The following is a 144179-nucleotide window of genomic DNA, read 5'->3' on the forward strand; positions in this document are numbered from 1 at the left end:
CCTATTGAAAATATTTAGTTTCCTCTGAGATTCTGTATTGGGTTTATGTGGCAAGGTTTTGGAAGCAAGGGGGCTGCAGGGTTGGTATGAACATACCATAAGCTATATTCATAAAGGAATAGGAAAAAACTCAACTATTAAAAAAGTAGCGCCCTTCGTGGCAGCAGTTTCTAAGTCAAGTTCTACATTTCATTACGGTGGTAAGAACTTTCAGAGGCAGCAACTTTTTCTTTGTTTCTTCCAGTGTGACTTAATTTTAATGAGTTCAGTGATTTCATATCATGTTCCCTATTCTTGAAAGCTTGCAAAATGCAGTTAAGAGAACTACATCCTTTACAAGATTCATCCCAGTGGCAGGAAACTTTCAATTATGTTTAAAAAAATATGTCAATAAATGGACATGAAAGCAAGCGTTTGAGCCCTTCAGCTTACACTGAAGATCAAGCTTTTAAAAAAAGCAGTGTTTTAGAAACAGAATAATAATGGACCTACCATCAAACATTTGATCTGCCAAAAACTTTCAAATATTTGCATTTGTTTCATGTCTGAAAACCAAATATAGTAAGACTAAAAGTCTTATTGTTGTTTTATATTTTAAAAGGCAGTGCTGTTTACAGGGTATGGACATTTAAAGACAAGCCTACTGGGCCAAATCAAATACCCATGTAGACCAATATCTTGTCATTAACTGCATCCATGAAGTGGATGCCTAAGAAGAAGTAGGAATAGGGTGAACATGTACTTCTGCCTAATAATTTTGCAGACTTTGCACCTGAGCCACCCTTTTTAGTTCAGGGACTTCCAAAGACAGATACAGTTTCTGTGTCCTCAGCCTCAATGTGCTTTTCTGTTGTGAACCTGCCCTGTCTTCCTTAGAACCAATATAAACTCTGAGCGCCTGTAATGTGCTTTGGCAAGGAGCTCCACAGCTCTGGTACCCGTTGTGGTACTCATTTTATTGCTCTGAAACAGGATCCCACTAGCTTCATTTGTGTTTTTTTTAATTGGTTCTTGTTGTTCATGCAGTAGAAAAGATGATGGACATCTGAGACATACCCATCCTTTCCATCTTGTACTTTTTATCATATCCCTCCATGATATCTTTATCTCAAACCGAACAGTCCTAGTTTATTTAATTGCTCCTAGTAAGGAAGGTTTTTGATCACCCCTCAGCTCTTTGAACTTTTCCAGTCTGAGTTTACATTTTTCGATATAGCAGATAGCAGGACTAGCACAGCGAACCGTAACATGGGATTTTAATTCTTTTGACCCTTTTCTACACCAAGTAATATTCTATTTCTATAAGTAATACTAGAGATTTCAATCTGACTTGTAATCTTTCTGTGATATATTTTCCTCATCTTTAAAGCAGGGATAACAGAAAATACTTCTTTACCAAGATTGTTAAGAAGATTAATGGGATTATTTTACTCTTTCGTACTTCCTCTGCCTGCTAGACCGAGACACACACTGTTTAGGAAGTATCTAAAAGGCATAGCTTAGATCTAAACACATTGCTGAAAATGTATAGTGTAGAATTGGAGGACAGAGTACAGTGTAGAACTGGAGGACAGCTGACTGGATTTTAGTTCTTAGAGTATGGTACATTTAAGAAAAAAAAGCCCCCAAAAACCCAAAACTCGACTGGAACAGAAGCCCCAATTATACATTCCTCCTGGAAAGGCTGGCAGGGAAGGAAAACGTCTTCATAACTATTGACTATAATTACTATAAGAATTAAGAAGTATTGATAATAAAGACATTTTCTGAAACTGAATTACTGGAAAATCTTCTCATCTTTTGGATTTGACAAAACAGTATGGAAGGGACTTTGTTGTGTTACCCTTTGTGCAGTGATTTTTCACAGCACGAAATCACATTAAAGCTAAGGCTTTAGCTAATCTTCAACAACTCTAAGACTGAAACTGGAAGACTTAATAAACCTAACTCATGGATTGGCTTCATTTGACGTTAGATGTGTAGCTATTGAAATGCTGATGTCTTTTTTTTTCAAGTTTAACACATTAAAATTGAAAGAAGCGACATTATAATCTTTAATGTATATATGCAACAGCAATGAAAAGCAAGCAGCTGCTGTTGTGAATCATAGTTACCATAGCAATGCATTCCCATAGTCACTTGGAGGTTCATTTATAATAATAGCGGCTTTAGTAAAGAAGAATGCAAAAGTTGCCAATAGCATTCATATGGTTTCCTGTATTAAAGATTTTCACTGTTTACAGTAAGATAAATTTATTAAGAAATGGACAGTCACCGCTGAAGGAACATGACAAAGTAAATCAGAGAGTTGGTTTTCAGTTGCTTTCTTCCAGTCTGAATAATTACTTGTAAATAATCATTTGAAATCAGTAACATCAGACCCAGGACAACTCACTAAAAGTCCAAGCCAATGTCCAGTCAAAGATCTTCTATTAATTTTGGTGCAGTCTTATCAGGTTCATACTTATATAAAAGAATACAAAAAGAAGAATAACTTTCAGGGGCCCACAATTTCCATGCCATGAAAATTCTGATTACTGTAAAATAGACTTTGCAGACTGATCATTGAGTGGTATACAGAAAGAAAGGAAAAAAAAAAACCCCAAACCCTAAACCTGCCCAGCACACAAACCTGAAAATCCGTATTAAGCAATGGCATGTTTATTTAAACAGATGTATCAAATGCTATGTAAGACTTATACAAAGAACTAATTGAACAAAATCAAGCTACACATAAAAGTAACAGAATTCTGCACTGAAAGAAAAGATCTTATATGTTTATGGTAAAACTATTGTGTCAAGTTTGAAGACGAAAACAAATCATTGTCAAAATTTCTATGAGAAACAAACTTCACACAATAACATAAGCACTGTGACCTTATTGTTACACCAATATAAAGAACATACTGCATGAAATCAGAATAAAAATACATGTTGACTTTAAAGGACAAAACCAATGATATCCTTAATCTATACTTGAAGATGTGAGGAAAGAGAAAGGAGAACTTAAACATCCTTTTGCAGATTTTGATATTCAGGTTCAGTGCTCTACTCAGCAAATGCGTATATCATGATGACAAAGCACATTTGCTAGGATGTTGATTCAGCAAAATAACTTGTAACATTATTATTCAGCTGTTCAAAGCATGTGTTACTTGGACAGCAATTAAAAGGAAGAAGAAATTGAGGAAAAATGCCGAATTAGTCAAGGCAAAAATTCTAGAGAGCCAGTATTTCTATGTTATGCTGCTGCGTGTACAGTATGTTATGTGCATGAAATTCAACCCAATTAAAAATTTGATGATTATTTATAAAAGATGTAGCCTTCTTGGGTTTTTTTTCATTTTTGCTTGCACTTTAAGCAGGAATTAGTATTGTACATAGACAATTAAAACACCAATTTACTGCAGTTGTTTATTGGTTAAAGGACACTCCCTCCCACTTCTCATATGACCTAAACCACATTTTAGGTGGTTTTTTTCCAGAACCACAATACTAATCTCATTTTGCTGTACATTAAGTGGTACAAAATAGTAAACCAGATTTTGAATCTGCAGAAGGTGGAACACAGAACAAAGGCTATGCTACACATCCTCAGACAACTGCAGACAGTGTCCCTCCCTCTTGGTCTCTAGGATGACTGGGATAGATGGTTAGCTGGGTGGATAGTTTACACAGCCCAGCCATATATCCAGATTTCTTTAGATATATTCTCTTTTCTGCCAAGAGATCGAATTTGAAAGATGTCTGAGGATATTGAACATTTTGTCCCAATCTGTGGATATCCCCCAACATAAAAAGGCAAAATATTCAGAAATCTCAGGCATGCCCACTGCAGCCATTTCTGTAACACAGGCTTCTGAAAGATGTGTATGCAGTCAGTCTGATCCCTGTGAAGAGAAATATGTAAACCCTTGAGTATAAAGGTGCAGAACATCTTTCAGATGTGCCTGGTTAAAATGACAATGATCCCTATTTTTAAGTGGCAAGGTGATTCTGTGATTGAATGTGGGAATGAGTCTCTAGACAATCTAAAAAAAGAAAAGAAGGATACTCCAGGCTACTTTGCAGTATCTGCAAGGATTCTGAGATAGCTGTCATTTTGGACAGCTGCTTATTCTGTAGTTTGAAATAGAAGAGCTCAGAGTGAAGTGCCCTACTAAGCCAGAGCATGTTATCAGACCTTTACATAGAGTTGCTGGATTATCTTTTCATTCTAAACTGTTTAAGTTCTCAGTGATTGTTTGCTTTCTCGTTAGGGAGACAAAAGGGCTGGATCTATTCAAGTCTTCTTTCAAATCAATATACTAGATAATTTAATGTTGTCTAAGATGTCTCTGTAGCCATACAGTCTGTGATTTTCATGAAGTCTCTTGATGTCTCTGAAAACAGTGGGAGTATATTATGTCCACTTACATTAAAGGTCTGTGCATAACTCCAACACAACTTTGTTATGGGAGATGTAAAAAATCCATATGTGGAGCCAGCAATAATAGGTGACTGTTAGAATGACACTTCATAACATACAGCAAACTGAGACCCTATTGCTGAGCTATTGCAACTAAACTAACCCTCTGTAACTAAACTAACCCGCTATATATCAGAGAACTTCATGCACTTGCACTCCACTGACAGTCCGTATTTTCATTGCAGTCACTGGAATCTTTCATGAATTACATTGTCGTATATAATGAAGTCTTCACAGGGAAAGTACTGTAGTTTATTTTGAAGCTTAGTCAGAAGGCGGCAACTCTAGAAAAACAGGAAATGCATATATTATATAGTGCCTTACCTAGTTTGTTTTGCATTCCCCTTTCCCTTGAAATGGACTGTTCACAAATCATGCTTTTTAAAAGTTACAAGATATATCTGTCATTCTCACAGAATTAACCATTTTTACTCACTTGCTCTCCCTCCTTTGCTTTTACTTACCAACTCTGTCTTGACCTTTCTTTTTTTTTTTTTTTTTACTTTCAGTCTTCCAAATGGAATCAGTTTTATCTTCCTCTCAGTCTCCTTCATTTCCTTAGGCAAAATTTGTAAATCTGTGAAACCAAGTTACAGCAACATTGTATAAAAAGGCAGCCTCCACCTTCCTTTATCCCTCAGAAACACCCCCCAGTCTCCAGTGAATACCAATGAAACTAGAAATAATAGCAACTTCTGTGTAAATCAGCGCAAGTTTTCTGATCTGTTTGGAAACAGCAGATTTATTTATTTGTTTATGGATTTGCAATGTCAAATGCTTTAAGAACACAACCTTGTTGTTGGAAAAGCGTATTAGTTAAACTATTTAAAAGATTCTTTGTACTTTAAAATTATGTTTTCATCTAGTAAAGATTATTCTGTTCATAGTCAGAAGGATCAAACTGTTTCCCTATAACTGAGCAAATGAGAATGCTTGAGAAATAAGCAATATAGAAAATAAACGTTAATATATTTGTTTATATTTTGATTCCTTAGTGACTTAATAAGTTACAGACTAAATATTGTTAGATGCAAAAAAAACTGCCAGCAGGTAAAGACAACCAAACATGTCTGGCTAGTGAGTTTGGAGCTTACATCCAGCAAACCTCCCCCCACCAGTTCAGCTTTCAGGATCTATCATTATATGAAACGTGGCATCAGTGGTTCACAAATGAAAACTTGAGTTAATGAAGACTATATGTATTTATTTTTTATGTATATATATTTATTTTCTAATAAAACCAGTGGTTTGTGGACTAGAACTTGCTGATTGGATGAATTGCTCCTATGAACAGCATTTAATGTATAGTTGGTAAGGTATAATAAGGCATGTTGAATGAGATACAGTCATGCACAACATACACCAAGAGGTGCAAGTTCACTCTACACATTCAACAGGGACAATACTAAGTATGCTGCAGTGACAATACTCAGTATGGATTCTTTAAGCTGTTTTTAAGACATATAAATGTCAAAACACAGTATGTAAGGAGGTAAGTACCTGCCAATAGAAAAAAAATGTATTTCCAGTATTGTAGATACTAAGCACTTGAATTTATATATCATGGAAATGAAATAACTGGAAATTATCCAGTCTGCTACGCTTCTTCCCCCAATGATCACACCCCTACTGCATTTTTGAGACCGAGCAGGCAGTGTGAAGGTTGCCTTTAACTTGGGAGAGTACAGGCTCACTTTAAGAAAAGCAGTTTTGAAAGGACCAAGACTTTCACCTTTTTTTTTCTTCTTACTCTCTTTTCCTCTGCTCTGCGCTAGTTTTCAGAATGGTTTTTAACCTGTGGCCAGTAACATCTACAGGGAGATTATGAAGGCAGTCTGCGTAGTGCGCTGCATCCTTCGTTCAGCTGACGAGATGGCTGCAACCTGTAGGCTCTTCCCTCCGGATTCGGGATGGGATGAGTGCATTCCAAAGGATCGGGCGTAGGGGTCCCACGAGAAACCCGAGACATGATCAAACACACCAGCTGCCCGTGCCAGCACTGGAACTTGAACTGGAAAACCTGTCCCGTGGCCCCAGCAAACTGAACTGGTTTGTGCAGCTGGGTTTACTCTATCGATTGTTTGTAAAGCAGAGTTGTATGAAGTGTTTTGCACGAAACTCAGTTCCGTGCTTCTTTCCTGATGAAAAGCACCGTAAACCGGACAGGGAAGGCAGGGCTCCAGCCCCCGCAGGCGGCCGGGCACGGCCGGGCAGGCGGGCCGGACCGCGGGGCCGCGCCTTCCCCGAGGGCGGGCGCTCCCCGACGGGTGCGCGGCGGCCGCGGCACCGCGATGCCTGTCAGCGAGCAGCCGCTTAGCGGCAGGTCTGAGCCGCGCCGGGCGACAGCGACGGGACCGCCGCGGCGACGCCTGAGGGCGGGCGGCGGCAACGCGGAGAGGGGCGGGCGGAGCCGGGCCGTGAGGGGCGGGCGGAGCCGCGCGGGGTGGCACAAACCGCGCTGGCAGCGGCAAGGTCGGCTCCCGCCGGTCGCGTAGCGCCGCTGCCCGGCGCCAGCCTCGGGCAGGCCGCCTCCCGCCGGGTGGCCACCGGGCGCCTCCGCCCGCCGACAATATGGCGGCGGCCGCGGCGGACCCGTCCGCCCCGCAGCCAGGCGGTGCGCGAGCCCGCCAGGGGCCGGGGGCGAGGGGCGGGAAGGGCGCGGCGCCCCGCCCCCCGACTGCCCGCCCCTCACCCCGCCCCTTAGCGCGCGCGCACGGACCTCCCCGCCCCGCTCCCGCCCCGCGCGCGTGGCGGCTCCTCCCTCCGGCTCCGAGGGGGTCGACCCGCACGCGTCCGCACCGCGCCTCGTGCAACCAACCGCCGCGGCCGCCGGCGGCGCTCGCGCGAGGCCCCGCCCCGGCTGGGCGGGGGGCGGCAGGAGGAGGCGACCCCTCCCGGGGTGGGGGGCGGGCGGCTCGCGCCCACCTCGGCGGCGGCGGGAGCTGCTAGAGCGGCGGCGGCGGCGGGGCCCCTCCCCCGGGGGCGGGGCCGCCCGGGCCGGCGGGCTGTTGGCACCTCCCCCCCTCCCCTCCCCTCCCCCTCCCCGCCGTCCCCTCAGTAACTTGGCCGCCTTTTATCGGGAGAGCGGCGAGGCGCGGAGTTTATTGGTGCCGGAGCTGCGGCGCGGCCGGGGCGGGGAGCGAGCGCGGCGGAGGGCGGGGGGGGGTCACCCCGGGCCGGCCCGGTCCGGGACGATGCTGCGGCTGGTGTCGCTGAAGTTGGGGCGGCTGTACCGCTACGTGAAGCTGGCGGTGCTGGGCAGCCTGGCGGCGGCGCTGGTGCTGAACACGCACTCGCTGCTGGCCTCGCTGCAGCGCAACGAGCTGTCGGAGCGGCGCTTCCTGCAGCTCAATAAGTGCCCGGCCTGCTGGGGCACCAGCTGGTGCCGCAAGTTCCTCAACGGGCAGCTGCGGCTGGAGAGCTGGGGCCGCCTGCGCCTCTTCGACTTCTTCAACGTCAAGAACGTCTACTTCGCGCGCTACGGGGAGCCCCGCGAGGGCAGCCGCCGCGTCGTCCTCAAGCGCCTCGGCTCCGCGCAGGAGCTCGCCGACATCGACACCAAGATCTGCCGCCGCGCCACCGGCAGGGGCCGCTGCGACCTCCTGCAGGCCCTGCACGCCACCGAGTTCGCCAGCCTCAACGGCGACGTGAGGCTCCTCACCCCCGACGCCGTGGAGGGCTGGTCGGACCTGGTGCACTGCCCCTCGCAGCGCCTGCTCGACCGCCTGGTCCGCCGCTACGCCGAGACCAAGGACTCGGGCAGCTTCCTGCTGCGCAACCTGAAGGACTCGGAGCGCATGCAGCTCCTCATCACCCTCGCCTTCAACCCCGAGCCGCTGGTGCTGCAGGTAAGCGCGGCCGACGGCGCCCGGCCGGCCGGGAGGGCCCGGGTGGCCGCCCGCCCCCGCCTGCTCTCCTTGGTGCTGCACAGCCGCCCCCGCCTGCCCGGGGAGCCCGCGGGGCCCTGGCTGGAAGCCCTGGCCCAGACCGGCGCCCTGCGCGGCCCGTTCCCCGTCCCCCCCCGTTCCCCGCCGTGGCCGGGGTCTCCTTCGCCCGCCGCGCCGGGCACCCGCAGTTCTGAGGCGGGGGGGGGGGGGAGCAGGGGGGGAGAAAGGGGAGCAGGGCTCCCGGGGAGCCGGCCTCGAACGGCGGCGAAACGCTGGGGCCGTCAGTCCTCTCGGTCTTTGCGCCCACAGTGACTCCCGTGCAAACACAGCAGCGGGGTGCGCTGAGGAGGGGGTCTCTGATTCCCAGTCTGGGCGCGAGGCGCTTCCTTATCTCACTCGGTCTCTTAGTTTTTCTTTCTCCCTCAAAGACTTATGTGCGTTTTCCCGATTTGCCTTCCTTCTCGGTGCTACCGCTCCTGGAGGCTTTAACTCGTTCTCCATCCTGCTTGCCTTTCTCGTCTAGGCAGGGAGCTTCCCCTTCTGTTAGGTAGCGAACGGTGAAAGCAGGCAGCTATTCTGCAGGAAGCAGGCGGGGTGGCACGCTGTAAGGCAGACGTTTTCTGGTGGATTTATGCCTTTTTTACAGTTAAGTGTTAGACTTTAATCCTATGGTATCTCCCATAATACGTGTATTCCTAGGCAGCTATGGGAATCTGTCATTAGTCTCTTAGGGTCTAGTTTAATAGACAGTGGGTAGAGACTTTACTGTAGTGCTGTTGCGCTTCCTTGTCAAAAACTGATGTGCATGATATCGTGTTCTTATGTGAATTAAATATAATTTTTGTTTTTCTGCTGGTAAAAATGAGAAATAGGTACTTCTTAGCCCATAAATGGTGCAACAAATAAATGAACAGTATTCTCTTTTCACCACCGGCTACTTATTTTATATTCTTTAGGTAGGAGGTCTATGGGTGCAGACCAGAAATTTGTGCTTTAACATGTCATGTAAATTTTAGGTGAAAAATTTGTAGGAAACCTTTTTATTCTGCGGCACTACTCAGTTGCTTCTGTTGCATATTTATTTAGATTGGGAGCTTTGCATTTTGGCTCTTAACACTGCCAAGGGAACTCCAAGTATGCCTTTAGTGTGTAAGTTTGGACTCAGAATTGTTTCATCTAACTGCTGGACTGTCCTTGCCTTTATCCAATATATGACAAAAATATTTGCAAATATGTTTGAAAGCATCGCTGCATGATTACTGTTGTAAACATCTGCTGTTTCCCTAATAAGAGGCCAAGAAATATCTAATGCTCAAAAAGCAGTGCTGCAGGCTTTACCCTCCAGCAAATTCACCTACTGATTAATTTCTAGAGAATGCATTTTTCAACTCTACTTAATTAAAAATATGTTCTTGGGTAGTATGCCTTCTGCTCTTCAGCCTCTCCATATACAGCTCTTGGGTTTTGTTTTCAAATTTTCCAGTTTGCTTCTCAGCAGTCTTAGGGTACAGTACGTCTCTTCCATTTTGCCGTAAAGTTGCTCCTGAGCACGGTGAAAAAGGAAACTCCACTGAAGTAAGAAAATCAAAACTTTGCTTTGCTGAGTGTATTTGGCTGCATTTCATACAACTGACAGTTTTGGTGTGGAACACTGGTTCCAACATGCTGAGCTTGGACCTAGATGGCCAGAAAACACCTGTGTACATTTCTTCATAATATGTGGGCCAACGTATTCTTTACAGACAAAGGGTATGGCACAGCTGCAGCATTCCCTGTTGTGGGGTGGATCAAAGGCAGTGGGCAGCACTGGTTGATTTAAGAGCCTTGATTCCTGTCAGCTTCTTGATAAGCTGTGGATGAGCCTTGAGGCTGTCAAGCAAATCTGTTGAAGAGATGAAAACCTTTGGACATGAACTTAACAAGCACTTTGTTCACCATTTATCATAGCGAAGGTGCTGCTGAGAGCAGAGCAGGTCGAATTGGTGGGAAGCAAGGCAGCATTTACCAGTCCAGAGTTGCCTGTCACCTCTTATCAGATCAAAAGTGTTTTGCAGACTGTTGTAAATTTTGAGTAATAGGTGTATCCTGGAAAATATTTCTGGGGAACTTCAGGCCAGCTTTGTGTGTTGAAACATTCTTAATATATTCTCCAGAAGAGCATTCATCAACTTTGGTAATGGGTACTGAAGGTATGAATACCTTCCCTCAGCTGGGAATGAAATATCTTAAATATATGAATGTGAATGAACTCTTCTCGTTCCATAACATGTCAGATACTGCCCCATTCTCAGCCTGTACCCGAGAAACATGTAAGGAATGGATAATTCCGTGTTACGCAGCTGTTGCAACAGCAAGATGCAAGGCACTCTTTATGAGAGGGGTATAGTTACTTTCCAGAAGTGATAACTGACAGCTGAGAAGTTTGCTTGTATTTATACATCAGATATGTAAAACATCTTATGGTAGAGTTTCTGCGGTATTGATGAGGGCAGGTATTAGCACAGGAATGAGACCTGTAGGCTTGTTCTAAAAATCAGCTGCTTCCAAGAAAGGAAACCTGCATGACGTCATGTGAAGAATCAGATTTTAATTACAAACAAATAAATAAATTAAAGCTTGATGCATTTAACTGATTGTGACTGGAAGGCACAAGGAGAAGTATTGCTACTTTTTGCCTTGATCTTTCCATGAAACACAACGGTACCTGTTTAAAACACTGTCATGAATATCAGTTTTGGTTTAGAAGCAGAGATAACATCTACATTCTTGGTGTTCAGTGGAGTTCTGCATTCTTTAATTAAGTTGTAGGAGCAGCCAAATGTAAATAGGCAAAAAGGTCGATCTTTGATTTATAACAGAAAATTCACTTTAATCATCTACGAGAGCTAGTAATTTGTGGATTATAAGACTTTCTGTCAGAGATTGGGATGTTAGCTTGAAGCCTGTGTGGAGTATGGATTATTCCTAAAGTGGCGTTGCTTGCAAACTGCATATTGTCACAACTGACTTATAGCTTTTGCTGTGGGAAGGTTTCAGGTGGGGCTTTAACCCATAGCATGATATCCTTCTGTTACAAGTCTCCAAACAGTAGTAAACCAGCAGAGTTTTGTGGAGATTACTTACTCTAATCCTAACTCAGTATTTGTATTTGTTATAGCTTTCTTGTTAACCTCCTTTATCCACAGTTGTTAAACAGTTGCATAGGTGTACTTGGTGAAGAGTTCAGCCCCTTTGTCATTTCACTTCATGAAGCAAATGGGAGGACAGCCGCATTATTATTCGGTACAGTGTACGCCTTTTCTGGATTTTAAGATATTATTTTTACTTTTGTAGAATCTTGCTAAACTGGTCAGTAATTTTCAAATTTTTTTAATCTGAGTTCACATTTGAATGAAACAAACTGTATGCAAGGGCTGAGGAAAGAATTTTTTAAATTGAAGTGTAAATGTTTAAGATTTAACTTCTAATAGGTTTGGGTTTTTTCCTTCCTTTTTCTAGTATTCCTCTCCTACAATAAAAGCAAATAGTTTTTACTAAAAAGTAAGTTCTGATCTGTAATCAAAATGTGATACATCTATACCAGACTTTATGTAAACATGAGCAGCTTATTCAGACAAAAGCAATAACAAAACTTGCTGCTGTTCCCTTCAACTCATTTTATGGAAACCAGAGTATTTTAAATAGGAATTACCTGGTGGATAGGATCTACATGTGGCATCTGATTCATAATTGAATATGATGACTATGTGCGTCAAACACTTGCAAAGGTAGGTTGGCCAAGGTTGCCATGTGAAGAAATAGCAAAATTTTAAAAATAAATGGGATTAGGCTGAGTGCAGTGTGAATATTTACTTCTTGCAGAATTCATAGGACCAGCATGGATGTAAGTAGATTTATCCTCACCCTATGACTTTTTATAAACCACCTACCTTCTAGTTTGTCTTTTAAAAATAACTGTAATGGAGAAGCTTTTCTTCATTTTTTTTAACCATGAGGTGTGTTCAAATAATGGATGTTATTCAACTTGATGAAGCAACATGATTAATTTTTATCTTCACTGGCAAAACCGTTTGCTGCCTATTGTTAATTTCCATAGAAGCCAAGTCTGTTGTTCAGTCTTTGACTCTTACAAAAATTCTTCTTTTTTTCCCCAATTCCTAACAAGACTTTTTCTAAAACCAAGGCAGTTCAACAGAAGGATTTGAGGAAGTAGTTAAACTTTCTCTAGACATACCTATGTTTTCCATAGAGCTCCTGCACTGAGCTCTGTCAGCCTTCAGATTTCCTATTTAGAGCCACTGTGGCTGTCATCTAACAGCTTTTGAGCTGCTGGCGTTGTGCCATCATAGCTGCCATGCTGCGAGCCGTGCTATGCAACCATGCAACCATGAAGGCCTGTGGCAAAGTTTTAAGTTTTGTACTTCAAGACCTCCAAAACCAACAATGCCCAAAAGCCAGGGGCAAAGTGGAGAATCCCTCATTCTGGGAGTTGGCGAAACTACAGTATAACTCACTACTGCTGAAGTAAGAACTTGTTTCTAGATCAGAAAATAGTGTTTTTTTTCCTGTAAAGTGGTTGTATTCCTCCTAAAATCTTGTGGTGAGCTATGAAAGACAGATTATGTCTGTCCCGGTGAAAATGAAGCAAAGGTTCTCTCAACTGTTTTGGCGAAAGTGCAGCCAGAGCTGGTCTTGCAATACTGAGTCTTGCCTTTGTGCTGGCTGTTGTATTGGTGTATAGTGCTGCCAGGTGCACTATTACAATGACAGTGCATTTGCCTTGTTTTCAAACCAAACTTAAAGTTTGCACACGAACTTTGCTATTAAAATAAAAATAAATAAAATGCTTGCAAGTAATGTGGGTTTTTTTCAATCTATCAAAGGTGCCTGTGAATTACATCCAGACTGCATTAATGCAACTTTGTCTTGAGCTGTAGCTTTTTACATGTTTAAAATGGAGGTTCTTTAAAGAATGATGGTGAACGTTTATGTCTTGTAGGTAAATTAAAAGTCTCAAAGACTTTTATTTTTCTAAGAAAAGTGCCAATATGTATATGGAAAATAGCAGTACTTCTGCATTTTTTTAATAGATTGTATAAATCATTGCCCTTCCCTCAGGTATGTATTTAGCTTTCAGAATACTTAAGCTTAATGACTCTATTCTTCTCACAACTTCTGATGATTGTTCCTTGGGAAAAAAAAACCAAACAAAACAAACCAACAACAGCTGTATCTCTATTCCTAGTATAATTACTCTGCATGAACAGTCTGTTGCCATATAACCTAAAGTTTGCTTGGTTTCTCTTCATGTCATCATTGGGGTTTCTGTTTTGGTTCTGTTACAGGAAGAACAATAATTGACATCTGGTAAACAAATATTAAAACATTAACTGTGATCTCTTTGAAACAATTTCTTGCACTGAAGTCACGCAAAGTAGCAATTTAGCCAAATGTTTTACAGAATTATTTTACTGATCCATACATAACTCAGTAAGAAGTAAATGGGCAACTTTACTTGCCTGGGATTTCTTTCTTTCTTCTTTTATCCTACACGCTGTTCTAGTCATAGGTTATTTTCCGTAGTTCTAAATACATTGGTTGAATGCCATCCACTTTTATTACTTGGTGCCTTTTAAACTTTCTTAATTACTCAACTTGGTGTTATCGATACATAATTCCTATGTTAAGTACCAAGTAGTGGATTTAAGGCAGTTATCCACACTACCTCATGTGCCCTCCAATGGACTTTCATTAAGTCCTGGCTCATACAGATGCTGGCATTTTGACATACTATTTAGTGTGTAGTTTTTTAAAATGTTGAATATTTTCCTCTGATCTTTATAAAAATGTTAAAACATAGTTGTTTGAGATCAGTTGTTAATAACGTTACCTCCAGTTGATCTGAGGCTTTTTAATAAAAAATGGATTATCTGCAATTTGATATATTAATCAGTTTTAAAGATTCACCATAGTCTGCTGCAGATGATTATAAATCATGACTTTTCCCCCCCTACCCTGCCAAATTACTCCCATGCAGTTGGACTATTTTTTTTAAACCTATATTTCCTTTTTGTGGTAAACATAAACTACGCTAAAGGAATGTCTAGTGCTGCTTTTTGGGTAAATTTGTTCTTTTCTTTTCTTTTAAGTTTTCTTAAAATTCCTTTTTTGCATACAACAGTTGACTGACACCTATAGAAAAGATAATTCAGAAAGCAAGGGTTTTAAATTTCAGATGTTAAAGTGAAGCTTTAGTCTTTCTTGATTCCTGTTTTACATACTTGTAAGTGTAGCGGAGAAAAGAGATGAATGTGTTGTCCAATCCTGAATTTCCATTATGCGTAATAAAAAAAGAAATAAAAAAATATTGTTTTGTTGAATTAAAATTGAGTTGCCTCATGTTACAAGAATATTCCACTGATTTGATTGTATTGAAAATTGAAGAGTTATTTTTTGCAGTGACATATAGTATATGTATTAGGCCAGAACCGGCTCATAATTGTCTTGTTACCGTACTTAAGTATGGTCCTTAAATGATTAAAACTATTTTCATATTTATGGTGAAACTTCCCTAAAGTGATGACATGTAAGTAAAGTAAAAGGAATGTTTTAGAATAGTGTAGAAATTCTTCAAGTTATTGTGGGGTATGTATTAAGATGAATGTCTGTCTTAATCTAGAGGCTGCTGAGAAATCACTGTACAGACTTAAATAGAAATTCTCCTGATAAGATGTAACTCTGAGCAGTTTTCAGTAACACACAAAGAGTGTCACCCCGTATTCCAAAGCTTGAAATACCAACGTTGTCCATTTGCTTCTGGTATGTCTGATGTAGACAGGCAGCTGTATTTTACTTTCCTGAGTTCAGTAATTGATTAGTCTCTTTGATTTTGCAAATTAACTTTCAGAAATAAGAGTAGGCCACCTCTGCTAGGACTTCTTCATAGTCATATATTCCAAACCCATAACCAATGAGGAGTAGATAGCGATCGTTTTAATCTGTCGCAAATCTAATTTGAATGAACTTTTGTGAACTATAAACTAATTTGACCAGGTAACAACTAATAGAACATGAAATTTTCTATACTATGGTTCTTGCATTTAATCATTATTCATTAATTTGTTTGGAGACATGCCATACCTCTGCTAAAATTATGAAATATAACTTTTACAGTCCAAGTGTTCAGCTTAAACATTAAGCAACTTCTGAGTGGGTTTGTATTTAGAGTTGACTCTAATTTTGTCCTAGAATGTGTCATTTAAGCCTGATATGCACCTCTTGTTGGCATGAATTGTATGTAGTGACTGCTTGAAATGTAATAAAACTGAATAAAAGTCAAATAAATGCAAGAAACATAGTTTCAATGGGAATACCAATATTTGGGATATTCAATGAAATCCACTCTCCAGTGTGTGTGTAGGCTATATATATGTATATGCTTAACTTCTGTGGGAGTTTTAGTTGAATGTCAAATGATTTAGCATGTAGTTGAGAATTAAATTGTTTTTGTTACGTTCACTAGCATTCACAAGTACATTTGAATACATATCTTCTGGAATGCAGATCAATTCCTGACAAAAGAAGGCATCTGCATTTAGACTCTGCTTTTTAACCTCCTTTGATCTGAAAAGTTTCATTGTAAAATCTGATCTTCAGGTCTGCGTGGTTCCAGAGCTTTACTTACTTGCCTTGGTGACTAATGCAAGTGCTACTTCTGTTTACACTGCAGAATCAACAGTACTCTGTGAGAGCAAACTGTTTTTTTTCCTTTTGAGGAAGAATATATTATTTAAATTCTACTTGCCATGGCAGTTTGTGCCTGGGCAAACACAATTTAGTCAGGTGATTTCAGCAAAGGCATCACAAAGAGAGTAATTTTGCCTTGAAGGTCTTCAGAATCATAAGGAATAAACGTAGAAGTCCTCACTCTGTTTTCCATAGGTTTTTTAGTTCCATCATATTTGAGTTGTAGCTCTTTGGTTTTTTGGGTGCTTTTTTTTTTTTTCTTCAGATGGAACTTACTTTATACAAAAATTGGTAGTGATACGTAGCATCTTCCATACTAGTTTTGAAAATGACAAGCATATTATTTTAATGGTATAGTGGAACATTAGCTCAAAGATATCAGTTGTCACTTAGACTGTTCTGCTGTTTTTGGACTTGATTATTAGGATGAATTATATGCTTGATTATGATAAACTAATATTCTTTTAAGTGTTTAATTCAAAGGGGATTTGTGTTATTGCAGACTACAATAGGCCTTATCAGCTTCAAGCTGGTGAGTCTTTACTGCATGATCTAATTCACAGCTCTGAACATTGAAAACCAGTGGCAGATTTGTATATCATCTCATATTTAGACAGATGGAAGCGAGGAAGACGCGTGCATGGATAGTGTGTTTTATGTTTCAGTGAAATGATAGATTCACCCTATTAATTCTCAATATTTATTTTGAGTCTGTTTTTTTTTTTTTTAGGACAGAAGTGCAGTGTTATTCTTTCAGGCACAAAGTGTCCTTTGTCCATTTGACAGCGTTGGCTTTGGTTTTTAACCCTTGCTTAGAGAGATATCGTGAGATATGCTAATAAGGGCAACTAAAATATTTTTTTTGATTTATGTGTCACTGGGAATGGAAGTAGCAGGAGTTTTTGTCATATTTATTGTTTTCCATCTTTCCGTTAGAAGATTATACAGACTTCTCTGTGAACAGAGAAAGATAACAACTTTAATGAGGGAAAACTTACTAAGCTACCTGTTTGTAGTTTTTCATATGCATTACTGTATTTTAAAACACTTTTAAAAGCTTAATTGTCTGTGGTTTCCATGGCATTTTTGTGTCTATTCACAGATAAAATGTGAGTGGGTGCATCAGAATTGCAGATTCTTTTGTCAGATAGCTGTTTCTGGTTTTGAACAAGAGCTTAGTTTTTATCTTAATTGTCACATGCACATTTTAAAGTCTCCGTATAGCATATTCAAGTACAAAATTATCTAATTAAATATTTATACTACTAATAATTTAAGAATTAAAATAAAAACTATGTTATGTGTTACTCTACGGAAATCTGAGATTTTTGACATCTATCTACTAAGCCTTTTGTTTCTAAATGCAAGTTATTAATGGAAAACATGTTTAATGATGGTATGAATTTGTGTTCATGTCTTACTGGCTTTCAGAATTTTAATTCATGAAGGAAGAAAAATCCCCATGTTAAGTTAGCTGCAATTTCATCTAGAAAAAATGCTTTCAAAATAGAATAGTACAAAAAGTTACAAATCTCTGCTTGTAAAGACAACAGATCTTCACTTCAATTAATATTCTTGGCAGACTCACCAAGTGAATACAAAACTCCTGAATGGGGCACTTGCACATATTTTTATCCCCTTCTTCTGCTGCTCACTTGAGTAATGAAACATAGATGTGGCTGTTACATGCTAGTTGGAAGGGAGCCAAAATGGAGATGCTGTTTGTACATGTGCAGATGTTGGCAGGATTCCCTGCACTCCTGTTATCAAAAGATCTTTTTATTGCCACAGAGCTGTAAATATCTGTGTTACAGTATGGCATGCAGATATTTTACTAGTACTGTTTGGGATGTTCACTTCTTAATAAACCAAACTGCTCCTAGAATTTCTTGTGTGAAATGAAATTCAGTGTACACAATGCAGGAAGCATAATAGATGTGTTTTGAAGATCAGTGTGCTGTTGTGACTAATGCTGTACTTTCAAAATCAGTTTAATCCATTGCATAAATCCCTGCTCCTGCTGGAAAGGAAAGGTCCTCTGAGCTCCTTTCCTCTCTTCTGCGCCTGGCTATTCAGGCATTCTCCCTTCCTTTTGTCAGTACTAGCATGATGTGGTGATGTGATGAGCTGGATCAGGCCACTGATCCAACTGAACACCAGCCCAGTAAGTACCAGCTGCATTACTTTGCTAATGACATGAAGGATAGGATTGAAATGAGTGTGCTTGATGGTTTGGGAGGGACGGACAACTTCGCTTCAAATGGTAGCATGACCTTTGCCAGGTTCAACTGTTTGTGGTTGAATTTGTGTTTGGAAAGGGAGGCAAAGGCATAAGCAGAGCAGGACTGGAATATAGGAAAGGAGAGAGGTGCAAAAGAAAATGAGTGCAGTGGTCCAAAGTCATACTTACATAAAAATATTTAGGTATCATTGCTGCAGCAATTGAATTGAATATATTGCATCGAGTGCTGGTAAAATGCAGCAATATGAAAAGGCTATGCACAGCTGGTGAGATCAGTAAAACCTGTGTTTATCAGAAAATGTAATCAGGTAAACTTTCTCCAATTTAACATATAAGTTTGGTTTTATAAGATATGCATAAAGTAGACTTGCATGGGTACCGAACTGATAGATACACCCATTCAGACTTCCTCAATACTAAGGTGTATGACCTCTTGATCCCACTCACTGGAATGAAAGATTTTTGCTTGCCCAGAGTTTTCTGGAGGTTATGCCTCAACACCATCTCCTGCTTGCTTCTTTTAGCATGAAATGAGTTGTTCCTTTGTAAATAACTAATTTCATTTGATGGACAATGGCTATTTGCTTATTGGTTTGTTTTGATCCAAGACTGAATATAGTAATGATAAATGTGAATTAAATTTCATTTTGGTGGTGTGTGGTGCCACAGGCATGTTTGCAGAATAAGTAAGGAACACTGAATAAGCACACACCTCAGTTGTTGGATGGTTATTTTGCTAACCACAAAACAAGCAAAAAAAATCCCAGCCAACTTCTTAACTGTGGAATGTATCACTTGACTTACCCTGAACTAGTGGATATTTACCCCTAGTTACCATCTTCATAAATTGCCCTGAAGCCTACAGATTAAAAACTGAAAGCTGGATAACGTCATCCTTATTGCATAGTAGATTCAGTCAGTGAGAGAGGTTTAGTTCTCAATTATATGGTACCACAGCTTGAAAATGCTGGTCGCAGAAGTATCAAATTAGTTCTGTATCATCCTTAAGGATTTTTCATGATCAGATTCACCTATGTGGGTAGATCAAAATAGAAGTCACCCCAAAACTTTGAGCTTATTCTGTTACTGATATGGGTCTTATGCTCTTTTGACCAGCCAAGAAAGTTTCTTCTCTGCAATGGTAAACAGTTATTTTCCCTAAAATTGTCTTCTATGCTCACCATGTTAGAGGTTAGCTTAATAGCTTTTGCCATAAAGATGGCAAACTTAGGCAACAGTATACATTCATTTTCTTCACATGTATCATAAAGACAAGATTGGCTATGTAGAAACTTTGAACAGTCCTTGAAAATTCCATAGAGGACATCTTGAGCCAGAATAGGCTGGGATGGCTGCTCAGCTTCCAGTAGGATCCAATTATCAAATAGTGTTAACACACAAATGCATATTTTTACTGTCTCAAAATTATATTTAAAATATGCAATAATTTAAAAACTGTAGATGAACAAATTGCACTGCTCTTAGGTGTTCTAAGCAAGGACTGCTGGATGCTAGGTAGAAGGCAGCCTGGTACTCAGCCTTCATTTTAGATATGGGATCAATTAGGGCCTCCATAACATTTTATTAAATGCTCCTATGACAAGGAGTGTGGTTCCAGATCATCAACTTTGACCCTGAATCTTCTTTCCCTGGCTGAAAGGCCTTTAGAAGAAAGATGGAAGTGAGCATGCTGTAGGTAGGTGAATTGGTTTGCTGGGCTGGAGGTTCTCCAGTTCTGTTCTGGAGATTTAAAGTGAGAGCCATATGGAGCATTAGAGTGACTCTCTCCAGTATCAGCAGCACAGCAATGAAAAGGAATGCCCAAACCTTTTCTTTACCTTGTTGGTTTTTTTTTTCTGGGAGTGGAGAAAGTATGGTCTGGACTTTCAGTACAGTAATACAGTAATAACTGTTCCTTCTGTATAGTTCTGTACTTCTTCAGATAATGATTCAGAGCGGGTGAGAAAGGAATTATAGCTGCCTATGAATTGCTGGGAGAAGTTGCACCATGGAAGCACTTGTGTTGCCCATCTACAAGAGGGGCTTTAATGTGCTTCAGTAAACCTTTTCATCAGTAGCATTTGTACTTAAAAATTATGTAACTGAGATTCCATTTTTGTACTGAAGTAACTTAGTAGATGGAGGCAACCTGTCCTCAGGATTTTGTTTTTTACCTCCTGAAATCTGCAGCCATAGTGGAATCCTGAAAATTTTATATAATCCAGAGAAACTATTGTTGCAGTGCCAAGCAAGTGTTCCTGTTTTGGATATTGCTAGAGGGTTCACTGATCAAATGGTCATTTGGGTCAGAGACCAGTCTTTTTAATGAAACTTGGTTCCTGCCATGGAAGCATGCTTGCACAGAAAACGACTAGTGAAATATGCAAGCAAGTTTTGTGGGTAAAGATTGGAGTATGTATTGGTAATTTATATTATTGCATTGACTATCATGATCTAAGCAAATCTATTTTCTTTTTTTCAGGGCCCTTTTAATACTAAATTTGAAGTCTTAGTGTGTGAATTGAGTATAGCTTTAACTCAGCTGTTTGCATTTCAAGAATAAGGATTAATTCTTGGGGGTAGGTGTGGCTTGCAGTTCCTTGTATATTACAGCGCTTCTAGTGTTTCTGACCAACATCAGTATTCTAACCTTGGCTTAGCGTCAGCTGATGCCTGGTGGTTAAGATAAAATGATCAAAACTTTGTTATCAAAGGAAGCAAAAACATAGGTAAAATTAAGGATTGTTGCAGAGGAGGTATGGGTTCTAAGGCACTCTTAAATTTTCTAAATTTTTTAAGTTGATGAGTGCTGGGCACCTCTTCCCTGACTGGTCTTGTAGTTCAGATCTGTTCTACATGATATATTTCCTTCCAGTGTCTCTTTTCTCAATTTATCATAAACATCATCTGCCATCATGGATTCCAGGAGGTGTAAAGCTTCCATTCAGGCTGAAACCCATCATGCCATTCAACCCAAGTTTGGTAAAACCTTTGCTGCATCATCCTTGCAGAATTAATTACGATTCACTTCTGGTGACATGATAGCAAGGTGGTGTACAAGGAAGGAGCATGTGCACACAGTGGTATCTCCTAATTGTTAAAATTAGTGTACGTTATATTCTTAGAGAGTGCTAACTTCTACACATTTGGGACTTCTTAATTTAACATTTTAATGGCTTCTTCCTGATACATAGTATGGAGGATACCTTTTAAATGCTTGTCTGTTCATATTGAAGTCTTAGGGCAAATTCAGCACAACTGAAGTAGGAAAAATATGCTGGTGGGTTGTTTTTTTTTTTGTAATTGCTTGTAGTATGTTATTACTATTCAGTCTCTTATGTTAACTCCCATGAAAGCAAGTATTGTAGACAGACTTTACTTTTGATAAAAATGTTATGTGGCTGTGTGTAATAAACAGAGTATGTGCGTAGTAATTAATCAGGAGGTAGACAGGGAGTACTAGATGCATAAGAAAGTCTAAGCTTTCTTTTATACCTTAATCTGTTCTGTAAAACTTTCTGTGAGAGATCTTCAAGTGAGAGGATCCTCAAAGGAATCCAGTCAACTGGGGAAAATGGGAAGGGGGGTTGGTGGGAAGAAGGAGGTGTCACTTTTTGAAGGTTTTTCCTTTAGGTTATCAAAAAAATCGGTTTTAGTTAGAAATTTCAAATGCAAAATTATCTTGGTGGGAAGTACACTTGTGTTAGTACAGCAGATGTGTATAAAACACCAATAGAAAAAGATAGTTGATGGAATTGTGCATGTGTATGTGAAAATATGTATTTTCCCTTAAGTAGTTCAGCAGTGCCTCTTCCTCACATAAATATATTTTGTGTTGTTTTTTTCTTTCCCTTCAAAACTTAGAAGTATATAGAAATGTCATGTTGATGGGTATTTACAGTTGTCTCTCCTGAATTTTATTGAACAGCCTTTTAAGATCTGTCTTTTATTAATAAAAGTTTTAAAAATTCTTTTTATATACAGAGTTTTCCGTCTGATGAGGGTTGGCCGTTCGCAAAGTACTTAGGAGCATGTGGAAGAATGGTGGCTGTCAATTACGTTGGAGAAGAGCTGTGGAGTTACTTTAATGCACCATGGGAGAAACGAGTGGATCTGGCCTGGCAATTAATGGAAATAGCTGAGCAGCTGACAAATAATGACTTTGAATTTGCACTCTACCTCCTTGATGTTAGCTTTGACAACTTTGCAGTTGGACCGAGAGATGGGAAAGTTATCATTGTAGATGCAGAAAATGTTCTGGTAGCAGACAAAAGGTTAATCAGACAGAGTAAGTCCTTCTCTCTCCTCCCCTCACCCCTTGTCTCTTGCTTCTTTCTCTGCAAGCACAATATTTAAAGTATGTGTAATTGCTAAATACCCATTTTGTTGGCTTTATAACTAGACTACTAATTAACAAACTAATTAGCTTTCTCCTGCAATTAGACTACTAATTAACTTGACCAATTTGTCAACTTTATGAAGCGTTGATCTTACCTGAACTTAATTTACATATAATTTTAATCTCCGTAATCCTGCTTAAATGGAGAGATGGAAGTGGGAGGAGAGGGTTTGGTTGTTTGATGAGTTTGTACGAATGGATGGACAGATAGACAGACGGGCTGACTGACTGGTCTACCTTAGCTAAAAGAGAGGTTCCTTTTGTCTTTCCCGGACATCTGTAGGGATGGAAATCTTGGCATTCTATTTTCTGTGAATGACAAGACAGTCTTACTGCCTGCTTTGCCTTAGTTACACAGCCTGCCTCTGGTTCAGTTGTTCAGGTAGATGCTCTGTAATAATGGAACTGAAGGAATGAGTAATTTTAGTGCTGTTTCCAAATGGGAATAGTGAAAATTCATTCATCTTTCTGTCAACTTTAAAAGCTCAAAGCAGTGGCAGCAGGAGAGATGTCTGAGAAAGTGGCATTACATGGGTTTATATTCCTTTTGAGCTTATAAGGAAAACTTCATAGACCTAAGGGTTAGAGACATTGAACTTGAGAACCTAGATTCTGCAGAAGTTTGTGGCAGTAGGCCAAGTGATTCCAGTTTGCTTTGGGTGAAGGGATTTATTTAAGCTGTGCAAATAGACTTAATTCAGCTCTGCTGCTGAATTAACTTTGAGACTATATTTTCTGTCCACACACTTTTCTACAAAGAAGTATGGTTTTCTGGGGCCTTTTTTTTTGGTTTGGGGCCTTTTTTTGGTTTGGGGCCATTTTTTGTGTTTATTAGATTTATATACATTCTCAGGGAGCTTAGATTAAAATTGTTGTGTTGGATATCCAGTACATTTACTTTAATACTTACGGGCCACACAAATAAACTTTATTTTTCTTCTATTTTTTTCTTTTTCTACCCTCCTGAAAGAATATTACTCAAGATTTTGACTTCTGGAGCATGTCTGAATTGCTTAGTCACAAAGGTGACCAAATGAACTCTGAAAAAGTGATGAAATAGAAGCAAGTAGCATCTTGCAGAAGCTGAATGCTGAAAGTGTCATGCTTACATCTGTTATCTATAGTTCTCAGACTAATTTGTATCTAACTAGGATTTTGCTGCACGATTTTTAACGTAACAATTAATCAAGAGCACAGAACAAATGAGGGCACAAGCAAGTTCTCAGTCTTTGTATAAATTTGACATTTAATACTGATTTCATTAATCTTCTGGAAAGTTCCATTAAACAATCTCTGTCTAGAGTGATTAATATGCCTGTTGAGATATTTGGATATGTACGTTCTGTCCAATTGCACTGTACAGTAATACCCAGTTTTACACTATGTGGGATATCATAGTTGAGTTTGCTGAAGTGTTTTTTTCCCATTCCCCGTTGCTGCCTTTTTTTCCATTTTGAGTTCATTGTCCAAATTTTACATCATATCTTTATAGGTGTAACAGTCATCCTTCAGTACACTTTTGTTTCTAGTCCAGCTTGCAGTGCACCACACACGAGTAGACTGGTAGTCAGCTCAGAGAATACCAAACAAAGAAAAATTTTTCTTCGTACACCATGTGCTAAGAGAGATCTGCAAAACTATGAGACTCCATGATAAGAAGCTCTTCTCAAAGCTGGCAGTAATCTAGAAACTTAAGATGAAAGTTTTCTAAGAAGTAGTAAGAACTCAGGAGATCTCACACTTAGCAACCTTTTATGTATTATTGTATAAGGTATTTTCTGTAAATTAGGTTTTAAGTTAAACAAAGCTTTGTGACAAGGCCACTACTTATGCCTTCAAATTTTTGATAACTTTATATATATATATAAAAAGAAGGGTTTATACATGTACATAAATGCCATTTGTTGAATTTTTTCTTCCTTCAGATATAACACATCTGCTTTTCCATACGCACTTCTTAGTTACTACCGTGTCTCAAGTAAGAGGCTGGAAGATAATGTTTCAGAAGTTTATCGCAATTACTTTGCAATGGCTTTTTTTGTTCTTTGGTAGACCACTTGACAGTGTTAGTTCTCAGGGCAACTGGAGAAGCGTAATCTACATTGCTAAAAGAAATCACTTTGCTTGTTTGATTTTCCCTGAACTTCACCTGTGAATCATTCTCTCGTACTTGTTTGTGCTACGGTTTTTCCTCTTGGTATGTGCATGAATGTAGATGTCATATGTTTAGTGTGCTATTTTTTCTGCTTCCCTCCCGTTGCTATCTATTTTAGCCTCTTTCTTTCCTTTCTTTCCTTTCCTTTCTTTCCTTTCCTTTCTTTCCTTTCCTTTCTTTCCTTTCCTTTCTTTCCTTTCCTTTCTTTCCTTTCCTTTCTTTCCTTTCCTTTCTTTCCTTTCCTTTCTTTCCTTTCCTCCCTTCCTTATTTTTTGTATTGCCAGGACCATTTCAGCAGAAGGGTATATCAAACTGTCAGATGCAATCTTAGACTAGAACATTTAAGAGTTCATCTAAACTGAGTTGGTTTATAGTTTAAATAATAGCAGTTTGCAATTTATTGAGCTTCTGATTGTATTCACATGCACATGTGCTCTTTCCTCCTCTCACTTTTTTTTTTACTGTCTCCTTATATTTCGTAGATAAACCTGAAAACTGGGATGTATGGTATGAAAGCAAATTTGATGACTGTGATAAAGAAGCTTGTCTGTCTTTCTCAAAAGAGATTCTTTGTGCTCGTGTCACTGTGGACCACAATTATTATGCTATTTGTCAGAACCTTTTATCAAGACACGCCACATGGCGTGGCACTTCTGGAGGACTACTTCATGACCCACCAGCTGAAATTGCCAAAGATGGTCGACTTGAGGCCTTGCTGGATGAGTGTGCCAACCCAAAGAAGCGATATGGTAGATTCCAAGCTGCAAAAGAACTGCGTGAATACCTTGCACAATTGAGTAACAATGTGAGGTAGTCCACGGTGAAAATCTTTTTGGAACACTGGCTAAAACACTATTGCAAAGACACATAGAAAATGAAGTTTTGAACTTATGTATTTAAAAGAGAAAACAAAAAAAAAGAAACTAGTTCATCGATTTTCTAAATACCATAAAGATATTATTTTATGGTGTTATAATGTTCCTTTGCAAACAGAGAAGGTACTTACTGAATTAAAACTTGAGCTACTATTGACTCTTCTCCCTAACTACTTAAAAGGGAGTAGGTCAAAAAAGACTGTGATAGCTTAATTGACAGCTTGTGTGTCAAAGGGTACTTTACATAAAACTGCATTAGTGTCACAGTTTTGTGAAGCTGATGTTTTTACTTGGAAAGTCAAGTTAGACTGATGGCCTGTTTTAAAGGCCTTTTTTCCTGGCATCATTGTCTCATTTTTGTGTTTGTTTAAACACCTTGAAGTGGCATTTACATACAGGTAAATCTAGCTGTCTGCATCGTTTCAAATTTAACGGGCTTTCATGTTAATGCTGTGCAGTACATTCCTACTGTGAGTGCAGGATTCCCACATTTACTGTCTAATTTTAGGGGGTTTTACACTGTATTTTACTATGCGTAGACATTGTGTTTGTTTTTTTTAAGATCATCATAAACTCAAATGTCATTTGAACTAACATTCATTTGATGTCTTTTGTAGTTCTGCCATTAGAAATATCACTTGATGTAATTACTGTACAAAAGTTTTACCCTTCATGCCAGTATATACACATGACTGTTTAGCAGGAAATCATGGTATGAGCAAACTCTTATTTTTAATAGAGATAATTTGAGAATTGGAGAGAGACTACAATAAAAAGATCTGTAATCTAAATTGGGGATAGAAGCTTGACTAAAAATAAAAATTCTGTAGTCCACTGTAGTTAAGTATAAACCAAAGAAAATGGTTTTGTTCATTAGTTTCTAAAAAAGTAGTAAAGAAAAAATGCTATACTGCAGTGAAGCTAATAATTCTCAGAATTCAAATTTCAGTGGTCCTTGGTTACTCTTTGAAGAGCTTCTAAAACTATGTGCTTATACGAGAAGAAAACCCTGTTATGAATAATAATGTCTAGAAAGTTAGCAGTTTGGTTTAGATCATTCCCGATTCTGTTGAATTCAAGTGTAATGGAGTTTACTGAATATTTGTCTTTTGGTTTACCAGCTAAACTGATTAAGCTGTATTCACTCTGGACACCTTTTCTTGAACTAAGTTTGACTGTTCCCAGTGCAGTTAAAATTGACTTGTTGAGGTTTGTGTAAATCTAGGGTTGTTCTCATAAATTACATTTTTTATAAAAACCTCAGTTCTGCTACAACAGCTCACTTCAAAGCTTGCTCCTCTCTTTTTTTTTTTTTTTTTTTTTTTTAAACAACTACTATCATGCTTCATTTTCCTAAAGTCTTATTCATAAAAAGATACTCTTAGGAAATGTATACATATTACTTCTTGTGACAGTAATGAAGGAAACTAATATTACTTAAAGGCGTGTATGAAACAATATTTTGTACAAGCTAAAAAGAATTCTGAGCAAGGTAGTATGTGCTACTTTCAAGAGCAGAAATAGTATGCCTCTCATACTGCATCAAAAGACTGATGGAAACTGTTGCTTTACCAAATTGCTGCAAATGCAAGGTGAGGAAAATAGTAAGCTCACTTACTGACCCATCTTTCTCAAAACTCAAAAAGTGGAGTCATATAAAGATGTAGCGTGCTTTTTGATTTCTCAGATGACTTTATTAAGGATATTTTACTATTTGAAGTTCTCACTTTGTCATCTTTGCCTATGTAGTCCTAATTTGCTCCCAATCCCTTGTCTCATTTTCTGAAGTTAGAATGCCCAGTGCAGCTTTTAATTTGCACTTCTCCCGTCCCCTTATTTGAAAAACTGCTTTACATGCTTGCTCTGGCACAAGCTGTCAGACAAGGTTCGTGTTATTTTTGATCATAAAATCAACTTATTTGAAGAAAATAGACTGACTTTCAGACTAGGTAATACTAGCCTACCATAAAAGCATTGATTTATCACTAAAATTGATTTTTAAACATCTACCACATTTCCCGGTGAGAGAGTGGAGTATGTTTGTTAAAGTTGTAAAAGCAACAAACACTGCCAGTTCTGGTTGCTACTCGAGGCAGTTCTGTGACTGTCAGAATGTCCTATCAGATTTGGTTTGGGGTTTAGTTCCCTCAGAAATAATTTACTAAAGCCGATTATAAAAGGAATTTGGAACTTCAAGAAAAACCCAACACTACAGGGAAAACATTGTGGAGAGCAATAAACCTTGTTCCGTTTGCACCTATCAGATATTTATTGTACAATAACAATTTATATTTTTAGCCATTGCCCATTATTATTGATGAACACGGTGAACTATTTTTGAATGAGATGTTTGGGGTTTGTATGTGCATTACGAGTGTCCTTTTGTACTGTAAGTTACTGTTTGATTGGAATATTTTATCAAAACTGTCTCCCTGTGCCTTTATATTACAAGAAGGTTGTTTCTGCAACTTCTAATGATATTAATAAAGAATACTTTAAGAACCTCATCTCAGATACTTATTCTCAGATCAGTCAGTCTTTTGGCTTAGTCTGGGATGCATTTAAATAGACGTAGAACTGGTTTTTGTGATGTTGCAGAATGCACTGTTGTCAAAAGTGACAGATAGGAACTTTGTTTTCCCCTCCTTCTTTCTAGTAGACTGTGAGATCCAAAGTGTGAATGATCTGTCAGGAATCTCTCTTTTTTGCATATTATAAGTAAGACTCATGTTAAAAACAACTTGATCAAGCCATATCTTTCTGTACTATTAACTGAAAGAAAATATTTTCAAATTAAGTTGATATTTTCTCTCTTTATTGTTTGAGAAACTTATTTTTCTGTGTATTTAGAGTCATTTGTATTGCTAGTACCACTGTCTCTTCAGTACAATATTCTAGCAGTTAATGTAATATAAATACATAATGACTTTTGGTATTTCTCCTTTACTCTGGGTTTTTCAGTGAGCGTTTGCATTTGAAGCCAAGTCCTGCAGTTATACTAGGACATACATTCCCTTGTAACTTTCTGAGCCTGTGAAAATAATAGGAACAACATGACTCAAAAACACTTGGATTTTTTTAGTTGCACTCCTGCTGCCTCAACTTACATCTCCAGGAACTGCAAACATGCATACTGAAACTTGTAAACTTTCCCGCGTGCCTTAGAAGTCAAGTTTATTTGGTCTTAAGAAGAAACTAGCATGAATCACTGCTGAATCTTTTCTTTGAACAGTTTCCAGAGTATAGCATAGTCTGATCTGGGCTGCCTTGAACTTCAGGACATGGTGTATCTGGTACTTTCTTACCAGGTACTTTTTCATTGTGAGATATTCTCTCATGAGACACTTCAAATATGTTAAACTGTATGCTACCCTAATTTGCCACAAAGACTAGGTTAAATATGATTTTTTTCACATTTATTAGAACGGAGACCTTGGCTACCCTTAAAAGGCAGTTAAATGTTTTGGTTCTCTACAGTCTGTCTAATGTTTTTGCTGAAACCACCCATGGTGCTTTCATGGATTCCTGTTTTTCCATATGACATGTCTGAGTTCAGTACTAACTTCTGAGCTCTTTTGTTAGTTATCAATGTTGTTTGAAAACTGTGATTTGGAGGTTAGGATAGATTGGACTGCGAAACCTCTGTCAGATGCATGTGTCTAGTGAGTATCAGAGAAAAGTGCCATTAAGGAAGTATATTGCTCAGTTTGAATATTTGGTGTGCAGCCTGCTTAAACTGCTCTTGAAATTCCTCCTGGTTTCTTTCTATTTCACAGTCCTCCCAAGCCTTTCAAAATCCATCAGATGGAAACTTCCTTAGTGTTGATTTCACCTATTTTTTTTTTTTTTTTTGAAGTTGCAATATACAGACCTGCTAATTTATTTGATAGCCTTCAGCTGACCAGTTCACTCATTATTAGCATTGCTGTTATTTCTACTTTAAAATTCTGCCAGTTTTTTGTTTTCTGTTTTGTTACATCCAGATCATGTTCAAAGATGTAAAACTAGTTTAAATGGACCTTTGTCTCCTTCTAGTTTCATTTTAGGGTGTTTTAAAGAAGTTTTTCCTGTGCTGATTTGCCTTTTTTTTTTTTAATGTGACTCCCCAGGTCTGACAAGTGTCGGTTTGCCTGGGGTACTTTGAAGCATCAAATTCTTTTTCTATTTCTTCCTGAGCTTTATGAATACATCTCCCTGTTCTCCCAGGCAAAAGTCTTTGGGACTCTGACTTGTACGGTACACCACAGTAATGAGCTTTTGCTAGATGCAGAAAGGGCCTGTGGCTGCTCGATGGCTTCGCAGAGCGTGCATGTGATGTGAGGACACTGAGGAGTCTGTTGTTTTGGCAGCAAGATGAGTCTTGTTGCCACGCTGGGAGTATGAGAATATACCTGTTTTGTGTGGTTCGAAAGCTAGACAAATTTCAGGAGCATTAGTAATGAACATTTGCCATGAATACCGACTTGCATGTTCAGGTCAGAGCAGGAAAGTTGTGACTTTAAAAGAAAAAATATCTAAGCCTGATTTTACTATTTGGTGGGTTAACTCCAGTCTTCTGAGAACAGAAATCTGAAAGCAGAATATACTTCAAAGCAAAACAGACTGTTTAATATACAGCTTGTATTCAGATATTTTTTTAGGTCAGAGTTTTAAATAGCTTGTTTATTAGTCAAATAATTTTAATACAAATCTTTTTATTCTGAACATGGTGCTTTTGTATCTGTTTAACTTTTACTATGGATTCGAGTTTTTGATATTACTAATGGAGGCTTAGTGCATCCATTTAATGTGCCCTTGGTATAACTGCAGATTCCCAAAGAGATGTCCTATATCTTTTTAAGGGAATGGGGTTTTCAAAATTTAGTACCTTTTTATTTTTTGCTTTTATTCCTCCAAAAATAATCCTGAAACTCCTAAAAAGAGTCGAGCAGCTGATTTCATTGCTGCCAACCATTAATGCAGTTTAATTTTGAACTGAAAGTTCTCATCCTCTTTGGTTGTTCAGGCTGGGGTAGTAACATTTGGTTTTCTGTAAAATCTAGCATTTCTTGGTGTGCAGCTACATCACCTGGACCTTAGGAGAGGTTTTTCCCTTACAAGAAAACTTAGTTTTCTTATTTTGTGGGGATTTTTGGCAGTTTCGTATATTAAAAATTTTTCTTAGTGTTGCAGATCAACTTAAGGGTTCGCTGTGGGAAGGACCTACCTCCATCTGGAGAGAGCTCAAAGAAATAATGATCAGAATTCTGAGGAAATAAAAAAATTGTGAATATTTTGGACTTGCTGACTTCAGTGCCTCACAGTAGAAAATTAGGATACCAGTAATGGGCCTAATTATTTAACTTCTTGTAGAATATCAGGAGCAGTTCCAGTTGTTTATTTAGATACATTTTAGAAACTATATGTTGAGATGGTTGAGCTTAACATGCTCATGCTTGCTTTCCTACGGGTAAATTTAGAGCTCTGGCAGAAAGCAGATGTAGTTGTCAACAACTTAGAAGAACTGCTCTCTTTAAGGGAGCTCTTTCTTTATCAACAGCCAGCACACTCAGTGAATGAGCAGAGAATATTTGTACAGTGAGTGCACAAAGTTACATGAATATACAAAGCATGCTTTGGGTTTTACTTTCTTGAAACTCATCTCCTGCTTGTTATCTAGTTCTAATATGGAGCATTAATCAATATACTTCTTTAAAAATATGTAGATTTCGCTTTTTAATTTGCTTACTGTTTTATTAAAGCATGCATGTGAACACCTGACTTCTTTTTTAAAGTCTGGCAGCTGTCACTTCATTTGTTTTAGCGGAACATCAGACTTGACCCAGGGTGGAAAAACATGTTTCTTTCTCAGACTGCAGCCTTACATTCCTTGACTTAGATGTTGTTGGTTGTGTTTGTTTTTGTTGGTGGTGATGTTTCGTTTAAAAACTTCCTAGTTTACAAAGGAGGAGAACTTGACAGGGAGGATAAAACCAGTTTAATAGCTATCCCTGCAGCTGTTCACCTTCCAGTCCTCAGCTGTACACGTTGTTACAGTTCTCCCCAGTCGTTTTTGCAGCTACTGTCAGGCATTCCATTACAATATTTTTCTAATTCCTTCGAACACTGTAGTTTTTTTCCAAAGGTGCTATGCAAAACTTTATTATTAGAGTTTTTGTTAATATCTTTGTTAGAAGTGGTATTTTTGTCCCTGCCAAATAGTAAAATTATGTATACATATGATATTAAATGATGTTTCTTCTTTTTATAACCTGCTTATTTTCAGCGTAATCATTAAGCACAACTGTAGTATAAACAGATCGGATTTGCTTTCTTCTAATGTTATTTTTTTTTCCTTAATAATTAATTGGCAGTTGAACCAAAGGGTCATCTCATTCTGCATTCGTTTCAGGAAGGTGGGGATTGGGTAAAAAGAAACTGGCTAATAGAAGCATGGTGGTGTTTAAAACATGAAAAATTGTGTTACGCTACAAAAGCGTGGACCAATATCTAGTTTTATAGGGCATCATATACTGGCTATGATGTACGCCTACCCCCCCACCAAATACATACGCTGTCAGAAACCCTTTTTTATCAGTTTTGTAGAAATTCTTTGCTTCTGGAAACAGCTGTCTGAATTTAGAAATGTTGATTGTGTATATGACTGCAATATCTAGATACTTTAACAGCGCATACAACAGGAAGAAAATGAAAACTTGGGAGGTCTTTGTTCCCTGAGCATAGCCATTCTTTCCCTGGTGCTTCTGTGTCTGGTAGCACGGGGTTATGTCTCTCCTACCGAGTAGTTCAAAGCCCCTACATCTTTGCTGTGCATATGTCTGAGGTTTTGCTTCGGCCTAAATTGAGACTTGTCTCCTTGACTGAACAGCTTCAGTATGTTTATGCTCAATTAGCAGTTTGAAGTTGTATGTATCTGCTAGGGCTTGGAAGACATTTGGTGTGCACGTGGATGAGAGCTTCTGGCTTAATTTTCTCTGCCGGGAACCTGGTTCACGTGCATCAGCACCGCTCTGCCACCAAACCAACACCTGGAAGTGGGAAGGTGATTGAGAGATTCAATTCAAATCTGCCTTACTTCTCTGAAACACAATGTTAATGTAAACCCAGACTCTAATAGCTAAATGTGTTCTTCACCAGACAGAACGAGGATGCTGCAATGACAGAACTTCCTCTGAGTTCTTAGTTTTATATGTCATTTACCTATTATTTTTTACAAACGTCACATTTGGATTTTACCTATATATTCAAATGTATATACATGTTTGTACACATATAAACAAATTTTACTTATATAAATATATAATGAAATTTGTATCTATCTACACACGTACAGCACATGTATACACACATGTAGCATAAGCTGCTGTTACAAAATTCTGTTTGGACTCCAAGCGGTCAGCTAAGGCTGATGTTTAACTTAATGGAGGTGTTTTACTTGTGAAAAGTCTGATAACCTCGTTTCCCTGCTTTGTTTCTTTTTTTAATCTAAGTCACTTTGATCAACAGATCTGATGTCATAAATACCTAAAAACTGATCTTATACCGGTGTTAATCTATAACCAGCTACTGTTTGGAACAGACTAATGATCTTCCTATTCACATTTTAAATCATTCTTAAGTAATTTTTTTGATTTCTAATGTGATAACTGAGCTTACATGCCACTTATGTTTATATTTTAGTGCCTTACTGGTAAGGAACTGTGGTTAATGATTGTTTTGATAATTATGAAGTGGTTTATGTTGTCTTTATTTGGAATACTAGTTCATACACTTTTAGATGTTTTCTCAGTAATTTCAGAGAAGGATTGCAACTCTGACTCTTAGATGTCCAGTGCTCCTCAACAGAGCCCGTCGTAGGAATTCTGAAATGCACCCACAAGGACCCCATCTCTTGTCATTCACTACGTGCAGAATTGAGGCAGACTGTTTCTTCTAATGCCTGTATTTTGGAAACAGGAGAATATTCCTGTGTGTTGGAGCAACTGTACTCGCCCCTTAAAGCTATAACCTTGTGAAAATATATTCTTGTAGAGGATTTTTTGTTACATCTTTTTTTCCTTCTGCATTCCATAGCTGTCTGGAGTTTTATCTGATTACACTTCGTGAGATGTATCTTATTATGCTATCTTTATAATGTTAAAATCTTGCAAGGGTCACCTTTAGAAATTTATATTGGTGCTTTTTAAAGTAGAATTTTGTATTTTTAATGTGATTTATTTCCACAAATAAGCAGTAATTGCAAACACTTTGCCAAGTGTAACCACATTTTTGTATTATGATTATTTTTAGACACTTTTTTCTGTATTTGGGCTAGCAGTCTATTTTGTACATCAAACTTTGGCTGCCCACTAGAACCATCCCTAGTATTGGGCTTGGATTTACCCAGGAGGCACTGTCTTTCCTGTCTGTTATCACTAAAATTAGTGTGTGGGATATATACAATTGCAGTTACATTTTTCCTATCCTGACTGGAGTAACACCTGTCCTTGGTCTCTAGCACCACACTTTATTAGTAGATTATCAGAACTTCTCTATTGTGCAAACAAATACACAGAAGTGTTCTATTACTTAGGTACCATTACATTAGCCACAATATGAGGTGTATTTGTGTGAATTAAAATTTCCTGGGACTGCAAACAGTAGCTGTGTTAGAAGTTTCCATACATACACCAGGGCTCCTATGGACTTCATTGCTAGTCCAGATTTATTACTATTCCGGTGAGATAGCAAGCCCCAACCATGCTAGAGTTTGTATCTAAGCAATGAGCCATTCTGTTGCTAAATCTGCTGTTGCTGTACAGCAAACTGCTTGGGTGTGTTTTAGCTGTGATGGATGGTTTTCTGTTAGCAGAATCATATAGGTCACTGAAGTAATATTAATAGTGGACTTCTGAGTCAAGGAGGATAACTTGCAAAATAAATATGGACTGTTTTCACTTGAAGACCATCCCTAACAAGATTTCAGTTTTGTAGTGGTTAAAGAGTCATTCCAGCAAGAGACAGACCTTACTGTTCTTTGGCTTACAATTAATCTTTTTTAATTAGTAAGTCTACATTTTGAAAAATGAGGTACCTGTAAGCAGGGAGTTCAGATGATGGAAGCATAGCCTTAAATGGCCATTTATGCCATTAGTTTTTAAAGCAGCTTTTAAAGCTTTTTTTTTAAAAAAGCTGGCTCAGATTGCTGTTTTACTTATTTTTCTTTGGAGCCCACGTGGACAACTGAATTAGATTACCAGATGCACTAGTCTGTAGCATTTCACAATAATTTTAAACACAGGATTTAAGCACAGGATTTAAAACATGCTTTTGATCTCATCATGTGATTTGCTTTACCTTTTTATGATTTTTAGAATGAACAAATGTATTGAAACAGCTCTAAATTTTGCTTTTGATGGCTAAAATGAAGTGTTAGGAGAGAACATTTGATTTTGAAGAGAAAAGAAAGTGTGTCTTTCCTTCCTACTTTATATTCTTAAGGAAAGCCTCTGATAAAAATACATGAAGGACACAGGATCTCATTAGCAATATTTTCCTTTTCCTCTTTTTTTTTAAGAATATATAAAAATCCTACCTAATACTTGGAGATGTAGGAGATAAGGGTTTAAAGGGGAACTGTAGATGACTACAAATGCTGGTACAAGCACACTGGGGACACTATGAGCAGCTCTGATCAGGACTGTGACAGTTACAGTCTCTGAGTGCCTAAAGTCTAAGACTTCGCATATTTTTAAAACTTGCCATGATGAAAATTTAAATCAGGCATGGGAGAGTTGCTCACAGGATAGAGGTGCCTTCTGCAGAAGCGCTTTGCCTTGCTAATGATGTCCCTTTCAAAGGGCAGGGAAAAGAGCCTCAGAAACCATTTTGCATCTGCTTACATTTGGTGGTCTTAGATATTTAAAGTTTTTATTTTCTGTTATCATTTCCCGTCTTCCCTTCCAGAGAAAGTAAAACCTTCAAAATACATATATGATTAATGCAAGGCTATTTCTTGACTTTACATTGGGTTTGGCAAGGTAAAGGAGGGAACCCATGTAACTGCTTAGACACCAGATCAGTCACAGAGTGGGCAGGAAAACTTGGGCTTTATAAAAACTGCAATTAAATCAGTTACCTATGACAATGTCTTAATCATCGATAATTCAGAAGTAGTCATAATTCATAGTCTTCCAGGTAGAGAGGTTTTTATTAGAATTTAACATTCTTTGGCCAGTTCTAACTTGTAGGATGAAATGTCAAGGCATGTGGGGAACTGTACTCCAGGGGTATGGGCAAGTGACTGGAAGATGTGTGAAAAAACAGGACTTGACTGTCTGCTAAAGACATCTAGGAGATTTACATACTTACAAAAGACTTTTTGGTAATTCATTATGACCATGTTATGGTGAGCTTAAGCGTCTTTTCATGTACCAGAGGTATGTGTTACAGTAAGTAGCTATTAAAAAAACTCATTCCTGATGTAGTTTTATATTAATATTGAAAACATTTCTCAAGTCACTTCTCCTTTTACAGCTCTTTGGTGGATTCCCTACAGGCAGTGTGCGTGGGGAAGAAGGGGCTGCACAGTGCAAACACGGTACCGTCTTAAATCCACCCATTTCTGTGATGTGTTCTGTCTCTATAAAAATGCTGGGAATAAGTTGAAATGGTATTAATAGTATGGTATCTGAGTGATAAATGGTTTCTAAGTGCATATGGTGATTTAGGAAGTATTACAATAAGCTAAATGTAGTTGCTTAGGATAGAGAAAGTGGGCTGATTGTAAACAAACCATAGCAGTGGGCTTGTAAGTCAAACTGTTCTTACTTCATAAGCATTGTAGGGCGAGTGAACCATGTCTAAAAAAAACCCCACACTGGGAAGTCCTCCAGAGAGAAAAGATTACATTTAGGAGAGCTTTTGTTCCCAGTGAGCTACAAGTGGTAATTTGCTTCTGGTATACAATTATATCAGCATACTGAATCACAGGAAAAGCAGGTATTGGAGTGGTGAGGATCTGTTTTTAAGGTTTACTTGTGCTCAATATTTCACAAGAAGGAAAGAAATATAATTAGAAGACCATGAACCAGGGTAAGAGTTGTTTCTTCCAAAGAAGAAACAATGAGGGGAGGATGTCTGCTGAAATAGACCCTCACTCCAGGCAGCTGAGAGATGTCCACGGAAGGAAGTCTGTTCAGCAGCCCATAATATTTCCAGGTAGATGTTGATCTTTTGTTCTGCTGATTTCCTTTTGGTAACTGTTTTCTGCTTCCCAGTCAGGAGACAGAATAAATTTGACCTATGCTTTTCCTTACCTAGTGACAAAGGAGTCTAAGGCCAAGTGTTGGTGGACACTGCTCTTCAGGGAACAAAAATATTAGTGCAGCAGCATGCAGGTAGAGGCGGAGTGCTTCACCTCCACGGTGTTTCAGTTCAAAGGGCTTGGGATATATTATTTCCTGGTTCAGTTTGCTGCAAAGTGGCAGCTTGCAAAAGGAAGCCTACAGTGGCAGGTATTAGCCAGTGAGCCTTTGCCCGGTTCCAGCTGAAAACATTGTTTAACTCTGGGAATAGCCATATATTCAAAAGGGCTGAAATGTATGGTCAGATGAAGGGATTAGGAGCAGCCCTGTGGAGAAGGACTTGGGGGCACTGGTGGACAAAAAGCTGGACATGAGCCAACAATGTGTGCTTGCAGCCCAGAAAGCCAACCATATCCTGGTGTGCGTCAAAAGCAGCGTGGCCAGCAGGTTGAGGGAGGTGATTCTGCCCCTCTACTCTGCTCTGGTGAGACCCCACCTGGAGTGCTGCGTCCAGCTCTGGAGCCCTCAGCATGAGAAGGACATGTTGGAGCGGGTCCAGAGGAGGCCACAAAAATGATCCAAGGCTGAAGCACCTCTCCTACGAGGACAGGCTGAGAGAGTTGGGGTTTTTCAGCCTGGAGAAGAGAAGGCTGCAGGGAGACCTTATTGCGGCCTTTCAGTTCTTAAAGGGAGACTATAGGAAGGATGGGAGCAACCTTTTTAGCAAGGCCTGTTGTGACAGGACAAGGGGTGATGGCTTTAAACTAAAGGACGGTAGATTTAGACTGGATATAAGGAAAAAATTTTTTAAAAATGAGGGTGGTGACACACTGGCACAGGTTGCCCAGAGAGGTGGTAGATGCCCCATCCCTGGAAACATTCCAGGTCAGGCTGGACGGGGCTCTGAGCAACCTGATCTAGTTGAAGATGTCCCTGTTATTGCTGGGAGGGGTTGGACTAGATGAACCTTTAAAGGTTCCTTCCAACCTAAACCATTCTATGATTCTATGATTCCCCTACAAGAAACCTACTTAACAGAGTATTCAGATCATATGTTTGCAATTCTAAGATCTATGTTATTTAATGATATATTTAATTGAGGCCTATTCTTCTCTAGGCTTTGCTAAGGCCTCTATGTCCTTGCTAGTTGTCTTATTTACAGATAACTGTAAGCAGCCCTTGATGTTTGTAGCACTTTGACAAACCATGGAGAGAAATGAGAGAACAGTCTACAAATGCCTTCTGGCTTTTGTAATTTTGAATAGATGTCCAAGATGTCAGAAATGCTTTGAAGTAATTTGGTCTATTAAGAAAAATGTTGCATGCATTTAAGGGCATCAAAATCTGGCAGTGGTGCTAAAATGTTCATATTTTATATATCGGGTAAAATTTTGCGGTCAAAATACAGGTATTCTTTTGATTCATCCCAGTATGTACATCTGCAGGTTTTTTTTCCCAATGTGTTTGGAAATGTTTTAACACTTACAGACCACATTTTCAAAGCTGAGTGTGGGAAGTGGAAAGCATTTATCTTGCTAAATATGCTAAAACCCAGTAATATTTAACCATTTTAATAGTGTAAATTCTAGACTATAACCTCTTAACTGCCAACTTGTTTTCCTAGTGAAAAAAGAAGGAGTAAAATAATAAGTGTGTTAATTGCCAGTTAAATAGTACAGCAGACTATGGCAACCCTCTCACTTCCCCTGTTTGCTGTGCATAAGGTCTCCTCTAAAAGATGGAGGATCTTTTCATTACAGTTAATGAATGTGTAACAGTAAGATTTCTGTAAAAAATGATATTTTGATGGCACCTTGGTTTTCAGTGGAACAAAACAATGCCTGGAGAAATTAAAAAGGAAAAAAAAAAAAGAAAGAAAAGACCCTGAGACCATCTCACCAGCCCACCCTCATGGACAGTTAGTAAGATGTAGAATATTTAAAGGTTTTGCCCTGTTATAGGAACCTGGGGGACATTCTTGCTCTGAGTCAAGTTGAGCATTGACGTGACCATGAATCCTTGAAAATCCTTGAAGAGATCTCTCAGAATAAGTATTGAATTAATTCACTTCCTGACCTGCTATTCCACTCTGTCCCAGAGAAGTCCTTCCTCCAAAATTCCTTGGAAGATAATGCTGTGCTTTGAAGACAGATAGTCCAGAAAAGCAGGGGAAGGGTTCTGTGAACTCTTCTACCAAAAATATGGTAAACATACCTAGTTCCTGTCACCTTTCCCCTAGGCAGCGCTTTCCTTTTGCTGCTAGCATGTACCACGTTGAAGTGCGGTGCAGGTCACCGTGGCTTAGCTGGAGACAGGCGAGTCTGTCACATGTTTATCTCCACTGAAACGACATCTACAGCTGGGCTCTCTGTGAAGTAATTTTTGAGCACTAGAACAAAACTGAAGGCATATGGTGTGTCAAGGTTTGTGCAAAGTTTTAAAATCAGAGGATTGGCTTTCCCTTACTGTTGTACTACCATTAGGAGCAGTATGTTACCAGAGACTCTACCAGTTTTTGAAGACTGGTATTTGTAGAGAGCTGTTTCAGAAAGGGGAATATTGATTGCCTCTGCACTGAGATCGTAAATAGAGGATGCATATAATGTTTAAGTGCTAAGGTTGTACTTTAGTATTGTTATTCAAGAACAGGCTCACATACATCAAAGAAAAGCCTGGACTTGTTTATGATGCTGTTAGAAATCTTTCTCTGTCTGACATATGTGGTAGCATTAATAATGATATAACTGTTAGTAGAAGTAATTTATATTATGGTAATGGCTAGGCACTGCAAGGACCGACCCCCTCCATGAAAGATCTCTGTGAAACAGAGAAGCAAGGAGACAATCTTGACCCAGAAAGTAACAATTTAGGCATTAGTTTACATGTAGATGGATCAGCAAAAAGTGCGGGAGGAGGTAACAGTAAAACAAACCTGGTCAGCACTGTAAGCTCCTGTCAGAGTTCACCAGCCTAACTGGTTTCTGGTTCTGTCCTGGTAAGAAGAAAAAGATTTCTTTATGCTCTTGATTCTGTTTACTCTGATGCTTTCCTGTCAGCTTGAAAGGATCAGAGCAAGTCTGTTGTAATAAAAACTGTTTTTGAAAGATCAGCATTTAAACACTCTAATCTTCTCCATATCACAATGCTGAATGGATTCAGCAAAGCACTTAAACACTCACTTTAAACTGAAGTTTAAGTGAAATTGCACAGAATCAAGTTTATATTTGTGTTATTTTAAAACATGTTTGAGGACCATTAAGTGCATGCATCCTTTCAGGAAACCTTTATTAGACACCAGAGGAAATTAATTGTGTCTAGATTTGATGTAACCTTAATATGGACTGAGTTTGCTGTCCATTAGTTTTTGTTTTTAATGACCAGAATAGAAAATTAAAAACAAATGAAATATTTAGGAAACTATTATGATGATTACATCAAGCTGATCATACAACTAAAAGGCTGTAATAACAGTGAAAAGAATACGTTCTGTAAATTTTAGACGTATGTCTGTATATGTTTCATTTCCAGCTGTTCAATAACAAGTGTGGAAACTGATGGTTCCATTTAATTTTGCTTCTCTGCTAACTTACAGCTATAATCAGACAAACATTTTAAAAACAGGTTGATCTCTTCAACTTCCTCTTACACTTGGAATAATATTTGACTGAAGAAGGGCAGTAAATTGAGTAGACTGATTTAATAAAACACATTATCCTTTTCACATATCTCTAGTACTTTTTCAGTTAGGAAAAAGCTAATGTATGTATTAAATATACTTGCAAAGGAGGAAAATAGCTCCTTAGTGGGCAGTGTAGCACTGTTTTTCCTTGGTTTGCAGAAGGGACACAAAGGTAGTCAGTTTTGCTACTTTGAATTTTTGAAACTGTCTTTTGAGTAGTTATTTTAAAATTTTAACCTTAGTGAAACTAAAATTTGTTTTAACATGGCGTGATAACAGAGGAAATTTTGTTTAAGTATTGGCTTCATTGACAGGGAGTCTGAATATCACCTCTTAAGTGCCTAAGTTCTTATACTTTTGTCCTTCTATAATTAATGGAGAGGCTCTTTCAGACAGTGATTTAAAACCTACTTTTAGAAATATGAATGTTACAATATTACCTAAAAAGAGGCAACAAAAAAGAAAAATATAATATTCAGGAACTTCTGCTAAAGAAACAGACAAAGGAAAATGCTGGTATCAGATTTATTGGAATAGATTTTCTAATACAAGAGGCATATATGAATGTGGGACTGTCATTTAGTATTTCCCAAATGAGATTAAAAGGTAAAAATTGAAGTTGTTGTTCCAGTAGTGTGTGCATAGGAGAGCTGGTTAAAACTGTAAAAGATTCTTCTTCAGTATTTTGAACCTGAGAGATGAATGTTTCCTGAAATGTCACACTCCCATTACATATGGCTCATAACCTTTAAATGTGGTTACAGTAAAACAAAACGTATTTCAGATTCCACACATTAATCCTTGATGAGAGATGTGCAGAGCTGTCATCTTCACCAAGCATTCATATACGGTCACTGGGGTTTCCCTTGGGTCTATTCCACAGACACTTTGCCTTTTAGCAGGGCAACACAGATTTTTTTCCTAGCAAAACTGGGAAGATCTATCCTCAAAGAAAAGCAGCTCTATACAATCTGTAGTACTACCCTCTTTTTTCTGTAAAATCTTGAAGAGCTAAGAAAACCATTTTCACAATGCTGCCGTAATGCTGTCCTTTTATTTGCAATTTCTTTTAAAACATCTCTAGTAACATTGTCAATGAAGCTGCATATTATCACCTGCGTGCCATCTGGAACAATTAGTCTTTAAACCTGACTATTTAAAAATCAGGTGATTAAGCCAATAACGCTGAATAATATATGGTTTCTCTATTTTCTGTTTTGTTTTGCAAATCCATTAATAATATGTGCTAGCACGGGTACCCCCAGCTGTATTCCGTTTTTTGGAAGAGTGGCTTTTCTCATTAGTTTATTATTTATTTGCCAAACATTATATGTGCAAAGGGTCATTAAGTAACATGGCACTGAAGGTGTATTGTTTATGGCGGATAGAGCATTTCCAGAAATATTTTTAAAAGAACAAAGGCAAATTGTTCAGAGGCAGAAAGTCAATGGTGGTTGGATGCCTCTGCCCCTCTGACTTTTATTCCATATATTATGACAGAGTCATTTCTGAGGGAGGGAGGAAGGAAGTTGACTGCAGAAACGTCTGTGCTAAATGTGTGGTAACTTTGGCACCTGAGCAGTGAATGCTCATAACGTCGAACAGGCCCAGGCTAGTGGCTGGTGGAATGGGGGAGAAAACATGAAGAGCGAAAGTGAGAAAACTCCTGGGTCGACATAAAGACTTTTAATAAGCAAAGGGAAAAAAACCCTAAGTGATGCAAAAGCAATCACTCACCACCTCCCACCAGCAGAGCAATGCCCAGCCAGTCTCTGAGCAACAGCCACCTTGGCAAGACAACCTGCTACTTCTTCCTCTACCACCAGTTTTACTGCTGAGCACGGCACTAGGTGCCATGGGGTGGCCCTTTGGGGTCCCGACCGTGTTCCCTCCCAGCCTCTTGCCCACCACCAGCATGCTCCTGGGGGGCAGAGTGGGAAACAGGGACCGCCTTGGCAGGGTGCAAGCACTGTCCAGCAATAGTCAGAACACTGGTGCGTGGTCAAGCCTGTTTTAGCCACAAATCCGAACCTCAGCACTATACAGGCTGCTGGAAGTTTACCCATACCCAGCCAGAGCCAGTACAAAAACAATCTAGGTGAAACCACGAAAGAGAGACTCACAAAGGCTGCTGTTATAAAGAAAAATATGTAAGGATGGTATTTCAACTGTTTATTTCAACAATTTATATTTAGTTCAGGTCTCTTGGATTTTGGGGGTTATATTGTCTTGTTAGGAGAGATGATAAACTGATCTCAAATGACTAGTGGTTCATTGAACATGACCTAATTATAATGAGGTAAATGGGAAATATTTTCTGACTGGCTGAGAAAAGCTCTGTGGGAAAGAGCTATGCAAGGTTGTCTTAACTGTGGCAGGAGGGGATGAATGGAAGTTAACTCTTGAGAGACTGCTCCAGGCACTTAGCTAATTGGATGAAAGGAGCTATACTGGAACCCATATAAAATAATTCAGATTTGTTTGAAGTTATTAAAAGGACTAAATCCACTTCAGAGCAGCAGTATGATTTTTGAGTACAGTTTCTTTGGAGAGCCCTGCAGTGAGTGATCTTATGTCTCTCAAAGACAGACAAATTAGTGCCCACAGTACTTTTCTCAAATGGATTTGAATTTTTAGCAGTTAAAATTCTCCCCGTAGAAATTAATGATTAACTGTTACCTCAGCAGCACCACAGGACTGGGCTATTTTTTTGAACATGAGGTTCTGTGGGCTGCACAGCTTAGCATATATTTCAAATTGTCTGAAATATGTCAGTAAACACTGGTGGAAACGGTAACCTTGTACTTCAAGTCCCACAGATGATACAGATTTCCAACTAGTTGAATGGTAATAAAAATGATGGCAAATGGCCCCAAAGATCTGGAAGCTGGACCAAGAGAACAGTGAAGAGCAGTGACTGTGCTGGGCTGTGTTTGCTGCCAAGTCTGCGTGTTGTTGCGGGAGATAACACAGCAGAGGAGCTGCAGGAACGGGGCGCAAATGAGTTTCAGTAAAAGCGTTGCTTAATTTTTCTGGCCTGTATTGTTTATCAGTTAAAGTTGAAAAATGTATTATCGCCCAAAGGAATTACAGTCTTTGTCTGAAGCTCTTGAGATCTCTCATCTTAGAAGTTTTTTAATTGATTTCAAGAGCATGCCCTGGGAGAAATAATATAATGCATGAGAGCAGCATCATTTTGGAGTCATCGGAGGGAGAGAATATAGAGAAATTGGTTGCAAATGCTCACCCCCCCCTTTTTGTTAAGAATACAGCGTTCATAATACTTAGACATTTAACCTGTAAAATTACTATTACCGTAAACATCACTAACATGGCAAACAAATTATTTTTTTCTCTTTTTGTTCTGGTTTTATAATAATGGTATAGATACAAAGATAAAAGTCAATAGTGCAGAATAACTGCACATTCTGGAAAGAATTTTGATCATTATTAATATTTTGAAAAACAAAAATTGGAATTGCTGGAAAAAATGAATGTGCACTGTAAATTCTCACAAAAATTAGTTTAGTTTAGCAATTATGGATAACTTAAAGCATCTCTATACTTATATTTGAATGCTCTGCTAGAACCTATTGTATTACCATTATCATTATAATTTTGTTGTGGTGGTTTGATTTCAGTGTCACAAAACTTTGGTTTCAATTGTTACGCATGTATGGTCATATTAAATTAAATGGTAATCTAAAAATAAATTCCCATCATTTCAAATATGGATATGAAAAAGTAAGGCTGGAAGAGGTGCTAAATACAGAATTTTGAAAGCATTCTTATTGTGATTTACAACATTTTCTCTTTTTCAAATTTTTTTATATGGTATTTGCAGAGTGGAAAATACATTTTCTTTTCTTTAGCTAAGAGAAACAGGTGGTTTCTTAAGGTATTAAGTGAATTAAACTTGTTTGCTGTGGACTTTGTGTGCAATAAGTCCCCAGAAGAAGCTGTTTTCCCTGGCTCTCCATCCCACAGGGATAGAGGACAGGGACAGCAGTGCTATGGTTAGGAGAGAAAAGTGCTGAAGAGTCCAATAGCTGCTGACAAGCAAAAATCTTTAATACTTGAATTCTGCTAATCTTCCCTCTTGGGCTGTATTAATTTGGGTCTCTCTTCTCAATAAACGCAAGTTGACAAGAAACCTTGAGGAGTACAATTATGTTTGAAGCCACAGCTCCTTTTTCAGAATTGCCTGAAATCAGCCAAAGGATTAAAACCTGTCTTGACAGGCAGCGTGGCTGTGTAAGCACTGCCTTTGCAGGAAAACAGGTAAACCCTAACCCCTCCACAGGCCTCCTTCCTGAACCACCCGCTGCCAATCAAAACCTTGTTGTCTCTGTGATTTTTGTTTCCTAATTATTTTTTTTACCTCCATACACAAGTCTTTAAGTCTTTGCCAGGTCTGAAGCCAGGTGCGATAGCTTGCTCTTTTACAAAATGAAAATAAAAATAAAAAATCACTGTTCTCCCACAAAGTGCTGATTGAAGATACAATGGCTCAGTACTCTACGTGGTTGATAGTTTATATTTGGTTTGAGTTTTAGATGTCTTATGGCATCTGGGGAAGGAAACGTGATCCTATGTTATTTTAGTGAACTGACTTAAAATGTATCTTTTTAGCCTCATGAAGATATATAAAGCTAAGTGTGTTTTATAAACTGGACATTATTTCTAGTCAAAAGAACGAAAGCCCTAATACTCTAGTTAGCATTCAGGACAATATTTTTGCCTTTTCTTGCTTTACTTTGATTTCTTTCTCACCGTAGATCTGTAAATATTTTTTTGCTCTGAACAGGAAAGTTGTTTCTGGTAATGTGTTGGAATATATTTGTCTCCCCTAGCGTCTAAAATGAGCGCTCCCTTATCCTGTATTAGAAGTATTACAACCTCTCCTCTGCAAAAAGCACATTCTGTAAGAAGTTAAAACCAGTAGGAAATCAAGCTAAGAAGCAGGTGCCAAATAACCTGCCTGTACTTTTCACTGTTATGAGTAATCTGCACTTCTCTTTCCTAACGCCTTGACTAAAAAGGCTTATTTAGTGTGTGTGCTTCAAACTGTAATATAGTGCTTCATTTCCTTCATAATTTCTGAAGCTGGGAGCTAAAATAATGTTTTTCTGGGCCTTAGCACATTGCTTGATCTTGCAAAGTCTATTTCATGGTCTGCTAGATCCTAATGGAGGTTGTTGGTAATGAGATAACATTTATTTCTATAAAAGTAAATTTACTGCCAGCTGCCTAAAACTTACAAGCAATTGAAGTAACAGGTTATTTTAAGTTTTTGGTTCATTTTGTCAGTATGTAAGAAAGTACACAGAGATCAGAATTTCAACTCCCTAAAAACATCCCCCAAAATACTATGTTTATATGTCGTGGTGTCAAGATGTGTTGTCTTTGCAGACTTTTAAGTGAGGCTGTATATTAATGTTTCTGTTGGAGATGCATTTATGTTTGGAACTTCTGCTTCTCAAGCCATTACAATAATTTGGCAATAAGAGTTACACCTCATTCAGTGAAGTCTGATCTTATGTGCATCTGTTAATGTAATTAACCAAAAGCTTAACCATATGCAAAAAGATGGGGTACTTCTATAGGTGCTCTTGACAGGCTTTGAGAATGACCTTGATATTAGCTGCGTTAATAGCATTTCTAACAGAGACGCTGCAATAGGCTTTTTGCCTAGAGCCACATTGTAAATTATTGCTGCAGTGCAGATTACAGTTTAATTGTTCAAGGGAAGTGGGGGAAGAAATTACCATTCTAAATTCCCAAGTGGGATCTACAGTACATCGGTGAAGGCCAGGCTGAAATATCTAGTATGACAATATAGATGCTGTACAAACCAAAGAGAATCAAAAGATTTTTCTTCCCCCAAGAGCTCATTGTGCTGTATACACCATCTAGGCTTTAACTTACAGGATGTGTCCTTTCAGTACGCACATGCCTCTATTTTCGAGTGGTGGTGATGTGAATGCCCCATTTCTGATGTTCTGAGGATGTTTTGTTTGCTGTTGCCAGTGTTTGGGTGGTGAGTGGTTTCTAAAATGGGATTTCTTATTTGAGGTCATCAAAATCACATTCCTTTTGCAAATGTGAAATACATTATAAAGCACTAGATGTCCAAAAATCTTTATATCAGCCCATGTATGCATTTACAGTAGGGGGAAAATGAAGATTGGGAAAGACCTCTCTGTTGTTCACAAGGTTAGTAATTGGATTATATATTGATTTTAAGTTCAATTCTGTATCTATAGAACAGAGTGATAATGTAATGAGTTCAAAGGTTTCATGAGTTCAAGTCTGAAATAGTGAAGCTGTGGCTTAATTTGTAGGTCATCAAATCTGTGCCAATAATTCTTTAGGTGATGGCACATTATGTGTGCACCAACCACTTTTAAAGGGGTAGCGACTCTTAAAAATGTCTATTAGCTCTGTTTTATTAAAACCTTCATATGCAGAGTGCAGGGCACACTGATGATTAAGTAGTGGCCTCAGGCAAAAGGAACATTTGTACCTAACTTTCAGAAACCTTTCCAAGTCATCTAATATAATAACTTTTCCACTTATTTTCTTTTTTAAAGAATCAGGATCAAAGGGCTTTCCAAGGCTATGAAGCTGGCAGTCTTTACTGCACAGGAAGGTTTACTGAGAGATTTAAGTTTTACAATCAAAGCATATTAGATGGCTTAAAATAGGTATGCTACCTTTTCATGTGAATTTATACAAAGCACAAGTAATGTGGAAAAAAATATTTTTGAAAGGTTGCAAGAGAAAGTTTATAACAGTAAGGTGGTGGAGGTAGAAACAGCAAGCTTTGCCAGCACTGTGGGAGGTGGGATTTTAGGTTTTGCAGTGGCATGCTTCATCTTCTTTTCTTGCTCTTTTAAATGGTGTCAGGTTGAAATTATACAATTTTTGCTGGTTGGTTTTTTTTTTTTCCTGGAGAGAGCATGTGTTACTTTTTTCCTGCTTGATTAGTTAAGATATAGCATTTGAGAGAAATTGTGCTTTCATTTATACCACTCTGAATCTGGAATAAGTAATCTGGAATTTGGAATAACAAATTGCATTCATATGCAGTTAGTCTAGAACTAGATGGTCAGAAAAAAAGAACCTAGCTACAGTATTCATTAATGAGCAGGGTAGAGATGAGACTTTAAAGAGGGAGATTTTAATTTGTCCAAATTAAATATAATAATAATTAATGTCCAAATACTTGTATTAAATTCAGGTTTATTTTTTAGGAAAAGGCTTAAAATATAGGTTCAGGAAATAAGTTTAAGGGAAAACTTCTCTTTGATTTGCACATATGCTGCTGGGGAGATACCTTGTGCTCTTTTCCTGCCTTTCGAGTAGTGAGAGGCCAACATAATACACAAGAAAGCTTCAAAAGAGCAGCTGAGCCTGCAGTTCAACTGTTCACTGCTGCACCCGCAGATCTGTATTCCTGCCATTGGCCTCATTTCAGTACTGGCAAACCTGCAGTTGTTTGCTTAGCCTGTTCATGCAGATGAACTGAAAACTCATGAGAACAAACCCATGTTTTTCAGCTCCTGGATTTCTGAATCGGCTCTGTGAACCAATTCACTTTGCAGTCGCATTCTAGTTCACTCTCCATCACTGGGGAAAAAGATAGGAGAGGTTGGGTGAGACACCGGTCCTGCACTCCCGGAGCCAGCCTGAGGGAGCACAGATGGTTGGCTAGGAGTTATAATTAGGTCTCTTCTGGCCAGTGAGTTTTATGTTATCTGTGATTGAGGAGATGCTAGTCATTCCTGAAATAAGTAGCAGCGTGTGCCTCTGTGCTCAGAACGGCTGGCTGCCTCGCCTAGGATGGCAGGGTGGGTCTTGAAACAACATGTGTTGGCGCTCTGCCTGTTCCCCAGAATGGCTTCTTCCACCAAGGATAAGATTTTGTCCTGCATCAGGAAAAGCACAGTTAAAGCTGCAAATCAGCTAAATAGTTCACTTTTCTTGAATATATATTAATGCCAGAGCAGATTTATTTTGTATTATTTTTGTATTTTTCTTCTGAATTTATGAAAGGACCAGAACTATCTGTTCTCCAGGCACTCCAGTCAACCAAATTAAAGCACAGAAAACTGGTGTATAAACACTATAATCAGTGTAGAAAGAAATCAACAATTTAATCACAAAACACCTAACTGAGTAGCTCTGCAGAGCCAGTGATTAATAATAATACCACTGCATCTGTGGCATGGCTGCCCTTCAGCACTTCTAAAACACAATACCAAAAAGCCTCACAGCACGTCCTAGGGGTCGGGCAACTGCCTATTTCAAGTCAGTAAGGCAGGAGCATAGTAAAGGTGCTGAAGTAGCTTCTTTTTTTTTCAGGGTAGGGCTGGCCTTAGGGCATTAGCCGATTTCAGCTGCCACATTGCATTTGGGGGCCAGCGGCAGTCTTCTCAGCTAGACAGGTAGCAGATCTGACAGGGCTTAGGCCACAAATTGGACCTTGGAAAACTGCAGGTTACTTCTACATGCTATGAAACACTCACTGAATGTGTTCATGGTCACTTGCTCTACTTCAGACTTTACATAAATTCCTTCCGAGCTGCCATCTTGTCTTATTTCTTTCTTAAGATGACTATATGTCCTGCCTTGAGGCTTTTAGCAAGCTGACCAAACACTGACTGAAGAAGATAATGTGGGCAGGAGTTAATAAGAAATATGAAGAAGAGATGTCACTGTGCTTACCAAAAACATGCATAACAGACTAAGCATCTGGGATCATAATTAGAAGAAATACCACGTATACTGTCTAAGAGGTATAGCAGTACCACTGACATCATGAAATCATTTAGGCTGTGTCATTTCCTGAGTTGAAGCCCAGCCTGGCATTATATCAGCCAAGGCTCTCATCCATGGTTGTGGTTTTTGGAACAAGAAATGACATTTCAGATTTTGAGTTTGTTTTTCAGTAGAGCCATCATCACCATGATAGCCAGCTCCAAATTGCAGCACAAACCTGTCAATAGCAGCAGAGGCTGTGCAGACACAATTTGGTATGCCTGAGGGTGAGTGCTTTCCCAGAGGTTAGTTGTGAGGCTCTCCCCATTCCAGTATCAGCCAGTGCCCCAGTGTGGATATACGGTACTACCCTGACATTAAATTATTGAATTTCTAACTTCAGCTGGATAAATTACTCTTTACTTTCTGTGGAAGGTTGCTATCTATTATTAAATGATTCAACATCTGAAGTGCTGCTTTGCAGTACTGCTTTGCAGTAACAGGCAAACTAGCTCCTGTACAATCTATAAAATTCTTAATTTTTCTGGATGAAAGGTATTAAAAAATGTAAATGATTAATGATTTCTCAGCATATAACTGGATCTTTTTTTATTTTATGCAAGTGGCTTAAATATTTAGAGTGTGAAATTAATATGTCAGATCATAGTGAAATGTTAGACTGACAGTTCTAGAAATAAAGAATTTGCTGCATTGTTTAAAATGTTAAGTATATATTTTATATCTGAAATAGGTGCTTTTCAAAGTAACAGAAGTTCATATTTTAATTGAAAGGAAAGAAGATGACCTTTATCTGGAAAGAGTATATTCTAGGAACTGCAGTACTTTACTCTGACCATTAAATCTTTTACTAAAATACTGTGTAATTCAAGATTCTTTAATAAAAATACAATTTTTTAAATAGTTTAATCAGTTTAGGTTGATTTTTGAGCTCAGAAAAACACATCAATGCCGAGAGGCAGGTGGAATAAGAGAGCTGTATTTGAATAGAGCTAGTATGGTAAAATATTAATAGGAATGATTTTAATCCACTGTGCATTGCCAAGAACCGTTAGCTTGAGAGAAAGCTGTCACAAAGATGTGATGTAGTACAAGTGGTAGGTGGAACTGAGAATGCTAAACAAAATTATATGCAAAGCAGAACTGAAATGACAATTCTACAATCGTATCTATGTGTGTGAAACCCAAACTGAAGGTTATGGCTGAAATTCAAAACAACAGATCTGCGACTGCTGTAATTATTGTGCTGAGCTATTATTGTAAACTCTTCTTTCAGCTGATCCTTCCAGGGTACCACATATAATGAAGTTTAGATGTTCTTACTTAATTTAAAACTGCTTGTTCATATAGGTCAATTCCTCTTGGCAATGCTGCCCAGTCTTGTCAAATTTTAAACAGGAGCAGCAGACTTCAGGAAGGTGAGGTGTTAGGTGTGAGTAACTTCTGTGGATCTTGATGGGTTTAGAGGGTTTTTCTGAAGTATAGAAGGAAGGCAGAGGACACTGTGTCTCATGATTCCTGGGAATGGGAGAGGATGAGGTATGCACAGCCCTCAGATGTGTAAAGAAATTTGAAAGTGTGTGCATCTGAGGACAGCACCTGGCCAGGATGCAGCCAGATGAGACATCCCTCCATAGCTACTTGGATTCAGTGCTCCACTGCCAATTCCCTAAAGTATCTACCATGGACTTTGAAGCGTTTGATAACTTGGGAATATTTGGGCTTTTTATGATTCTTGTACTGTTAAACCTTGGCAGATACTGGGTTAAACTTTACTCTGTTCCATGCCACTGTGTGCACCACCACCTTATACATTTGTTTTATAATTCCTAGATTTGTCAACTGATTTTGAGGCCTTTCCACCCGGGAGACTGCACTTCTGTCCAGTAGCTTGCAGAGCTGGGCTCTGTTTTAATGATATAATAAATTCCAGTTTAGTACTCAGTACTGAAAAATTGCTGTAGGCACATGGCAAAAATGCTGACTGTGTAAAACCCTTTGCAGGTTCTGATAAGTTTTTAAATTGTTGACAAGTAAGCTTTGTACCAGTTCATTTATGCTGAACAGGTATTATTTGTCGTTTGTAGCCAGAATAACGTTCATAAAAGTGTAAGCCTGAATTTCCGAATTTCTGCTTTGGTTAACTTGAAAAATGCAACCATATGAATCCAGGTTCAGATCCACACACTTCTGCATAATGACATTGACTATGAGAAAACACTTCCAGCGCTGTGTATGTCAAGATCTGTAAGCAATGCTGTGAACAACGATACATTGGAAGCTTAAATTGCTATCTCGTACTCTTACGACAATAATTTTGACATAAAACTATGATATCATTTAATAAGTAATTATTGCTTGCCCCTCAAGTGACATGGGAAATGACAGAACTAAATTTAAAGTATTTTGAAGCAGAACACCAAAACAGTGATGAAGGGAAAAAAGAGGTGTTTAGGAATGGTTGGCAAAGCAGTTTGCAAAGGTCACCAGTACATTTTGGTTTAAAGGTAACCTGCCTTTTCTGAGCGCAAGGAGGAAGGCAGGCAGTGAGAATGCAGGTTATGTCACTGGTTTGGTTTGGTCACAGACAGCTATATCAGTGCAACCTGTGCTGCAGCAGCCTGCAGCGTGTCGCATGAGAGGCCTGGGCTGGCGCTTCTGAGGAGAGCACTGCTGTTAACGCCAGCGTATGGTGTAATTACTCTCATAGATCCTGCAAGAATGTTTTAAGGTGATTGAATCCCAAATGTGGAATTGTGACTAGTGTTTAAGTAAGATCTCAGTTTACCTTTGACAATTGTATAGCTGCAGCTGGCTGGGAATTGGCTCACTTTGAGAATCCGCGTGTTTTTAAATAATAGGAAAACAATTTGGACTGTTCATTTTTAGGCCACTGTAAAATACTGATGCTTACAGCAGACAGTAATTTCTAGAGGCATTGTATTTTCCTTCAGTACTAATATACTTATCCTATAAAACTTACACCTTGAAGAATTGGTCCTGTTCTTATTGCCCTTGTCACATTTTCTTCCTTGGTATAATTTAGCTACGTAGCCTAGCTGCAGTAGGCTATTCTTCCATTTCATGGATAAGTGTGAATGTCCTCCAAAATGTGACTGAGTGGGACTCCCATGCAGATAAGAGGCCTGGTTACATCCACGTTGTTTGGAGGAAGAAGTAATCTTAGCAAATAAAATAAGTCTTCCTAAAGTAAGATCTTGTAAAACAAGACAGAGCAAGTTGCTAGACCTCATGTTTGGCTACAGTAATATGAGAACTCTACAGGGCAAGGAGGTTCAGGTACTGTTGCCTTTGGCTCCTCCTAATTGTTAAATTCCCTTATGTTCATCAGAATTCACTAGTAGTGAGAGGTTGCCTGTTCTGATAGAAATAACCAGAAACCTGAAGTGAAGGGTGAGAAGGCTGTAACATGGAGTTGTTGTAATGACGAATGAAATCAGGATGAAGGCTGAGTGACACTGATGCCTATATAATAATCACTACTGGCTCAAAATCTGAGCACTGCTGTACCCCAGGAAATTGCAGTTGTATTTAGGAGAAAGAAAAAAAAAAGCAAAAATAAAGCCTGAAACTTGCCTGTCAAGTTGCATTTCTCTTACTTATTTTTACTTTTTCACTGTTGTCTCTTCAGTTTTTCCTTTTCTATGTGTTTCTTTCCTAGCCTTGACAAGATAGGCAATATTGTTATGTTGACACATTAGGATAGAATGAGAAATTTAGAAAAGTATTATATGAAAATGGTTGTCAGCACAACTTTTCTCCTGTTCTTCTAGACTTTTAGTTAAAATATTAGGTACTAGAAACTCCTTTCTAGCTCTCACCTCATAATTTAATCTACCAGTTTACCCTCTGGCCCACAGCACCAGTATTTTGTAGCTGCTCTTTTCTCATTTCCTATGAATTCTCTTTCACATTTGGACTCTTTCAGGAAAGAAGAATCAGCAGAGCTCTTCTGCCCATAAGAGGTTGTCCCAGGTTGTCCTCCACGTGCCTATCTTGGGTGACATGTGTCATTCTTTTGGTTGTGGCGATCCCTGTTATTTCAGCAATCCGGTTCTAAATTAAATGCTTGGATAAAATTCTTGGAAATAGAAAGCAAAGCACTGATGCAACAGAGGATAAGATGTGGGGCTCCCAAATCAATAAGTGAATTTGCTAAAAGTTGCTTCTTCACGCCACTGCCTGCTCATGTGCTCAGCTCAGTTTTAGGAAAAGACATCTATTCACAGTGGCATTCAAGCACATATTTCAGTGCTTTACTAAGTCAGAGTTTCAGTGATCTGTTTTTCAAATTATACTAAATTATATAAATTGCTCACACATGGCTTTGGAGCATAAGTCACCTTTTTGAGATGTTAGCCTTGCAAAATAAACAAGACTAAACCCCAGAGGGAAGAAAACTCACATTCCTTTTCGACATTTTAGGCACAGGATTCTACTGCAGCCAAGCCGCCTTCTTCCAATAAAAATCCCTGCAGTGAGTTCAAGTATATATATATATTTTGTTTTTCTCTGATATGATCTTGGTGATTTGGAGAACTTGGAATCTACGCTCCTATCTCATCAAAAGCTTTTATAGATATTACTTACCTGTGGCAGAATGGCACAGGCCTGCAGGCCAGGAGACCTGAACACATCTCTTTGCCTCTGGTAGGCGAAAGAAATGTACTTTCACATCAAACTTTTTCTCTAGGATGGAAGTGGATCTGAAATCAAAATGACACTCTTGGAGATTTCTTTCCTTGAAACAAGCCCTTGAGGCTTTATTTGCTTGTCTGAGTAATGAACCGTGAGTTGCACTGGAGTCTTAAGCACAACCCTCAGTGTTTCTCCGAAGAGGTGTGGGATTAATCACGTTTACAATCGAACAGGTGTTTACTTGCTTTGCAGGGTTGCCTATCAAGGATCATCCCATCCCAATACTTGCCTTTTATGCTAAAACACAACTACAATACAGTTCTGCTTCTCTGACTGACTTTTCCCAGTTAGCCAAAATGAACACTTTAAAATCCTTATCAACATAATGAATCTCATTCTCATATAATGCAGGATTTTATTAGAAAACTGTAGTCATACGTCTTTCCTTACTCAAGGCTGATGATTCTGCAAGTATAGACAAGATGAATGTGCGTCATTCTCTGGGATTCTGCGCATTCCTTATTTCTCACAGCTCCTTCACTTTTAGGATGGACATTCGTTTAATCAAAGCAGTCCTGCCAGTCATACTTGGTCATTCTTGGAGACATAACCTTGGCTAGTAATTAATTATGCTCTGAGTTTGTTAATGAATTCAGGTTCAGGACATCTTAATATATATTCCTCTCTTATATCGCATACTGTACTTATACCCTAGTCAAACATAATTTATTGTCTTTAGTAGGCTGATATTCACAGTGTGCTTGAAAAGAATTCTTTGAAGCTCTGATCCTGTGAGGTTAGGACCCCTAATAGCTCCTGGACTAATGGCAAATTACATCTGATAGAACTGCTCTGCATCTTATAATGTTGATGCTTTCTGTACTTCTTAATCATCAAATCCCTACATATTGCACAAGGTAAATATTATTGTCATTTTTTCAGAAGAGCAAACTGGAGAACAGCAGTGAGCCATTTGCAACAGAGCACAGGGACTGGAGTAGCACCTTTCTGGCAGTCTCAAGCCAGGAAGTCACACTTCAGTCCTTGTTCCCCCTTGATTAACCGGAGAGACTCACTGTGCTAACTGGCACATTGGTGCAGAAGCAGCAACACTAAAACTGTCCTTGTTTTCTGACTGCCATCTACTCAGGGAGCAGGTAGTCTGGCAAGAGATGCTTTCCTTCTAACTGCAAGCAGACTGCAGCCTTCACAGCAGTGTTAATGCCTTTTTATTCTTCTGTGGGAGTTTATCTCAGTTTCCAACCTATGAATATAAACATTAGTTGGGAAAATGAGAGATTTTCTTATTGATAAGCATGAAATTAAATTATTCTTTGATCTTTGCTGGAAATGATCATATACATAGGTGTTGTGGTTTAATGCTAGCCGGCAACTAAGCTTCACACAGCCGCTTGCTCACTCTCTCTCCCCCAGTGGGATGGCAGAGAGAATCAGAGGAGTAGAAGTGAGAAACCTCGTGGGCTGAGATAAAGAGAGTTTAATAAGTAAAGCAAAAGCCACACACACAAGCAAAGCAAAACAAGGAATTCATTCACTGTTTCTCATGGGCAGCCAGGTGTTCGGCCATCTCCAGGAAAGCAGGGCTCCATCATGTGTAACGGTTACTTGGGAGGACAAATGGCATCACTCCAAATGTTCCTCCCCCTTCCTCCTCCTTCCCCCAGCTCTATATGCTGAGCATGACGCCATGTGGTGTGGAATATCCCTTGGGTCGGTTGGGGTCAGCTGTCCCGGCTGTGTCCCCTCCCAACCCCTTGTGCCCCCCCAGCCCACTCGCTGGTGGGGTGGGGTGAGCAGCAGGAAAGGCCTTGACTCTGTGTAAGTCCTGCTCAGCAGGAACTAAAACACCCCTGTGTTATCAATACTGTTTCCAGCACAGATCCAAAACATATCCCATATTAGCTACTGTGAAGAAAATTAACTCTTTTCCAGCCAGAACCAGCACAATAAGTTCCTCTGTTCAGGAAAAATGGAGGATTCTTTTTGTTAAACATCTAGAAAATAAAAGAGAAGCCATGACCATTTTCCTAGGCAATGGTGGTGTTATGTTACGTTTTATCAGTATAATTTATCTGTGCATTGTGTAGACAATAAATCCTTTTAAAGGCTATTGTGAGGAATAATTAAATAGATGAAAAGGGCCACTACGAAAAGTAATCAACAGTGGGGTTTTTTTTGTCAGTTGTGGCCAGATCCAAAATCTGTTCAAGTCAATGAAACACCTTAAACTGGTTTCAGCTGGTTTTCACATAGCTCCATATAATCATGAGTATGCGGCATGAAGCCTCTTGTATTGTTTTTCTCTATCATGTCATATAGTAGGTAAAATATTCAGAGGTGTTAGAGCAAGAATCAAAGACGCTTATAAACCAACTCTCACTATCAGTCATGATTTTTGAATGCATTTAGATGCCTAAAGATCAGCTAAAGAACCTGCTGGGCTTTTCAAAATCATGCAAGTGCTTTCCTGCACGATCAAAAGGACTGCAGGTCTGTGCAGTGAAAGCTGGCTGTACACTCAAAATCTGGCTCCTAGATAAGTGCCTATTTGATTTTGAAAGGGATATTTAGTCATTAAGGCACTGAGGTACTTTTGCAAATGCTACCCAGAAAAACAACTTCTCCTTTTAGAATATCTTTTAGATTATCAGTAACTGCAATATGCAAACTTCAAACTAAGAGCCCTGTCTCAGCTGTGAGTGGTCAGCAATGATTCTGGAATATATGGCTATAAAGTAATATGACTTATGAGTTATCAAAACCAGAAATTATTTGTTCTATTTTGTTAAATAAAATTATTATGCTGAATGAATTATGTTTTAAGAAAAAGATAAACACAATATTTTAAAATGTCTTGGAAAAAGTCTGTGAAAACATATTAACAAGAAAGATGTTAGTGTCATGATATAATAGAAAACTTGCTAGCTGATACATGAAGCAAAATAAATTGTTTTCCTTCACAATAGTTTTGACTCATGATACTGATGGTGACAGAAACATATCTACAAGGTCAGTGCAACTTAGAGGTTATGTAAATCCAAATTTTAACTTGTCTTGGAAAATATCCTGGGAAAAATCTATATCAACTTTAAGAAGCAAGCAAAAACAACAGTGTTGCTTATACATCTGGAGTGGCTTTGGAAGGTTTCTAGAAGTGCTTCATTAGCTGAGAGTTGAAAATTTGGAATCTGTGAAGCCAGTGTGTGTAATACAACGCTACCATTTATGGAAACTCTGTTTGTGTGTTATCAGATATTCCCAAAGGGCTCCTGGGTATAAAGTTTAAAGTTAAATAGTGAGTCAATGTAAAAGCAATTTAGTGTTTAAAACTGTGGAATGAAGAACAAAAGCTGTCAAATGGCCAAGATAAATGCAGCTCCCTTTTGGTAGTTGTTTTCAGGCATATTCTAGGATTTTGTATACTGTCTTCAACCCATAATTTATGAGACGCAGTTTAATTGTCTTTATCTTCCATTGTGGACCTATGCAACTAAAAGATCTTTGCTTCCAGGCGGTGTATAGAATTTACTGCAGTCAAATTAATGACTCAGGCAACATTAAAGACTCCATAGCATTACAATGCTTTGTATATCAAGAACACTCTATTATTAGCGCAGTTTGTATTTAAGTTTTCTGAAATTATTCTCAGGAGAAACTGTATTACAATGGAAGCCTGATTTTTCAGGAACCAGGTATACCTGTGCATACCTAGTAAACCTAGTGTAATTAATGCAAAGTAGTTTACAAAGATGATACCCATTCAGTGTCAGGCATATGGTGAAGGTATGAGATTATATACACACATTTTATTGTACTCAGACATTTCTGAAAGTACAGTCCTTCACTGAAAATCCTGATCAATGGCTCTCTCGACATCATCTCAAACGTATAATCTTAAACATAAGCAAGCACTAGGAACACCACTGCAACCCCCAGCTGCCCACAAGTGGCAGCTTGTCTACTTGAAGGGCTAGTTAAAAGGGTTGAATTCTGTTCAGAGTCTTGATGTTACCTGTTAGCATTCATCAGCGATAACTGTGGATAAACACAACAAAGTTACTGGGAAAGTGAATACACACCACCTCTGCTAAGGAAGGCTAGTCAGTAGACCTCAGAGGTAAGGAACAGAACTACTTTTATCCTAATTTTTCTTTTATCTTTTTTCTTTCCTTTGAGGAAGAAAAAATGAGAGAAGACCACATTCAGTAAATGTGGAACTATATTTGCAGTGACTGTTGGCTGTAAAAAAGCAACCAGCTTTAGTCCCGTGCTGTCAAACGTCTATAGTATGTTTTACTGTTGTACTGTGGTCAAGTTCATCAAAGATAGGTTTAAAGCCTCACATAAACCTTCTGTTTCTCACATGCAGAACCTTAAATGTATCTTAAAGGATCCTGCTGAAATCTTGATCATTCATTTCTCAGCAGCTGAACAGCTGGTGACTGACGGCTGCTGGAAGCTCTGTGATGAATGGTAAATGGCTTGGATTAAGAACTGGCTAAAAAATTACAAGGTATAAGGAAAAATAAACAGCCAAGTCTTTATTAACACCAAGGGAAACAGTGCAGATTGCCCAGAGACAGCCGTGGAGGTTGCCAGAGTCCCATATAGCTACCAGTATCCTCTGTGGGTTTTTCCACTTGAGGGACAGCAAAATGGTGAAAGTTACTCATAGTTTGAGAGCTTTTTGGCTGGGTTTTACTCCCACAGAATGTGAGCACCAAATCTGTAATTTAAATCTGTAATTTAATCTGAGATGTATCTGATTTGTGTCCATAACCAAGCAAGAGAAATGGAAGGGCCTTTTGTCTCCTCTGTATCCATTATCCATAAGGAAACTGAGAAGGGCCAATCTTATGAAAACTTATTTTGCAAACTATGGAGATGGACTTGTAATTAAAGCATGGTAATCTCCACGGTCTCTTATTCAGCCCAGGCCAGAGGATATAGCTCCTCTGATGCACCGCTTTCCTACCTAGGGCACAAGAACAAACATAATATTTACATTTAGCAGTGGCTGACAGTATTGATGCTCATGGCTGCACTGCAGTTATCTTTAGACTTTGTAGCAGAAATGACCTACCTAATATCTCAGACATCCTTTCCTTAAGGGTAGGGTAGACGTGGATGTCTCTGAAATAAAATAATCACATGTATTATCTAATTCTGCAGGCAGCGGAAGGCAGTAAATTTGTACCTCCCAGAATGTTCTCCTCTATGTAGACTGAACTATGTTGACAGGAACCACTAAAAGCTACAATGTGATGCAGTCATTGCTCAGCTGTGTGAAATAACATCACAAAACACTTTAGAATAGCAAGTGAAATACCTAGTTAAAATTTTAGAGGAAATGCTTACTACAAATGTAACGTACTTAAGAGACTTAGCTAAACTTTGATTCTTCATTGTAAAAAAAAAAAGTGCTCTAAAATCTTTAATAACTTCAAAGGTTGAAGACTTCAGTTTTATAGCAGCAAAATGCTGACCGAGCCTTTTCTCAGGACAAGTTCAAAGGCAAGAGCGCAACTAGCTCTGATCAGAGGCATTTCATAATTATATTATGGTTCTAGTGAAGTCTGCATTGCCTTGATAACTACAACTGCAAATTTTACCCTTCCATTCCTCCATCATACTATACAAAATAATCACTTTCCACATGTAACTCATGAGGCAATAAATTATCTCCTCCATTGCATGGCCTTGCCTCTGATCTTTGATTAGAAAATCAAGGTTTTCAGTGTAATGGTGGAAAGCCTTTCATTCCTACACATTCTGACAAAAAACAGGAAAGGAAAACAGCCTTTCCAAGGTGTTGTGTACCTGAGTCGGTTACTTCAAATTTCTGAAACCTGTAAATTATAGAAGATATTTTTGTTTTATTTAGTATCTGACAACTATGATCAAGTCTAGCAGGTCATGGCCTTATTCACTAACAGACAATTAATTACATCTACTTGAGAAGGGAGAAACTGAAGCCTGATGAGAACAAGAGAACAAAAGACTACTATTATGCAATTTAATGTCCCTTACTGGGACTAAATATCTTCCAAGGGGCTGCCTGCTTTTATAATCCTTACAAAAAACCACAAAATACTCCACCTTTTATGATTGTGGGTTAGGCAAAAGGAGATGCTGCTGAACTATTCTCTCTTCCTTACTACAGGTTTCTGCAGGTGAGACCGAACACAATGAAAGGCTTTAGACAAATTAGATTGGGCCCAAATCTTGCCAGCTGTGCCAGAGGAGAACGGATGCAAAGCATCACAGATCCTCACATTTAGCCTGGAGAAAAGGAGGCTAGGAAAAAAGGAGGCTAAGAGAAAAGGAAGATAAGAGACCTTATCGCTCTCTACAGCTACCTGGAAGGAGGTTGTAGCGAGGCAGGGGTCAGTCTCTTCTCCCAAGTAACAAGTGATAGGACAAGAGGAAATGGAGTCAAGTTGTGCTGGAGGAGGTTTAGATTGGATATTAGGAAAAATTTCCTCACTAAAAGGGCTGTCAAGCACTGGACCAGGCTGCCCAGGGAAGCGGTGGAGTCACCATCCCTGGAGGTATTTGAAAGATGCGTAGATGTGGCGCTTAGGGACATGGTTTAATGGTGGGCTTGGTAGTGCTGAGTTAACGGTTGGACTTGATGATCTGAAAGATCTTTTCCAACCTAATCAATTCTATGATTCTAAACGTCCAATAATTTGTATGTATTAGTGCACATGTGTGTCTTGGATGGCATCTGTTCTGATGACAATTGCCTGAACTGTCTGCATGGGACCTTGTCACTACCTTCCCTGCCCTACCCTGTTACTCTGTTTCTACCTACCCTGTCTCCAGTCCATTCCCCCCTTGTTTTCATTCCTTCCCTTCTAAATTCTATTCTATTTTTCTATTTTCTTCAGTCTTTTGTTACTATACTTTTTTCCTTCTCCCTTGGTCTGTCAAGTCTTTCTGACTTGCTGTTTCTCAATTCTTCTGAGCTCTTTTCTTCTGAATTTCACAGTCCACTCTTTTCTTCAGTGCCAAAGCTACAGAAAACACAGGAGTAGTTTCTCTTTTCTTGTTTCTCAAGCATGGTGTTAAATTACTCAAGGCAATTGTGCAATTACAGAAAAAAAGTTTCTCTAGTCTAGGCTAGAAATTGCATATTCAAAGCATTTCACTGTCAGGCTGTACTAAAAGCCTCTGCAGTTCACGTGGGAACTGAAATTTTGGAGGCTTATATCTTATCCTAATTTGGGATGATTTTCACACCATGACATCACAGTGATACTTTCGCTCTGCCAAATTTCAATTTCTTACTCTCTAGCCTGAAGTTGTTAAAAATTTTAAATGACTTTTTTTTTTCTTTCTTTTTTTTTTTAAATAGTAAATCATTATTCACTTTCATCTTTCTTGAAAGTGGCTAATTTGTTTAAGCTGATACTCTCCAGAATTGGTCAGCCTGAGATGAGCACTCAGCAGCACAGGAAATTCCTAGGAATGGTCAACACTGGCAAAGTTATAAACAACTAAAAATAGGTCTTATTGTGGAAGGCTTTGAATGTACTAACTGTAAGAGGTACTGTCAGCTCCATGTGTATGAGACATAACAGAGAGCCTGGCTTTCTTTAGAGGTACCTTGGCAAAGACCTGCTCATCTCCTGAGGCAGTTCACATGCACACCATTTCTGGGCACATTTCCAAAGAGAGATTGGAGAAAATGCTACTCCACAAGTCAGGACAGATTGAAAACTTGCTCTGTAGCCCCTGTGCTCTCAGAGCAATAAGCAAAAATGGGAGGGTAAGACTGTGGTTTTCATTCTCTTTAGAGATCCCAGAGATTACTGTCCCCAGTTGCTCATCACCACCTCTTTTGGAGGTCATAATCTCTGTTCATTTGTCATTGGTGGGCTAGATCAGTTGGCTCACTGATATGTCAGACATGAAGGGAAAAAAATATCAAAAAGCTGGAGAAAGTTAGTTTGTTAGAATCATAGAATGGTTTGGGTTGGAAGAGATCTTTAAAGATTCATCTAGTCCAATCCCTCCCAGCAATAACAGGGACATCTTCAACTAGATCAGGTTGCTCAGAGCCCCGTCCAGCCTGACCTGGAATGTTTCCAGGGATGGGGCATCTACCACCTCTCTGGGCAACCTGTGCAAGTGTGTCACCACCCCCACTGTAAAAAATTTCTTCCTTATGTCTAGTTTAAATCTACCCACTTTCAGTTGAAAACATGAGCCCTTGTCCTATCACAACAGGTCCTACTAAAAAGTTTGTTCCCATCTTTCTTATAAGCCCCCTTTAGGTACTCAAAGGCTGCAATAAGGTGTCTCAGGAGGCTGAAAAACCCCAGCTCTCTCAGCCTGTCCTCACAGGAGACGTGCTCCATGTCTCAGATAATTTTTGTGGTCCTCCTCTGGACCTGCTCCAACAGATCCATGCCCTTCTTGTGCTGAGGGCTCCAGAGCTGGATGCAGCACTGCAGGTGGGGTCTCACCAGAGCGGAGTAGAGGGGCAGAATCACCTCCCTCAACCTGCTGGCCACACTTTTTTTGAAGCAGCCCAGGATACTGTTGGCTTTCTGGGCTGCAAACTCACACTGCCAGCCCATGTCCAGCTTTTCATCCACCAGTACCCCCAGGACCTCTTCATCCCCCAGCCTGTATTGATGATGGGGGTTGCTCTGACCCAGGTGTAGGACCTTGCACTTGGCCTTGTTGAACCTCATGTAGCTCACATGGGCCCAGTTCTTGAGCTTGTCCAGGTCCCTCTGGATGGCATCCTGTCCCTCAGGCATGTCAACTGCACCACTCAGCTTGGTGTTGTCTGCAAACTTGCTTGTGGATTGTTATTTTTCCTGGAAGGACACTAGCATTGTTATGATACTTTGGTGTAAAGGCCAATTTACTACTAGTTTGCATTATAGAGTTTATGCCTACAGAAATGTTAATGTTACTCAGTTCATCCTTGAGTGCTGGTAGATTAAGCACTACAGTGCTTAATTTACACAGGCTAAATTACACCATCATTTAAATTGTTTGCTCCCATTTATCCCTTTTTTAAAAGACATCTTTGGATAAACTTGCCCAAATCTATTAGTTTTCAGTAGGATTTGCACAGGTGTAACCAAGGACAGTCTGGCTTGCAGCAGTTTACACTACTGCAGGTGACAGCACATAAAATCATGCATAATCAACACATGACCTGTTTTTTACTATTCTTTACTGAATAGAAGTTAATTTTCAGTATCACAAAATGATGTGCTTGTCACTGCTTCAATACAACTGAATAGGCTTAATACAAATGGAATGAATATTTAGTCACTGTAACCAGAAAGATTCTGTTCTTCTTCTAGGTCAATTCTCTGCAGTAGAAGATGGCTATATACTGACTCTGGTGTTTTGGCTAGTCCAGTTTTAAATTGTCCAAGCAGCAAGGCATCCATTGTTCCCATTTAAAGACTAATTCATTTTAACATCTTCTACTGGGGGAATTTGCAGCTTCCCTATTTTTTAACTACATTAGCTAGACGTATGCATGTCACAGGGAGTAACTAAAGAAACTTCATTCTCTATTCTCAGCCCAAATTACTGTTAAAGTACAGCAGTTTGGTATCCCTGGGTGCTTACAGGAATCAAACTTCTTTAAGAGGTAGGAACACCTAAGAACTGTGTTGGGCTATGTTTTATTCTCTTTAATTCCATTTAGCATATTCACTTAAAATACATCTTGCTGAGAAAATGGCTTTTGATCCAAGACTGGCTTAGCAACTTTTGGGACTGCCTAATCAGGCAGCTTGAGATGTGTTTGGAGTTAAACCCAAGTGATGAAATTATGCTGTGGATGCCGGAATGCATACCTGGGAAATAGCAACTATTTCAAATACAATTACCATTCAGGGGCTGGTTTATGCCCTGCAGATTTTGATGGGAGGAGAAGAAGGTGGTAATTTGTGCTTGCAGAATCAGTTTGTTAGAGGAGGGTTTAACACCTTTGTTACTCTAGCAGCTGTGTAGCTAATTTCTGTGAGAGGATTTTTTTTGGGGAGATTTAAATTCTGCCTGCCTAATTAAGAAGCTCTTCTGGTAGTGGCTGCCTGAAGGGAGGGGGCGTTTGTCTTGTCCTGGCTGTACTTCTTTTTAGTTGTTTAGGAATAATAAATTAGATAAATCACAATATAGAGTTGCAGGTAAGACTGAGAGTGATTTAGCCTTTTTCATTTGTGAGAAGTGATATGTATGTGTACTTATTTAATGTTTTGGGGTGAAATCCCTGGAAGCATTATCAGCTGGTAGAGGCTGCTGGCAGCAAGCTGGCCTGGGCTCCCCCAGTTGCCCTGGGGTTTACCAGTTGGTATCTGCCTGGGGCCTTCTCCCAGTCATCTGAGGTTCACCTGAGGGGTAGGCAAGTATTTTTGTCATTGCCTCCTCTCCTCAGTTTTACCTAGCTGAGTAGTCCTGACAGCATTTTAGAGGTGTTGCCTAAACCTTGGCAGAGATAACTAATGGGGTTACCCAAGGGACTAACCGGTTTTGTCTGAGCTGTGTGCTTCTTTTAGCTTTTGCTGGCCTTAGTACAGGGAAATATTGTGAGAGCGCTCTGCTGCTGCAGCTTTCTTGGTTTGCCTAGAGTAAGGGTGAGCTAGAGCTTAACCCTCGAGTTGAGGTGAATCTTATTACTAAGGTCTACATTAATCTCTCTGACAAGTGTGCTGTATGCCTCAGTGTGTTTCTACTGGATCCAAATGAGTTATTTTTCCTATGGACAATAATCCACTTTAAATATAGCGAGCACCTACACAGCACATGAAGAGACAAAAGGGAACCTATGCCAGCATGCTGCAGCTATATATTAGTGGGATAGTTCTTACAAAAAAGCCAGCTCAGCAAATAGGAAAGAAATGATGTTCTGTCAATCCTGTACTGGATCTGTCTACCCTTATTATACATATAAGGTTGTGTAAGTTAATAAATCGGGAGCAAGTATATTGTCTGATGGCAGAAAGCCAGTCAGTCATTTCTAATCATCACATTATGCTTGACAATATCTTTAGAAACAGCTTCTTTTACGATGGGGATGAAGGGACGCTTCCTAGCACAGTATCTACCTGTGTTTTGAGATGTCTAAGAAGATGATACTAGGTTTGAAAGATAAACATCTGGTTTTTTTGTTTTTGCTTTTCTTTAAAAAATACCAAAACAAGTAAATCTGACAAGCATGGTAGTTGGTTTGAGAGTGATTTTGGGAACAAAACACATGATAGAAAACCATTTGTTAGGCTTCATGGAAGCAGAAAATCAATTTGCCTCCTGCAAGGGTGGCTGTTATCGCTGGTGTGCATACTTACTGCCCATGTCAGTCCATCATTTCTGTGGCCTCTTGCTTAAAGATATTATCATCTTTAATGAAATTTAGTTCATTTTCCCAAATGATCTCAAAGTCAATTACTATTTAAAGTACACACTAAATGCAGTTCTGTTTTATGTTGAAGAAGATTGATCTCATTCCACTAGTGTAAAGGGTCTACCAGTGAACATTTTATGGACTGCATAGAGAAACAAAGATCAGTAAAGTCAAAAGGCGTATGTTCCTTTTGCCTTTCCTCTCTACTTCTTCCATCAGCTACTTTCTCACAGTGTCCATCCCATTTGGAATAATACTCTTTTTAACAAACACCGCCTCCTGTTTCTTGTCAAAAACAATCTGAAAACCTGCCAGCACTGCAAATGTTTCCAGTATTAATAATGATATACCTTTTCTCAAATAGTTGTTTCATTAGGCTTCTGGTTCATTACCTAAGGTTGTATATGTAATTTTACCTTTAGTGAAATCCTGTAAATTTTTTTTTTTACACAGTGAGGAAAAAGTATAATTTGCCTTCCCACTGAACTGAAATGACTTCAAGGAATAGACTACAACTATTTAACAGAGGTCAGCAGTGCTGAAAATCTGTAGATCAGATCAAGGTTAAACTGGGAAAGAGGCTTAGATACAGTAAAATTTCTAAAGCTTATATTTTACTAGTGAATGGGTGAACATTCCTATTATTAGGATATATAACAGTGGATTTTAACCAAATAAGTCTAAATGTAAAGGTAGGTGAAATTCTAGTGTCTTTGAAGCTAATTGCTCTATTTTTAATGGCTTTGCTATGGTCAGGGTCTCACCCAGCTCTTAAGTATCATCAAGCTTGGGGGTGGGGGAGAGGTGCTTCAAACTGACTGTTGGTACGTGATTTACATAAATGAAATAGTAGGTTCAGTTGCAGAACATCATGACTTGAATTCTCCAGCAGAAAGTTCCTATCTGGTTTTCCTTCCTGATATCTGATCTCAGCTGGTTATTGTTCTGCCTGTGATACTGGGGCCTTGCTTGTATGTTGGTTGTTCAACTGGATGGAGACATTGGGTATGGAACTATTTAGAAGTTAAACTATGAAATATAAGGAAAAGTCAGTCTGTATACAGAGCTTTTCTTCATCAGTATTGCAGGGATTTTGTACTGTTATATGAGACTGAGGTCCAATCAAAGTGCCATATGAATATAGAATTTTTAATATGAAAGGAGAAAGAAATTAATCATGACAATTTTACTGGAATGTTTATCATTATTAAGTTGGAAAAAGAGATAACTACATTCTGCCTTGCTTTTGTCTATTGATCCTACTGAAATGAGCTGCACATTTTCCTATTATCCACCTTCTTTTCAAGAGCATGCCTAATGAAGCTTACAGGAATCCCATGGGATGGTTTATTGGAGAACACAATCATGTTTTGTTACAGGCTTTGGATTTGTTTTGTATCAGATACCAAGTTTCTGGCTTATTTTAGGTGAACACAGAATCGACACAGGAAATGGGGAAATGGCCCTCTTGCATATCAAACTGAATTAACAAAATACAACAGGGTAAATATGTATTTATGTACTTTGGTGATTAACCCTCTCTAAAATCTGTGTTAACTTAATCTCACAAGCTAATTGTGCAATGACTTCACTAGTTTCTAGATTGGTGAATTTACCCTGAAGACACAGCACATTTAAAATTTACAGTAAAAGCTGAGTCAGCAGCTGCTCAGCTTGAAAGGCAGAGTGAACAGTTCAGCGTATTTTTATCAATACAAACTAACTGGTTGAAGAAACATCATGATATTCTCAGAATTATTTATTTGTCCAAATCAATTAGCTCTTTTTGCATTGCTCTTTCCTCTGTCACACTTCTTGGCATAGATTAGCAGATGTGGAGACAGGCACTGCATGCCAACTCTGTGTTTGTGCTGCACTGGTATGGCTCCATACCAGAAAGGGATGCTCCTTGACATCATTCCAATAAAAAAATGCTGCTAGTTATATAAACAGTCAGATTCTGGAGATTGCTGGTGAGTTTTCTAGTTTTAATTTTGACTTCTCAGAATTCGATAACTCAGTGGCTGAGAAAGAAAAATGAATATTGCAAAACATCCTTGGTTAAGCGTATGTTTGTGTAAAACTGTGGTTCATGAATCCATTCGATTGTCAGTCACCTCTAGGAATAACTATTTTTAAAACAAGGTGGCTAACTCTTTATACAGTTTTGTCTTTCTTCAGCTTTTTGGCCTATCCCTAAAGGGTATCACTTATTTTCTCTACACCACTACTTGCACTAAACTGTGGCCAACACTTACTAAAAGTGCTTTTAAAAAAACACAGCATAGGCATGCTTTCTCACTCTATCTGTTAAAACCTTGCTTTTCACACCCTTCTCCTTCATTTATCTTTGTTTCTGGTTTTGTTGCTGCTGTGTGTTCCTCCTTGGGCTCCTGCAGTACCACCTTTCTCCTTGTCCTGCTGAATGAGGTTCCAAGCTGTGGTGGTGCTGTGTTGCTCTTCCCCTAAAAAAGTCTAGTTCCAGGCACAGATGCACACAGATATTGCGGTGACGAGCATTGGATGAAAACACAGAAAACTGCTAAAACCAATGGTCTAAGACAATCGGTGACAAAGTTTACAGGAGCGTTGAGGGACATCTCTGTGGCCTGGTTGGGTCTAGCAGCAGCAGGGCTGCCTCCAGCCTAAGGCAGGCGCAGGGGAAACACTGAGGGAAGGAGCAGGGGCTGGAATGGTCTGGAGAAGGCAGGACGGGAGAGTCTGGGGAAGTGTCCCTGCTGGTGTTTGGCAGCGCTTTCACACTTGTCTGTCTCAGCCAGAGAACTGTGCACTCCAGGGAGGGGGTCATTCGCTGCCTTCCCCTGTGCTGCTTTTTAAGATGGCTGTTGCTGTGGAAACTGCCTGCGAGCCCATGGGTTCCATGGCTGCTTAAACCGGCTGCTGGTGACATGTCTCACAGTGAGTGGAGCGCGATCTGGCAGCATGGCTCCCCAGGGGACATGTGCTGTGAGTAGGTGTGAGGCCTGGGATGGAGGGCACGTCTCCTGAGCAGGATCTTCCTTGTCACCACCGTGACAGCCTCAACAGCATGCCATGGCTGAGGAGGAAAGCTGAGGCGGCCCTGGGGAGGGCCGTGAGCTGAACTCCTGTGAGAGTGCTGACGGCAGAAGCTGGGAGTCTAAGTTCATCTTGGCTATCCTTTTGGAGATGTCCTTTAGATATATATTTTTTAAAGCATACAGAATACACACATTGTGCAGGTGAAAGCAGCACTGAAATCCCGACCTTGCTACCCAGGCCCCTGAAGGCCCGCAAGCATGCCCAGGGCCTGCCGCCTGAGCGTGACCATAGGGGTCCTGGAGACTAGGCACAAACTGCCTCAGTACCCCACTGGTGTGGCTAACCTTTCTTTAAAATTATAAGGTTTTTTGTTGCCTTTTGACTACCAGCTTGCTAAAAAAAAAAAAAAAGTCTTAAAGCAACATACTGAAAAACATGTAAAAGTAAATGGTGAAGTGGTGCTGTAGTTTAAGCTCATGAATATGTCATCATCTGTGTATTCAGTGTACAGCTTGGTAACTTAAGGAGCTGTCAGAAAACAAAAATATTCTGGAGAGCAATATAGTCTTCAGGCATCTTTTCAGATTATATAGGTAATTTAAACTTAACCCCTCAATACTTTAATAAGCTTCACTTAGTATACCTAACAAACTATATCTAACTGTTTTGTTCAGGCATCATGTATGCACGTGGTATTTCTAGTCTGGATTTTGTTTCCAAACTTACCTCTCTATTTTTTTTAGTATCAAAACATATAATATGTTGAATTAGATTACATTTAAATTATTGTTTGTACCCTGGTAAAACTGTTTGAGACATAGTTTGGGTGTAACTGAATGACCTAAAAAGTTAGGACTACTAGTGTGTAAAACTGTATGACTCCACCAGCTAAAATAAAAAAGAATAAAAGATGCTTAATTATTTTATTTCTGAATGATAATACTGCTGGGATTACTAGAGAGATAATAAATTTTAATACTTTGTGTTAACTCCAGCCACCTTATGGTCCTTCTGTTTTGATTGTGGGTGCTGGTTTGCAAGTAAGACACCTTTTGTACTTCATATCCCTTGCATGTCTTGTTAGTAATCTATTCAGACGCTAGTCTTGGGTTTTTGTTGCTTTTTCCTTAAGGCAATCTTGGATAGAATTTGTCCAAAGAATATTGAGATAGCAACAAATCACTCTCTCCTTCTGTTGAAAAATGTCATAGAGTTCTGAGCAGCCAAAACACACATGGCAGTCTTCTTCCTTGGAGGTCTGTAAAACAGTGTGGGCGTAATTGAAGCTCTTTCTATTATTGCAGGCTGATAATCTTGTCTATATGTTTTAGGAGGAATCTTGCTGCCTGACCTCAGATATCACGGGGGAAGATTTCACAGGTAGCTCCAGTGTCACGTCCAGTAGCTAAAACAATCACTGATCTCTAATCTTCAGTTTTTTATTTGATTTTGATTTGACATGGTAAGTGTTGGAAGCCTGCCATGTATCTTGATAAGCTATTATAAAGGTTAATTATGTATTACTTTACTTTCTTGAAAAGCTGTTTCATTTTCTGGTCTGTAATTTCCAGCTGCTGTGGCAAGAGGGCATGTTCCTGTACAAAACATGGTCCAGTGGGAACATTCTTGGGGCCAGAGTTCATTATATTAATGCATTTCTTCTGGGGTGAAGTCAGGCAGGAGACCTGTGAGAGGCTTGCAGAGGGTAATGTGAATCTGATGAGAAAGGCCACAAGGAGGTGAGAGACAAGAGGGGGGAGAGTAAGAGGCAGGGAGTGCTAAATTCAGAATGAGCCCTTTTTAGGATATTTCTCCATTTTAATTTTATTTGAATTTGTACCATGTTTCTGTGGAAACCCATTTGATCAAGAAATCTAACATACAATCTAAGACTGGAACTGTGAACTCTGCTGTTCAGACTAGCAGTGCAGATCTGAACAGCTTGAATACTGCATGAGCTAGAACCTGCTTTGAATTGACAGCGGTGACAACCATCTTTTAGTGACTTTTTGCAGTGTGATAGGACATAATCTCCTCTGCCAAATGACACGTTATCCTGTTCACAGATAGACTGGAAAAGGAGTTCCTAGTTAGCAGAATTAAGAAACTACAGGTAAAAAAGGAAACCTATTGTATTCAGTCCAGTAACTTGAAAATTACTCTGAAAGTGCAACCCTCATTTGAGATGGTGGCAGAGTTACAGCAGCTGAGAAATGCTGCCCAAGTGCTTTGCCTGTGCAGGCCAGACATAGGTTGAATACGTCAGGGACAACTGAGGGTGGCATCACCTTCAACAGGTTAACATGTAGTGTCCCTCTTTCCTCCTGTGGTTGGTCCACCCAGAGCCTGTGCTGCTTCTTGTGCAGGGCAGTATCAGCTTACCCAGGAGCAGCTCTTCAACTTAGAAGCCAGAACCTGGCTTGTGCTGCACAGGAGCCTGCAGTAGCAGCCTGCTCGTGGAGTTGTCTGAGCAAATCTTGTTTTTATCTACATGGCTAGTGTTAAAGAGCTTTCCTCTCTTGCAGTCCCCACCCTATATGAATGGAACTGCAGTATATACAAGTACTTCGATATGTCTTCTACGTTTTTGCATAGGTGAGATAGTGAGCATAGTGGTATATTGGTGTAAGTCTGACAATGGTTCTGACAGTGGTGTGACTCTCTTGGTGGTAAGGAAATTCTAAACTATCATGATTGCTGAGTTGCAGACTTTCAAATGTTGAGCAGACCTAAATGTTGTATTTATAAAGGGGAGTAGATGTAAAGGCTGTGCTCAGATTAATTCAAAATGACTTTAAAATATCTTTTACTTTTTGCACAAATATTGTTTTAGTGTTTTCAACACTGAGATATGGATGCTGTGCAAAAGAAAGCATGGGTTTTGGAAAAAGTCCGTGTGCTGTTATGTACTATTTGGTTGAAACTAAACTGGGAATGTGGTCAAGAGTGTGAAGCTCTTCTGTGGAGACTGGAAGCTTGCTGAAGTGTACTTCATCTGTGATTGGCACCCAGAAATTGTTTACTGAATTGCTAGAAAAAGCCACTTTTTTTTGAAAATATTTGCATTTAAGCAGACACTGCTGCTGCTTTGAGCATGCACCATCTGATTATTGCCCTACTCCCTGTGATCAGGTATCTTCTGCTCTGCTTGTGCTAATGTACGACAGTTCTCCCTCTAAAGTGGTAGTTACTTTGTTGTGATTTAAAAGACTGTGTAAGATGCAGTGCAATGGTTGTTAAGGCCTTGTGCATCCAAATTTAGAAACACTTTCTAACAGTGGGTTTCAAAGTCTTACAACTATTTTTTGCTTTAGAAAGAAATCACTAAATCCTGTGAAAACAACCTGCCAAGGCATGGAAAATTTGAGGCAAACTTTAAAATAGAAAGCAAAATGCCTCCTGGCGTTTTACTGTATAATAGCTCCTATTCAGTTTGTATGCAGTTGCAACTCTTGTTGACTCTAACAAGAGCTGGATTTATGTCAGGACTTGCATAGTTCCATAGTTTCTAAGATATCAAAGCATATGAAACAATTGAATGTGTTTTGAACTTATGTGAGGTTTGAAAACTTATTTTCTTCATAGTGCTGCATTTGCATCCAGAAGATTTAAACTTTCAGCAAATGAAATTTACAGTCTAGAGATAAACTTCTGTTTTCCTCCTATCTGTTTAAATAAATATTACTACTCGTTCTCTTGTGAGTATGTGGTTTGGGTTTCTATGAAAGAAAAATATGAAAGAAAAATATGCACTATGTGCATACTGAGGTTGATGGCATTTTGAAACTTAAGTTTGAACAGGTACAAGGATATAGCTACAAGGTGCAGGCACTTGTGCCATTTCATTTCTTTATATGGAAGGTTTCTGAATCTTAAGGTCATATACCAAAATTTTCCCATGTTCCAATGCAAAACCTGTTTCTTCCACATGTCATGTCCTTTGCACAGCTTGACAGATATTGGGCCAGACATTTATTGATGTAAGCAATGTTGCATTCTAAAATTTAGCAGAGCTATTTTGATTTTAACTGAGAAAGGAATTGGCTTTTAGTTTCTTGGAGGTCTTCTCCCATTTGATCTTTCAAATCTTGAGGCAAAGAATATAAATAAAAAACACAGAAGTCTACAACTTTCTCCAGTTTTCTGGAGTACAAGTGAAATGGCAGAATTTTGTGCTGAAGTTGAAAGTAAAGGTGTCTCGCTTTGAACGCCCTTGAAGTCATGTGCTTATCAAATGTACTAGGTGAAACTCTATAGGCAGGTATTACATAAGTGACTATGTTTTGTGGCAACTCGTGTGGGGATGGTAGCAATCCATCTTTAAAGTTAAATACAAAATGTATACAACTTTTGAAACATTTGTTAAGATATAGAAGCAACGCTGGTCTCCTTTGAAACAAAGACTAGAAGAGGGTAACTGTAAAGAGCACTATAGTGCAACATGCTTCAACCTGTGGTCTCTAATCTGACTGAACTGCAAGTGATCACAGAGGCGTCAAAATATTATCTGTGAAATGTTTGCCAAAAACTGAAGTGCTGACAGGCTTAGCTGGAGTCTGACTTCTGGTGATTGTTAGTGCTTGCTGGCAGCACAGCTGCAAATTTCTAGAAATGGGCAGCAAGCAATTTGAATGCTAAAATTACAATTCTGTGAACTGAACATGACTGTTTAGCTCAATGATAAGTACTGTACTGGCCATCTTTCCAACAAAGAATGAGGACCACAACTCTTCTAAGGCAAGTCAAAGCAACTAGACTCATCCCTCCCTCCCCTCTTTTCCCTTTCCCTTCTCTAATTTTGAGGTTTCAACATAAGTGTCCTGAATAGAGAACTCATTACTTGCCTGTGCTATTTGAGAATGCCTTTAGTTTCCCATTTGCTTTGGAATCTTGTTGGTACAGGAATGGGCAATGGTGATTTTAAATATGTTTAGGGCTTTTAATTGAAAGGGAGATCATGCTGTAATTCTACCACCTTTTCAAACTAATAGAAAACTATCAATGAGTGTGGGCAAAAATTAGGAATATGCATGAGATGAATGGCTTTAGACACTTATGTATATCTTCAGACATCACATTCTATCTCAGGAAATAAATACTGTCTCCTTCTGGTCAGAATCTAATATAAAGGTTATAGCACAATACAGTATTATTTGCATGAATCTTATTATTCACATATGATGATGATTTTTTTCTTCTTTGATGTACCTCTCTAGGCACTGCAGTTAATACAGTTCTTAAAGTGGTCCTCATCTTTGCTGTGTTCCTTCTTCACTCTTGGTTGTACTTGAATTCTGTAGTTTAATGATAGTTCTACCTTCAGTGATTTGTAGCTGCTACAAGGAAAAAGTACTTAATCTTTTGTTCAGCATAACTGTAGCACATAGGATATGTTTCTGTCTGTGTGCAGTTCCTTGATACCTTAACTGCGGCTGCACTTTCAAGAATTTTGTGAAAATATAGAATGTGTAGTCTTCATCTTTATAAAGTAGATTTGTATATACCCTCATTGTTCCCTTTGCCTTCCTGGTTATCCATCCCCTGTCATGATCCTCTTCCCCAGCTGCTTCTCCTGTTTCTTTCACATCCCTCCCTCCTCCCACCCCCCCTCCCCCTCCAATCCTTCTTGTAGCAGCAGTGCCTCTGGCAATATTTCTCCTGTTGTCTTGCTTTAATAACATCACAACTTCCCTGGAGCGCAGTCTTGCAATGCTGACTTGACTAGCTCAGTGTATCAAGGTCGCTCAGCCCCCCCTGCCTACGCCCTTTCCTCCTTGGGGAGATGAAGCGTTGTCAAGGACTGGAAATCTGCCACTCACTCTGATTGTGATTTCTGACCCAAACAGATGTGCTTTCAGATCAGTGTGTTCTATACGTCACCTACACTGATATATTTTGCAGGCATCATTTAGGGCTGGCTCCCCACATCCTATAGTACTCTTTAGAGGAAGGCAGACCCTGTTAGAGTGCTGAATGGTTTAGTAATTGGAATTGTCCTTAAATCCAAAAGTTCCTCACAGGTCATGAGAACCATCAATAATATAAATTTGCTTCATTTAAGCACTGTTTTATCAGTGATTTTAGGCCCACATGGACTGCTTCTGTAACAGGATTGAGTGTTCTAATTCTTTTAGGAAGGAATTTGATTTGATCCTAGAGGCCTTTTCCAACCTTAATGATTCTATGATTCTAAAAGGGAGACTGAAATTCTGTCACATAATGATACTCCTTTTTCTTAATGGGTGTTAAATGGACAAAGATGCATAATATTAAATTAATGCTTGTGTGTTTATGCGTGTGAAAGACTTTTTTATACTGCATGCTTTTGCCTTTTCATCCAGAAACTAGTGCTGTATCTTGATCCAGGAAGCATTTAAATAATGCCTAATGTTAAAAACACGTATAGCTAGTTGAGATCAGCAGGGACTACCTCAAGTTGAAATGCTATTCTGGACTTGGTCCAGAGGGGCAGACAGTGGGAGGTGTTTAACTCCTGATGTATTCCTAAGAAGTAAAAATGCCTCACTTGCCCTGATGTAATTACATCCCCCTCCCTTCTCTTGTCAAGCCTTGTCATCTGTAAGTGTGGGATATGGTATTGTAATGATAGTAGCATGCTCCTTGCAATTCTTTAACTCTTGTGGGTGGGAGGAGATTTTTTAAAAATTGCTTAAGAGTGTTCATTGCAGTTCTTCCAATGGGAGCCAGTTATTCAAAACTACAGATACTGTTATGAAGTTGACAAAATCATTTGACCGCACTGATGATTAATTTATCAAGGGCTTAAAGGCATTAAAGCAGTGACCTGGGAAAAATCATTGGTGTCAAATAAAGTGATGCCTACACTAACAGAGCTGAGGCCTTTTAGCACACACTTTTCATCTAAAAGCTGTTAAAAGAATAGTAAAAATGACAGTGTTCAGAGAACAGGGTAGCCAAAGTCATTTGCAAAGAGAAATAGTGTGATATTTTTGCATGCAGATCTTGATTGTTGCCTGTACTAATCTAGGGCCACAGCAGCAATGAGAGATGAAGGCTGGAGAAAATTTATTCCCAACCTCTTTTTTTTTTTCTTAAAGAAAAATTAAGATTATTTCTATATTATTAAATGCTTGGGTAATAGGAAACCCGTCTCATCTGGAAGTTTTGGATACGTGCATCCATCTAAAGCCTGCTTAAGCTATTCCCAGCAAAAGTATCTACCTGAGAACTGTACATTTTGATAAAGGGGCCTCATTCTGGAATCTATGCATATTCCCTAAGATTATTTGGTGCTCTGATACTGTTGGTTGTCTCCTGGCTCATATTTGTTCATAACATTTATGTAAAGGATTTCTATAAACTCTTCAACATTTAATATAGGTAGTACTGTTAATACTTAAGTCCTTCTGATTCTTGATTAAGTAGAAACTGGGCTTTTATATGCTAAATTCTGTAATTCAGAAGACATTGTGGGAAGGTAAACTTTTATTTTTTGAATGAAAAGCTGATCTCTTTTGCTAAACAGTCCAAGAAACTCATAATTGTGAAACATGTCTGCCTCAATACGTCAACATGACTTCTGAAATAGTTTGGTATGCATATTTTGAACTGGGCCTCAAGGATCATCTGGTCCAACCTTTCATTGGCAAAGACATGGCCTAGACAAGATGGCCCAGCACCCCATCCAGATGAATCTTAAGAGTGTCCAGTGTGGGGGAATCTACTGCTTCCCTGGGGAGATTATTCCAAAGGCCGATTGTTCTCACTGTGAAAAATTTTTCTCTTGTGCCCAATCGGAATCATAGAATTGTTAAGGTTGGAAAAGACCCTTAAGATCATTGAGTCCAACTGCTAACCTATCACTGCCAAGTCCACTAAACCATATCCTCAAGCACCATGTCTACCCTTCTTTTAAGTACCTCCAGGAATGGAGACTCAACCACCTCCCTGGGCAGCCTGTTCCAATGTTTGACAACCCTTTCGGGGAAGAAGTTTTTCTTAATATCCAATCTAAACTTCCCCTGGCACAGCTTGAGGCCATTTCCTCTCATCCTATCTCTTGTTACTAGGGAGAAGAGTCCAACCCCTACTTCGCTACAACCTCCTTTCAGGTAGTTGTAGAGAGTGATAATGTCTCCCCTCAGCCTCCTCTTCTCCAGACTAAACAACCCCAGCTCCCTCAGCCGCTCCTCATCAGACTTGTTTTCCAGACCATTTGCCAACTTCGTTGCCCTTCTTTGGACATGCTCCAGCACCTCAATGTCCTTCTTGTAGTGAGGGACACAAAACTGAACACAGCATTTCAGGTGCGGCCTCACCAGTGCCAAGTACAGGGGCACTGTCACCTCCCTGCTCCCGCTGGCCACACTATTCCTGATACAAGCCAGGATGCTGTTGGCCTTCTTGGCCACCTGATCACACTGCTGGCTCATGTTCAGCTGGCTGTCAACCAACACACCCAGGTCCTTTTCCTCCAGGCAGCTTTCCAGCCACTCCTCCCCAAGCCTGTAGCGTTGCATGGGGTTGTTTGGATCGAAGTGTAGGGCTCGGCACTTGGCCTTGTTGAATCTCATACCATCGGCTCTAGTCCAACGATCCAGCCTGTCCAGGTCCCTCTGCAGAATCTTCCTGCCCTCCAGCAGATCGACACTTCCACCCAGCTTGGTGTCATCTGCAAACTTACGGAGGGTGCACTCAATCCCCTCATCCAGATCATCAATGAAGATATTGAACAGGTCCGGCACAGTACTGAGCCCTGGGGAACATCACTCGTGACTGGCCGCCAACTGGATTTGACTCCCTTCACCACCAGACTCTGGGCTCGGCCGTCCAGCCAGTTTTTAACCCAGCGCAGAGAGCACTTGTCCAAGCTGTGAGCAGCCAGCTTCTCCAGGAGAATGCTGTGGGAGACAGTGTCAAAGGCCTTACTAAAGTCCAAGCAGACAACATCCACAGCCTTCCCCTCATCCACTAATGGATCGCCTTACCATAGAAGGAGACCAGGTTAGTGAGGCAGGACCTCCCTTTCATAAACCCATGCTGGCTGAGCCCAATCCCCTCCCTGGGTGTCCCGCATGTGCTGCGTAATGGCATTCAAGATGATCTGCTCCATGACCTTTCCTGGCACTGAGGGTTAGGCTGACAGGCCTGTAGTTCCCCGGATCCTCCTTCCAACCCTTCTTGTAGAGGGGCATCACATTTGCTAGTTTCCAGACATCTGGGACCTCCCTGGTTGACCCGGACTGCTGATAAATGATGGAGAGTGGCTTGGTGAGCTCCTCTGCCAGCTCCCTCAGTATCCTCGGGTGGATCCCATCTGGTCCCATGGACTTGTGAACATCGAGGTGAGGGAGCAGGTCGGTGACTGCCACCTCTTCAACAACTGGGACTTCATTCTGTATACTATCTCCATCTCCCAGCACAGGGGCCTGACAACCCCGAGGATGACCAGTCTGACTATTAAAGACTGAGGCAAAGAAAGGATTAAGTACCTCAGCCTTCTCCTCGTCTTTTGTGGCAAGGTTACCTTCCACAGCCAACAAAGGAGGGAGATTCTCCCTGGCCCTCCTTTTGTCACTGATATATTCGTAAAAACTTTTTTCGTGTTCTTTAACGGTGGTGGCCAGTTTAAGTTCCAGCTGGGCCTTTGCATTTCTAATCTTTTCCCTGCATAACCTCACAACATCCTTGTAGTCCTCCTGAGTCACCTGCCCCTTCTTCCAAAGGCAGTAACCTCTTCTTTTCTAGCCAAAGTTCACTATTCAGACAAGCCGGTCTTCTCCCCCACCTGCTTGACCTATGGCACATGGGGATGGCCTGCTCCTGTGCATTTGAGGCTTCCTTCTTTAATAACATCCAGCCTTCCTGGACTCCTTTGCCCTTCAGGACTTCAGGACTTCAGCCTCCCAAGGGACTCTGTTAACCAGACTCCTTAACAATCCAAAGTGTGCCCTTCTAAAGTTCAGGGTAGCAGTTTTGCTGACACCCTTCCTTACTTCTCCAAGAATTGAAAACTGTCATGTCATGGTTTCTGAGCCCAAGACAGCCTCCGACCACCACATCACCCACCAGGCCTTCTCTGTTTGTAAACAGCAGGTCCAGTGGGGCACCTCCCCTGGTTGGCTCGCTTACCAGCTGCGTCAGGAAGTTATCTCCCACACACGCCAGGAACCTCTGAGACTGCTTTCTCTCTGCTGTGTTTTTTTTCCAGCAGATATCTGGTAAGTTGAAGTCTCCATGAGAACAAGGGCTAGAGATTGTGAGACTTCAGCCAACTGCTTGTAGAGTACTTCATCTGTCTCCTCATCCTGGTTGGGTGGTCTATAACAGAATCCCACCAGGATGTCTTCCTTATTGGCCTTCCCCCTGATCCTTACCCATAGACACTCAACCTTGTCATTACCGTCGTTGAGTTCTAGACCGTCAAAACACTCTCTAACATACAAGGCTACCCCTCCACCTCTCCTTCCTTGCCTGTCCCTTCTAAAGAGCTTGTAGCCATCCATTGCAGTGCTTCAGTTGTGTGAGTCATCCCACCATGTTTCTGTGATGGCGACCACATCATAGTTTCTCTGACGCGTGATGGCTTCCAGTACCCGTTTATTGCCCAAGCTGTGTGCATTGGTGTAAATGCACTTCAGCTGAGCTATTGATCTCTTCTCCAACACAGGCATGCCACCCCTAGGCTCATTCCTAGCAAGCCTGGTTTCATCCCCTTCCCCCTTTGTATCTAGTTTAAAGCTTTCTCAATGTGGCCTGCTAACTCCTGAGCCGGAATCCTTTTCCCCCTTTGTGACAGGTGAACCCCATCTGTCTCCAGCAGGCCTGGTGCCATGTAAACTGCCCCATGATCAAAAAAACCCAAAATTCCACTGCTGGCACCAGCCTCTGAGCCACGTGTTAATGTCCCTAGGAGTAAATTGTACCCATTACCCCTTGTCTTTTACATATTGTAAAAGACTCCCCTTGTAAAAAGGGAGTCTCCATCTTCTTTGTAATCACCCTTTAAGTACAGGAACACAGTGATAAGGTCTCCCTTAAGAGAGCCTTCTTTTCAGCCTTCTTTTCTCAAGGCTGAACAAACCCAGTTCCCAGTATATTTTAAGATTGTCATAACACTACTTCTTCCCTTATATTTAAAATAGCCTGGAATAATGTAAGTTCTAAGCAGTAATTACTACTATATTAGACATCTTGTCTGCTCCAAGGAAAGTTCAAACCACTCAGATTTAATGATTTGCCATTGTTTAACCCCAGCTGGCAACTAAGCCCCACACAGCCACTCACTCACTTCCCCCCCGGTGGGATGGGGGAGAGAACTAGAAGACTACAAATGAGATAACTTGTGGGTTAAGATAAAGACAGTTTAATAGGTAAATCAGAAGCCATGCACACAAACAAAGCAAAACAAGGAATTCATTCACTGTTTCCCATGGGCTGGCAGGCGATCAGCCATCCCCAGGAAAGCAGGGCTCCATCACACATAACAGTTACTTGGGAAGACAAACACCACCACTCCAGACGTCCCCGCTTCCTCCTTCTTCCCCCAGCTCTATGCTGAGCATGACGCCATATGGTGTGGGACATCCCTTTGGTCAGTTGGGGTCAGCTGTCCTGGCTGTGTCCCCTCCCAACCCCTTGTGCCCCCCCAGCCCACTCGCTGGCGGGGTGGGGTGAGAGGCAAAAAAGGCCTTGACTCTGTGTAAGCCCTGCTCAGCAGGAACTAAAACATGCCTGTGTTATCAGCACTGTTTTGGTCACAAATGTAAAACAGAGCCCCATAATGGCTACTATGAGGAAAATTAACTCTTTTCCAGCCAAAACCAGCCTATGATTATATGTAAAATTATAGCCACTAGTGTGCATCTAGAAAATGCCTACTGTGAGAAGTCTATTATTGCAAGCAGATAAGAAACAGCAATTTACATTTGTGGTGGTTAAATGACAACATTGTATGCCTGAACCTTTGTCCAATATCTACTATTGAACAATGCTGTAATAGAATATGAAGTCTGGGGCAACCCATGCAATAAACAATAGGGGCAATTGTTGTGGTGCTGCAGTTAATGAATGACCCTGCTGACAGAAACAGGCATTACAAAAACAAACAAAAAGCGCCTTTGGTTTAAGGAAGGAAAAATAAATCATCAGATTGCAGCTGGATTGTAAATGAAATAGCACAGCTCCTTTACCTTCAAACATCACTACTGGTTTATGTTTATTAGCAGGCAATATGCATCTGCTGATGTTTTCTCTGAAGTATTTTTAGCCCGTACTTAGCCAGCAAATTTAGAATTTATTTACTAACAAAATCCTTCCCGGGGCACTGACACTGAAGATACAGCTCCAGGAGTTATTTCTCAATGGTGGTGTGGGCTTAGGCAGCTCTCTCAGCCTTGTCTTCTCAGTTCTTAACATTTTTTGAGCAGAGCAGCTTGATGAACAAGAGTGAAGAACTCATTTGAACTAAAACCAATCACTTGTTTCCTTGCTCGGAAGACGGTTGTATTAGTCCAAAGGGCTCTGTAAACAACGGATACTTTTGCTTAAACATGCGTGTGTTGCAATAGATAATTTGCACTGTCTTCCTATGGATGGGAAACCGAGTCTGCAAGTCCAGTGACATTGCCTAGATTTAAAAACAGGGTAGATTTAGCTCCTTTTTTTTCTGTTATTTCACTTCTTTAAACCATTCTGTCTCCAAAACACTCTAAGTGAGAAGCAGATCTCCAAAGAAATATTAATAGCGTGGAGTATAGAAAAACAATTGAATGATTTTTTTTTTTAAATGCCAGTATTGCAGTGTTCTACTTAGTTCACTGGATCCAAGTTAAATAGAAGAGTAGTGGTATTGGGAATTTCTGAAGAAAACTTCTTTTTTACATTGCGCTTGAGTGAAACTGACTTTTCTAAACTTTTTATTATGTACTCTTGTATATATTGTGTGCCTTTTATATTTCAAAATTAGTTTATTTAGAAATGTAAGCTTATAAAATCTAAAAGTTTATATTGACTAGGGACACTGTAGTTGGGACAGATAAGAGGTTTTTTTGAGAGAGTTTTTGCCCATGAAACTTTGAAACTGACTTTCTATCCTCATTCAAAGTATGACTTTCTTTTCTTGGGTTGTTCTACTTGTTGGTAAAGTTATTTTTGTTGTTGAGGCTGAGCAAAGTAAAATTGCAACCAGATGCATTAATTAATGAAAAGAGGAAAAATATTTTAAAATTATACCTTTACTATCACAAGAAAAGCTGGTGATTTTTTTTAAAACTGGGAGTCCTTTAATATAAAATTCCTATTGTGTAAATTCTTTCCTGTACTATCCTGGTAAAAGATTGCCCTGCTTATTATGTGACAGGCTCTCTTACTAGTCAATAACTTGGCATCTGCGTGTTGTCTCTACATGAGGTTTTGTGTAATGCGTTCTTTCAGAGAACGTTGCAATTGGAGCTTAGGTTACAGTTTACCATGGTAATCCTTCAGAGGAACTTACTGTCAAGAGGATATGTGGTTTTTGTTTGTGGTTTTGGTTTTCTTTTTTTAAAAAAACCTGAGCATTTTGAAATGTTTGTGTTTGTCACTGATGTGCTGAACAAGCACTATTCTGAGTTTAGTTTTAAAGGTAAAACTTGTCATTTCATATTCCTCCTTTAATGTTACAATAAAAGTGAGAGAATGATAATTCATTCAGAATCTCTTCCAAACACCTTGTTAAATTTGACTCTCTTCTTTCCTGTTTTTCCCCCCCCCCCCTTCTCCTGTTATTCAAGGTGAGCTTTAGAGATTTCTCTCAGTCTGCATCTGAAGTGGAATCTGAAGAGTAAGAGGCAAGGAATGATTCCCACAGTATGCTAGTGCTTTTGTAGGCCCTAAAAAAGAAGTAAACCAAAGTAAACCAAAACAGGAAGCAACCACATAAGATAGTTTAGCTTTCTATAAAAATTGCCGTGTAAACATTTTTCCCGAGATCCTAAATTAGCCAAGTACTGATTGCTCTTTAACATACTGTGTAGTAAAGTAATTTAGTTGTTCTCTTGAACCATCTTTTTCTATTGCTATAATAGTATATGTTGTATCTTTTGAAGAGAGATGTATTAGCGTTTATGAATAGTAGTTGTCATAGGAAAACTCTCAGTGAGATATCACCTCTAGAGTAAATCTGGAACAGAATGTTACAGAAAAGACACTGTGTTACGTGTATCTGGTTTTGCTTGGTTGTTCCCCTTTAGCCATCTGCCACAAATGGTTTAAAGTTAAATTCAAAGATTGCCATCCCCATATTCTTAAATGAATATTTGCAGTTTATATTTTAGTTTCTTACAGTTTTATAAGTTCCACTAGTTTTCACTGATTGTCTTATGGCTCTCGTTCTGCACAGTTTATTGCACAGAAGTACATGCTGATGTCAGGACTTATGACTTGTAGCTCCAGAGTTTTAGAGCTCCTTGAATGAGGCACCAGATGCACAAGTAAGATAACCCTGTTACCCAGAGAGCCCCTGGGAGTCTTCCTCCGCCTCTCTCACACCACCTTCTCTGCATTAATGGTTTAGATTCAGTTTGTTCAGATTGAAGCTGAGCATACAGACTGAATTTTTATTTGCCTTGAGGGTTTTGTTAAAAATGTGGCAGAAACTATTTAACAAATAGGGCAAACTGAATTAAAGTTGCAAAATTTATTTCATTTTAAAAAATATTCTAGTGATATTAGGCAAGGAATGTCCATAAAACATTGAATCACTTGTGCAAATAGTATAGCTGCTTTTAACTATGCAGATAAAATTCCAGTAAAATAAAGAACAATTTTAATACACTGCAGCATATATTGATTGTATTTAAGCATACTTGAGACAGCTCAGCAGTAAGGTACCTTCTTCTGCAATACTGCTCTCATTTACTCTTCTTCACCTCACACCGAATGCACGCTTCTGTAAAATAGCTAATTTACTGTGGCAGGGCTGGCTTCATGGTATGTCTGTTTTGGTGGTAGGAGCCAGGTTTTTTTGGTCAGAGGACAGGACAGGATAATGGGATACAGGGATTCACTTTCCAGCTTGGCTTCCTTATTTCAGAGTGGGCATGCACAGGAGACACTATTATGGGCTGCTGAAAATGGAGCACTTCTGCAAATGTGGATCCTTAGTTTACGTGATTAAGTGGGAGCTGAGCTCTTCAGAATTTCACCTTTGGGATTTGCTGCCTTCCTTGTTCTACAGATGAGCAGCATTTTCAGCATTTCTCTCTGCATCTCTCTAACAGTGATGTCCTCGAGGGCAGGCCTGTCTCTTGCTACTTTTGCACTAACATGCTCTGTATATGGCAGTATCTTTAATCTCAAGTGGGGCCTCTAGTGAGTCTCTTGGTGCAAATCACAAATGGTGAAGCTCACTGGCAGCAGAATGCTTGGCTCAAAACACTTCCAGTCCAGTGTCACTGAAGTGCAGTTTTAAGTTATTCCTGTATTGCACTTGCCTTAGAAGCGGAGCTTTGTTACTTCAACAATATATGCTTCATGTAATTTTTAATGGGAAAAGGACTGAGACACAGGAGGCTGCTTGATGTAACATTTCCGGTTTCTCTTTTCGCTATGCACCATTGTCTAAACTTAGCCATTACTTTAAATAGTGCTTGGTTGCAATCTCTTTCTCATTTTTCTTTCTTTCTTTTTCTTTTTCTGTGTTATTTATATTTTTTTTTAAAGACATAATAAAAGCATATTCAGGTACTTGTCTTCTTTGGAGAGCTGAATGATTTGTGAAAAATTCTTGCAATTTATGACAGCCACCTGCTCTCATGGTCATAGATTAATAACACCTGGTCAAGCATGAAAACATGCTGAGGCCATCTGCCTCTCCCCCTACAAGGGGGCATTGTAGCGCTGCCTTATTAACTCCACAGCACAGCATCCCATTCAGAAACATATCAGTTCTGTGCAACCCAGCTCATTTGAGAGAGTGTGGGGCCTGTTCACATAGGATTTTGGTAAACAGTGTTTCCATCTGGGCTTCTTTTGCCATAGTGTTGCAAAGTCCTCTGTGTGTGAATTTTTTCAGAAGAGGGTTTATTTGTTAGTTAATATTCCATAGGGATTCTTATGGAACCTCTTGGAACAAACCATAGGGATGCTGCTTGTGTCTGTCTGTGACCATGTCCCACAGGAATGCCTCTGGATTATATGTTCTTGCTTAATTCTGCAAAGTGCTAAAATGTGTTTTCAACTTCAAGCACAAAAATGGTCCTATTGAAATAAGTGCCAGGATATGGAACAAAAAGGATCACTAAATTGAATTTTTATCATTATTTCAAAACAAACAAAAACCAAACCAAAACAAACAAGCAAACAAAAAAAACCCAAACAAAAAAAGAAAAATCTTTCGTGGAGGCCACATTCCACAAAGATACCCATACCAAGAAATCTACATGAACAAATGGTGGCTTATAACCACACTGAAGATATTGCTTAAAATAGTGATGATAATTAGTACCTTCAGGAGCCACCAGCCTGTATTTATATAATACCCAGCTATATCATTAAGTGATCTTATTTTCAGTTTAGTCCTTTCTTTTTCCACAACTATCTGTTCAGATCTTGCAATTCAGTCTGTGAAGCCTGAGACTTGTGTTTGCACTGCAGTCAGCCATGGCTTGAGCCTTTATCCTACAGGTAGATTAGCATGTGCAGAACAGCTTATAGCATTAGTCCAAAAGTTTAGGCTCCTTGGGCCAAAGGCACCTACCAAAGTACCTTGTTATTTCTAGACCAGATCTTGACCATGATCTTATGTGCTATAACAATGCTAATGCTCTGTGTTCTATAAAGCATTTCCAAATCTGAGCAGAAAACAAACAGGTAGATTTTACAGGAGCTATTAGAAATAATGAAGGATGTAAGCAAAAGTCAGATTCTGTGGACGTTAAAGTTGAGCTATAACATTGAAAGAACACATGAGCTATTTTGGAATGAAGTGATGCCTGCCCTTTTTTAGAAGACTGTAGCCCCCTACACCCATTTTTTTCCCTCATATCTATACTGAAATTCCCTTTTGGTGAAAAGAAATATATAACTTCTTTTAAATGAAAATATAAATTACAGTAATACAGTGGGAGTCAGAAGGACATATGCTGAAGTTTCCTTATCTATCCGGTGTAGTTGTGGATATTAGAGGGACTGTGAAGGGCTTTGCTAGTTCTTCCCACTGTGCAGCTCAGCTTTTCAAATTGTTGCTGTCTGGAACTTGTAGAAAAACTTGTGGAAAAATGAACATCTGGGCACAGCACTATATGTGGTTGTATCCCACATTAACTACTTACATCCAAAGATTTTGCTGCTGGACTTTAAATCCTAGGAAGGGAGAAAAATAATTTGCAGGGAGAAAATGAAATATTTTCTTGACTTAAATCGATTGCTTGACCTTATTTATGGAAACAAAATTAGAAAGCCCTCATTCCTCTGCAACAAACTTTTTGTTTTGCTTCATCTCTGATCAGAAAAGAAAACTGATATTAATTGTACTGGTTTTGTCTGGGATAGACTCCAAATTAGCTGAAGTGCCTTATATAGGCACAGGAAAAGTTAGTAAAGAAATGTTTGTGGCCTATTCATGTCTACTCTAATTTACATTTGCTACACAGCTTCCTTTATAGACAGTGGAGAAAAGAGATGGTTCACTTATAGGGAGCTTCATTTGGGGGAAAAGAAAGTGATTGAAAGAGAAGTGCAATTACAAGTAATATGCATTTAAGTCCATTTTTAGACAAGTGCCGTTGTTCAATTTAGAATGCAATATAAAAAAAAAATTTCCACCACGTCCTAAGCAAGCATTTTGTACTGAAAATTTGGAAAATGTAATTCTTTTGATGATGGATTTAACTTAATTATAAAAATTTAAACTGGTTGCTATAAGGGTTATATTATGCACTGTATTTTTATGCTTTGATAAATACTTTTGTGATGTTTAGTCCCAGTTATGTGATAGCTTGTCAAAACACATGAGTCATTCTGAAATGTTTACGTTCTAGAAAGATAGGAATTGCTCTTCCTTTGGAAAACAGAATCAAAAGAGAACATTGATCCGTTTGTGAAGGTAAGAATTATCTTATCCAGTGTATTCTGCCAAAATAGTTTTTAAATTCTGGAAACTCATTCTTATTCAGCAATGGAAATGAAAAATGTATGGAAATGATTTTGCTGTCACCCATTTTCTGCTGGCTTCTTCTTGTGAGCATCCCCCCCCACCTCCCAGGCTGGGATCTCATTTCACCACTAAACGCAGGCAGCAACTTGGTTCAGACCGATCCCAGTTTTGATAGTCTTTTGTGTTTCTTATTGTTTCTTTCTTAACTTTCACAACAAAAAACATTCATACAGGTCAAAGGAAACAGGTTAAATGCACGACAGAACTAGCTGAAGGTTGGTCTGATGAAATAGATTTCTGCTGGTAACAAGACTCAAATGAAATTTGAATATCTTAAAATAGAAACAAGGTAATTAATTAGCAAATTTGGGTTTAAATTTACATTCTAAGAAAAATTAAAATATTCTTTAGCCCTTAAAATGGAGCACTGAAATTACAGTGGAAATACTATAACCTTAATGAAATAAGCGATTGGTTTAAACATAATAAAGAATCAGTATTGTATCATTTGGGATTAAATTGTATTTCAGTCTCAGAAATTTTCACTGGATGAAAATTATTGGTGGCTTTTTTCTTTTATGAGCACAGCTAAAGCAGATAAAAGGCTGGGTAGCTAGAAAAAATATTAGTAGTAGTATGCTGACTGTTCATATATATTAAGCTACGTTTCTCCCTTCCTTCCCAACACACTCTCTAGTCTCTTTCGAAGTGAAAAGTTAAAAGGATATTCTTAATCAAACAGTGTGGCAGAGTAGACAGGGTATAGGACTGAAAGTTTTGTTAACTGAGGCCTGTGCTGACCCTGCCACTGACCAAGAATTACAGAGAAACAACTCTCTTGCCTCCGATAGACACAGCTATTCCTTCTGTCTCCAAACTCTGACTTCTCATCTCTTTTGCCTTTTGTTTTACGGACCACTCCTTCATCTAAAACAGGTGACACCTGTATCTGACAGCAAAATGCCTTCTTAGCAGTCCATAAGACCATGTATGTTTTGGGTTTGCTTTCAAACTTCATACATTTGATTCTCTGGGGCTAATAAAACTGTAAGTAGAAATTAGATTTAGTTTTGAGTAACTTTCAGCTGCCTTGCAACACTGAAAGATTATTTTATCCCCCACACAGGCTAAAATATCCTTATTTGAACTAATCTGCACTATTTGTCAGATCACAGGGGAAGCTGCTTGTTCAGTCTCAAACTGCTATAATTCTCTGGCTGAGAGGAGCTATCTACCACACCTCCTTCAAGGTGGGAATTAGGTTTACAGCCTCAGTCCTAGTGTCTCTACAAACATACACTGAATGGCCAACTTTTGTTGTCATGATCAGTCAAACACTGCAAATATTTCTTTTTATAGGCTTGCAGGGTGCAGATACTATTAATTTCAGAGGGTGTTTGCATCTGCCCTTTATTTGGAGAACGTTGTACATCTTTAACTTGCTAACTATATAGATCATCTATTATGCCTGGGTTTTAATTATTGTGAGTTACTGAAATTAAGGCTTTTAAGTTACATGTCAAGTATTCTCTGCTTAGAGGCTTATATTTTACAAAAGGGCTCTAGTGTGTTGACATTTCAGTTTAGGATCTCACTGGCTACCCTTGGGTGAGTCTGCAGGCATCTGCAAGCTTTCCTCCAAACACATAGTCTGTCAGATTCATCAGACTTCCGTTCTTGCTCTGTCTTCTTGGCCCACATGTTTTTTATCAGTGCAAACTCACTACAAATCTTTAGCTTCTAGTCTATTTAGTTTTGAACCAATACTGCTTTGCAGTCTTTGTGTATAGGAGCCTGTTTGCTACTAGGTGAAGACCTTGTGTTCTTTTACTTTAAAATTAATGCTCTTCCAGTCTAATTTCATACGCTTTCTTGTTGCTGAACTGTAGTCAGTTGACAATTCCCCATGCAGTTTCCCACTGCAAGATTTTTCTACATAGAAGAAGCTCTCTGCTTTGTTTTGCAGCAATATTTTTCCACAGAGATTTCTCATCTCAGTGTTGGCCAATGTTGTGATACATATATTGTGATTTTTGTTTTGCTCTCACTACCCATGGCATTTTCAAGAACATTCTTGTTTGTATAACCAGAACTTAACCTTAGCCATCGACTTAGCACTGTTTACCTATTTTGCTCCTACACGCAATGTGTTAAGGTGCCACAAAAATAGATGTGTATAATCATAAAGGGATAATTCATCCAGAGTTTGATGTAAAGAACACTTCAGCTACTGTAGTTGGTGTAGAATTACTGTAAAAATCAAATGTTTGAAAGAATGAAAGATATATGCTTACTTTAGAAAGTGTAATGTTGAATTAATACTAGAATAAATTAAAAAGTATTCTGAAATCTCAGCCTGAGAGCCAGGATCTGGTATTCCTAATAACACTGATTATGAGCTGCCTTTAGGGAAACTGTAGAATGAAGTATTATTCACTGTAAGGAAGAATTGCAGAGCATTTCTCCAAGATAGTAAATGTAAGCTAGAATTGCACATGTATTAATCTGACATAGAGTTATATTGTTTTAGGGAAATCTGTCTATCTTGCAGTTTATAGATGCATGAGAAGGCCAGCAAAGCACTCAGTAGACTCTCTGCCATTTTCTGCATAGTTGCCAATAATTATGTGTCTCTTTTGAAATGATCTACAAGTAATTCAAATTGATGAGTATATAAGATGTGCCAAATGATTTGGCAAAATATCAGGTATCTCTGAACATGGCAGTTCTTGCTGACCTGCTATATAAAATGACATAATGTGGTGTGACTGACACTGCATAACATTAAGCAGCATGTAGGAAATTGGAAAATACAGAGTTTTCAAGGCCAAGGTAGTGAGAAAACTAAATTTTTGATGGATGCCTACTTAAAAAGAATTCTTGCTGTTTGTGGAATGTCTTTCTGGTCTCGTATTGGAGGACAGAGAATGGATTTTATGTCTGGATATTAGCCTTGGCTCTGATCAGTTAAAAATGCTGTTAAAGATATTGGGAAAGGTGTTAAATTATAGGGTAAACATTTTGATCTACTTAAGATCTGTTTGCTTCTGGATAGAGGGGGAGAAGGAAGTGAAATTTCCTTTAATTAACTGAAACAAAAGCTTAAAAGAAAACATATTAGCTACTATCAGAGACAGGGGTTCTCTTCTGGACTGAGTTTCATGGTTTAACTTCAAACAATAAGTTCCAAGCAATGACATTTAAATATATATTTTCTCTCGTCTGTTAGTACCTTGTCCCATGCACTGATCTCACTGACATGAAATAAGCTTCTCTCAGAGCAACGGGACAAAGGGTGACAGTCTGGTCTGCATGGAAGTACATGTGCTAGCTCTAAACTGAAGAGAATTTACTGGTTATGAATAGGCAAAGGCTTACCTGTGAAAATACGCTGATGCAGATGCTTTACCAGCTTGCCAAAACGCCCTAAAAAATGGTTGTCTCTGTAAAACAAATGGTGCATCTTTTTTCACATTTTCATTCTTATTGTGGTTAGAGTAAAGAAAAGGGATGAGCAGAAGCTGCAAAGCTAACAGGATCTTGCAGACTTACGTTCAGACTAACAGCCTGTGGAAATGGGAGGAAATCATTGACCTAAAGCTTATGAAGCCAGTTTAAACTTTTAAGACTAATAACCTTGTACAAGGAACTAAAAGGATTCTGTGTAGTATGCAAATACTACTGCTAATGTAATTAGTGTTTCTAAAAACTTCGATTTTTTTAGTAGTGCAAAGAAACACATTTTTTGGTGTGGTGGGCTTTTTTTGTATTTTTTGTTTTTGTTGAAGCAAAACTCTGAGCAAGTTGCAAGTACTACAGGAGGAATTCAGGAAGCATTAATTCAGAAAGTAATGACTGTTGCCTTTTCTACCTTTGTTTGAGGGCCATAGTAATTTATAAACCAGTGATATTTCAGTTTGACTTCAGTGCTGATTCAGCTGCCCTTTCTGAGAAGCAAGAGTGGAGCCAAGCCTCTCCAGTGCTTATGTGACTCTTTCAGTACTTACATAGGTATGCTGCTGAATTTTGTGTGTTACCCCTTGAGGTCTGAGTAGAGCAACAAATGAAGGGGAAACTGTACCTTGTTCTTATTCTCTAGGAAGGGAGCATAGTCTACATTTGAGTTCAGCTCAGTGAGATTAGTGTGTTGCACAAGAGAATCCTTAGGGGAATGGGAGCAGCTGAAAGAGTATAAATGAGGTGGGAAATGATATTGTCATCTACATAAAAAAATGCCCTACATTGACAGTGAGAACAGAAGTGAACTATGTGATACTGATTCACTGATATTATCCACCTCTCATTTATCTTATCAGATACCCTGGCTAGAAACACTGCAATAACTATAACACCATCTAAACTGTGTCATTTACCTACTTAGACTAACACAGGCCTATACTTGAGCATAGGCTTTCTCATCACTCATGCTTGTATACCATAAACTTTTCCATTCTTTTTTTTTTGCTAATGGCTGCAGCTCTGGGAATCTTTTTGCTGATATATAGGATGTAAAGATTGTTGTTATTAGCTTAAAATGAAACTGCTATGGATATGAATGATCTGATATGAAAACATGATGAGGTGGATGGAAGTTAGGATGACTCCACTGTTTTACCAGAAATATATATTCTGATAAGGCCTTTCAAGCATTCACCATGTGCATGTATAGGCTGATCAGGATTAAAGTTTAGGTGCATAGTATTCATGTTATAGAAGATTACAGCTGCTCACTTCAAGAGGAGAGACAGGACTATCAGTCAGGTTCTCTCCACTGAAGAGGACAACAGTGACCAGTTGTTTTGGGGTAACCCTGGTAGTCAGCTAAGCCTCACATGGCCACTCACTCACTCTGCACTGGTGGGGTGGGGGAGAGAACTGGAAGACTACAAATGAGAAAACTCGTGGGTTGAGATAAACAGGTGGATTGAGTTTAACAGGTAAAGCAAAATCTCCTCACACAAGCAAAACAAGCCAAGGAATACATTCACTGTTTCCCAAGGGCTGGCAGGTGATCAGCCATCGCCAGGAAAGCAGGGCTCCATCATGCCTAACAGTTACTCGGGAAGACAAACACCACCACTCCAAACGTCCCCGCTTCCTCCTTCTTCCCCCAGCTCTATATGCTGAGCATGACGCCATATGGTGTGGAATATCCCTTTGGTCAGTTGGGGTCAGCTGTCCTGGCTGTGTCCCCTCCCAACCCCTTGTGCCCCCCCAGCCCACTCACTGGTGGGGTGGGGTGAGAGGCAGAAAAGGCCCTGACTCTGTGTAAGCCCTGCTCAGCAGGAACCAAAACGTGCCTGTGTTATCAGCACTGTTTTGGTCACAAATGTAAAACAGAGCCCCATAATGGCTACTATGAGGAAAATTAACTCTTTTCCAGCCAAAACTAGTACCCCAGTGATTTGCTAAACTTCTGTCATTCAGCAAGTGACCAACGAATCAGCAATGCAATTACAGCTTATTATGGTTTGCTATACTTTTTATATAATAGCAAAGATTTCTAGTGTCCTGCCACTGCCTTCCATGACTGCCTTGATCCCATAGAACAACTGTTGTAGTAACACCTTCATTTCTATAAACTAAAACTTTTAAACCACTTCACAAAAATCTGTCAAAGGTGATAAGATCAAAGTCCCGCTGAATCTTCTTTTTGCAAATTTTGTGTGTTGTTTTGATGTACAGAAGCATGTGTATAGTGGAGCATATGAAGCCAAATAAATAGGAAAAAAAATCATATCTATTACTATGAGCAATCTTCCGAAATACAATACTAATAGTTGATGAAAGTTAATCAGTGTTAATGTGATTTATGTGTTTGTCTGCTCTCCACTGTTATTTCCAATTTTTCAACACTGTTTTCCTCTGCAATTTGATTTTAAACTCACAAATTTATGTGACCATTCCCATCTTTTATCATTGGCCCAAATTTAGCCAAGGAGTTGCTCATAATTCTGCTCTTTTACTAGCATGTCACTTTTAATGAATTATGATTCCCCATTTTCCAAGCATATTTTCTAACCATATGTTTCTGTATAGATATCATAACTTTCAAAACTATAAATATAGTTTTATTTTTTTCCCCCATGACTTTTCTGTGCAGTTTGTATGCCTTTAAGCCAATGCTAGTTATTGTGTATTTGTAGAATCTCCTTAGGTGTATGTAAGGTGTGTATAGGTGAAATATGACATGTTATTTTGACTCTGCGTATATTGAAGTCAATAGGGATAACTCTTGGATGCAGAATTACTCATCTGCTTGATTTTTTGCATCATTGAAACCTAAGATCACAGCAATTATTTTAAGCTTTTCTTTTTGTGTCAGTTAATGTTGAACAGGCTGAAGTTATTTATTTTTTAGGATGAATAAGCAGTTAGCCTCTAAGAGGTGGAATGGGTGTGGGAAGAGATAATTTTGTGACCCAGATTTTTAGAGATTTTTTTAGAGGAACTGGGAACCTTACACGATAAATATTTATTTTACTTTTAGTTTATATTTTTAATGTAGCTGCAGTGGAATTTACTGTTTGATTGTAAGGAGATACCCATGTTAGGATGCTGTTTGCCAGACCTTGCCAGAGAACTCGCTCAGCAGGTTTCCTGTCCAGTTGGCATGGTTTCAAGTGTCACAAGTGCCAGGAAGCATGTTAGCTCAGACTAAGTTTGTAAGAAATACAAATCACTATAAAGCCTTCTATTTTCTGACATGAGTAAATGCAAAAGTTCCATTTAGTCCACAGTTTGTAGCTTCAGTCATTGAGTGGGAAGGCAACAGCTCTGAGCTGCACAGTTCTCAGTGGGGCATAGATAGATAGAGAAAAGTTGCCTTTGACATCTAGCTTTGAGTACTTGCCTGATAGGGTTGTGGGTAAGAGCTGCCATCACCATGGTGGTGACTATTGATGCTGCTCTTCACTATCCTGAAGGAAGGACTAGATTAATAATTTCTTCACCTCAATATTACTGTGGGGCAGGGTCATTAATATGGAAAAACTTGGTTTAGCTATACCATCATCCTTCCTACTCATTCATTCAGCACCCTGGTAAAGGTATATGTAGGCTATGTTTATCCTAGCATGGCACTAGCAGAAACTGGAGATGTTATGAATGCAGATGAAGTATGAGATGCACAAAGTATGATAATGTTAGCTTACAAAAACTAAGGCATAACCTACGGTATACATGGGTATAAACAACTAATTTATTTTTCAATTTGGGCTACACAGAATTTACTACTTTTTATTGTCCTGGCTGGTACAACACTCGGGTAAATTTTCTTCCTTTTGAGTTTTCATTAGCCCATAGCAATGATGAAGTCATGCCAAACAATAAACAGTGCCATTCCCAATTACTTTTCAGGGTTTTTTTACACTGACATAAAGTGTGAAGGTAGTTTTAGTATTAATTTTTGTTCACGCTTAGTGATCTTGGCCAGCCAAAGCCTTATGTCCCATTTAATTCTAAGTCAAGGACTGGGCTCAGTCATGCCTGCGAAAACATGTCAGTTTTCCAACCATTCATCTTCACGGCCAAGGAATAGCAAAAATGTCTGCAGCTGAATGCTGCTTCTCCCCCAGATTGCTTTTGTCTCTTGTTTTACAAAACTATCCTTATGCAACGCACTTAGGCTGTGACGTAGTGATAGCTCCAGTGAGGCTTTCTTGGTTCTAAGTCATTATTGCCTATTATATTCTTCCTGCCTCAAGTGCTGTTCTAACTATATAAAGAGAACTGGCTTTTCATAAAAATAGACATACAAATCACAGCATGCATAAACTTTCATAAGGAAAAAAACAAGCTTTTGTCACTTGCTATTAATTTCCACCGTATGCTTTCAGTATAAAGGGATTCATGGTTTTATTTTCATACAGTTAGATTCTTTTAATAGTTATAGTTCTGTTTTTCCCATCCATAGTGATAGATATGAAATGGTCATGCTCAAATGCCAAAATAGTCATTGCTGTTTTATAGTTGTTGCAGGCTTTGTCCTTTGAATGATATTTTAGTTTTCTTAAAAGTTCAAGGAATGCTTTAGGTAGTAGTCTTTATTAAAGAAAAGGAATAAATAGAAAATTTAAATGGTCATTAAATGCCAGCAGAAGAATAGGCATCTCTGAACAGCATATTATTTCAGCTGCAGTGTAGAAGTGCATTCTTTCCAGCTGGGAAGAATGTTAATGATGCCAATTACCCACTTTATCATAATGAATGGGGAAGGCTGGAATGCAGGATTCTTCCTCTGATGATGATATGATTGAATGAGTGATGTTCAAATAACTTTCAGTGAGATACATATTTTACGTCTGATTTTTAAACAATGCAATTCATTCCCCTTCGTTCTGCCTTTCAACTGAAAGTGTTGGAAGGTCAGATAGTGTATCTGTTGTTGAGGAGAGGGAGAATCCCTAAATGATGAGTATTCACCAGGAAATACTGGCAGTAAGGATATTCTGCAGAAGCAGCATTGGTTTGTGGTATTGGCAGTAATGCCTACGGTTGGCAGCAGGACTGTGCCAGAAGTTCCCAGCAATGGAGCAGGGTGCATACTTCTCTCTCAGGTGACCAGAAGGCTCTAGGCTGGATGAATCGTTGTGGCAGTCAATGAACTCTTCAAAGGCTGCAGTGTTGGTATTGCTGAGGTAGCCTTTCAAGTGCATACCTTCTTATCTTGCTGCAGCCTATCCTTCGGTAAGGCAGAGGAATCAAACACTCGGTAGTTAGGAGGCTGCAAAGCTTAATGTCCTCCCAAGAATAAGTTAACAGATCTTGAGACTTCTAACACATAGAAAAGCTCTGCTGAATGGCACAAAAGTTTTACTTATGGAAACTGGTGAAACTCTATTGCATTAAACTATACTAACTTTAAACTTAAAGTATACCTGTGTCCCTCATGAGGTTGTAGACTAGTTTGTAGTCTCCTGCCTGCTGAGAGGGAAGTGAAAACCCTCTGCAGAAAGTGTCAGGGGGTTGGGGAAAGGCAACGAAAGGAGAAATTGGTTTTTCATGTGGGATGAGCAGTTTGAGAGAAGCTTGAACACAAATAGAAGGAGGAAGCAGCGTATTTGTCACTGCTATCGTGGTGGTTATGCACAAAACACTGCGTTGCAAATTTAGGAAGAGTATGTTACTGTGGGCTGCACTGGTCAAATTAAAAACAGAAACCATAGAGATGTAATGTAAAACTTGTGCTTGATTAAGCATTGTCTCTTATTCCCCAGCCTGCTTACTGCCAGGACAGTGTGTTATAAATTGAGTGCTTGAAAACACCCATACGTTGTTCCTTTGCTGAAAACCTCCCTGACAAATTCTTCCCAAGTGAGAGTTCACTAGCAAATTCTAGTAATGCTCTGGGTAGTTGTGTGCCGTGTAAACTTGTCTCTTAACCCCTGAACTGCTGTTTCTAATTTCAGCTGAACATGTGTGACAGACCAGGGCTGTGGCTTGTGAAACCAGCTGTTCTGTGCTAACACTGCAGCTGTGCTAGGCCACCAGGCACTGTGTCTCATTCCTTTTGACAAAGAAAATATTTATTAATGTACTCTAGTCTTGATGTCAGTGTTCATGATGGAGACACGGTACTACTTGTGTAAGCTTTTCTTTCTTGCATTCCTGTGTTTGTTAGAAACGTATAGCACAACTCAGACAAATGGTTCAGTAAAAAAATGTTTGACTTTATAGCCAGAATCCTGCTGGCTATTGTTTATGTCTAGCTGCAGCTGAAACTTATCTCTTCAGAAAAAAAAAAAAAGACAGAAGTGTTGCTTTTTTGTCCAGAGCTGGTCAAATGACTCCAGTTTCACAATATCTTTTTCCAGATAGAAGTTTCTATTATTGGCACAGCTTTGCTGACAGAGACACTTGTCTAGGGTAGGAAATGACTTAAAATAATGGCTGAACTTTCTGTTTAAAATCTAGCAGAATCCCATGCTTGTTATTTAGATTTAATAACAAGAGGTATTAAGTTGTATTTGTGCATCGTAACACAATTAATTTCTACAATTATTTAGATTTCCTTCTATTCTAGTTATCTGTAGCTTTGCCTCTTTCTAGGCAAAGAAAAGAGGAGAATTGAATTTTTTTCAGCCTTTTTTTTAATTTATTTCTCTTGGCATTTGGTGAATTGAATTTAATAAGTAGCTGTATTCTTCTGCAGATCAACTTCTTTCAGCTCATGACTCAGCTGTATTTCCAAAGACTGCATCTGGTGTGCATACTCCCCCGAACTCCCGGAGTGAAGAATATTTATAAAGAGAGATCATTTTTTGAAATACATTTTTAGTTCAGTCGCTTGAATTCTGAGCTTTAATTGGCATGGCCAAATTCAAGTTCATAGCATCCAAGCATACAGCAGTGACTCACTCTTAGTTAAAATTGCACATACCAAATCTGGCATGTCTAGCTGCTATTTAATATGCCAATTACCAAAGTACTATATGCTGCCTATTGCTAGTATAATAGTCATACTGCCGTAGCTGTTTAATTATGCTGCTGCTTATTTATTTTTACTGGAGAGAGATGACTACCTCTGTTGTGGTTCAGCCCCAGTCAGCAACCAAGCACCACGCAGCCACTGATTCACCCTCCCTCCCTTTCCCCGGTGGGATGGGGGAGAGAATCTGAAAAGCAAAAGTAAGAAAACTCGTGGGTTGACATAAGAACAGTTTAATAACTATGATAATAATAATAATAATAATAAATTGTAATGAAAAGGAAAACAAGAGGGAGAGGGAGAAAGGGCGCAATGAAGCCCAGGAAAAACTAGTGCTGCTACCACTCACCACGTGCTGACAGATGTCCAGCCAGTCCCTGAGTTGCAATCGCTGCCCCCCAGCCAACAACCCCCAGCTTTATATGCTGAGCATGACGTCATATGGTGTGGATCTCTTTGGCCAGTTGGGGTCAGCTGTCCCGGCTGTGCCCCCTCCCAGCTTCTGGTGCACCTGGCAGAGCATGGGAAGCTGAACAGTCCTTGACTAGTGTAAGCACTACTTAGCAACAACTAAAACATCAGTGTGTTATCAACATTATTCTCATACCAAATCCAAAACACAGCACTGTACCAGCTACTAGAAAGAAAATTAACTCTATCCCAGCTGAAACCAGGACAACTTCTTTTCCTACCCTGTGCATAGATGTATTTTTTTATGCATGGAGGCAGGTGGTGGGGCAGGCCTCTCTTCGTGGGAACCTACAAATACTTGAAGAACACTGGTGCTTTTTTACTTTATGCAAAGTCAGGTGGTTTTGTGGTTTTGTTTATGGGAAATCTTGGGGATGAAAACCGTTACAGGCTTAGGAAGAAGACTGTCATTTCGCTTCCTAGCTCTATTTTCTCTCAGCTCTTCATTTTACAGTACACACTACTTGCAGAAGAAAATAAAATACCACCAACCCAGCCTTATAGAGATCAAGTACTTTCTAATGCACATGCTGCTGGTAGTTTGATTTGTGTGCTGCATGTTTTCCTAGCTCTTCAGATGCCTGTTAAGGTCATACGAAGTAGAGAGAAAGAATAAACAACAGACAGAAAGGAAAAGGCTGTACTGAAGCTGTTTCAGCTTTCCTTCCTGTCGATGAATGAAGAATAGAAACTGAACAGAAGGGCATAATGGTGGAAGTGGAAAATAATGCTAAAAGGATTTCAGTACTAGTATAAAAAAGAGAAACAAACCATAATGAGGCTGTCATGCCATTGTGTAACTGTAGCTAATTGTGCTACATGCAAGAAAGGTATGAGGATCTAATGACCTCAGAATCCTGACTTGCATTTGGAGTAGAGAATACAGTTAAGCCATAGTGTGATATCTGCCCCTGATGCTAGCAAATCAGTTCCCTTCTGCTTCTACAACTACCTGGAAGGAGGTTGTAGCAAGGTGGGGGTCAGTTTCTTTTCCCAAGTAACAAGTGGTAGGACAAGAGGAAATGGAGTCAAGTTGTGCCGGAGGAGGTTTAGATTGGATATTAGGAAAAATTTCCTCACTGAAAGAGCTGTCAAGCACTGGACCAGGCTCCCCAGGGAAGCAGTGGAGTCACCATCCCTGGAGGTATTTGAAAGACTCGTAGATGTGGCGCTTAGGGACGTGGTTTGATGGTGGGCTTGGTAGTGCTGGGTTAGCGGTTGGACTTGATGACCTTAAAGGTCTTTTCCAACCTAAGCAATTCTGATTCTTACACATTCACCTTCTTTTCTGCAAACAACTTCTGTCTTCTGCTTTCCTTGCACTCAATCTCTGCCCTAGGTGGCTGATGATTTTCTATGGAAATGCTTAAAGCCACACTGCTTGAGCAAGTCCGGCGGAGAGCTACCAAGATGATCAGGGGACTGGAGCACCTCCCTTATGAGGAAAGACTGAGAGACCTGGGTTTGTTCAGCCTGGAGAAGAGAAGGCTGAGGGGGATCTTATAAATATCTAAAGGATGGGTGTCAGGATGATGGGACTAAGCTCTTTTCATTAGTGCCAATGACAAGGCAAGGGGCAATGGGCACAAGTTGGAACACAGGAAGTTCTACCTCAATATGAGAAAAAAATTCTTTCCTGTGCAGGTGCCAGAGCAGGGGCACAGGCTGCCCAGGGAGGCTGTGTAGTCTCCTTCCCTGGAGACATTCAAAACCCATCTGGACGCGTTCCTGTGCCCCCTGCTCTGGGTGTGCCTGCTCAAGCAGGGGGTTGAACAGGATGATCTCCAGAGGTCCCTTCCAACTCCTACCATTCTGTGATTCTGTGAAATGTGTAGCATTAACCTATGAAGTTTTCTGTTTTAAAATACAAGCCTCCCTTGAAAGTTTTCGTGATTGTAGACCAAGTGCTTTTGAAACCTTGTGCTAAATCAGTTACCTCTTTCTTTGTCCGTTTAATGGCAACTTTAAAAAAATAATATGCTGTGACATCTTTATTATCCTTTAGTGATAAGGACAGTGAACGCAATAATAATTTTAAGCTTCAGTAGGTTAATGGAGTTAGGCATGTCACCAGACATTATAAAAGCAATCAAAAGTGGTTTTAATGAGCTTCAGTTGAGCACAAATCCCACCTTTATACAGCTCAAACTAGAGCGCCTGACTGCTCTTACTGCTTACTGCATGTCTTACTGCTTTGGAAACCCACTAAAGAAAGAAATTTCATCTTCTGTCACCAAACACAGGCAGTTTGACTGTACCAGTGAGTCTAAGGCTTGTATAGAGAAAATAGAATTTGAATGAAGTTGAATGATATTTGCAGACATATTTTAATTGGCTACCTTCTTTACTCTCCCTATATTGGTCACGGCTGAAAACTATGGTTGAAAAGAAACAAATAGTGTAAAATCTAGGTTTGGGTTTTGCTTGCCAGAAGTTGGGTTTTATGTGGGCAATTCGAGTCAAAGAGAATCTATTAACACTGTTAAATACTAGTGACAATAGTCCTTTTCCCAGAGGACTCATAATACTGTAAGAAAGTCCTGCTGCTTTAAGTTGTGATGTACTCCTGCATAGGCTCCTGTTAATTTTGGTTGCTTTACATTAAGTCCCATTTTGGTCTCTTAGGATAGTTATCTCATAAGTGATCCTGCAGGAATGGCACTGCTTACATGCCTCCACAATATTTAATGTATTACTTTTGCATTGTAGCTATCATAGTGCTGTTGTATACAACTTATTGCTGAAGTCTGTGGGAGAAATACACAATTCCTGTTGTGCCTGGGAATCTAAAGATTTTGAAGTTCTATTCTTGTGACTTCCCCAAGGTAATTCATTTGGACCTATTTATAATCAAAGCTAGGCTCATGCCCCAACACACTAGACACTTTTTCCTAGTTCAGGATGAGACATCTTTCTGTTTTCCTAAGCTTTGTCACTGGACCTGATAATGTGCGCACCTTGCCAGTTCATCATTCCCTACGAGGTCTTATAATGACCCAGCTTCCTTTTTTAATCCTTCTAACCTAAAATATAAAATTACTCCATCTGTGGAGAGGAAGAGCTTGCTGCTTACTGAAATAACATGCCTTATGTAGTGGTAAGTAATGAAACCTCTAGGACAAAGTGTCACCATTGGGTAGATATTCTTTGCTACTTGCCTCTGCCCTTAAGGCATTAATCCTGCCTGTTTGTTCTGTGCATGTTGTCTCTGAATAATTTTCTGACTAATTTCACATGCTTTGATTCTAGCTTTGAAATTATAGCATTGCAGCTGCATACAGATGTGGTGATGGCTGAACTGTTATTCTCCTGTAATTGGGGTGATAAAGTCGCTTTCTTTCAAAGCCCTTTTCTGAGATGGTTATAGTTTTCTGAATAACTTATTTGTCCCGAAAACTTGTATTAATTGTGTTCCACAAAATGAGATTTAAAAAATGAATTCTATCAAACTCTTTATGCTATTTAGGATTTCCTGACTGTGAAAATTTTTGCATTGAGAAAATTATTCAGAAGATCTCTTTATACTTCATGAATGTCATAACCTTTATAACAGTTCAAATTTTACATGTATATAAGTAGATTTATTTTGATGCTCAAATTTCATGTGACTGGTGCAGAGGAAGATGTATAGGTTTAAAGCTCAGGTTTGGACCATGAGGTTTGGAGCTCAGCAGATTTAAAATGATGTCAAGTGAGAATCTTTCTTAATAGAAATTATGCTTTACTGTGATATTCCTGGGAAATGGTGTGCTCTTCCTATTTGCTTAAATGTGAAGTCCAGTAGAGTTCACTAGCAACGTGTTCTGTACATAATTGCTGACTTCATTTCCTGTTGTGGCTACATGATAGATGAGATGGCTTTTCTGCGTATTTAATTTCTAATTCCATTTGGGTGAACACATGTGCTTGTCAATCAGGTCCCTGAGAAATTTTCAGATCTTACTGTTTACAGTGTTATTCTCTGTTCTGCAGATGAATTGTTATCCACACTCCTGCTAACAGCCCCCTCTGCTCCACTTCCTCCCCCCCCCCCCCCAATGCCAGCTACTCTTTCTGTCAAATTTTCCAGTTAATTAACTTAATTAAGTTAAACCATGGTCTTGGAGGCTGTGATACTCAGGAACCTTTTCTTGGCAGTTCTTTTTCTCTTGAGCAGTTCTTGTGCTTGTTCCTCCTGCTTCCCACCACTTGTTTTCACTGTTGCAGCACATTGTAACCAGATTAATGTAAGTCAGAGAATCTGACTTACCCCAAGCAATTCACTGTTCAGGTTCACAGAGCAGCCTCACAAAAGGTTGTTTGGCACAACTAGAAGGTGACAGCAAACTGGTGAGTAGACAGGGACTCAAGGCTAGCAGCAGGAAGAGGAAAAAGTCTAGGCTACCAATGCTGCTAGAGGTCCTTATGTATATGAGATCTGTGGTTATTTTGTCAGAACTTCTGAAGGGAGGCATTCCAAAGCCTGGTGCTTTTTCACAAGATTTCAGTAGGTTTCATGCTACTCCCTCCCCTGCCCTGCCCCCCCCCCCCAAAAAAAAAACCCCAAACAAACAACAAACCAAAACCCCCAATAACCCACCAAACTAACCAACAAATAAAACCTAAACCAAAAGAAACAAATCTTGCTTTACAGACCTTGCAGCCTTTGACTCCATTACTTTCATCAGCACCGTGTTCTAGTCTGAGTGGAATATTACCTTAAATATTACCACTGAATTGTACCTTGACTTGCTGGTTGTTATGCTGTACACTCAAACTCACAAATATTTCCATCAGTGCCACTGTTGATTAAGCATCCCCTTCCCTGTGCTGATGGCACCAGGGAATCGTCATGGCCTGTGATGTTACTTTTGTTCATATGGTTGCACAGTGAACAAGTGCAAGTTAATCTCTTTAACGCATGGCACAACTGAGGGGGTAATAAGAAGGTAGAAAGGAACTACTCAAACTGGCACTGCCACTGGAAGAAGTGCTCGTAGAACTACACCTGTAGTTATTTCTTGCTGAGGGTATTTGTCCTTCCCAGTAATCACATTTTTCAGTTCTTTCAAATAAATAGCTACATATAATGCTTAATTTAAAATAACAAAATTGACCACTTTTGACTAGTGAAGTTTGGAAGGGCTTGACTTTATCTTAAAGCTGATCTACCTTTGAATTTTGCTAGTATAATAATGCTATTTGGGATTATGGACATGTGTGTGTTACAAGGTAAAGCCTCCACTCCTCACCTGAGTAACAGCCCTAGCACGTACAGCTGTTCCAGTCAATGCTCTAGTGTATGCCTAAATATATCAACAGTGTTTTGAGACTTGTGTTTTGTTTAGAAGCTTGTATAAGCTATTCTAATGAGGGTTGATGAGAAACACTCTTCCTTGAAAATAGCTGGGGGAAATTTTAAGAAAATAAAAGGGAGTTATCACCCACAAGAAAGGCACAGGTAACATAGGTGGCAAGTTTTCCTGAGGGTTTTTTTTGTGGTGATATGACTTGCTGTACAGCACAGCAGTGAAGTTGATGATAATGAGAAAAAAGAGAGCAAATAACTGGTATGGAAGACATGAACAAAAATTTATGCCTACAGTTCTTCTCCCAGTGCTGGCTAGAGCAAGTTTATTCCAGTCTCTATAAATCCCTACAATATAGGTAGAACTGAAGTTAAAAAACATATTGCTTAACAACACTATTACAGGGGTATTTACCCTCATTACCTGGGCCCTGTCAATGCTGCTGGGTCACCAAGTCTTCAGTGTGTTTGATTATATTGCGCTAAGACTAATTATGTTGTTGTACAGAGCAATTGGAGGCTATAAAAGGGAGCAGTTTCTTAGAGCTACTCTGTTTGTATATACACAAACCTGAAGGCAGAAAAGTGTGCTTTGTGACTTGCTGGATGAGCACCACTCTGTGGTCTCTGAAATGCAGGCTTGACTAGGTAGAATATATGCTTGTCTGCAGATGCAAAGCCACGAATGTTTGTTCATATCTTATGTTTCATGATGGGGTGGGGGTGGGGGAAGTGTGTTTTTTCTTTTTTTTTTTCCTCCTTCCACTTCTCTAATGCTAACTCTGAAGTCACTCTAGTTTTGCAAAAAAATTAAACATCCGGTTCTGGAGGGCAATTTAGAACCTAAATATTTCTTCTGCCAGCTTTCAAATTCTTAAGCCTTTGTTTACTTTAGCTGTGGCCTTCATATATATGATTTTGTCTGAAATAATGGCTTTGTCACATAATTGCACTTAATTAAAAAAAAGGCTATATGTGGAAGAGTTATTGGGGAATTTTCTTTGTACTTCTTATCTTCCTTTGCTTATGGTTAATATCTTTTTATGCATAACTGTGGCCTTGGCATAACTGAAAGATTCCTCTGATGTCTTTGCACTTGCACCTGTCTTCACCAAGGCTGAATTCAACTTTGTGTTTTGTGATTTGGGTGTTCTTTGTGAGAAAGAAATTAAAGGACTTGGGCCAATAAACTACAACACATTTAGCAACGAGAGGTTAAGACAGTATTCTCTCCAGCTGCCTACCCATCCCGTCAGCTGAGGTTACAGCCAGGACAAGAAAGCTGGCAGCGTAAAACATGTCTCCAGGCAAAGCACCCGGTCGCTCTGGTGTCCTTTGCTGACATTTTGTGAGCATGTGCCAGACTCTGACTGACAGTGGCCGACACTGACATGCATGAGATGCAATGGGGGCAGTAACTCCTGGCAGAGGAGCTGAAGACAGTAATGTCTGCAATACCTCAGTATCACCTGATTTTATCTTTGGAAATTCTGTCTCTGTTTGCTTTAACATCACATCTTTCAGCCTGCCCTTGAAAACAGGATGTAGCAAAGTCCCTGACAAAGAAAGCAATCTTCTATCTTCGTATTTTTACAGGAAGAAATAGTGTCCAGCGTTTCTCATTAATTCTTTTAGTCATAATTCTAATGTCTTGGAATTGCTCTTTCTTTTTCTTAATTGAAGAATTTAGTGTAATTTTTATTACATATAATGATTTTTCTTTATCAATGACAGTGATGAACAAAGATTATTTTCTATTTTCTCTTTATAAAAAACCTCATTCTTTTCCTGTTTATGTGAAGCTTTGTTTAAATCATTCTTATTTACATCTTATTGTGAATGTCATACTTTATTTTCATTGGATGTATTTCGAAAGGTTTTTCAGTCTTCCCAACCATCTCCTGAGTCTCCTAATCCTGAAGCATTTTTCCTTTCTCATCTGCATCTTTGCTTTATATGCACTGACATCCTAATCCTGCCAGGTCAGAGTTTTATAATTTTGCTCTTGCAGAGCGTTTAAGTATGAATGACTTCATAATAGTGGAACTGAAGAGCTGGCACCTTTTTACTTCTGATTTGTACAGAGCTGAGCAAATTTCTCCTGTCAAGGGATAGGTAAGAGTAGTGCTGGTTTATAACCAGAGTAACTAACCATGGATCGGTCCTTTAAAATCTATTAGTTTGCCCTGTTATATAGTATGCTTACACCGGCAAATCATCCCACAGCAAACCTCAAGACTGCTCACCCCAACTGGACTGTGTTTCTGTCCTCCTTTCCCATTGCTATTGTCTTACAGTCAGCTACAGACTGCAGGCTACATGCATCTTCTCTATGGGCAAAGCAACAGTGCAAGATATTTAATTGATTTTTTTTTTTTAATACTTTAATTCTGAAACGTATGTGAGTTTTAACACCTTATTCATTCTGGCAATATCTATAGTCAATGAATTTTGAGGTTTCGGTACAAGATTGTCTCATCTTGATCCTAGCAATGTAATTGTTTTTGTCTGCATTACTAGGGTTCCTCAAGGTAGTTCTAGAAACCATCTCAAAATTAGTATGCATTCTCTCTTTTTTCCTCTTTTGCTTTTTTCTTTCCTCTTTTTTTGCTCTCTTTATATGTATCCTACATGCCTGCTTGTATGTGCAGGAAATCACATCAGTAATTGGTATATAAATGGTGGTACATCTTAGATCAACACATTTTCACCAGATGTATAAAGAATTTCATTGAATCCATTTGAAAAGGTGATGACTTATCACTAGTAGAGGGCAGTGTCTTCAGGTATATATTTATTACAAATTTTCACATCCTGTATAATTGAAATAATATACTGTGCTAAACATGAATACTTAATTCCAAATCATTTGACACATATTCAAATACATTGTGTAACTACAGACAAAGGTATGTGCATGAATATTATTTAATATAACGTAGTTTCTTTTGTTTGTGTACTCTGAGATCAGAACTACAAATGTTTCTTCCTATGGCTAAGCAGTTAAATCCACAACATCTAATTTATGTGGCTGAGTGTGAATTTAGCGGTCTAGTATCAAGCATGTGCTTTTGGCTGTACTGATCTTTAGCATTCTGTTCTTATTTTAATGCAGAATTTAACCTTTTAGTTGCTTCTTCTTTTCAGTTTGGACATTTCAAAAAAGAATGGTTAGCATGAACATTGGTGTGAACAATTCTTGTTCATATCCTTAGTGAGACCAAAGTAATATTGTCATGTGAATGTGCGGCTCCCCCTGCCCCCCGCGACCCCCAGCATCAGGTAGGAAGTAGTCAAAACCTATGTTAATATTGTTTTGTTCAGCTTTAAGTAGTTTTCCTGTCTCCTTTGCACTCAGCAAATAAACCGGACCCATCTGACGCAGATCCAAGAATAACAGTAATGCCTCCTCTTTCTTCTTCTCCCTTCTCTTCCTTCTTCTCTCACAGAAAGAAAAAAAAATATTTTTCTTTATTATTTGGTTAGCCCAAACAAGCTAAGGCCCCCTGCATCAAATATTTTTTGAAACTTTTGACATTTCTGAAGTATGATAACATATTTTTCATTGATGATGTGACAAATATTTTACTTGTTATGCTTGTAAAAATTTCTGTTGCCTGCATTGGTGGTTAGAAATGCTGCCAGTATGCATGAGTAATCACAAAACCAGCCATCAGATTTCAGATGAAGTCAATATTTGCTTGTGCTTCAAGTTGTGGATGTTTGTGTGGGAGCTTAAAGTCTCAATGAACGGTATGAAGCCATCTTTATCTGGAACATAATACTAGCTAAGGTGGTGTTAGAAGCACAATGTTATAATTCTGCACAAGAACTGTGCTCCTTACTCAGTGTTATTCTAAAACATGACACTGAATTAAATGTGAATTTACATTATTTCACTTTAATAGTTCATGTTAGTAGAGTCTCAAGGGCTTAGAGAGTAAAGAAAAAAAATCTCAAAAAATGCCTATGTGTTAATACAAGAACTAAAATTTACTAGTCTAGCTTAATAAATCTGGCGACAGAATCTTTCTGGTGATGTTTCAGATCCTTTTTTATTGTTTTCTCCTTGTTTTTGCATTAGAAATACAATTAGAAATCATGGTGGAGTGCAACAAAAGAAAAACTCTTGAAGCATATCTGGGTTTGAGCTTCAAGCCTTCTAGATTTCACTTTTGGAGGGGATTTGAGGGATGAGGTGAGACTGGAAGGTTCATGCCTTCAATGTTCATTCCTGCTTCTAGCAAGAGGCAATAAGCAGGTCTTTTCAACATTTTAATTGTACTTTGAAGTAAGAAAGGAGGGTTGGGGTGGGTGAGCAACTCTAATAGGATATAGTGCAACACAAATTTGCATACATATGAGATTTCTGGCACATGAACAGCAGCTTTCACAGCCATCTGTTCTTTTGTTGGGGTTGCAGCAACTTGCATCAGTTCCAAATGTTCACTGACGTGGGCTAAACATGTTTAATAAGCACCTATTGAAAGCATAGTTACAGGAAGCAAATCCAGTGTGGTTTCTAGACAAATCTTGATGATTATTGTGGTATACATCCAGTCAGCTAACTTTTGCCCATGCTCTTTTGTTTTCCTTTGGGAAGATTATGGCTGTTCGGACATGTTTATCTGCTGGTATTGGTATATTCAGAGATCAGGGAGTTTTACTGCGGTGAGATAAGGAGCTCTAGCTGGGGTCAAGAGCTCTGCCTTTCTAGGTGGGCAAAAATCTAGGGAGAAAGGAGAGGATGGCAACCTCATATGATCTGTCTTTACAAAGGAAAAGTGTGTTTGGGGAAGGGCACAAACCAAGTATGTCTCAAACTCAACCTCTAAAACTCCTGTGGTACCTAATAGCTGACTTGGACTGTCCAGCCTTTAAAGTAGGAGTCTCCACTTGTCTCTCATCTAACTACCAGTCAGCCCTATGGCAAGAGGAGTTTTGGTACAAACATCTGTTGAAATTATGCACTCAGGACCCCTTCGGCTAAAATCCATCTCTTTTGTTGTTCCTATAAATTAACTTTAGGAAAGGATTCTTCCCAGATCCTCTCCTATTGAATTTTGCTAAGTCCATCAAGCAAAACATTCAAAACAAAAAAGGCTGCTGGAGCGCTTGAAGGTAATTTGTGTTCTCTATTGATTATTCTAGGACGTGTGAGAAGGATGAACTATTTGGCTTGCATTATAATTATACACCCTCTTTTGTTTCGTTGTTCTCCTCTCCCTTCTTCCCTCCCCAAGTTTCCTGTTGAATTTCTCATTCTGGAAATGTAAAATATTCAGGCAGACAACGTAAACTGAATGTTACTTACTGGGGAATACTGACTTCAACTTATTTTCTATTCAGATCTTTACTGTGGTCTAACACAGGAATGGAAAGTAAGATAATAATTCTATATTTAGTTGGTGTTGCTAACTTTCTCCCAATTCCTGATTTTCAGTAGTTACCTCACAGATTTCAGAGTATCTGTCTGTAACTGTGAATGTGTCAGAAGTTGCTAACAAGCACTTGTAAGTGTGAAAACTAAAGTATAAATATTTTTAATCAAAATAATTTCTAAATTATCATAGTGAGTGAAAGAATAAACATCTAGTTTGTCATTACAATTTTTCCAATTACATCCGTGCTGGAGAAAGCTATGGCCACCCTGTGACCCAGTGACCAAGATCTGGCAACTGCAGGTGTTTAAATGTATGAAGTGTCTAAAATATAGCAACAAGAATGAACTGCAGAAACTCAAACAAGAAAAGAATGCTTCAGAGCTGAAGAATTTCAGGCTTATTTTTACTGGAATTATATTTATAAATTACTAACTACAACATTGTCTTTTAAACCTCCTACCATAATTTCCTTAAAGGTACTTAATCTAAGGAATATAAAGTATTGATCAAGGACTGGATGTCCATTTAAGACAGATCTGAAGAGGGTATAAACATAGTCGCCATAGTTTCGGACATATCAGCAATACATGGCACCTTAAAACACAGGAAGCTGCTTATCAAAATACATGGCATGGTGGAAATTCGTTTCATACTAAAATCAACACCTATGAAAGGACTAATAAATCCATGATTGAACAAGAGGTTTTTTCACTGTAGAGCCTTGTGAGGCTGCTGTGATGTACAGCATGTACATGGTAAAATCTAAACTGTTTTGACTATTTGTGCTCTTCAGGGTTCAGTTACCATAACAAAATTAATACCATGCCAATCCAGTTAAAGACAAATGAATATCTCCCGTTTCTGGAATTATGAAAGTAATAGTTTGGTATAGTTTGGAGAAAAGTGCAGGTCATGATCGCTTTCAATGAGAGTGACTTTATCTCTGTGTACTTTTTTCCAGGGACCCATTAGAGTAGAAGGTAGTTTCTGGACTAAGTATAGAAGTTCACAGATTTGAAGTTGAATAATTAATTTAAACTATCCTAAGTAAAGTCAGTTATTCAGCAGCTGAATAGGCATATCCAGTGTAGTAAAGATTTTCACACAAGTGTGTTGAAAGACTTTTTTCATTTATTATTGGGTGCCATAGATTATTGTAGACTTGCTGTCCCCATTCTGCTGAGCGGACCTCAGGTGAGTCCTTTTGCTGTGTAACTCTTCAGAAAATCAATCAAAAACTAAATAGCTGGAGTTGTTGCATTGGCAGGTCATTCTATTTAATGAGGCGATGAAAAGGAAAGCTGGTGCTCTCAAACACCTGCCTGAAGTACCTGGACTAGACTGATGAATCCAGAGCTGTTTGACTAGTCTTTGAATGGAAATTGGAAGAGTAAGTCTTTACAATAAATATTTTTAGTTTTAATATAGGTAACATCTAAGTACATAGAAAAATTATGTGTGTGGCTGGTTTATAGTTAATCATGAAGCAAGCCAAAGTCATAGTGATGAACAAGCGGTCATACCTGCATAGTTTAAGCCTGTAGGTCAGGATAGCTGGAGATTTTAGACTCTGGGATCGATCAGATTTTATGTTCTTATTTGCATATATACTGAATATGCATTAGCACTTGCATATATGACATGATCCCTAACATCAGGTCTTAGCCTAACAGCATATTTCCTCAGCAAGAAGCCAAATGACTGTGCTTTAATCTCACAACTGCTGCAATCCAATGCACTAGAATTAGATACAATCTCTGTACTGTGAGTAACTGGAGGAAAGTGACCCTGCCACCTTTTAGTCTGCAAAGCTGTTTGTAATTTCTTGGAACAACTCCCTTCCCACAGAGATAATATTTAGAGATAATAATGAAGGTTAACACTCCTACATATCTTAGGTCACTGCTCTGCCTTGGGTTGCTGGATGTCCTTCTCCTGGCTTCTTTGTAGCTCAAATCCAGGAGCAAATTAGACCAATAACTGAATTCAGCAGTTCTTCAGACAGGAGTGCGTTTGGCTCCCTTTGGGAATAGGCTGAGTCACTCCCAACAGCTGTCATGTTATGGAGCTTCTTGTAGAGCTATGCCAAATCTTGAGATTTTAATTTTGCTAGTTCTGATTTTTGGCTGAACACTCAAGTTCATTTATTTATGAAATTGTGATTTTGTGATTTCAGTTTTCATTTAAAACTAAAAGCAACTTTTAACCCTTATAGAAATGTAGAAATCTGAACCTGTGAAACAGTACAAACTACGCTCTATGATGTTCTAAAATTTTTGAAGATCTAGAAAAAAAACCAACCCCAAACAACCCCCCAAACCCCAGAAAAAGAAAAAAAAGAAAAAGTAGTGTTTTTGTATATGATCATTTCTCTTTTCTCACACACCCCCACTCCTCATTCCCATTCCCCCACTCCCCAGCTGCCCCCCTCCCTAGATCCACAACCCTCCACTTTCAGAGGTCGTTGTGGACAGTTTTTAGAAAGGGCAGCCTGTGAAGAAGGGATAAAATGAGAGATGATGATCTGGAGTAATAATTGTGGGGACTGTATGCTGTGAGGAGCTCTGTGTCTGAGGCAATTGGGAGGCACAATCCCACCAGTACACATCTAGACTTCTGTATGGGATTCATGGTTTGGGAATACTGAAGAAGTGGCTGTGCTACACTTTACTTTTCCCTTACCTCCTTTTCCAAAAACGTCTCGCTTGTTTTCTTCAGTCACTGTGGAGTTTCTTCACTTTTCACAATCTATTATAACTCAAAAATTCAGTCCTCCTGTTTCAATCTAGTCTCTGTATGTCTTAGTTTACCTGGGTTCCTACCATTCTTCCCGTGTGTCTTGCAAAAGTGAAGCCCAGCCTCTGCTTCAGTAGGTTTTAAGAGATGCTGAATGGAGGATGACCATACCACAGACTTCCCAGGGCTCAGAAAAGAGTGTGTGCGGAGTTAAAAAACCATCATTATAATAGAATTATTCCAACTAAACCAGGACTTATTGTATTTTTATGCTGTTCCAATTTACCTGAAATAGAAGGCTAAGAAGTGGCTGCTACCTTGCTTCTAGAAGAGGAGCCGGAAAGGAGAAGCACATTCAGTCCTTTGGTTTAAATGATGAGAAGTTTAAATGGAAATAAAGACTGTTTCTCGGTAACAGTTACCGGATACAGGAAGAAATGTAAGACTCAAAAAAACGGTATGCAAAATATTTACTTATATTGTTTGGCTACAGTTGTGATGTAGAAGGTAGCTCTGTTTTTTTGTTTGTTTGTTTTTGTCCATTTGTTTTCTTTTTGTTATTGTGTCAAGGAATGCTACTGTTTTCTCTTAGATAAACAACAGCTGCTTAAGGCTCATTTCCTTGCTTTTCTAATGAGATTATTGTTTTGTTAGATCTTTTAGGCCGTGTAGAGCTGACAGGAGGTGAGTTTTCTTTGTTACATTTTGTTCAGGAGCCCTATGCATGACCTATGATTCTACTTCTTCATGTACAGCAGGAAGCAAAAGCACAGTTCCTACAACCCCTCCTACTCACCTCTTTTATCAAAGGTCTTAATGAACTGAAATGTTTTGCATGTAAATAATACCCCCCCACACCCTGATACTAGAACTCTGGTTGTTGTTCTAGTAATTTCTGGTTGGGATTGATTGCTACATCTCTTTTCTGTACAGGCAAATTCATACATAATCCTGGCATGACTCTTTATATCAGAAGTTTCTGCTTCTGTTTTGGGTATTATTCAGCTGGTTTAGATAAGTACTTACTGTTGGACACTATGTCCAACAGATCAAGCCCAAATATTAAGGTCTGGTTTTGGTTTTTTGGTGGTGTTTTTCTTTCCTTCCTTCCTTCCTTCCTTCCTTCCTCCCTTCCTTCCTTCCTTCCTCCCTCCCTCCCTCCCTCCCTCCCTCCCTCCCTCCCCCCCTTCCCTTCCCTTCCCTTCCCTTCCCTTCCCTTCCCTTCCCTTCCCTTCCCTTCCCTTCCCTTCCCTTCCCTTCCCTTCCCTTCCCTTCCCTTCCCTTCCCTTCCCTTCCCTTCCCTTCCCTTCCCTTCCCTTCCTCCACTCCATCCACTCCCTTTTTGTTGGAAAGTACTGCCCAGCTTCTGGCTTTACTCATTCTCTGACAGCAATGGAGAGTTGAGCCTTCTCAGAGCCAGAGGAATGATGGGTAGTAGGCTGATCCTACTTACTGGAACTTTATTTACCATAACAAATATATTTTTGTCCCCTTCAGATTTGTCTTTTATTTATCGCCAACTTAATCCCAACCACCAGGTCAAAAGAAACCTAGAGGACTGGGCCTGAACTTGATAAAATTTGGCCAGAAGAATGTTATTTTTGAAGTTGCTGCAAGCTTTAGGATTCTGGCGCATCCTAATGTCTCAAGTTTATTTTAATATTTTAATGAACACTGACAATATAAAATGCCCACAATTAGTGGTTAACAATAGGAAATAAATCTTTATTGTTGTCAGATAGATGTGTTCCAAGTGAAAACCAAGTATTCTTCCTAGCCTATTGATACATTTAATAATAAAATACTTCCTAGGTATGCTTCTTTATATTAGTTCTTATTTTGCTTTGTGATCCCGCTGCTGAGGATCCAGCCATAAAGGGAAAAAATAGAAATGCATCACATTTAGAGTATTTTGTTTTCTTCATTATCTAAGGTGCTGAACTGTCTTCTTTCAGTAGAATTTGTAATAGTGTTCCATCAGGCTAGCCTTTTTTGGAAACTACTGAAAGTTTGTTAGATGGGATTGTGCCTATTTCCCATGGCAGCAGAGTGCCTTAAAGTTAATGGCCACATTATACTTCAGAAGAGGATTGGTACAAATTTTTAAGGTAGGGTATTCTGCTTGGCTGAATAGACCCACCTAGTGTTCCTTGTAATTTAAGTAATGGGATTGCCTCCTACCTCATTACAGACTTTTGGTAGTGAAAGATGGGGGGAAGTGGCAGCAAATGTAGTTTTTGCAAGCAGCATATGAAAAAACATAGGCATTACTGGATATGACGATTTTCTAGAATGCTTGAAAATTGGGCTAAATGCACTGTCTATATGAAGGACAGTCTTGTTGCAATGGGCAATGTCAGAAATAGGCTGAGAGTGATGGGACCTGAACTGACAGATGTGCTGAAAGATATAATATACTTATTCTTTAATCATGCAGATAGAGTAGAAGATGGAAACATTGAGAATAAGAAGCTTACAGTAAGAGCTGCTGCTTAATCTGAGCAATAGCCTCTGAGGCTTCTTAATCTACTAGGGGAATTGCATAGATGCAATAAGTCTGACAAGAGAAATAAAAGAAAAAAGAATCTTGTAAATCAGCAAAAGTCTAGGTTTTAACTTGTGCTATTCTATAAGGGACTGGGGAAAGGGAAATAGAGAGACAGGCAAAAAAATAAAAGTGCCCTACATTAGTTCTGTTCATGATTTAGGAAACAGAAATGAGTCTGATCTGCCCTTTATTCTTTTGGAAGCATATTAACTGCAGGCTTGGAATCCCCAGCCTTGACTGAGGAGTCAAGATGTCTGTGTTGCTGATTGACGTAGTTTGTGGTTAAATATTGCCATGGTGTCAAAACGCCTCAGCTAGGACTGTCCCTGTCCCACAGGGCTTGTGGTTTAAAAGTTTGCAAGAAATTAAAGGATGTAAAGATCTGCCTGATGCTGCCCATAATGATGTGTTGGGTAGGCAGGATTGAAGTAGCTCGGTTTTGATCAATGGGAATGTTGTGGGATGGGTGGGAGTGGAATGAGGAAAAAATAGTAGGTCCTAACATGCCCATATTAATACTTTAAAAATGTAAACACACTTACGAAGCTGGGCTTTTCAACAAGCATGCTTGTGTGGGAGTATATCAGTGTTACACTTGTGGCCACAGAAGGCAAGGTGATGCAAATAAATGCCAGTAATCTACTGGTAGTTAGAGGGACCACAGATAAAGCTTTCCCTTATGTACTGCAGGAATACACTGCATATTGCAACATGGATTTGGAGAACCATCAATTAGTATAATTTTTCCAAGCTAGAGAATCATAAGCTATTTAGCATATTTATTACAGCCAACATAAGTCGTTAATGTTGGAAGCCATGTAATGTAAACAAACTGCTTTCCCTGACCTGTCTGTCATGCCAGTTGTTGAACAGCACAGTAACTCAGACAACTGCAGAAACTTTTAAATGTTCTATGAAAAATCCAGATTACATCAGTAGGAAAGGTATTTTAGGAAACTTAATTAGATACCAAAGCATGCAGGTGCTTGAAATTTAATTGCTCAAAAAGGATGGGTTGCTAAACGTTTCATAGCTTTTTGTTCATCGTCTTTTGCTTAATGCATGCTGGTTCCACAAATGCTAAGCACTAGAATTTTTAGCAGAAATTTTAATAAACACTACAACAGACAGTTAAACTACAATTCTACTAAAGCCTGTAGTAGGTATATGATGCAATAATTTAAGTTGTTCTCTACGTTATTACAAGGATTTTAAAAATTTCTATTCCTTCCAAATTCAGCAAATCTTGTGCAAGAAAGAAATGCCCAGGTGGGTTACTGAAGTGTTGAAGACTGTTGTTAGCCATAAGCATTCAAACAATATAAATCAGAAGCTTAAAAAAAACCCCAACCTTCACTACCCTTTCTTTGGTACATATGGCTCTCTTGCTCCCTTAAAGCTGTGTTATATACTTAACTTGCTTTCAGCTTTAACTTCTCTTTTGTTGTTAACTCCTCTCTCTCTTGTGTTCTTGTCTTCTCAGCTCTTCATCTTCCTGTCACCTCTCACTCACTCTGTGCCTCTGCATTCTTCTGAATTCCTAACCACAAAAGTCTTGCCTAGAGCTTTAGCGGAGTCTGGGGGCAGTGGTGGATAGGAAGCGTGACTGGCTTGAGGAACTGGCTGTCAACTACAGAAACTTGGGAAGTAGCATCCTTCTGTGGCTTCATGCTTGTTGAAAGAGATGGCCAGAAATCATCTTTGTAATTACAATAAACATTCATAAGAGTTAGCAATTTAAGATAAGATTTATTTCTCCTAGATGTCTTCTCTGCTTGTAAAGTGTGGACCTCGGTGTTTTTGCTCTGAGCACATTGCTTTCCAGACTGTATCTGCTTCCCTACCAAGAATGACTTCAGGACTCATTCTTTAAAGCCTAAGGAATGAAACTAAAATATGTTTTAATTAAAGCTCATATGACTAATGATTTAATCTCCCCTTTCCCCTCCTCCTTATTATCACAAACAGGGATGGAATGTCTTTCCCAGCAGGCCTAACACTAGTTTCTGTCAGTCTACTTGCTGCTCTTCTACCTCACCTGAATTTGGTGCTTTCACTACAGATCTGTTAGCTCTGCCAGGGAATGTCCCAGGAATATGTGGAAAGCAATAGGACAGGAATATTGCTGTATTTCACAGTTAAGTGTAGTAAGTATCATTTAATCCCAAGAGGAGCTGTTCTGATTGCAGTATTTGGATGGTGGTTTTATAACACAAAAGCATTTCTGTGTTGAAAGATGAGAGGAAGATTATATCAATGAAAAGGTAGTTTCAACAATGTTAGTTAGTTACCCAAGCTGTTTTGAAGGCAAAGTCACACATCTTAATGCAATTTGTGCCACTGGAGTTCACATGTCTGGATGGCTCTGTGGGTGTTTGCACTTGGCCAGCTTCTCAAATAAATACTTACAGTTCCTGTAAAAAAAATCACCTATCTTCTGTAAGCATCAACTTGATACCCAAGTTTCACACCGATAGTGATCTCTCTTCCATTTCCTCTTCCCTCCCAATAATCCTATAATGTTCCAGTGAATTTTTTGGTAAGAAGTAACTTTAAGAAAATACCAGAGGAAAAGTTTTCTGTTTCAAAGCTATGGTACAGAGGAAAAAAATGTAGATTATGTAACTTATATTATTTATTTTCATATTATTTTCTTCTTTTAATTTGGTTATGCCTGTTTAAAATTTGAAGTATGATGAGGAACGAATTGATAAGGAATGATAAACTAATAAGTACCTATAATCCTAAACTGTTTTGTTGTCTATATGAAACTTATTACATTAAAATACACAAAATATTTAAATGTCAGGGCAAATGTGGTAAAGGAACAATAGCTAATTTGTCAAAAAAATGACTCAATTATTGGGACACAAGATACTGAATAATTATCTATGCAAGCACTAACGAAACAATTAATTCTCTGGTTTGGATTGTCAATGTTTTCGATGTTTATACAACAAATTCAGAAAAATATAAAAAAATCAATGAGATTGTAATAATTCAAAACAGTCAGGCTTTGAAACTCTGATTATAAAGGTTTTTAAATGCTTGTTTGCAAGTAATAGGAGTAAATATCTCGCAGGTAAGCCTTTGGTCTATAGTACAAGCAGAGTCAAGTCTTCTGTGATTGTTAGCATTATTACCTAAATTAGATATGAATCATCATGTGCCTAAGACTTATCTTAGCAGGGGCAAAATGAAGCCAGATGATTTAAATTGTGTTTTCATGTGTCAAGAGGTGTTGAGATTATTGGAAACTCTAAAAAATGTTCTACATACATTTATATTTACAAATCTTATATACAAATAATTCTATATAAGTTTATTTTATTTCAGTATATTATTGTTCTTTCCAAAAGAGAGTTAGACAGAGGATTTGGAAGGGCAGATGTCTTTCCTAAGCCATATCTACACTTTTGCTAGGATCCTAAATGACTTGTGTACAACTGCGCCTGATAACATTTCATTGTTAAGGAACAATCCCCACCCTTACCTTGTGCCCCTTCCCTAATGTATTGCAATACAAAGATCCCAAACCCTTGGTTTTCTTCAGTTTGCTTTTGAATTGCTTTCAAAAATAAATGAACAGTGAATAAGGAATAAGTACTTGCCAGTTTTTGTTCTGATACGATCTGCTTTGAATTCCTATCCAAATACTGATGCAATGTAGAGTCCCGTCCATTAGCTGTGCAAGAACTTTACAGTTGTAAAATGCACCTGTTACACTCATTCTGTTTCCTCTGCATTGGTGGAAAAAATCATTGCTTGAATGAGTGTTTCCACTGAAAACTGTACAGCTGGGAAGGTCAATCTCTCCTGTCAACTGTTTAGTTTTTACATCTTTGTGCCTTTTAGGGTTGAAGAGTTTAGCTTAACTCCAGTGCTTTTTTGTTTCTGCTGGGGACTTTTTTTTGTCTGGTTTGGTTTTGATGGGATATTTTGGTGGGTTTTTTGTTTTGTTTTGGTTTTGAGGCTTGAGTTTTTGGGGAAGGTATGGTGATGATACTGCTGTGAAAAAAAGAGATCCTAAACCAAATATGTCATGTTATGTTTAAACACAAGTAAGTATCTGTCAGTGGAATCCACACTGTGTACTTTATAAACACAAAGCCTTAAGATGTGGAAATTGGCAAAAAAACATTTCCTTAGATGATGGAGAATTATATCAGTGAAGATTCGGATTATTTATGTCTTAGATAAAGCCAGTGGAATATTTCCCACATATAGGGAGCTGGTATTCTGAAGAAGGAAGGTGAGGAAGACCTTATCAGTAGATAAGATTTGATAATCACTAAGCAAAATGCATGTAATAAGCTTCCAGGAACTGTTATTCCATTCACTTAATGCCCCTGATCAGGTTTTCTGGTTCAGTGAGATGAGCATAAAGGTTGTTAAAGTCATTGTGAAATAATGAGAAATAGAGATAGTTAAAGCAGATTTGTAGTCATTTGTGATACCTAGTTTTGCAATTAACATGTGCTATTTTCTATTTGTGATCACAAATAACCCACTACCTTCTGTAATATTGATTGGCACATAGCAAATTGAATCTATTTACCTAATCTTCTTAATATGTCTCTGCATTAAATGAGGGGCAGGACAGCTGAATATAAAAAAGTAAATCAAAGCAGCCATCTGCTTCCATTTGTGATGGTGTAGAATTCTAGACCACAAGGGGTATTTCCCTGGTGGACAACTTATTTCATAAGGCAACCTAAGAAGCGGCTTTATGAGAAAAAAATCTCTTCATTAGGAAACAGCTTTAAAAATATTGTCAAAAATAAATCCCTAGAAATCACTGGTTGGAGTAACAGGAATTATGATTTAAATCATGGTTAAGTCTAAGATATTTCATTATGTTTTTTATGTTGTTACTGAAGATTTATAAGAACCATTAACTTACATGCTGCAATGCTATGAAGTTGCATCCTTCTGAAAAGAAAAAAGGTTATTTTGGGGGTCTGTTTAATGCCAATTTATCACTCTGTGCATATACAAGCACACAGGCACATACTCAAGGCTTTTATAATTGTTTGTGCTCTAGTCATCTCCCAAGCTATACGCCTTACTGGATAGTTAAGCTGATAAAATTGTTCTTAAGATGTTTCTAGCTAAGATACTTCTAGCAGATTAAAATGAATAAGCAGGATGAACATCCATTTAAGTGTATAAAGAACACTGTATTCAGCAGACACCTCCTGCAGCCACCTTGGTATGTTTCCGCTCTGTGAGTTTTAACAAATCTAGTTTTAGAGGATACTTGTTAGCATCATCATATCAGTTATCCTAAGGTCATTATCTATAGGAGTTCTCATACATGTAGAAGTGTCAGTGTAAAAGGAAGAGCACATGGCCTTGTACTCTAATTCCTCCAAATTAGGAAAAGAAACATGAATATTCTGAGAAATGTACCAGTATCAAGAGAATTCGATAAGACAAAACTTCAGTATTTATTATGGGATCATCTGTGTATTTTCAGGCAATGATCATAACCAAGGCATGTCCCAAAACCTCAGCTGGGGTAAGATTTTTCCCTTGAAGATGCACAAAGATTTCCAGAATGCCTTGGGGGCTGAGGAATTTATGAACACTAGAATTTTGGGATTGACTGAAACAAGAGTTATTGAGCTGCTTTTTTTATTTTGTGAAGAATTTTTTTTTTTGTGGAAGTGATAATTACAGTTCAGAATATTCACAGGTTATAGAATGTATTTTGCTTTTTTCAGCCTGTAATAACTGACTTAAGTAATCTCTTTTTTTATTTCGCCTAATTCCTAATGGAACACCTATACATTACTTATGTTTAGGAAAAGGTAATTGTTCACAGAAACAGAGATCTGCTTCTTCTAAAGGTGTTTAGGAATCATTTGAGTGCTGATGTGCAGGAGTGTCCTGTACCTGAAATATCCCAGTTTGCAAAGTTGGTTAAACACGTCTAATTCATTATTACCAAGGACAATACAAAATCTGTTAGGAAAGATCTCAAAGAAAGAAAAGATTCTATATATCATCTTCATTTCCTCTGAAAATTATACTGTTAGGATCTGTTTAAGTAGGATTGAAGATCAGAAAGCTTGACAGCTGAAGCTAATCACTTTCTTAGGTAAAATTTTGTTTAGAAACTGAAGCTGAAAACTGGGTTCAGTGAGTGGTTCCTCAGAACTGAGACAGCTGCAATAACAGTAAGTGTCAGTTTGATGTTGTTTATGACTTTCATCTCAGAGCAGATGTGAAAAAGGAGGTCAGGATCACCTAAGTGGTCAGTAAGGGATACTTCTGAGTTTAGAGCTGTACAAGAGTTGTGAACTTCAGAGTACTGACTGTTTATAACTGGGGAAGGAAAGTCTGAGAAGAAGGATGAGAGAAAGATGTGAGCCTCTCTACTGCTTCTATTTCTTTTTCCAGTTGACCAGTTTCAGAAACTTTAGGAATGTTATTTCAAGCATGAGTAAGAGATCTATTAATATTTGGGTTGTGCAGAACTACGCTGCTGGAGAAGCCACAGCTGTAGTCTGCATTGGCACATCTAAAGTAGCTGAATAACAGTATGGTGATCAGTAAAAGCTGACCAGGCGACTGGGTAATGGTTCTATGCTAAAACCTATGCCAATCTTTTGGCTAAGTCAACCTGCACTTTCCTAAGGCTGTGCAGCTGTACTAAAAAGGCTGAGGGAAGATGACAAAATAATCAAATTTAGAAATGCTGTGTGGATGCTTTTAGGTAAGAATCTCTGTGCTTCTGTGTTGCTTAATGCTGGGAGAGAACCAGGCACTTCTTGGGTAGTTAGACTGACTGTGTTACCTTCTTTCTCTGGGATTTCCAAAAAGAAGTGCATGGTGTGTGTTTCTCTGACACAGGGCTGCAGAAGGGATTGTTTTCTATGCTTTTTGAAGACATTAAATTGCACCAAACCACTTTTAAATCTGCACTTTTTTCTGTCTGCTTTTAGTCAGTGCATAATATCCACTGGCTGATTTACTACTGCTTGGAAAAAGTATGGGTCTCATTCAAACCACCATCAAGCATTTGGAGCAATTGCTTGTTTTATCTGCATTTTGTGATGCTCTCTGGTCAGACTGTAGGTGTGAGAGTAAGGAAATTGATGAGAGGGGAGGGGGGGAATTTTAATGCATTCTGAGGTTAAGCAGTTGAATAGCTATCACTGGAAAAGCTGGTCCATGCCCAGAACATTAAGCAGTATAAAAAGGTCAATCCTATTCAGCAGGTTTTCCAGTTACTTACAGAGAAGACCGCCCTGCCCTGTGCTAGCAAGAATTGACACAACCCCTTTCGCTCTCTTGAGACTAATCAGTCATTCTCCAATCATTCAGTTTCCTCTTGAAACTACTTTCAGAAATTGCTTGAGGGGAGAGGACACTCTAAGAGCAGCAGTAGGAAGAATATATTTTATTATAAGATGCATTTCAGAATTTAAATGAAAATAAACAATTTTTTAGAATTCCATTAAAATTTACTTTCTCAGCAAAACTGAGACCTTAACTTTGGTTAGCTGCTTTAGACTTGGGGTTATTTCTACCTATGTCTTTTATAGCACTCTGACTTTTTGTATTTATTCACTTTAAAATACCTGGTTTTTTTACTTTTTAAATTATTTTACTGCAATTTACAGTCCTTAAGTATGAAAAAACAATTCTGAATAAATAATTTTCCATAACTGTAGAAAAATGCTTCTAAATTCTGCTTATTGGTGTTCACTCAGACTACAAACAAGAACATCGATTCTGCTAATGTAAATTTGGTGTAGCTCCATTGCCTGATGTAGTGTGCCAGCCTGACTTATACCAGCAGAGGAAGTTGCTCAATTCAGTGTATTATACTGCTTAATAGTACCTGTTATAGGTGCTGAAACCTCTGTGCCATCGTCAGGTGTTTTATTCTTGGGGCTAAATTTTACTGTTCTCCAAAAAGATTTGAAAATAACTCCAACTTGTAATAACTGTCTCTCCCAGCTTGGTGTCAATTACATTTAATTTAATAAATGTACCAAGTATATCATCATCCAAAGAGGTAAAGTTTGCCAAGAGATATATCTTTTCTTAGACCAGCTGATATAACCAGGAAAGCAGCAGAGAAGTTTTCAAGGACCTAAGCCCTTCCTGAACCCTCAAATGTTATTAACATAAGCATATCACCCTTTAGCTCTGACAGAAGTGCTTGAATAGTTGTCTAGTTTTCCCATATTTTATCAGTCAGCCTACTAAAAGATACTGTTTCTTCCAGGAAATCTTGCTTTTCTTGTACCCATGGACCAATACAGATGAAACAACTTTCTGTGACTTTCACCTAGGTCACAAACGAAGGTATTGAATGTCTCTGAGCAGACATGTGTTTAACCTACTTTGTATAACTTCCGCCTTAATAATGAACCATCATTAAATCTGTTTTTCCAATATATGCACATCCATCTTTATAACATTTATCTACATCACGTATTCCTAGTTACTTATGAGACTGTCATGGAAGGTAGTCTCAAAACTCTTACTATACTGAATATGTACATTTACTGCTTTTCCACAGATCCTGTTATCCTGCTGTTTGTTTCTGACAAATCAGTATTAGCTGTTATTGCTGTTGTTTAAATACAGACAGCAAACTGGTATGTTTTCTGATTATAGACCTTTTGTAGCTTCATTGTCTTAAGCTTTAAATTTTGGCAACAATACACTATAAATATTATACTCATAAATCCTTACAAATTGTCATAGATTTGCTGAAATAGGTGGAGATTGTCAGTTTTCACCTGAAGGTCCAACTCCAAATTACTGAGTCTCGTGATTCTGTGACTGCTATACTTCAAAATCTCTTGAGATTCCTGGGGAGCCAAGTGTGGGATACTGGATGAGTAGATGCAGATCCTGGAAAGGGAAAGGGTACCATGTTAAGTGAAAAGCAAGGAGAGTAACAAACTCTGAAACTGCAATGGGTATTTAATGTAGTATCTACTTCAAACCCCCAAGAAGAAATTTTCTGGCTAAAATTTAATTTTCTTAGAATCATTCATATTATTTCAAGTTCATAATATTAGGTAAAAATATGCCAACTCCTTCATTCTGGCTCTGTGATACAAGCTTACCATCTTGACTCACTGCATTCAGTTTCTTTGTAGGCTCCATATTATGCTGCAGAATTCTGTATTTTGCATCAGAAACTGGTTTTATAGAAAGGTCTTTTCCAAGTAAAAATTATTGAAAAAGGCTAGAACTGAGATACAACACTTTATTGAGTCACAAGAAGAGCAAATGGAGTTGTTGCAGTTCAACTTCCATTAGAAGTTCTCTGACAATTATGTGGAAGTGACATTTCCAACACCACCAATGTCAAATTCTTTGCCTTCTTGGTTGATGGTATGAGCCATACTGCACTAGGAGTTTGCCAGTTTCTACTCCTGCCTCCTCTTCAGCAATATAATCTACACTTAAATTGTTGACTTCAGAATAATATTTTGTGAAATAGCAAAAAGAACATCAAGGTAATTTAGACCATGACTGGTTATGGAGAGCCTAGTTGTCCTACAGTCATGGTATTAAGCAAACATTTTTCAGAAGTGTATGTGATTTATCTTTTAAGTGAATGAAACTTGGGGAAGTTGCTGAGAATATAGATCTCAGTAACTAGTCTAAAACTAACAGAAACTAACTAGAGTCTAAAAATCAGATTTTTTTTTTTTTACTTTGGGAATTATTTAACTTCTTGGCTTCAAATGTCCTGTAGACCATATTTTTTTTTTAATTCATGTGCCATATTTTTTGTTTGTGTGGTAGAATAAAGTGAAAAAGGAGCCAGTACTTGAAGAAACAGGGAAATTTTGAAACAATGCATGAAAAATACAGCTCTCTCTGCAATGGTCTCTTGTTTAAGCATGATTACTTTATGTATCTAATAATTTTTTCTGCATAGTGGCAAATGCCTTCACATAACTGTAGAAATCTGAGCTGCTTTGCTGCAGTAGATCTGTACCTGCAGAATATATTTATTTAAATGGTACCCTAGGTTTGATGTGTTCCTCAAATATCATATTGTAACTACAGCTGAGGTGGAGTGTGTACTTTGCATAGTCTGACAAATAGCATGATGTGGGGGTGGAAATATAAAAGTGTGTGTGATCTATAAATAACTAGTCAAAGAAGAAAAAGAAGATCCCCATGGTAAGGGCAGACTGTGATTTCCATAACCGTAATAGCGAGTGACAGTAGGGGTACTCAAGTAAGTTGTCCTAGTGTGGCAAAAAAAATGGGGATATTGTATAAGAAATTATTTATCTATTTATCTCTAGATTTGAGATTGGGTTGTCTGCAGCTTTTACTCTAGAAAAATAATTCTGGAACCTGTAAAAGAATACATTGGTAGCACAAATCACTACATATGACATGAAATACTGCTTTGTAACATCTGTGAATAGCCTTGTTCTTCTGGAGGTGCCCGACATGGCTATTAGCTTACAGCACAGTGTATTTATCCATTCATGGAAATGTACAGGATAATTTGAGGGAAAATGAACATGTCAGCTTGAACCAGTACAGGAATGCTTTTATTCAAAGAGTATAGAAGTTCTCAAGTGTAAATAAATACCTGCTGGTATTTTAGGTTAGCAAGAGTTGTGTATTTGCTGCTCCCTGAATTAATAGGTATAATTTTGTACAATTTTCTTTGAGGTTTAAAGAGTGAAGGTATTTTAGCTTTCAGAACTTTAGGTCTTTCTGACTTTTGCTTGTCCTCTTTTCTGACCTAGGAAAAAAAAAAAGTTAGTCTGGAAATTACTTAAGTATTTGCTCAGAGTTTGCAAAAAGAGGAAAGTAATCATGGCCAGAGAGTTATTTCAATTTGTTGTGGTGCTGTTTCTTCACACTAACTTAGAAGAGTTTCCTGGTGGGGTAGGTTTCTTCAAGCCCCTGCCTCCCCCATGACTGACTATATCCTAATACCTCCCTGCAGCTCATTAGCCTGAATAACCATGTTGCAGTTACACATTTTTGAAGTAATGTTTTTAAAAAGCACACGTGAGCATGCACAGTACCTCCCACATCCATGAGATAGGTGTTATCAAGAAAAACTAACTAAACATTTTTTTCTGTGGGCTGGAGACAAACACATATGTAAGGTAAGTCTGAAGGGGGTGGTACAGTGAGGGAGAGGAAGGATTTTACATAGGTTAATTTTAGCCCAGGGTCTCTAGTTTCCCTACACTCTTTTATGTTGATGATGATGATGGCAGACACTCCTTCAAGAAAGTATAATCTGAATCTTAACTGTACTCAAGAGGATCCTGTCTCTCTAACCATTGAGTATATAGAAAACATATGGCTGTTAACCTCCTTGGATTAAAGTAGGACTTTGTAAATACTGCCGTGCTGCTCCTTCCATTTTAGGAAACATAAGTAGCACTCTATTCTGTGATACGAGATCAAACAAAAGCTTAGATGTATAGAGAAAACATATGGGCCTGCTTACCTCTTTGGACAGCTTTAGAAAAGTCTGGAGCTGGTTGTCAGGATCTGATATCAGTTGTGCAGAAAAAGAGGGGGGAAAAATGAATTACACTTTTTAATCTCTGGTGGCTAGAAAATACTGTCTTCGTGTTTTATAGCCATGCTTTGTTTTTAGTGATAACTAAGTATCCAGAACCTAAGTAGTCGTACCTTTATTTGTGTAGACAAATCAAAATTGGATTTGTATAAAATAATTTTCCCTATATGTCTGGATTAAGATTACCCTACCTCACAGAGCTACTGCCTGTACAGAGCTGCACTGCATATATTACTATTTACAGGATCTTCACTGGATTGTAACACTGGGTATACAGCCCACAGAAAATTTAGATTATACCAGTGTTTTTATTAGAACCTAATGTTATACTGTCACTTTTTAATGCACAATCATTAAAATGACAGAAATTAACTGAAATAATTTCAATTTTCATGTCATTATAAAAAAATTACACATCCTTATTCTGCATAAAAACTTTATATTCCACTGGGCAGGGGTGAAATCGCAGGAACATTCTTTGATGAGGCATAGAATAAGTACATCTATCTTTGTATTTGCCTCTTGCATCTTTTTCCCCCCCATATATGTCGGCCTTGATTTTGTAGACCTTTCCTAAATGACCCACACCCATAAAATCCAGAATTTGGTCCTGTTGTTGTGAGTGTATTGACAGTTATCTAAGTTGACACTGTAATTTTAACCCAGCCAAACATGCAGCTGTCACCTGAGCTGGTCCCAGTTTACTTAAGCATTTTGGTATACATGGGAAATAATGGGATCCCATCTGCACTACAATAGTCAACTGTGTAACAGGGAATAACAATGTTCTAATCAACATCCTGCGTTAATTATAACTGTGATAATGATGAAACTCAAGGGAGACTGGGGGAGGGAGGGCAGGATGACTGGTGTTGTTAGTTTGGCATAGAGGCTTTTCTTCCAGAAAGTTGTTTGATGTCATGTGGTCATTTCACACAGACTACTAGGCAGCCATGAAATGATGCAACTTCTTACGGACAAAAACTCCTGTATTTATATAACAGTCCCTCAGCCAGGACTCTTAAAAAACCACTGTATTCTGAAGGGATGTCAGAGCAGCCTTGTGGCCACAACAGGTCTCTTAACACTTAAGCACAAATATTTCTTTACCTTAGGAAGCCTTGGTCAGTATTAAGAGAATTGGAATTGAGGCTTGCTAGGGCTGTTTAGGTGGAATATCCTACATTAGATCAGAATATGTTCTCTGATTGTTTGTGCGGCTGGTGTTCCCTGTCCCTCCCCTGCAAGCCTACCTTCAAACAGAATTTGTATCCCTTTCAGTCATCTTTCCTCTTTGGCAATAAAAGGAGCCTAAGGTCTGGACAAATACATTTCCCTGTTTGAGCATTAGAAGCAGCCGAACAGGTTGCCTGCTTTTGTTCATTTAAGTATGAAGAGCCGTCTCTTCTGTCACCATTGCTGTGTCCTAAACATGTAGGGACAGACTTTTAATCTTTGGCTATACCTGCTGAAGTCAAGTCCATCAAAAATGTGCTGAGTGACCCAGGTGTGTGTTGTGCTGGCAATCACAGTCATCATTATTGCATTGCTGACGTTGAATGATCTGTGGAAATTCAATAACAGAATAACTTGCTGCTCTGTGAATGCTCTTTGTCTGTTTTCCTATATTTTGCTTGGCTATGTGCTCCATGGCCTGCTTCACAGAGCTGTAGCACAGCATGGAAAATTTAGCCTCTTTTTTCCACTAGAGTAACAATGGCTGGTGGATATGGTAGTGAGAAGGGAATACAAAAGGAAAGCTACAATAGTCTTGTGTTAGATCGTTTGTGTAAAAATTTCCTCTCATATCAAGTGCAGATCTGTGCATATAAGGAGCCATAAATTGATTTTATCATTAATTAGATTAGAGTAAAAATTGCAGGACTTGACCATGAGAACTGGTTTCGGTAACTTACAAACTGGCAAAGTCAAGTCATTCCTTGTCTTTACTCTTGATTAATACACTGTCATGCATGTAGCAGCTTGTTTCTAATTCTTTTAAGATTACTCCAATTTCACCAGACTTGCCAATGAGTTGCAATAAAGCCAGCTTGGGCAGGTTGCAATTTGCCTCCCACATCAGTGTTACAGCTGTGGCAAAGACTTGAACTACAAGAGCACTTAGCTTGGAGAAAGCAATTGTCTACTCCACCCAGACTGACACTTCTGATGAGTTGGGCTGGGTCTGGGCATTGAGGGCTTCTTAAAGTTGTGACTTCTTTTTCTGTCATGTCCCCCTTTCTGGAAGTTCATTGACATGAAGCTCAGTGTCTGGCAATTTCAGCCTTAAAAGTGACCATGGAAACTTGGCAGGAGGTAATGCCCAAACCCTGAGTTTCCATGGTAGGTTGCATACGCTAAGAGATTTTCTGTGCACTAACCCAAGCTGGCACGTTTGCTGTTACACAAACAAACGCAGGCTTGGTTTGGCTTTTTCTTCCAGATTTGCCTTTGATACTAAAAAAGTGAAGATGAAAAAAAGGATGCAAGCTTACTGCAGTGAAACAGAAGTCTAAACTTCTGCTATGGAAATGGAAACATTTATGACAGAGAAAACTAAAACATGGGTTTAGAACACACGACACCAAATCTCTCTATTAAGATATGTTGCAGCTGTGAAGACAGTGAGGCAGCTAAGGAGAAATTCATTATTTCAGTGCAGTTTGAAATTACTGTTAAGGCTAGTTTGGGAATGAGAGATAGCTGGAAATCCAGCTCTTCTCTCCTGATGCTCCCTTTCTTTGAAAACAGATCTTCTTCCTCTCTTATCCACTGCTAGTCTTATCTAACTTTTTTTTTTTTCCATAAAATGAAAATTTATATCCCTGACCTCTGCTCTTCAGACTCATCATTAAGTTGTATCTCTATTGTTTAGTAACTAGCATATTCCCTCCTGCCTGAATGCCTCCCATAGTGGCCACAAAACTCTGTAAAACATAAGAAACATTCATTGTGTGTGCACCTTCACAAATTCATTATTTCCTCCTCACTCTTACGGTCCCTGCATGTAATTCACTCAAGGCAGACTCAGTATCAGAATGCATTAGTCAAACTAATCTCACCTTTTGTTTTAGGAGTTCCTGGGGTCAAAAATTCTGCATTTCTGTTGAAATGTGAAATACACCAGTGCTTCTGTTCTGGTAACTGTTGTCCCCTGTAGCCTTGCACAGCCTGGAGTAGAGGAACATGCTAACAGTTATGTTTATAAAATGTAGCTGTAATTGGAATATGTGATAGGGCAATGGTAAATTTCCTGATAGTCTATATTCTCAGCCTAGATTAATGGCTACTTAATATACTGATCACCCTCCACTAATCCACAATTTCTGTCTCATGTTAAGAGCATTTTCTGTAGAAGTCCTGCATACTCATCGCTTCTGAGGGTAGATGTGATGTAGCAGCCTCTTGGTTAAGAGCATCTTATTAATATAGGTTTGGGATAGCAATGGTTTGGGGAAGGAGGATGTACTGCAGAATATTCTTTCTGGTTTTTTAAAGATATTTTGTGTATGCAAACAAAAAAAGTTCTGGATAATTCAAAACAGAAAGGAGAGGAAGAAAAATAGAAGCTAAGCAGAAAATTACTGGCAGGAATCAGTATACCTGAGCTAATTTGACCTAAGTTTTTGCTTGCTGATATTCCCTGTAAGGTTTTGTTCATCTGCGTTAAAAATAGTCTTTTTCCAACTGCTTTACTTAATCGAGGTTTTCTGTCCCCCTTCCCTCTAGTGGCTTTTTCTGGGCTGTCCTGGGAAACTGTAGAGCCTTTGCTGAGGAACAACAGGAAACAGCAACTGCTTGAAGAATATACCAAGTGGCAAACACCTGGTTCTCAAATCTGTGCTACCCACAAAGCTCAGAAGAAAACCAAGCAGTATCCTGAAGGTAAGGCTGTGAAATTAAGAACAGTACCTGTTACAGAAGCAGTGCCTCTTTCTTGGCCTAGGGAAAGGACTCACCAGATCAATATGTTCTTGGGAACTGAATCCAGGTTTCCCGGGTCTAGTCTGGTGACTGGTTCACAAGCTACAAGTAGTTGCCTGGCCAATCAGTGAAAGACTTTGGATAGATCATTAGAATAATCTCCAGAATTGTCACTCTAGGATCAAGCTTCAGAGTTCTTGTCCAGACTCATACCTATTGTTTTATTTTGCTGTGGTTAGAATCAAATAAATATGAAATTCTGTGGTGTGAAATTAAATTTATTCCTGTTCATAAGAAATCAAGGTTTACATCCCTAAAACCTGACAAGCTGGAACCATGCTGAGATCAAAAAAAGCAGAGGGAAAACCAGAAAACTAATGACTGAAATTCTAGTGGTTGGATAGAGGCAGACATAGGATATGAGTCTGAAAGCCTATGATTAAGTTGAGGCTTGTGTCTTGCTTTCTTTAATCTGCTGCCATGGCTGTCCTTGCTGCACTGCTCTCCAGACATTCAGTCCTTGTCTTGTTAAGTGTTTGTTCTGATCTTTCTTCTCTGTTCCTGCTCTTAAGAATTTTTTGATTCTTTCCACCCTTTGGGGTCACTGGCATTCATGCTCCAAGGGGACTGAAACGAAAATATTACTGTTCTGAGGAACATAGGCTGGATGAAATTATTGCTTTCTCCTGTCCTGATGTTCATTAGGAAATGCATAATATATATGGCTGTGCTATGGTTTAAAGCCCCAGCACATGGATGTAGAGCATAAGGGCTCAGGTGCCTAGAATCCTTCGCATGTTGCATACAAACTTCCTAAGTGCACAGGCTGAGTTTTCAAGTGCCTGACCCATTCTGCTGTTGAAAATAATTTTTATTCCTGATTGCAGAAAAAGGACACTACAGAAAAAAAAATAATTTGATGTTTGATACATGTTTAGTGCAGGTTTCTTTTGTGTGGCTCAGGAGTCCAAAAAAATCTGACTATTGTAAAGAGAATGAACTTGACATTTGAGTGTAAATTCAGACTTACTATATACATGTTATCTCAATTTTTGTTTCCAGTCATAAACTGGACTAGTTTTTGACAGTCTGCATATGTTCTCCTTGATGTTACCACAAAGAAGAGAGATCAGTGCAGCATGTTACAGAGACTGTTTGCTACTCATCCTATGCAAAAGAAGCTGTGTGAACTGCTGTTTCACTTTAATATTCTTTTCAATACCATGGCATATTCTTTATAAATGAGGAAAACATAACTTAAAGGTCTCGGTGACACTGAATCTCTGTTACAAATAAGTACACCCTCAAGCCATAGAAATCACAGTCTTATTCATAGGTGTGACATACGATGTATGCACCCGTGCTGGTTTTGTCTGGAATAGAATTAATTTTCTTCACTGTAGCTGGTATAGTGCTGTGTTTTGGATCTGGTATGAGAATAGTGCTGATGGCAGATTGATGTTTTAGTTGTTAAGTATCAGCTAAATGTCCCTAAGTAGTGCCTATACTAGTCAAAGACACTTTCATCTTCCCATGCTCTGCTAGGGGCACAAGGAGCCGGGAGGGGAGGGGGCACAGCCAAGGCAGCTGACCCAACTGACCGAAGGAATATTCCACACCATATGACATCATGCTTATCATATAAATCTGGGGGAAGAAGGAGGAAGTGAGGGACATTTGGAGTGATGGCATTTGTCTTTCCAAGTAACTGTTATCCTTGATGGAGCCCTGCTTCCCTGGGGATGGCTGAACACCTGCCTGCCCATGGGAAGGAGTGAATGAATTCCATGTTTTGTTTTGCTTGTGCACGTGGCTTTTGTTTTTCCTTTTCATTATATTATTATTGTTGTTATTATTATTATTACTGTTTTTCTTTACCTATTAAACTGTCTTTATCTCAACCCACGAGTTTTCTCAGTTTTACTCTTCTGATTCTCTCCCCCACCCCACCAGGGAGGAGTGAGCGAGTGGATGTGTGGTGCTTGTTTGCCAGTTGGGCCTAAACCACAACAGCACCTTTTTTTGTATTGCTCTTGTTTTGAAAAAAATCCCCAGTAGAAGTTTTTCTCCATATTAGTTAGATTTTTCTCTTCTGTGTCTTTTTCCTGTCTATACTTGTCCCTTACTGTCCAATCACTCCAACTTCTACTTCTTAATGAAAGCCTTGGTCAAAGCGTCAGGAAGCCTTGAGCTTACACTGAAGGATAATGTAACATAGGAATTGAATATTCATATAATTCTGCTTCCATTTGGTAGACTTCTGGTAGCAAATAGTACTTTAAATTCAGAGCCTAGAAATACTGCATCAACTTGAATAATGATTATATGTATTCAAATAAAGTACGTTAAATCAAACCCCTGAAATAATGTTTTCAAGGAAAAAAAAATCACCCCACTTAGAGCAAGGTTTTTGAATTGGCTTAATATCAGGGGTCAGTCGCAGAAGTTTCAACAACTCTTCTGCGAGCGTAAATATTAATGATGATTTATGAGTTGTGGTTTGTATGGCATGTACACCAGAGCTTCAACAGATTTAAAAGTCTTGCTATGAAGTGTTTGCTGTCTTACTGTGCAGTCACCAAAGAGTTACCATGTTTAAGTGATGTAGAAGTAATAGTCTGAAGAACTGCAGTGAGCCATAGTTATAGCCGTAGTTGAAATCTCAGCTTTTGTGAATGGCAATTAAATATTTTTAAGTACTCAGACTAGAGTTCTAAGATTTTATTACTTCTAGCTGCTCCAGCTTTTGCCTGGATATTATCATGTGGTTAGTTTTCTCTCAACTGGATCAAGAAATTTTAAGGCTTATCTTGTTTGCATATGTCTGCCTCACTTCAGAGCCTAGGTTTTTCTATCCTTCTACGTCTTGCTGAAATTTTAAAGAAACAGTATGTGGATTTCAACCCCTTTTTTTCTCCTTTCTGAGTATTTTGCTGCTTAAGAGGCTGTTGTTAGCCCAGAGAAGGCTGCAGAAAACAAGCAGTTCTAGCGATAAGAAGACTATGTACACATTGCTGTGTTCCTTCCAGTACTTTCCTTTTAAAGTACATAAAACTATGTCTGGAAAGGTATGGCAGGCAGACTATATCCTTCTATTTAGTTTAGTTTCCCCATTCAATGTGTTTATAATGTGGCACAAGCAATTTATCATTTACTTGCAAAGAGCTGAATACAGCTGTCAGAAAACACACATTTTCCTCTAAAAATGGGTTAATGTGTGTTTAAATAAGGTGTCTATCTGCTTGCACACTGTTTATTGTATTACTGTCAGAAACACAGTGATTAGAGTTCCCATCTGGCAGGATTATTTCATATTGCTCTTGGTTCAGGCAATTTCTAGTTCAACTTAGATAAATGTTTGTGTGTCAGTCATTCATCATCAGCTTTTGCAAACCAGGACAAAACTGTAGTGGGGGACTTTTACAACAATTATGTTTTTTCTGTAAAATACACGTGATTTTCTTTTTTTTTAAAGAAAGATGTGAAAGAAGCCTACAATCAGCACTTAGAAAGGCACAGGTAGTTGCATATCTGGATACTGAATTCTGACATGAGATCTAAATTATTTAGGGTTATGCTTTTTCACTTTTTTGTTTATACCAATGAAACTGCTAGTAGTTTTTGTGTTGTGAGGTAATACTCAGCTCAAGTGCAAGTCATATTTGGACTCAAATAATTGAGTTAGTCTAAAGGAAGATCTATATATCTACTTTTTTGACTCTTGCCCTGAGCAAGATGAGGAAGAAAATAGGTTCAGGAATTGGTCTGCCCCCAAACACAGATTAAGAGATTATTGTTTTGATCATTTTTGTCTTTGGACTTCATTGCTTGAGTGGATCTGGTCTATCGGACTTTATATCTGCTTTCTCTCCACCTTACTGATAGGTTCCAGTAGCCATGCCTTTGCCAAGCATATTTAAGCTTACAAGGAGTTTACACCAAGGTCTCTTGCAAAGGTAAATGACCCTGATAAGTATTTACTGCTACTGATAAAATAATCGTTAAAGATTTTAGAAGAGCAAAGATGCTCTTTTAATGTTCAAATGTTGGTGTTTTTTGTAGTATGCAGCTTCCAGGATGCCAGTATCATGTCAGCTCAAAAATGGCCAAGGACAATTATTTCTCTAAGGATTTGGCCAGTTTTTCACAATTCACAATTTGACAGCAGACTGGAAGGTAGGTTTTCATTCTGAAGTGAGTCTCTATTTATTGTAGAGTTGACAGTCCAAGGCAGCAAGGTAGTTAGTAACACTGAAAATTGTATGTGAAATCCAAGATAAGTCTTCTGTGGAGCAACCTGGATGCTCCTGACCGTTTTTTTATTTTTACTTTGGGTTGGAGCATGGAATTTGTGTTGTCTGAGTGGGCTGCCGGCTCTAATCAATGTATGTTACTAGATTGCAGGGGGTATCTGTGCTGTCAGGAAGCTTGGGGCTCTTCCCACGCTCCCCCAGAGAATGGAAATTGGTGATGCTGTGGCATTCATTGTTTAAAGCCGAAAGCAAGTGCATCACTGGACAGTTTTTGGCAGTTAGGTAGACACTAGCAAATAGAGCAGAGTCTGATGAGGTCTGGAATATATTTAATAGCATTTAGAGGAATGGATCTATCCAGAATGAAGGGGATCGATATATTTATGAAGAGTAGTCCTTAGGCTTTTTCACTTCCCTTTTGACAGCCTCAGGATGTACTGGAAGCAAAACAAATATATTGTCAGGGGAATGCCAGATACTGAAAATTAGTGATTATCAGTTAGTGCTTAAGTTGTGGCTTCCAGTTCCATGTACTGCACAATAGGAGGATGCATGTGTTATTGACGCATTTATTTTTTTAAGTTCTTATATTTTTGAGCTGTAAAATGCAGTTCAAATGAAAAGACTGATGTGTCTTAGGCCAGCCAAGGATGGTGAGTTCATAATTCTTCTGTGAACACTCTTAAGTTTGTGTTCTGCGCAATAAAGTGCACCATCCTCAGTAGAAAAGGAGCTAGTGACTTCAGTGGGATCAGAATTAAAACTTTTGAGGAAAAACTTCTGCTTTCTGCTGAAAAATAATAGTGAGTCTCACAAAAATAGAGTTTGAGCTTCATGGTAGTAATTGAAAGGTTTTTTTTAGAATTTACATGCAGAACTATTTTCCTATGTTGATATGCAACTATCTGTGCATGGTTTGTGTGCAGCTAATTATGAGTTTATTTGAGAGAACCATAGCTACCTCCCCAAGTTTTCTGTGAAAAAAAAGAAAGCCAACTGTGTAAGAACTTATTATAAAAAGTTGTTTACATGAAGTGAGCTAGGATACTTTGGTATGGTTAACTGAAGGATCCCATATTTGAAGTGTCTCCAGTGCATTCCAGGGAAATTAAACTCCAATGCTTCAGTTTATAACAAATAAAAAAGCTCACTACTTATTTAAGCATTTAAAAAAGAAAAAAAAAAAGACACATTTAGAATGTTAACACCTAATTTGCAGAATTCTGGTAAAAAGCTTTGTCACCTAACTATCTTCTGGGACCTGATCTTGTGAGAACAGTGAGCACTGACTATGAGCTTTGAGTCCTAAAACTTTTTACCTAAGAAGCTAAGCCTCCTTCAATTAGAATTGGAGAAATATTGGTTCTTTCTTTCATAGAAATAAGTGTATATGTTTTATAATAAACCAATAATGAATTTTAAATTAAGCTCAATTTAAGCAGAAGGATTCTTTGAGCTTACAAAAAATTCCAGTGGGATACTCCAGAAAGAACAAAATAGAACTGTTGTCTGGCACTGTAATACGTGTGTTAGTGTGGCTTTCAGACACTGGGAAATAATGATCAGGAATTTTCATTTCTAACATCTGACTGTGATAATGTATTAATATTTACTTTTTTACTGTTTCTACCCATAAATGTTGGCTTTCCTAACTCTGCAGCTAGATATTTTGAAATTTTTCATGCAAAAAGGATTTTTTTTTCAGCAGAAAGTCGTGAAAGCATTCAATATAACTGTAAAATAGAAGTTTCTACATGATTTAAACATTTTAAATTGAAGGAAACAGAATTTATTTACAGCTACATAATTATTAATTGCAATTCTAGAAAAGTGGTATGTGGGGGAGAAAGCACAAGTTATTATCAAGGGAAAAAATATATGATGAATTAAGGGAAGAAGGGAGGCAAACAGGGGATTAGCTGTTAGAATACACCCCCAACCCCATGGTCTTTATATTTTGGTTGAAGTTAGCTACTTTGCAGGAAAACGGTGTTTTCCATGGTCTACTTCTGTCTGGCCATTGACTTGGAATAGTATGTAGGTGCATCTATGTTAATGGGATTTTTACCACAGAATAAAATAGACCAAAACTTTTCCTCTATATAGCAAAATGTCTTTTGATGTTATCTTTGGGGGCAGTGAGCAGACACCTTAAACCTTCAGGAACATGGTGTAAATTTGCAACAATTTATGGGACTCTAAAGGATCTCAATGGATTTATTTGTTTGTAATTACCACTGTGTGGATACATGAAAAAATAGCAAATGATTATTGGATTAATTCTATCATTAGGGTGTTAACAGAATACAGATGACTGCAAAGTTTGTAGCTATGATGTTAAAACAAAAACTAGAGAATATTTATGAAAAGCAATTTTTGGACTTGTTTTATATATTCCCACAGACGCTATTTCTGAATCATGAACATCTTTTTCACTTTGTTACTACATCTTGTGTTTTTATCCTGTGTAATTCAAACTAATATAAGGTAATATATCTAAGCTACTAATGTACTAAATACTAATATAACCAATATAATTTAAAATTGGAAGGAACCTCAGTCCAATCTCCAGCTCAAAGCAGAGTGAGCTCTGAGGTCACCCTTTTGCTACTAGTGTAGCTATAGAAGCTGCTCTTTTTGCTCTTGGTGACTAAGTTCCAACTCCAGCTGAGCTTCTCCTTTCCTGATACCATCCCTACATGCCAACATGACAATGTTATGAAATTGTCTTTTTGTACCTCAAGAAAATAATATAGAAATTTAAAATAAAAATGTGTAAAATGCCTATGGAATTAATTGAGCAGTCTAGGGACTGGATATAGTGGAAAAAATGTTATGAGCATGACAGAAAAGCAGACCCCCATTTCTCCACCAGCTCTCTTTTTAGTCCTCATTTTGTATTTTCTGCACTTGATCCTGCAAGATTCTGAGCTTTCTGACCTAGTTGCAATAAAACATTATTTCATGCTTGTGAGTAGACCATAAAAGTAAAATAAGCTTTTTCCCATGTTTCAGTTTTATGGCTGCTTGGATTCCTGGATCATATACCGTGCTTACAATTTGCATGATGAACTTCAAATTTTGTATTAGCATGTGATAGCTAGCCATTGTTTGGTTTTGATACAACTTTTATTTTATTCTTGCATACATGTTGTGATTTAGATGATATAGCAAATTGCTTCAGAACTGAAAACTGTTAAATTTGTGTCTCCTGGCCAGGTGCAGCTTAGCAACCTATTCCACCTCTTTTGTGTGAAATGCTGATATTCAGCCTTGCTTGTGGGGGCCCACAAAATCTGGCACCAAGGCCAAAGCATAGAAAAAAACCATATTATGTCATTGCTCTCTATGTGCCTTATCCTTATCACCCTTTTAATACCTTTTAAATTGAAATAGGGCAACCTGTTCTTTATGGTGGTCAGTTACTGCAAAAGGAGAGAGCTGGCAGCTGACTAGAAAATGAGCTGAAAGTATGGAGAAATTGTGCGGTGAACAATTCTGCAGCCACTATCAGTCGCTTGCGCGTTTACTTACTAGTTTGTCCTGTTTGTTAGTTTTCAGGTTTCTTGGCTTCTTTAACATTCAGTTCTGTTTCTTTAGGGTGCATCCAGCGCCCCCACTTGCAAACCAGATAACAATACTGTTTATAACATGAAATTTGGGTTATTTTTTATCTTCAGAAACTTACAGTTCATCCAGTTGTATGTTATGACTCTAGTTCATTCTTGGCAAGATTGTGACTCCCTTTCTTTAAAAGCATTTAAGGCTCTTAAGGTGTTACATGAACTGGCCTTTTTTGTTTTAGAAGCTTTATAGTACTTTGTACATCTTACAAATTAGATTGAGCTAACATGCTTTCTAGCACTTGTGACACTTGAAACTGTGCTGACTGGACAGGAAACCTGATGAGCGAGTTCCCTGGTGGAGTCTGGCAAACAGCTTCCTAACATGGGTATCTCCTTACAGTCAAACAGAAAACTGCACCGCAGCTCCATTTTTTTTTTTTTTTTTTTTAAGTTGGGGAGGATATCTTTCAAAAACTGCTTGACTTAATGACCAGTGTAACACAAGTTCACAACATGGTTTGTGCAGGTATCTTGAAGATAATTTCAAGACCTTGCTATGATACATTTCTGAGCTGGGGCAGGTATGTCTCATTCAGCAGATCCAAATGTCTAAGTGGGTCAGAAAGAAAAAACTTCCAGCCCCAACCTGCACTAGGATGATTATATAGAAGGTCTGGTTTGAGTTTGAGTCCTATTTTAAGTTTGAAGGACAGAAAAATGTAAACATCTCTCTTTTCCTCTGTTACCAAATGGAAGATGATAAATTGATGATAAATAATGGAGCATTTTATTTAAGATATTTCAAATTTTGTCTTCAAATAAATGCTTTCTGTTGTTTATCTTCTTTTGGTGACTTTTGAATCAATACTTATGTTGTAACAGGATATACATATTTATGTATATGTATAATGAGTACAGACAGATGAGGGGACAGATGTTTTCTTCAGCCAGTGTCTCATTATGCATGCTCTTGTTACTGACAAGGTTACTTTAAGTCTTCTTTAACTACTACTTTCACGCTTTGGTTTGATTCCAGCTATTTTTATATTGCATGAATTCAGTGCTACCTTCCTCAAGGGGATGAGGATTGTTTCATTCTGTTCCTGTTTACAGTTGTAAAATCCTGACAAGCATATAAAAAAGTCTGGCAAATATTCTAATTAATAAATACTTACCCAGAAACTTTATACATGGGAAAAGCCAACATGCCTTCACTAAAGGCGGATCGTGCTTGACAAACCTGGTGGCCTTCTATGACAATGTGACTTGCCTGGTTGACATGGGGGGGGCAGTGGACATTGTCTACCTGGACTTCTCCAAGGCTTTTGATACAGTCCCCCACAGTCTCCTCCTGGAGAAATTAATGCGTTATGGCCTAGACGAGTGGTCTGTGCAGTGGGTGGGGAACTGGCTGACAGGCTGCACCCAAAGGGTGGTGATAAATACCTCCTTTTCCAAGTGGCGACCTGTGACAACTGGGGTCCCCCAGGGATCAATATTGGGCCCAATGTTATTCAAAATCTTTATAAGTGATCTGGATAATGGGATCAAGTGTAGCCTGATGAAGTTTGCTGATGACACCAAGTTGAGTGGGGCAGTAGACACTCCAGAAGGGAGAGCTGCTCTGCAGGGAGATCTGGATAGGCTGGAAGATTGGGCCAGCAAGAACCTTATGAAGTTGAACGAGGAGAAGTGTAAGGTCTTGCACCTGGGAAAACATAATCTGGGAGTGCAGCACAGACTGGGATCCACCTGGCTGGAGAGCAGCTCTGTGGAAAAAGGGACCTGTGGGTCCTGGTGGACAGAAAGCTCAACATGAGCGAATAGTGTGCTACTGTGGCCAAGAAGGCCAAGGGGATGCTGGGTTGCATCAAAAAGGGCATCGCCAGCAGAGATAAAGAAGTCATCATCCCACTCTATTCAGCGCTTGTCAGGCCACACCTGGAGTACTGTGTGCAGTTCTGGTCCCCGCTCTACAAAAAGGATGTGGACAGGCTGGAAGGGGTGCAGAGAAGGGCCACCAAGATGATCAGAGGACTGGGAAGCTGCCATATGAGGATGGGCTGGGAGAACTGGGTTTGTTCAGCCCTGAGAAAAGGAGGCTCAGAGGGGATCTCATCCCCATGTACCAGTACTTAAGGGGTAGCTACAAAGAAGATGGAGACTCCCTTTTTGCAAGGAGTCCCATGGAGAGGACAAGGGGGAATAGGCACAAGTTGCTCTTGGGGAGATTCTGATTGGACACGAAAGGGAAATTTTTCACATTGAGGACAGTCAACCATTGGAATAATCTCCCCAGGGAAGTGGTTGACTCGGCCATATTGGACACCATTAAGAGTCATCTGGACAGAGTGCTGGGCCATTTTGTCTAGACTGTACTGTTCCCAGAAAGGTTGGACTAGATGATCCCTGAGGTCCCTTCCAGCCTGGGATTCTGTGGGTACTGCAGTAATGGAGCATCAAGTTTTGCTCAGCTTTCATGTACATTTTTCTGTAATATCTTTGTGCTATGGAAGTATGTTATTCATCCCCTATTGAAGTGCTTAAAACAATGAGAGTCTGACAGTCTTCCCAGGCTGGTGGCAGTGTTTTTTTGCAGGTTTTTTTTGTTTGTTTGGTTTGGTTTTTTGTTTTCAATCTGTGATGTGAGTAACCTTTCCTCCCAGCAGACAGGACCTCTGCTAGAAACCCCACCATACTGTTCTGCATTAATGAAGTGGTTCTGAACTGGTGGATCAGGCTCTCTAATGCAGTGCAGCTGTTCCTGGGGTGGAGTGGTTTTAACAAGTACCTGTCTGCCTACTCCACAGTGATTGAGTGTTATTAGGACTGTTGCCTTGTGGTATGATTTGTACTGAGGAAACCTAAGGTAGATGAAAGACTTGGGAAACACAGAGTATTTCACTTCAGTGTTTTACTTTTGGAGTCGCAGTCAGTGTTCCTCACTAAAATCAGGACCTGAGCCAGTATCCTGTTTTCTTTTGGAGCATTGCTCACTTCTGATGTGTCACAGAAATCACATAACAAAATAGCCCAGATCCCCAGGGTAATGTTTGAACTAGGTCTGCTTTCAGTCATCTGGTTCTCTCTTTGATTCCTGCCAAACCTTTGTTAAACTTCATGGTTATCAATTTTTTGTTGTGCTGTCTTTCTAAAGTGCATAATTTCTCCAGCCTTCCTAAGATCTTCACAGAATGCTATATAAATGTGAATATCCAAATGATTAACAGCCCAATTTTGACACGTTTCATATACGAGCATTCAGCTCTAGTCTTACTGTAAAATTTCTTACAAAAAATCTTCAATAGACGATATTGATTTTTTTTTCTTATGTTGCTGACACTGGTAACTGCTTTCAATCTGTCTTCACCTATGGCTTCTTATAATAAATCATTAAATGCTTTTTGAGGGATTTAAGGATTTTCAACTACTTTGACTTTACTGTTGTGTTCCTTTTTGCTGACTTGCTCCGTCAGTGGTTTTCAGCTTGTGTTCCCACAGCTGTTACCTGCTTAGCTGGGGTGTCACGGAAACTGGCCACAGGCTGGCTGTCGGGCCTGATGTAGTGGAAGCAATTGGCATTGCCTATACATCGAAGGGTCTGGAGAAGAAACGCCTGAGTCAGTGTGAACACTCAGAGCAGTCAGGAGAGAGTGAGAAGGAGATGTGTGAAAAGGAGACAGAAAACCTCATCTGGAAGTCACATTAGCTCTTTACACTTCCATAGGTGTTCAGGTAACCATTTTTCGTTAACAACAACATAATCAGAATTCTGCCCAAATAGATTAAACACTCTGATGCAAGGAGGAGAAGAGAACAGGCTGTTTCCTGACTAATTTTGAGGTGTCTCTGATTTGAATCCTCTTCTGGGTCTGCCAGAAGTCAAAGAAGTTAAGCACATGAAACAGGTAAAGTGCCTGTGTCAGCTTATGCCAAAAGACAGTACCTTAACACAGGGGGAATTGTCTGTCCAGTGTCTGATCTTTCAGTGCTGCAGGTGTAATATGGGGAGTGGTCCTAGTGGTCTGAAGACTTCAGCCTTGTCTCTACACGCATACTCTCTGTAAATTTTTTTTTGTGTGGTTTAGACCTGTACATTTCCCTTTTCTGCACCAGGGCCAGAGTTTAGGCCTTTCTGTTCATACATTTTTTTTTCTGAAATGTTTGTTTATGCTTGTATTGTCAGAGGAGTTCCAGTTTGTCAATGTGATGCTAGATGTAGCAAGGTGGCAGAAATCTGAGGATGTTAACAGATAAAGAAATATGTTTTATGCATGTGCCTTCGTGGTGTACAGAATGGGAAATGATGATTACTTTTGACAGGGTAGGTTGAACAACACCGCCCTTCTGCATTACATTTTGCATTTGAAATGTTAATTACAGGTTACTAGTTTACTGAAAATGTAAAGGGTATGTGCACCTTAAATGTAGGTCATACTGCTACATATGAAAACCTCTGCCCTTACAGCTGAAGATATGCCAGGCATTCTCTCTAGAGGTAACAAAGACAGGGTACACTTGACCTGATCTACATAGTTCACTGGATCTAACATCTGCGTTATGATACCAGAGTTCAGGTGCTTCATTTCCTACCTTATTTGTCACTTTGTTGCTGCCAAAAGCAGGTAGAACTGACTGTGAAATAAACCAATGTTTGCATATGCCAATGAATTTTTTGCAATTATGTCTGTTAGATGGTGTTTTTTTAAAAATGGTTATTCAAGAGTCACTCAACAGCTAAAAGGAAAAACTTATTAAATATTTAATGTCTTTGAAGCACTCTGAGACTGAAATAATCCTGTTTCTGCAGTTTTCGTTTAACATAATGGACTATGAAAGCAGGCCAATGATTATACGACCATTTGAGAGTCAAAGTCAAACCTAAATGAAGCATGTCAGCAAACAATGAAAGACTTTTGATAAAAATGCTGGCAAAAATATAGCAGAGATATAATATACAGGAAATAAAATATAGAGTACATGACAGTTTCAATGTTCATAAGATAAAATATAGCCTAATGTTAAAGAAATACATAGAGCTCTATATTATTTAACCATAAGAGATATTTTTGTTATCCTTGGTCAGCAGGAATAGCACTGTATTTTGTGGATGTATCTCCTGAAACTGGATAGACTTGCTATTCCTGACACGAAACGCCACTGGTGGATGGCAGCCATCTGAACGTTACACTTCCTGACCAAGGATCAGCAAATTTCAGGGAAGTGCAGAGCTTACTTACAGTTTGGGAAGACCTCTGGTATTTTGGAAGATGGTTTGAATCAATAAGTCCCTGAAAATCTTCTGCAAACATTCCTTATTTGTAAGGGGAAAAAAAGGCAAAACCAAGCCAAAGCAAGAGCATTCTTTCCCAATTTGCACCTAGATATCCACTGGAAATGAGGTTGGTTTTGTTTTGTTCTGTTTGTGTTTTTTTAAGTTGGTTCCAGACTTTGGGGAAGCAGAATGACAGGGTATGCCAGAACCTGTCAAATGTCACTGGGAATCGTACTGTGCTAGGCTGATCGTTTGGTTGCCTTGTGCAACTATTGAAGCAAATGGAAATTTGCAGACACAGCTAGAGCAGGTGAAAACAATCATGGCTTACATTCAGATGCAGTGCAGGCTGCTGAAATATGTCTAAATTGGTGATATAAAATAAAGCATCCCTAATAGTATGGGAAGAGACATTCCAATCCTGAGTCTCATGTCTAGATTCCCAGTTACTCCCATACTCTCTCTGAGGTGGTTTCAGGCAAGGCTGGGATGAGTTCCTCTGACAGACATATCAGGTGGTTGCTGGACACTTGCCCTGAATTTCGTTTGTTCGTTCGTTCGTTCGCTCGTCCGTTCCTTCCTTCCGGAACTGAATAGCTGCAACATCTCATATCTGAGCTATCTTCATATGAGTATGAATCTAGTTTCACCCAGCTATTGACAACCCTGTCGAATTTGTCTTTGTTGAATCAACGTTATTCAATAAGTTGAGGCTTTGCAGACTGGTATTCTATTAAGTATTTTTCTACTCAAGAGTGTGGAAAATTTGAGGCAGTTTCTTCACTCCTCCTGTTACCCACTGTAATTAGAGGTGCTGAGCAAAAGGTGATAAATTGTCCTCTTATCAGTCCTGAGCAACAGGAACATAATGGACTTTCCAACTTTGAAGCAAGAGCTAGGCAACAATTTACAATTTAAAAAAAAATTAAAAAACCCCCATCAAACTCTGTCAAAGAGACACTTAAAATAATGTCCAGTTAAATCTTATACTTTTTTTTTAACCAGACTTTCTATTTTTTGTTGTTGTTCTAATAGAATACACTTAGCTGATTCTTCACCCTGTGCTGCTGGTGTTGCAACAGTAAATAAAAAACATATCTTTCCTTAACTCTTTCATTCACCACTCCTGCAGGCCCTAATTTTCCTCAACTTACTATTGGACTTCAATGAACTTCCATCACCTTTAACATGAGGAGAACGAGCCAATGGCATGGAAATTTTTATGTCTGATTTTAATTTAGTTTTTGATTGATTCTGCTTGGATAATTCATGTTTTGCAATGACAGAAGATGTTGCAGTTAAGCAAGACCAAAGTAGAAATTGTTCTGATATTTCAGCGGTTAACTTCTGTAGTGGAAGTGACAGCAAAATATGTTCACAAATCATACCTTAGTTCCCCCAGACAGTGAATGAGGACACTTCAACTGAACAATTATGTGCAGATAATAAAACCTCTATTTCCTTTCAAGCACTTAAATTTCCTTTTTGATTAAATAATTCCATGTGTGAGTGATGTTTACAGGTAGGACATTTTATGTAAACTCCCTTGATTAGAGTAGCATCCTGAGGAATTTATCACTTCTTGATTTTTAGCTTCAGTATGTTCTGGCAAAGCTTGCTAAATAGTCTATACATCTAATCCACTGAACTCTTTTACACTGGCTTTAGCATAAACCTCTAGCTTTAGTGCAGTACTTCAAGTTTACAAGCTGCTAATTGTTCTGGGGTGCAGCCGAGTTAGATTATGAGTTGTGGTTTACTACTTGCATTATGACAGCATATGGGAGCACCAGTGGCCTAGGGTGCTACACCCTGCGCAGAAAGACCTGGAGAGCTCCCAGACACAGATTACCAAGGTGGACACAGGGCAGGAACACAGATCAACTTGAAGGCAGTTTATCAAACCACACATCAATACACTCGAGATGGGAATGATCTGGATTATGCAAATCAGGTTTGAATTTGAAGTGTTTTGCATAGTCTCAACAAAGGACCACAGGATGCCGCTGGAAGTAGGACTATTGCCTGGGTAACACTGCTGAGAG

General features: G+C 39.0%; 1 protein-coding gene and 1 long non-coding RNA gene across 4 annotated transcripts; one reads left to right on the top strand and one right to left on the bottom strand.

Annotated features, from left to right (window-relative positions):
• Window positions 1-2227: 2227 nt before the first annotated feature.
• Window positions 2228-97555, bottom strand: LOC142059791 (uncharacterized). 2 transcript variants are annotated; one of them, XR_012661516.1, is made up of 6 exons: window positions 97495-97542; window positions 97240-97332; window positions 90095-90159; window positions 39990-40049; window positions 4933-5045; window positions 2228-4752 (listed from the first exon to the last, which is right to left on the bottom strand). It is a non-coding gene; the product is annotated as an uncharacterized LOC142059791 (long non-coding RNA). The 2 variants fall into 2 exon arrangements; XR_012661515.1 differs by lacking the exon at window positions 97240-97332 and having other exon boundaries at window positions 97495-97555.
• Window positions 7107-28275, top strand: DIPK2A (divergent protein kinase domain 2A). 2 transcript variants are annotated; one of them, XM_075098875.1, is made up of 4 exons: window positions 8211-8316; window positions 11541-11637; window positions 22328-22631; window positions 25380-28275. In XM_075098875.1, the coding sequence occupies exons 2-4, from the start codon at window positions 11602-11604 to the stop codon at window positions 25709-25711; spliced, it is 672 nt and encodes a 223-aa protein (XP_074954976.1). In that variant the 5' UTR covers window positions 8211-8316; window positions 11541-11601; the 3' UTR covers window positions 25712-28275. The 2 variants fall into 2 exon arrangements, with proteins under 2 accessions (XP_074954975.1, XP_074954976.1); XM_075098874.1 differs by lacking the exon at window positions 11541-11637 and having other exon boundaries at window positions 7107-8316.
• Window positions 97556-144179: the final 46624 nt, after the last annotated feature.

The sequence above is a fragment of the Phalacrocorax aristotelis genome, chromosome 7, assembly GCF_949628215.1.
Source record: "Phalacrocorax aristotelis chromosome 7, bGulAri2.1, whole genome shotgun sequence".
Lineage (NCBI taxonomy): Eukaryota > Metazoa > Chordata > Aves > Suliformes > Phalacrocoracidae > Phalacrocorax > Phalacrocorax aristotelis.

Bases quoted from the DNA above. Each gene is read 5' to 3' on its own strand.
- DIPK2A (XM_075098874.1), top strand. From the start codon at position 7,663: ATGCTGCGGCTGGTGTCGCTGAAGTTGGGGCGGCTGTACCGCTACGTG. The intron at 8,317-22,327 runs GTAAGCGCGGCC...TTTTATATACAG, and splicing joins CCGAGCCGCTGGTGCTGCAG to AGTTTTCCGTCTGATGAGGG. The intron at 22,632-25,379 runs GTAAGTCCTTCT...TATATTTCGTAG, and splicing joins CAAAAGGTTAATCAGACAGA to ATAAACCTGAAAACTGGGAT.